This window comes from Salvia splendens, chromosome 7 (genome assembly GCF_004379255.2).
Source record: "Salvia splendens isolate huo1 chromosome 7, SspV2, whole genome shotgun sequence".
In the NCBI taxonomy this organism is placed as follows: Eukaryota; Viridiplantae; Streptophyta; class Magnoliopsida; order Lamiales; family Lamiaceae; genus Salvia; species Salvia splendens.
Window position 1 is genome coordinate 9,212,787 of NC_056038.1, and position 138,522 is coordinate 9,351,308.

Genomic DNA, 138,522 nt, shown 5'->3' on the forward strand with positions numbered 1-138,522 from the left:
CAACGAAACGCAGCGCCGCAACGCGTTCCGCTACGGTTTCGTTCCGAAGGAACGAAACGCGGAATGCCCACTTCCCGCGTTGCGGGTGCTCTTAATATCTCGACACCAATTCCATCACGTCATACAACTATTTCCGAGATACGCCTCCTAATGATAGCCTCGACACGCGTCCTCCTCTCATTGGCACACCTACCCCTTCTCTGCAACTGCACCATTGTTGCGGCTGCTTCTCGAATTCCTCCCTTGACATTATCATCAATAAATTTTTGTACTATTTTATTTATCTTTCTTGCAGTAGTTGACAGCTTCATCCTCTTGATATTTTCATCCTCTAATTTGGCTTTGTGAGAGTGGGTAGACACGCGTTTGCTTAGAGCATCCACAACCGTGCTCTTGCCAGCGGCACGATTGTGAGCCCGGCCCCACTTTTTCTGTCTGCTCTCTGGCAAGAGCACAATACCCACAGCTGTGCTCTTCCGCAAGGACGAGCACAATTAATTTAAAATTTAATTAAACAATAACATTTCAATAATATTAAAATTCATTAAAAAAACCTAAATAATATTACAAATGACAAATAAAATAAAAACGGCATAATTAAAATCCTAAAAAATTAAAAATTACATAATTAAAATACTAAAAATTAAAAAACCACTACGCGTTGCCGAATTTCGCCCACATGTGTTTGATTAGGTCTTCTTGTAGTTGATTGTGGATTCGGGTATCGCGCATTGTGTGCCTTGTCTCGATTCTTTGGCCGACCGTCGTCTGTTTTTCTCGGCGTGGGGGAGACCTCGCTGTTGAGCTTCCGGCTTCGTCCTCGTCGTAGAAGCTAGCCGCCCTCGGACCTTCGTCGGCTATAATCATGTTGTGTAAGATAATACACGTGAACATGATGTCGGCGATATTATTCACGTACCATAGCTGAGCCGGTGACTTCACAATGTTGAATCGGCCTTGAAGGACCCCGAAAGCTCTTTCGACATCTTTCCGTGCGGACTCTTGACGCTGCGCAAAAAGAACCCGTCTCGGGTCGTGCGGGTTGTTGAACGTCTTCACGAAAGTCGACCACCTTGGGTAGATACCATCGGCGAGATAGTAACCCATGTGGTAGCTATTTCCGTTGATGGTGAAGTCGATCGCCGGTGCTACACCATTCATCACATCAGTGAAGAGTGGTGAAGAATATAGTACATTCAAGTCGTTGTTGGATCCAGCAACGTCGAAATATGCATGCCAAATCCATAGGCGGTAGTCGGTGACCGCTCAAGTGTTGCCCCCTCCAAGCAGTCGGGCAATTCTTCCACCTCCAATGCATGCAGTCAATGCTGCCAAGCATTCCGGGAAAGCCATGGACTGATTCGTGAAGATGAAGCAACTGTTGGCAATCATCGGTGGTGGGTGCCCGAAGGAATTCATCCCCGAAAGCTGAACGAACGCCCTCGCAAAAATTCTTTAGACAAAGGATTCCAGTGGACTCACCGATATGCAAATACTCATCGAAGATGTGGGCCGTTTGCCCAGTAGCGAGTTGTCGGATGGCACACGTACACTTCTGCAACGGCGTGATACTTTGCCGGTCGGCTGCATCTGGACCTGTTTGGAAGAATTCAACACGTGCGGACAATGTGTTGACAATTCGCATGAAAAAGCGCTTTGACATGCGAAAACGGCGCTTGAAGTAATCTGCCGGAAACCGCGGCTGGTCGGCAAAGTAGTCGGCAACGAGCCTTTCGTGGGCTCCCTCCCGGTCACGATGAAAGTAGCGCCGATTTGATCTGGTTCGTTGAGGAGGAGGAGCGGGGGTATTCGCCGCGACATATGCTTCGTAAGCGGCACGATGTTGTTCGTAGTATTCTTGTTCTTCGCGTTCCGCTTCTGCCATAATATGGGTGAAATACTGAAATCCATTTGAGGTTTTGAATGAGGGATGAATGTGTTGATAGTTTGTATGAGAATTAAGAATGAGAGATGAATTGATGTGATAAATGGATGATGAATGTGTGTATTTATAGCTGATTTTGGGGGGAAAAAATAAAAAAAAATCAAAAAAATCCTGAAAAAACGAGAAAAAAACGGCCATATTTTTGGGATTTGGAAAAAAGAAATTTAATCATTTTATATAATATAAAAATGATTTTTAAAATAAAAAAAATTAATTCAAATGCAACGGCTATGCTGTTGCCCAATCATAAGCCGCCACGTCGCCTGCTCGCTGGCACAGCGCGAGCGCAGCGGCGGCGGTCCTTGTCCTCGCCGCTGGCACGGACGGCGGCCTTCACTCCCACCACCGTTGTGGATGCTCTTATGTTTAGCGAGAGTGAGTGACGATCGATGATCATCTTATAGCTTAGAGCATCACATACGGACATCCCAAAAACACCTCATGTCACGTCATAAGGGCATCCCAAAAATACCTCATGTCACGTCATAAGGACTTTCCACTGCACTGCCACGTCATAAGGACATCTCACTACAAAGTGGCGGACATCCCCAAGGATATCCCGACGGACTTCCCACAATAATAAAAATTCACAAATTCACCAAATTAAACAATTTACGGAATTAAAATTTCGACACAAATACAGAGAAAAAAATAATAAAATAATCGGGACGTCCGCGTTGACGTCCGTGGAGTCAACACAATGACGGACGTCCGCGACGGATGTCCCGGGAACGTCGTGGAACTCCGGTGTCTACAGCGGACGTCCGTATCCGCGTCACCGCTGCACAATGGCGGACGTCCCGCGCGGAACTCCGGCACACCGGCCAGGCGTCCGCCGGGACGGGCGCCATTGTGGATGCTCTTACTATATACTTCATCCATCCCAAAATAAACAAATCATATTCATTTTTGGAATGTCCTACTATAAGTGAGTTATTTCATTTTTTTTAGGGAAATGGTCACCTGTCTTACCTTATATAAACAATTACCATTCTGAAACCATAATTAGCATGATAAAAATCCCATAAAACATGGACTGAAAGTATGTGTAGAAACATTTGAAGTTCTACTGAAATGAAGTAAATACATTGTCCAATGAATTAATAACGTTTTTTAATGAAGTAATAAACCTACTGGAATAAATTGTATTTTTTAAGGTGAATAAAGTAAAAACTCAATTCAATGAATTCGAATGAAGTATGTGTTGATTCATTTCAAAACCTACTCGAAGTATGTAAAAATATACTGAAGTTTCAAAGTATTATGTACTAGATGAAGTAATAAACCTGCTAGAATGAAGTAAATTGGGCTTGTAATGAAAACCGAAATAATTTACACGTCAGCGAATTTCATTAAAAAAACTATTACGTAGATCTAGTGACCTTAATTTAGTCTCTAGTTCGGTCTTTAAAATTAGTTCGACATTGATCAGAACTCTATATTGACGAGGAATAACTTGTTTTGATGTCTTCCTTATAAGCATACGGAGTATAACAAAAGCTTAAATCTGATCCACTGGATCAATAAATAAACTATCTAGCTAGATTAAATATCTCGCATATCATTTTGTAGCATATTTAGATCATTACAAAAGTATATTAACCATAAAAACATTTGAAATTAATCCAGTTAAGAAAAATCAAAATTAAGGATTATAAGGATGTGATTGTTTTCTAAAAATAAATCTTGATTCTCACCTAGTTGATCATAACGCGTGAGAATGAGTCATTACAAAATATAAATCAGTTTATTATACTCCATATAAGTAAAAGATTATTACAGTTTACAAATTTTATTCATTTTTAATTATGTTGTATAAAAAATGGATTATCTCGAGTGAGTACAATTAAGGTAAGGTTTATGGCATCTCCAGTGGCTTTCGTCCAGCAATAGCACAGCCACAAACTCCTTCTACCACATCATCAGCACTAAAAATCCTCCAGCCACATCAGGACAAGCAAATAGCCCAGCAATAGCCTAGCCACATCACCCTAATTATATAAAATAAATAATTGACAATCACACAAAATACGAATTAAATTTACGACACAGATATGGGAAAATCCAATTATTTTATTTAAATTTTTAAAAAAGTACATTTAAAAAAATTACATAATTAAAAAAATAACTAACGCCGTGCAATCCTCCGCGCCCACAACTCTTCAATTAAATCCTTTTGGAGTCGAATATGAGCATCCGTTTGACGCATGTCGGCATGTGCTTGGAGGAGGTCGTACGTTGAGGACGGCTATGACGTGGCTTGGACCGGCTTCATTATCGTCGTTGGCCCAACTAGCCAGTCGTACACCTTCATCTTCGACAATCATGTTGTGCATGATAATACATGCGTACATTATATCAGCAATGCAATCGATATGCCATAAACGCGTTGGACCCCTAATTGCCGCCCATCGAGACTGGAGCACACCAAATGCGCGCTCCACGTCCTTGCACGCAAACTCGTGGCGTTCCGCAAAGTAGGCCTTCCTCTCATCCAATGCGCATGTGATTGTCTTCACAAAGACTGGCCACCTAGGGTATATCCCATCCGCCAAGTAGAAGCCAATATCATGTTGGGTCCCGTTGGCGACAAAACTGATGGCCGGACCGACGTCCTGGCACTGCTCGTTGAAAAGGGGCGACTAGTTGAGAACGTTGAGGTCGTTGTTCGACCCAGCTATCCCAAAATACACATGCCAAATCCATAGACGGTAGTCAGCAACGGCCTCCAGGATCATCGTGGGATTCTTTCCCTTGTAGCCGGTCGTGTAGAACCCCTTCCAGGCAGAGGGACAGTTCTTCCACTCCCAATGCTTACAATCTATGATGCCTAACATACCCGGGAACCCATGTTTCTCCCCGTGCATCTGCATCAGATACTGGCTGTCTTCGCGAGTAGGGCTTCGAAGGTACTGATCACGGAAAATTTCAATCACGCCCTGATAGAAATACTTCATATATTCAAGGGCAGTTGACTCACCGATGTGGAGGTACTCGTCCCACATGTCTCCAGCGCCTCTGTAGGCCAACAGCTTGATTGCCGCAATGCACTTTTGAATAGGTGTATGGCCGGGTATGCCAACCGCATCGTGCCTGAAGCGGAAATACAGATATCGCTGCTCCAAGGCGTTAACAATACGCATAAACAGGGCTCTGCTCATCCTAAAACGGCGCCTGAAATGGTTGTCGTTGAACCGCGGCTCCTGTGCGAAGTAGTCGGTGTATAGGCGCTGATGTGCAGCTACGTGATCACGTTCATTCACTGTTCGGCGGTGGACAACTGGTCGTGGTCGAGGTACCGCCGGCGGCAAGGCCCTCTGTAGCAGCCGATCAATCTCACGATTCGTATAGGCCTCTAACGCTTCGTTCATTCGACGATCGTACTCCTCATCATCCCCACCACTACCACCACTACTACCACCAACGTTGCTCATTTCCCGTTGTTGATCTTGTACATAAATTAAGATAGAAAGAGTACTCGTTAAAACAAGTGGTGCGAATGAAAATGACGTGCAAATCGCGTATATATAGTATTTTGAAAACTTTTTAAAAAAAATAAATTCGCTCGCCGGTCCTAAGCCTGCAATGGCGGCGAGCGGACCGGCGAGCGTCGGAAATCGGCTGGCCCGCTCGCCGCCATTGGAGATGCTCCTATAAAATCTTTTGATTGTTTGATAGGCCTATAGCACAAACGGTGAACCTCTTTGCAAAATTGGCCGAAAACTCTTGCTTTTTTTTGATAAATCTCTACCTATTTTATATCTTCAGTAGCTAGGCTAGAATGATCGGTTTAGCCTTGGTGTTTGATTTATACTGGAAAGTACGAGAGATATGGGCAAAGTGGCTGACACGTAGGGTGTTCAGATACAGATAGTGTGGAAAGCTTCATCCTGTGGCCTAGATTCAAAGCATACGATCTCCCGCCGCCATAAGATAGTGAATCCAACGGCTGCCGAGGTTACCACGAGGACGCCTCTAGTCGCAACACCTGGACACGTAGTGGCCTCCACGTGTCTCCATCCTGCACCACACACTGGCACCGCTTTCCAGAATCGACCACATTATTATTATATTATCTTAAAGATGGTAATCGAGAGAGGCATAACAAGATTGGTAAGGCATATTAGAAGATAGAAGTAGAGATATATTTCTTATGCAAATGTTTGTTATATTTGAACTACTCATCCCCCTATTATTTATAGGGATATTGAGACTCTTCAAATACATACTTGGAACTCTACTTTGCTAGGAACAATACAACATTGAATGTACTCTAGGAACTTCCACAATAATAAGTAGTGGGCGGCCATTTATGTTTTGTATTTCCAACACTCCCCCTCAAGTTGAGCAACGGTATCTCCGATACTCAACTTGCCAAGAAATTTTTTGAAAACTTTTGGACTGAGTGCCTTGGTCAGTATATCTGCAAGTTGTTCCTCAGATCGGACGAACGGGAATTCGACAATTCCTCCTTCAAGTTTTTCTTTGATGAAGTGACGATCGACTTCGACATGTTTAGTTCTGTCATGCTGGACGGGATTCTCTGAGATGCTGATAGCTGCTTTGTTGTCACAAAAAAGTTGACTTTTCCGAGTAGGTGGAAAGCCAATTTCTGTTAACAACGTTCTTAACCATAATATCTCCATTAGACCACTTTTAATCCCTCGAAATTCGGCTTCAGCGCTAGATAGGGCTACAACCTTTTGCTTCTTACTCCTCCAAGTGACTAAGTTACCTCCAACAAAGGTAAAATATCCTCCAGTGGATTTTCTGTCAACTGGATTGCTTGCCCAATCAGCATCGGTGTACCCATCAATTTCTAAGTTTTCCTTTTTTTCCAAGAAGACCCCATAACTGGCTGTACCCTTAAGATACCTTACTATTCTCATGGCAGCGTCCATATGGTCTTCTTGAGGCTGATGCATGAATTGACTGACAACTCCAACTGCATATGTGATATCCGGTCTAGTGTGAGAAAGATAAAGAAGTTTTCCTACTAACCGTTGATATCTTTCTCGGTCTGTAGGCTTAGCTCCATCCACAATCTGCAGTCTATGGTTGGGCACCATTGGAGTTTCGGCGGGCTTGCAGTCTAGTAGACCTGTTTCCGCTAGCATGTCCAATACATACTTTTTCTGTCTTAGAAATATTCCGTGCTTTGACCTCAACACTTCAATTCCTAGGAAGTACTTCAGATCTCCCAAGTCCTTCATTTCAAATTCCTTGGAAAGATTCTCTTTCAGGTTTTGGATTTCTTCGGCATCATCTCCAGTTATGATCATGTCGTCAACGTATATGATTAGACATGTCATTTTTCCGTTCCTCTTCTTTAGGAATAGCGTGTGGTCTGAATGACTCTGTTTGAATCCTTGGTTGACCATTGCCTGACAAAATCTTCCGAACCACACCCTGGGGGATTGCTTTAACCCATATAGGGTTTTTCTTAGTCTGCACACCTGCCCTTTCCCAAAGTCTTCGTGAAAGCCCGGGGGAACCTCCATGTATACTTCCTTATTTTTCTCAAGTTCTCCATGTAGAAAGGCATTTGTAACATCAAACTGATATAATGGCCATTCCTTACATGCAGCAACAGATAGAAGAGCTCTTACAGTGTTTAGTTTGGCCACCGGGGAGAAAGTTTCTTCATAGTCTACTCCATATACTTGAGTATATCCCTTAGCAACCAATCTTGCCTTGTATCTCTCGATTGAACCATCTGCACGTCTTTTTATGGTGAAGATCCAACGACATCCTACTGGTTTCTTTCCTGGAGGTAGAGTGCACTTTTCCCATGTTTCATTTTTTATCAAGGCATCAATCTCTTTCTTCATGGCTTCTCTCCAATGTTTGTGTTTCATCGCCATCTCGAAGGACTGCGGAATTTCTTCTTCTTCATAAAGTGCCGCCTCAAATGCCCTTGCCATTTCAGTGAGATGCCCTTGTGTTAGGTTTGCAACAGAGTACCGAGATTTCCGTCCTTTCCAGTCTGGCGAATATCTTTTTGGAGGAACACCTCTCGTGCTTCTATGGGGTAATTCGGAGTGCCATGTCTTTTGTTCTGTACACAACTCATCTGCATGGCTCATGTCATTGTTAGATGTTTCAATTGCATTACCAATTTCGGGATTTGAAAGAATTACCTCAGGATTCAAAGACTGGTCAGATAGTTCGGTAGTGTCTTGAAGCGGCGTGTTCTGTTCTAGGGAGTCTGATGGCCCGGTGGTACCGCTAACTTCCTCTGTTGGACCGCCTTCTGTGACAGGGTTCTGGCTAGGCATGTCAGTTTGTGTATTTTCCCTCTCCCCCTGAATGGTTTCTCCCCAAAGAGGTAGCCAATTTAGGGCGTCACATCCCGAATTTTCCGATTCACTCCCCCCCTGACCGCTAGATTGGCTATAGAAATATTCACTCTCAACAAAGTCGCAATTCATAGTGGTATACATGCGATCTGTTAAGGGGTCATAACAACGATAACCTTTCTGATTTTTTCCATATCCCAAGAAGACACATTTGACTGCACAAGGTGAGAATTTATCACGATCATGTTTGGGAATATGAACAAACACTGTACAACCAAAGATTTTGGGATCGAGATGTACGGAGGACGGAACCGAGTTTATGGAAGAGAATATGTCTAGGGGAGTTTTGAAGTTGAGTATTCCTGTGGGAAGACGATTTAGGAGGTAAACAGCGGTAGCGATGGCTTCTGGCCAAAATGATTTTGGGATATTGGATTCGATTAAGAGAGCTCGGGTGATTTCAAGAATATATCGATTTTTTCGCTCGGCTACCCCATTTTGTTCTGGTGTATATGCACAAGAGGTTTGGTGGACAAGACCTTTGTCGGAGAAGAAAGATTGCATCTTAGAATTCACATATTCCCTCCCATTATCGGATCTAAGGATTTGAATTTTGGAGTTATACTGGGTTTGAACAAGATTGTAAAACTCAGTGAATTTGTCAAAAACTTCTGATTTAGTTTTCAAAAAATAAATCCAAGTCATACGAGAGAAATCATCAATAAATAACAGAAAATACCGAAACCCTTGTCCCCCAGTAACCGGGGCAGGTCCCCACACGTCAGAGTGAATTAAGGCAAAAGGAGATTTTTCCCTAGTGTTGTTCAATTTAAAAGAATGTCTATGACTTTTGGCCAAAACACAAGTTTCGCAATTCAAGACACGCGAAGATGAAACTAACTCAGGAAAGAGTAGGCGAAGATAACCTATAGATGGGTGTCCTAACCGGCGATGCAAGAGCCAAATCTGTCTGTCAGTCAGTCCGTGAGTCAGCATCGCAGTACTCTGTTGGGCTATCTCATCCACATAGTACAGTCCATGCCGCTCAGTGCCACGCCCAACTATCGTCCCCGTTTTGATATCCTGTAACATGCAAAACCGAGGCTGCATTAGTAATTTGCAATTAAGGTCTTTTGTGACATGACTGACAGATAAGAGTTTATGGGATAATGACGGAACATAAAGACAGTTTGAGATGCGAAGAGTTGGTGAGACAGTGATAGTGCCCTTCCCCTGCACAGGTGCTAACTCTCCATTGGCTGTTTGGACATATCGTTTTGTGGATTGGGTAATTTCAAGGAAATCCGACTCATCAAAGGACATGGTGTCGGTTGCCCCACAATCAAAGATCCAGTAATAGTCTTTGGGTCCTATGTTGGAGGATGAAGAGTACGCAAGGGCTTGGAAAGTGTTTGCACAAGTAATTGAGGGCTGGAATTCAAAAATTTGGGTTTTGTTTTCAGAATTTTCGAGACTTGGGGATGTTACTTGGGTCTTTTGGACAAATGCGGGTTTTTTGTATAATATTTCGGAAAATTGGGATGAGTTAGCCAATTTCTGAAATTGCTTAGGTGGCTTTGACATTTTTAGATTTTTTTGAGGGAAATTTTGTGAGAAATGTTTGGAGTGGGGTCGGATCTGGGAGAGTGTATAAATTTGGGGGGTTTTTTGCAAAGTGTGGAGGGGGTTTTTAGAAAATCCCACACAAGACTCTTCATCAGCGGCTCTTCCCCCACATTTCTTTCTTCTTCTCCCAAATTTCTTTCTCCACTGCTCATCCGACGCCGCCGCCTCCGCCTCTGCGGCTGCCGCCTCCGCCGCTGCCCCAGTCACCGCTGCCTCCGACGCGGCTTCAGGAGCAGCCGCTGCCTCCGCCTCAGAGGCTGCCTCCGCCTCAGACGCTGCCTCCGCCTCTGCTTCAGCTGTCGTCGCTGCTCTAGCCGCTGCTGCCGCCGCTTCAGCCGGAGGCTGCTCACCCGGCGACGCTGCTTCAGATGGATTCTGCTGCCGATGTCGACGCCGGCTGATGTTGCTGTTTTCGCCGCCGTCGTCGACGACGCTGCTGTCTGTGACGGGTGGAGCTGCAGACACGTTACTCCTTCGGTTGTTTGCCTGTGTTGCAGCAGTGCGTTTCAATCCTTCGCTGAGGTTATTCGGTAGGTAGAAATTTTGGCTTTGGTTTGTGTTGGATTTGTACAAATCAATTAGATTTGAGATTGTCTCGATCAACAGCTCGAGAGTGGATATTTGGTTTCCCTCCATTGGAGGTTTTTTGTTGGTTTCCTGCTCTGATACCATCTTAAAGATGGTAATCGAGAGAGGCATAACAAGATTGGTAAGGCATATTAGAAGATAGAAGTAGAGATATATTTCTTATGCAAATGTTTGTTATATTTGAACTACTCATCCCCCTATTATTTATAGGGATATTGAGACTCTTCAAATACATACTTGGAACTCTACTTTGCTAGGAACAATACAACATTGAATGTACTCTAGGAACTTCCACAATAATAAGTAGTGGGCGACCATTTACGTGTCTCCATCCTGCACCACACACTGGCACCGCTTTCCAGAATCGACCACATTATTATTATATTATATTATATTATATTATATTATATTATATTATATTATATTATATTATATATATTCATCGAAATACAATTGCGTCTGTATTAGTTAGTCCATACCATTGTTGTTTCATAGACGTGAGGTCTGAGGTGATAGATTAATTAGGGAATAGGTAGATGGAAACAGGAAGCAGTAGTTGTTGGGTGGCTGAAGAAGGATGCTGCACTCCAAAGCGAGGTATACCGGCGAGAACAACGCCGCCTCCGCCGCCGAGGAAGAAGCCGGTGGAGAAGAAGAATTCGCCCAAGGGCGGCTACTTTGAGCCGCCTGACCTGGAGCAGCTGTTCGTGGCGCTTCGTAGGGCTGAAGCTTGTGTTTGATTACCAATTACCTAGGTTTAGGCTTAGCCTTAGGCTTGCATACTTTTTGGCTATGCTTTTGTGTATCATCATCTGCCCAATGGCTACTATATTATGTGGATTTGAACAAGACCGACACTACAGTCTAGTTTAAGGATAATGTTTAAAAAGTAAAAATGCAACAACGTTAATGTTGTCAAAGATGCGTATATGCTTGCTAAATTTGGGGTTAATGAAATGAAATGTGTCCTGGGCCCTTATTGTTGCTTTTGTAAGAGATCCATTAGCAAATGATTTGATTCCATTGGGCCAAGTCCTGATTTGATTTCAGAAAATTATTTTAAAACATTGGATAAATCCATAAAACTATGTTTTTATTGGCCTTTTCAATGCGTCAAACAAATAAAAAGATCAGATTAGTTAAAAGAAGTTTAAAATGGTTAATGTGAAGGTTGATTATCGGCAGTTTTATTTTACTCCAGTCTGATATCACATTTTCACTCTTTATTATCCTAAAAAATATGCTTCTATTTTAGAAAAAAATAAATCTTTATCATTAACACATTTAATTTTAATTTTAATTTTTTTAATACTACAATTATATTTTCTCTCTTCATTAATATATTAAGCTACTATATTTCATTTTGACTTGATACGATAAATAACATTTGCTAAAATTCGATAAATTTGACAATTTTTTTTTTTAGAACAAAGCAGGGGTAACATTCGAAGACATATAAATCATCAATGAGGCCTAAAGTAAATGGGCCGGAAAGGAATATTGTGCTATATTTAGATTACATAATCCCTCGTGAAATTTATCAAAAACTAGTCAAGTATTTGCAAGTAAGCCATACGTACATGATACATAATATTCTTAAATTTTCAGTATTTTATGTAAATTATTGTGAAAATTTTATTATCATTTCAACGATATATGTGGAAAATCATAATACCAAATATATGGAACAAGGATTGAAAGAGAAGAAATGTATCTTCATTAATGAATCAACCGAGTTACAATGAAGAGGCTAGCTCACTATTTATACACAAGCCTAGATATTTTGGAAAAAGGAACTAACTCCTAACTAACAACATAACAAACTTCTTAACTAACTTCTTAACTAACTATGAGATGACTAGATGCCTAGTCATTGCCAACACGACGCTGACTCAGCACTTTCACCTGAGCACACACAGGCTCTCTTTCTTCTTCTCATGCACGGTTTTTCTCTCCTTCATGCATTCTGCCTTTGTCTTTACTTTTCCAACTTTCACATGCCCCTTCAAGATGGATTGTAGAGGCTTTCGAAATTCATCTTGTTTAATATAGAATGGAAAGACATTGGCCCCAGTGGTTTAGTAAAAATGTCAGCGACTTGCAGATTGTTTCTGATGTGTAAAGGCTTAATCACCCCTTCCAAGTACTTTTCTCTCACAGTGTGGCAATCTATCTCGATGTGTTTAGTTCTTTCATGAAACACCGGGTTAGAGCATATATGAATGGCTGATTGATTATCGCAATACAAAGGGGCAGCTTTTTCAATTTTAACTCCAAAATCAGCCAAGAGTGCTACTGACCAGACCACTTCACAAGTGGCTTGTGCCATTGCTCTATATTCAGCTTCTGCTGATGATCTAGAGACAGTATTCTACTTCTTGGCTTTCCAAGAAATCAAAGAACTTCCAAGATATAGACAATAGCATGTCATTGACTTTCTTGTGTCTTGGCATGATGCCCAATCTGCATCAGTGAATATACTAAGATTCAATTTGCTGCTGCTAGAATAGAATAAGCCATGGCCTGGAGATCCATTTATCTTAAGACCTTTTCTGCAGCTTCCCAATGTTCATCAGTAGGACTAGCCACATATTGGCTCAATTTGTGCACAACAAAAGTTACATCAGGTCTGATGATGCATAGATACAGCAGCCTGCCAATCAGCCTTCTATATTTTGATGCATCCTCCATAGGCTTCCCTGAATCTGCTCTTAGTTTCTTTAGAGGATCCATAGGTACTGCAGAGGGTTTGCATCCCAGCATTCCAGTATCCCTCAACAAATCCATGACATATTTTCTCCGAGAAATCAGTATTCCTTTCTTGTTTCTAGCTATCTCAACTCCTATAAAATATTTAGGGACTCCCAAATCTTTAAACTTGAAGTGTTGAGATAGAAAGTCCTTGAAGTTCTCTGTCATTTCTGGATCAGTTGTGGCCACTAGAATATCATCAACATACACAACTATGCCGAAGAAGCCAGTGTGATCATGCTTAAAAAAGAAGGAGTGGTCTGATGCAGACTGTTGCAGACCAAAACCTTTCAAAACTTGAGAGAATTTCAAGTACCATTGCCTAGATGCTTGTTTTAGACCATATAGAGATTTCTTTAGCTTGCAAACTAGAGTTGATTGGGAATTTGCCCCTTCAACAGTCTGCCAGTCAGCCTTGAAGCCCGGGGGAAGAGTCATATATATATCTTCTTCTAGATCTCCATATAAGAAAGCATTGTTGATGTCAAGGTGAGTCAAAGACCATCCTTTTACTGCAGCTAGAGCCAACAAAAGTTTGACAGTAGTCAGCTTTGCAACAGGAGAGAATGTATCTAGGAAATCGACACCTTCCAATTGGGTGAAGCCTTTAGCAACTAGCCTTGCTTTGTATCTTTCCACTGAAACATCTGGGTTGAATTTCACTTTGTAGACCCATTTGCAATCAATAGGAACCTTCCCCGGTGGCAAAACAGTGATGAACCAAGTATCAGTTCTCAGAAAAGCAGACAACTCCTCTTGCATTGCTTGCTCCCACTCAGGGTGTTGAGAGGCTTGTTTGTATGTGGCTGGTTCATAGATAGCAGACATGATGATGATATATTTGAGATATTTTGGAGAGAGCTTTGATAGGCTGAAGTATGAGGAGATTGGATAAGGTGAGGTGAGAGGGTGGCTTTATTGATCTGCCAGATTTAGAAAAGGTATTTTCTGGACAAGAGGTGGATGAGGGGCAGAGAGATGTGGGAGATGTAGAAGAGGTGGAAGATGTGGGAGGATTATGGTCATTATTTAATGGAAGAATAACAGATGAAGGTTGAGTATCTGGTGTGTTTTCAGAAGAAGGAAACTGAGATGGAGTCAAATGACAGAAAGGAAAAACATCTTCATGGAAAACAACATCCCTTGTGACAAATTCTTGCAAAGTCACCAAATCCAACAATTTATAACCCCTAAAATCTGATGGATATCCCAAAAGAACACATTTACTTGCTCTAGGGGAAAATTTATCTCTGCATCTTTGTAAAGTGGAGGCATAGCAGAGGCATCCAACAACTCTTAAATGTGAGTATGATGGAGGTTTCTGGAAGAGGATCTGAAAGGGAGTGGAGTTATTTGGTAAAACTGAAGAAGGGATTCTGTTTATAAGATAAGATGCATTGAGAATGCAGTCCCCCAGAAAAGGATGGGCAAGAAAGATTAAAAAAGTAGGCTCCTAGCAACATTCAACAAGTGCTGGTGTTTCCTTTCTACCCGGGCATTTTGTTGGGGGGTTTCAACACATGAATGTTGGATTACAGTGCCAAATGAAGAGTATAAAGAGTGGATATTGAACTCAAGGGCATTGTCACAACGAATGGCTTTGATTTTCTTGCCAAACTGAGTAAAAACTGTGTTGAAGAACTGAGGTAAAATAGCCCCAGCATCTGGCTTGTTCTGCATTAGGAAAGTCCAAACAAACCTAGAGCAGTCATCTACTAAAGTAAGGAAGTATTTGAACCCTTGATTAGTAGGAGGACTGAAAGGACCCCAGGTATCACAATGAACAAGATCAAAACAACATTATGTTGTACTGTCTGATCTTGTGAAAGAGAGATGTTTTTGTTTTGCAAGTGGACAAATTTCACACAGTGAAGAAATGTTTTTATTTGTGAAATGAAGAACATAAGACATGGATTTCAACTTGTCATATGATAAATGCCCCAATCTCTTGTGCCATACATCAATATTAGCAACAAGATTAATAGATGGAATAACAGCAGAATTGGAAAAAGAATTAGAAATAGCTGGAAAAGAAGCAGAAATGGAAGAACCTTTATTATCTTCTGAATCAGAAAGCTCTAGGGTGTATAGATTGCCTATTCGGCTGCCCCTCCCAAATCACAATTGCCTGAGAAACTTCCTGAATTTCAAAGGAATCATGAGTGAAAATGACAGTACACGAAAGTGGGGAAGTCAAAGAACTTATGGAGATGAGATTGAAGCTGAAACTAGGGACACAGAGAACAAACGATAGAGTGATGTGTGAATTCAGTATGATAGAACCAATGTGTGTAACTAGAGCAGTTGCACCATTAGGAAGATGTACAGAAGCATTTTTTATGGCAGAATAAGTATTGAACATGGACAAATCACAACAAACATGGTGAGTGGCTCATGTGTCTAAGAGCCAATGTGGATTTGATGTAGTGACTGAAGCAATGAAAGGAATGAAAGATATAGTACCTGTGAAGGAGTTTGTGGATGGATTATTTTGTGCGGCAGAGGATGAAGATGAAAGTGGTGTGGATATTGATGGTGAGGAGTGAGTGGCAGTAGCAGCAAGTTGAGATTGCAGCAGATTGATGAGCTGCTGACACTGATCAACAGATATAGCAGATGGTACAACAGTAGAACCATTACATGAATAATCAAAGGTATTCTCCACAAAGTTCACAGACTTGGAAAAATTGCTATCCTTAACATTGAATTTCCCTTTTCCTTTGCCAAAACTTGGAGGAAATCCATGAAGTACAAAACATTTGTCTACTGTGTGGTTAGTCTTGCCACAGTGAGAACACAGCCGACTCTTATTGTATGATTGAGCAGCATTGGCAGAGTATAGTTGCTCACTCATTGGAGAAGTAATAGGAGAATGAGCAATGATAGGAGAGACATTACCATCAATTGTACGCTGTCTCTCTTCCTGCAAAACAAGAGAGAAGACCTTGGATAAAGGAGGTGTAGGAATCATGGATAGAATGCTTGATCGGATCTGAGAAAAACTAGAGTTGAGCCCGATCAGAAATTGCATGCTACATTCTTCCTCCTGATACGTATTCCATTTGGATGCACTGTTGCATCGACAATTACCACAAATACACCAAGCAATCGGTTGAGAATGGCGAAATTCATCCCATAGAATCCGCAAATTTGTGAAATAGGTGTTGACATCATCGCGCCCTTGCGTGAGAGGCATGATCTTCTGCCTCAGCTGGTAAGCACGAGCTGTATCCAATTGAGAGAAGCGATTGCACAGATCAGACCAGATCTCATGTGCATTATCAATGTACATGATGCTGGAACAGATTTGATCTGAGATTGAGTTCCGAAGCCATGAGACAACCATAGAATTGCACCGGAGCCACGCCGGGAACAATAGATCATCATCAGCCTGTCGAAGAAGGGCTCCATTAACAAAAGGAAGCTTATTATTTGCTATGAGAGCAGTGGTGACTGATCGACTCCAATTGATGTAGTTCGAACCTGTTAAAACGTGAGGAACCAAGTGAAAGCTCGGATTGTCACTTGGATGAAGGTAGTATGGGCTGGATGCATCCTCCATTGGAGGAATGTGAGCAGCATTTGCACCACGAGTGTTGCGAGCCATTGAAAAAAAAAGAGAAAGAGATGCGGAAGCGATAGATTGATCAAGTTTCTCCTGATACCATGTGGAAAATCATAATACCAAATATATGGAACAAGGATTGAAAGAGAAGAAATGTATCTTCATTAATGAATCAACCGAGTTACAATGAAGAGGCTAGCTCACTATTTATACACAAGCCTAGATATTTTGGAAAAAGGAACTAACTCCTAACTAACAACATAACAAACTTCTTAACTAACTTCTTAACTAACTATGAGATGACTAGATGCCTAGTCATTGCCAACACGACGCTGACTCGGCACTTTCACCTGAGCACACACAGGCTCTCTTTCTTCTTCTCATGCACGGTTTTTCTCTCCTTCATGCATTCTGCCTTTGTCTTTACTTCTTCAACTTTCACAATATATATAAAAATGATTCTCTCAAAATTCTAAGGTTAGAATTTTAAAATATATAGTCCATACCAAAATAAATCCATGACACAGTATAGTTGATGAAACCGTAGTCAAGAGAAAAGTGTTGACCGTGATATTTAATTCAAAGTGAGTAGTTTATTTAATATGTATAATGAGGAATTAATTATTTGCGTAAACTATAGTATTTTGAAATGAGATTGTAGGATGAGATAATAATAATGGAGGGAGTGGGAATGCATGTAGGCCACATGGTTCGCATGTGGGCCTCCAAATGCTTATATTCTCAATTCACATGCATACTTTTTTGAAATCTCCTAATTTCATTGCTAAATTAAAACCACTCTATTCTTACCTTGCCATGCTATCTAAATGAAATTAACCACTTGATGCCTTTATGTATTTAGTACTAAAATACTGATCTAGAGAACCTTAGTCATTAACTTAATATCAACACCTTTTAGCAAACTTTAATCTATAGGAAGATACTATGATTCACTAGACAAAACTAACAAAGATTCGTTAATGAGTATCAAACCGGATCTTTATGACTTCAAATTAACTTTATAAAATTTACTGTTTCATTTTTGGGGTATAGATCGATGTGATGCCAAATATTTGATCAAAAACTTTAGTAAAATTCCAAATGTGACTGTCAAAATTTTAGTCATTTCATTTTCTAGTCTGAATTTTTTCAACCGTGATCTTGAATTATAATGATATACAGGGTATCATTTTAATTAATCTCTTTATTTAAACACAAAAATATTAATCTATCAAATCAATCACATACTCATTCCTAGTTAATTTTTTTTTACCTTGCTAGCTTGCATAATTTTGTAAACTATAGTGAATGTATATATTTATATAGTGGGGTAGAGTAATAGGAATTTGTATTATCAAAATGTGAAAAAATCCTCACCACATAATGGAAGTAATGATGGAAGAGGTGATGTGAACAATAGCAGCAGTTTTGTTGTGTTTATGTTCATATTATAGTTTCATCTACTGTGACTGGTCAAATTTGGAATTTTCAAATAATCTCAACAGTCAAATGATTCCTAATCAAACAACCAACTTAATTAGAATCCTATAAACGTAGCCGATTCGCATTTAATATGGATGTCGCCGCTTATAAATTTAATACTATATACACATGTGGTCAAGCAACTATAAATCAAAATTTAAATAAGCGTACAATTTTGATCACATAATATTCTAGATTCGTCCTAATTCTGCTAGATCAGTAAAAATTAACAAATAAAGCGCCGTTAAACTAGCTCGCCTTATTTTATTAATACTACTAATTACCTTGGACCTACTAACGGAACAAAAAATAGTCATATTAATGGCCTTGATTTCTAAAAGTGAAAAGGTTTTTGATATTAAAGAAATTGGTATGATTGGGTGTGTTTACAAAATTATAGCCAAGGTCTTAGCGAGAAGATTATCCAAAGTTCTTCAGAATTTGAATGGGGAGGCTCGATCTGCATTTGTAAAGAATTGACAAATTTTGGATGGGGCTTTCATCATTACTGAAGTTGTATGGTGAATTAAGAAGGCCAAACATGAGTAGTTAAATTAAAATTTGACTTCAAGAAAACCTATGGTATGGTTTGATGGAACTTCATCGATTAGACGATATTGATGGTAATGAGATTCTTCGAAGGAAAATGGACAAAATGAATGTGTGATGTCTGAGTTGATGTCCATTCTCGTTAATGGGTCACCCACCTTTGCATTTCCAATTGCCCAAGAGTCGCGACTTCTTATATGTTACTCTTTTCGTCCGAAAAAAATAGTCTCATTCGTGGATGACACAAGTTTTAATTAGAGATTGGTAAAAAAAAGTAAGTAAATATGAGAGAGAAAACTTTTATTTTTAGAAATAGGAATAATTTTTGTGGACATCCAAAAATGAAAAAATGAGACTATTTTTTTGATGAGTGAGTATTTTATTTTATTTGCTCTAGTATTATAGGCTCCCCCGTGGACCTCGACCATTTTCTTTGATAGAAAGATTTTCATTGTGATGTTTCTTATAAATATATCAACTCCACCATCACTTTTTAGTTGTTTTATTATTATTGTTTATGTCATAATTTTGACTTATTTACTGTTTGAATTTTGATGAAGCAGCGGAATCTTATCTCTACTATTAGGTGCAAAATTATGTGAGGGTGGTGCCGAACCCTACCATGTGCATGTGTTACTCTCACCTCTTCTCTTTATTCTTGAATTTAAATACATACAAAAATAACTTTAATCAGTTGACATTTGACTACTTTGAGAAAGGGTTTGATGCTTTTAAACAAAGATAATCACTTAAAGAGCAATCAGAATACAGCATCCCATATTTCCCATATTAGCAACAACAGCGTACACTACTTTTTGGAAAGGAACTAACTGCCAAAAATATTAAGAACTTTACTTATAAAGCGATGGCATTTGGTTGATAAAACAATGTTTTTTGTTGTTATTCACATTGCTCAAGTTTGATTAAAAATAAATCTAGGAAATAATAATTCTAATACTATTTTTTAAAAGCATAATGCAATTGAAAATCCATCTAACTTTGTGTTATTTGTGATAATCACCCATTTTCAAATTACCAAATGATAGTACTATAAATTTGTGGCTGAAAGATGTAGCATCAATTTAAAGAAGAAGTAATATGGAAGGTGAAAAGAAAGCAAAAAGAAGAAAATTATAGAGGGAATAATAAAATGAGAGTGAAAGGACAAGAGAGTAATGAGCACCGACCCTTTGTCCAAATCAAATCGAATTTCAACAAAATTTCACTCTTATTCAATTCCAAATCTCACATTTGATTTCCCCAATATGAAAATCCCCCCACCCCTCTTTCTCATGTTCATGTGCACCCTGCAATTTCCCCCCCTCTTTAAGAAATCACACTACTTTGCCGTCGCATCTCCATATAACAATATTATTCTAATCTCAACATATACATACATATAATTATCACTCATTGAATAAGACACATAATTATTAGACAAAATACAAACTCACACCTAAGGCTCACAATAATACTATCTTTATTTTTGTTGAATTCGAATTTGTTTTCTTGCTATGCTATATCATTTCCGATTGATATGACCGACTCATTTTCAATTGGGACACTGATTTGATGCCGTAGAGTTAGGATTCCGTGACTTCTGAATTGCGAAATTGGTTTCTAGCTAGAATTTTGTAGCAATGATTGGATTATGATTTGAGTTGATGCCCCAAGAAAATAAAGTTGATTGCTTTATTCATATCGTTATACTCCTATGAATTTGTAATTTCACATAGAATTGTGGAAAAGGATCATATAATGAAATAATGGGCAGAGAGGTAGGAGCAGAGGGGCCTATAATAAACGAGATCCAGCATAGAATTTGGCTGCAAATTATAAAGTAAGGCGCAAAACTGACCATTTTACTCGAGCATCCCACATGTGATGCTGCTAAACAACAGTCGTCAATACCACACTAGTATATATTGTCCCACCACCACCTCATCTCACAACTCTCTTTTCTCCCTCTGCTTGCCCTCTCTCTACACATCCCTCTTACTCACACACCACACAAAAAGGAACCATTACTAGTAGGCAAGGGTGGATCCATGGAGTATTACATGGATGAGAAATGGCAGTTATCCAAAGAAGATAGACCACATTCCTCATCCAAACCGTCTATATCAAGGAGCGTCTCGCAGCATAGCTCCACCAAGAACCCCTTCAATCTCTCCCGTAGCACCTCCTCCAAATCCTCCCTCCCCCGAAGCTCATCGCAGAGGTGTTCAGGCTTCACGCGCAAGTGCACCAACTTGGCCAAAGAACAGAAGGCCAAATTCTACATTGTCAAGCGCTGCATCACCATGCTCGTCAGCTGGAAAAAGAACGGCGATTCTTGATCAGAAAATACCCTCTTGTCGTCGTTGCTGGATTGAGAAATAAAAATGTAATTCTTGTTTTGATTCATGCATCTCTCTATGCGCGAGATGGATCTTGGGCTCGTTTCTGAACCCGAAGAAGTTTTCCTGCCATCCCAGAAGAGAGAAAGAGAGATAAGCGAAAATTTTCTCAGATCCTCAATGTAACTAGGGTGCCATGTTGTAAGATGTAAGATAAATTTTAAAATTCATTGCAGACACAAATCTTAAACAAGTTATCATCTTTTTTTTTCTTCTTCCTACATTTATGTGCATTAAATTGTTATTATAGATCTGTATATAGTAGTATAGCCCTATTTCTTTTCTCAAAGCATCTAGTTTGATGATAGAAAGATTCCTGGCAGCAGTAGAATTCAAGTGCTATATACAATACTGCTAACTCTCAGAAAAACAATGGGAATCTTCACAAGTACCAAAAACGATGTTGTATTATTATTAGAAAAAAACTGTACCTGCTTGGCTGCTTCTAACACTCAGGTTTTTCAAAAAAAGTTACTGTCAAGGTATCAAATTTTTTACCTCGTGTGAATTCCACCATGTATTATACTATTATTATCATTTCGTCTGTTTCTCCCTTGATAAACATGGATATCTTCAACAGAGAATTCTACCTAACGGCAAATGCTGAAAATCTTCCATAGATAAAACAAATTTACTTACCTTCAAGCTCTGTCTGGTCTTTCTGATCCTCCACAAATATAAAAGACTATTTAGTATCAACTTTGAAGTTCTATCTGCATCCGTAACTTAGCAAATGGAAATGTGAATTATCAGCCATTCGCTCTAGCTAGTTTACATATAATAGTATCACAATCACCTCTTTCATTGACTGCAAAAAGTTTTAGAAATAGGCGATATCGATTAACCCTTCAACTGTAGTGAAATTTAGCATGCGTTAAAATATTCAGAGAGGCCATCCCTCTGTTGATACATTACCATCACTCATTTTGTTTCTGCTATCAATTTTATCAGGTTGAGCACACATCATGTATTTGCAAAAATACTACTATTAGTATTTTTTCAATTTTTCTATCCTCTAATTTGTTGATATTAGTATTGGACCATGTGCTCTCCCTTGGAAGAAAATATAAGCTTACCAGAAAATGTTGGAATCCAACAAGTGCACGGGAGTCCCGTCTTCTCCATACTCTACCCACTTCTTTAAAGTACAGCGTCATGTCACAACCACCTCTTTTATTCACTACTATATAGTTTTCGAAATTCAAATTTAAATCACTAACCAAGCTTTCAACAGTCATCAAGTTTATCATATTGCTTCTATCTTGAGGCCATCTCCAATTGTCTACATGATCCAAATTCCTCCAAAAAAATCTACACAAACAAATACTAGTAGTATATAACTACAACTGATATTCATCTATGAAAAATGCCATTAACATTTAACTCCCCATTACTCGTTAGCATGTCTAGTTTCTGTAGCTTTGTTCATTAAAGAATTCCGGGTTAATTTTGTAACATATTATTTCATTAATAAATTTTAGTATACATTTTTTGTTTGTATTGCATAAGAAAAATGATATATTCATTTATTTCATAGTAATTTAATCATTCAAATAGCAACAATGAAAATTATAGTTTAGGAAACTATATCATAATATAAAATCTATACAAAAGACTGACTGAGCAGAGCATACAAAAATACTGAAAGGGGAGAAATTTGGCTCGTGCGGATAGTGCTTTGCAGCCATGAAAAGTGATATGTTGCTTTGAACAGTATTCCTCCAAACCACTGTAGCCCTTTGGCATTTTACTGCAGCTTTGCTGCTGTGGTGAGAGTGGAAGTTCATAGCAACTTTGCATATGTTACACCAAATTGGGGTAGTTTAGGATATGAACCTGAGGTCTAACTACAAATGCCACATTGCTAGCACTATGTTTTTTTTTATTATTTCTACAAATCACCCCTTGCCCTATAAACTAAAACTGCACTTTGATAATTGTTCAAGTCTTTTATTTTGCATATTAACTAACAAATCACTTTTAGAAGAAGGCTTTTCCTATCTTTGAACATAATAGATGGAAGTTATGTAACCTTACCAAAGATCATCGAAGTCCCAGAAGTACTCGGACTGCATCCTCTCCATTTGATGTCTCAAGTTGAAAAAATTCACTGCCAACAGCCTCTGATCAGACGATTAAGCTGGATTTCAGCATGCCAGAGAGAAGATTTTGAAGCACATCTCGTTTCCCATCTCCCTCAAGGACTTGGGATTGTCATGTTGTAACTAGTTACATAAGGCACCATACCTTTTTCAACCATTTGTTTTAGCAGCTTCAATGCTTTATAGAAGCTACATTGTATGCAATAGTATACTCCATTACATTATTGGGTTCGACTTCCACCTCACACATTGTCTCCCACAAGTTTGATGCTTCCCCCATATCTCCTTCATTGAACCACCCTTTTTATCAAGACGCTATAAGTATAAACATCTGCAACCAAACAAATCATCTTCATTTGAGCAAGGAGTTCGAGTGCTTTATCCATGTTGTTACACTGTGAGAAATCAATCAAGATAGTGTATGTAATCTTCGATGGAGAAATCGCCCTCTCTTCCGTCTCAACAACTAACTCCAAAACCCGAAATGAGTCCTCACTTCTTGAGCATCCTGCAGCCAGGACCTTGCAGGTGATCACAGTTGGAGATAAACTGGAAGACTTCAGCTCGTCATGTAAGTACAGAACTTTCTCAAGCATCCCAACACAGCAGTACCAATCCATTAACAAGTAGTAAGTGATTACGCTCGGCCTCAAACCACAGCTCGTCATCTCACCTAACAATCTCTTCGCATCCCTCAAAACCCCCTGCTTACACAGCCCCTTAATTAATACTTGTAAATCACGATATTGCATGCAGCCCTCTGTGGCGCATTTCACCGAACGGTTGGAATACTTTCAGCTTCTCACCATCATCGCAACGCATTAACCACGGAGTTGTAAGTATGTAAATCAGGCAATGCCCCTTCACTCTGCATCCTCTCAAAAAGCTCAAACCCATCTTTCCCCAAACCTTTTTCTTGGAAGCTCCATTATCAACAAGGTGTAAGTGTATTGTTTGGCGACCCGCCAGATTTCCTTTTTTTACAATCTTTGCTTCATAACATTATTGATCCATATGTTAATAATGCTTTCATAATTTGCTCGATGCCATTGCAAACAAGAATTCTCTCAATTTTATGTATTTAAACAAGAATTCTCCAGTCTATGCTATCATAAGATTTATTCTCTATTTCCCAATAATCTATTAAGTCCTTTTATAGAGAACAAAAAATTCTCTCAGTTGACATCGCATTTGGAAAATTGTTGGAATGGGATAAGATCTATTTATATAAAAGAAATTGTTCTCTCTTTTTTAATTGATGAATAAATATAAATCTATTACTCCTGCTATATTTTTATAGATTTTGTATTCTGTATCACTTAAATGTTTTTATTCTCTATTTCCCAATAATCTACTAAGTCTTTTATAGAAAAAAAAAGTCAATTGGCATCACATTTGGAAAATCATACTCTCTTTTTCATTAAATACATTATAAATTTAAAGGATATATGGATTTGAACCCGCACCGCAATCTTTGACATCAAATATTAACTACTGATTCCATATCTATGTGATAGGAAAAGAGGATGATCAAAAACCAATGAATATTCGCTCTCAATTAAATTCAAATTTAAAATCTCCCTCCGTCCCACATAATTTGACCCAATTTTCCATTTTGGATTGTCCCACATAATTTGACTCATTTCACTTTTACCATTTTTGGTAGTGGACCTTACATTCCACTAACTCATTCCTACTCACATTTAATTATAAAACTAATATATAAAAGTAGGACCCACATTCTACTAACTTTTTCAACTTAGTTTTCATTATATTTCTTAGAACCCGTGCCCGGTCAAAGTGACCCAAATTATGTGGGACGGAGGGAGTAGTACACTACTACCGATGTTAATATTTTCTACCACAACAACACAAGTTGTACCTTGACAAATGTATTAAAACGTGATTCTTTGGAACAAAAATCCAACACAAATCCGAGCTCTCGTTCATCATCTCATACAAATCCAAACAACACAACACAACCCAAAAAGAAAACAGAAAGATATAAACCAAACTTGTGCGTAAATAAATATAGAAGTTAGAACGCAAAAAGAAGAAAACGAGCATCAACAGGCAGGAAGATCAGCCGGCGGCGGAGGCAGTCTCTGTCCTGGTAATTCTCCGTCCAACACAATCCACGCCATCTTCAAACCCCAGCTCAAATGCACCTCAAAATGGCAGTGCATGAACCAAACACCTACAAATTAAACTCATCATCACACTTTCAACATAATACTAATATACAACTAATTTAATTTTATCATTATACATATAGCAAATTCACCTGGATTATCAGCCCTGAAGCGGATGGCAGCCCAGCCTCCCGACGGCACGCCCACGGTGTTCCTCTCCACGGGGTCCACAAGGTTGAACTTTGCCGGGTCCTTTTGCGGGTCGAAGTTGCCGAATCCCTGCCCGACGACAAAGAAGTTGTATCCATGGAGATGGAGCGGATGGCTCTCCGCCCCGAGAATGCTCGTGTCCTGCAGCACCACCTCCACCGTCGCGTTGAACGGCAGCACCACCGTCTTCGTCCCGTTGCTCACTCTCGTGTTGTTCGGCGGCATGCCCGTGTAGTTGAACGGCTCCAAGGGCGAGGCCGGGAAATCCGTGGTGTAGACGCCGTTGTTTCTGCCGGAGAAGTAAGTCTGCAGGAGCGCCACCGTATTGGGGTTCGTGAAGGAGACGTTGTTCATGGAGGCCGCGAACATGGACCCGTTCGGCCCCTGACATGTCTGGTTCTTGGGGCAGGGGTTGCTCCCCAGCCCCACCGTGAAGAAGAACTTTCTGTCCACGCTTTGTGGCACGTTGGCCGGAAACTGGGGGCTCGCGAGGCTGCGGAACTTGCTGCTGAAGTTGGCCACGACGGAGGTGGCGTTGAAAGGGGGGAGGGGCGGGATTTGGAGGGGGGTTTTGTGATTGTGAGGGAGTTTGTATTGGAGGATTCCGGCGACGGTGGTGTTGTCGAAGGTGCCTTGGCCGGTGAAGTAAGGGCTGGCGGCCATGTAGAAGGTGGTTGCGGAAGGGTTAGTCTTGGTCTTGAGCAGGACGTTGGTGGTCTGCCCTGGCGCGATCACTATTATGTCGGTCTCGAATGGCTTCACGTAGACTGCGTCTGCTTCGACCACGGTGAACGTGTGGTTGGAGATTTTGAAGAAGAGTTCGTCGTTGAGATCAGCGTTGATCATTCGGAGAAGGTATGTCTTCCCTGGCCTCACCCTCAGTTTGAATGTTTCTGCAACAAAACAAAATTTTTAAAAATAGATTGAGTTTGTTTTTGAGAATCTCAGGGGAAATACCGTTGGCAGAGCAGTTGTACAAGGGGCCGGGGAGTCCGTTGATGGTGTATGCATCGGAGACGTTGGGGCCGCCGCCTGTCTTTAGAGCCTGGCTTATGACTGCCTCTGTATCAGCATTGAACCACTCTCCTGTCATGTTAGCATACCAGCATAGATCAGATTTCACTAATGTATTGTATATTGTAACATGTGATAATTTATGTTAAGAAACTCTACCGAAGATTATTGGAACTTCTTTGTGGGGTTTGGGGAAAGGATAGGAAGTGTTCTTGAATGGTAAGATTATGAGAGGACCATGGAGAGTGGCTCTGAGCCATGAGATGTGAGCATGCCACCACAAGGTTCCTCTCTGCCCTGTGATGCTGAAATTGTAGGCGTAGCTCTGCCCCGTCTGGATTGGGCATTGGGTCACGTATGCCGGCCCATCTGCCCACCCACTCAACAGCTGCCTAATCCCGTGCCTGGTGTAAGGAAACGCGGTCACTTAAGAAACTAATCCACCATATTCTGATTTTGGATTTCAATGAAATAGTGTAGAGTGTGTACCAGTGGAAGCTGACATTGTTGGATACGTGGTTGGTCACGTTGATCACAACGCGGTCGCCCTCCCTTGCAACAACCGGAGCCCCAGGAAACTTCCCGTTCACGGTCAGAATGGTCTTAGTCTTGCACAATCTGGTCACATTATGGAGCTGCACCTGCAATACATCATTTTAACGCGTTACAAGCTATAAACAAGTTGTTCGGCCAGGCAGAGGGCCATGGTGGTAGTAACAGCAGTAGTAGTTACATTGAACGTGTAGTGCCGGGTAATGCCTTCGACCGAGAAGCCAAGATGCATAAAGATGAAGAGAGAAAAGAGGAATGGGGGGATTGGAGAGGCCATGAGTTGTAATGTGAGAGAGAAAGGTAGCCCATGGAAATGCAGGGATAATTTGTTCATCTTATATAGGATGGATTCTTATGTTTAAGAAATTACAGTATGAAAATGAAGAAAATTAAACCTAAAGAAAATGTGAGTGTAGAAGGATACTATACCAAACTGTGGCCCAAGTGTCACAATTTATCCCCTTTTTAACTCGGCCAACCATTGCAAATTAAGTGATCATCATTTTGATTGGACATTCTCCCTAATACATATACAAACATACATTTAACTCTTTTTTTTCCTTTTTACTAAAAATCCAGTTTCTAGCACTATTTTTCATTTCTTGCTGGATATATAGTATATTCCAAGTGGTGGAAAAGTACATGATCAATTGATTGGCTGAAACATTTTTGTAGCAACATGATTTTGTAACTGAGAATCTATGTTATTAAACCAATTAATTGGCTGAAACATCTAGGAACACAGAAATTGACATCTGATCCACCTTTCTTTCAAAGAAGATAAAGCTAGAAGAGGCCATTTAGATATTGTTCAACTACAAATAAGACTCCCAAGATTCACCGTAAAGTAAAATCTGCGAATTTCTCTCAGTAGAAAATACAAGATCAATTATTAAATTACTAAGGTTTGAAGTTGATTCATGGATGAACACAATCATTACAAAGTATTAAACTATGAGCTTCTTCTTCCTTTTCCTTTTTTTTTTTTTTGTAGTTACACCAACTACTGATCTTGTACCCGCAGATACCTCTACTATACACAAAAACTCATTTTTGGAGTAATTATATTGAAATTTTAGACATTATACTGTTGGCAATAAAAATGTACACATAGATTTGATAAGAAAATGACTAGTCCCATATCATTACAACTGATATAAGTGCAACACCTAGTAGCACAGCCAAGAACTTGAAGAAGGGAGTATCAAAGTAGCACTTGTTTTGAGGTTTGAACCCTTTGGCTATCAAGTGGTTTATGGCTACGTACACGAAAACTCCACAAGCGACGCCCATTGAGATGGCATAAGTCCAGTCAGCACCCCGGCCTTGGCTCGTGGCATCAAGGGCGATGCCTATCCCGACTCCCACAGGGCTTGAGATGGCGAAGGCAAACGAGTATGCCACGGTTGCTAGAAATGGCCTCTTCGGGATCATCCTTAGAAGTGCAATCCCCATCGCAACTGCAGCGAAGATCTTGTGGAGTGAAATCGTCCATAGATTTCTCCATGCGTCGGCTTTCCTATCTGAGAAGAGTTTGAGTTGTTAATGATGAAGATCATTTAGTACATTGTAAATCCGAACTTCCTATAATGAACTAAAAACGAAGTAAATGTGATCTTAGATGTTCTCTTATTATTTTTGTTCTGCGTTCTGCATTTAAGGGGTGTTTTGCCTTTAACGCGATAGGTTTACTATTGTGCAAGAATATGAGAGGATTAATTACCAGCAACTCCAACAGCAATGCCCTCAAAAATGGAGTGGAAGCACAATGCAAGTATAAGAAGAATAGTGTCACCAACAGAAGTAGTCTTCACAAAAACAGGGTGGTGCTCCACCTCCTCCTCTTTGCCTGCGCCTTCGACGTCGACTCGGGTCTCCTTCTGGCTCCCGCTGACGACGTGAGAGACCGCACAGTCAGCCAACATAGTGATAAGATAGCCAGCGGAGGCCAGCATGAATGAAAACGGATACTCTTTATCAGTAAGCTCTCCAAAAGTGGAGGTGGAATCGCTCAAGAAATGCATGAGAGCAGTTCCCAAGAATACGCCGCCGGCGAACTGAGTCCCGAGCAGCAGAAAGCTCTCGTTCCATCGGTAGAAATACGGTGACACGCCTCCGACGAAAGTGGTCACGAACATGATTATCAGACACCAAATCTTCACCAGAACCAGCCCTTTTTCGTGCAGACCCCCCTTGTCGCCCGAGGCTGCGTTGGTGTCGTGGTCATCGTCGCCGCCACCGTGGCCTCTGATCTCGGAGAATTGGAGGAGGAGGAAAAGGAGAGTGAGCAAGAAAGTTGAGTTAAAAGAAGGCATTGAAAGAAACGGTTTATTTGGAATTAGCTATGTTTGGTGCAATGATTAATTATAGTGCTTGTGTTTATCTCTGTTTTTGCAGTACACATATGTTGTAGTACCACGCAAAAACATGGATGCAGTACTATAATTAGGTGTTCACTACAATCCAAGAAATAAAATGGATGCAAGATTATGATTAGCTGTTCATTTTCAAATGATATATACATTGCGCTGATTAAGTCATAATTGTAAGCAGTTTGACCACAAATTTCTTGTTAATATCGTTGCCGAAACACAAATGTAAAAGCGGAAGGAAAGACGGCGACAATAGTTAGAAGCCATTGATATGCGGCGCCGGCCATATAAACAATACATAGTGACAAGAGAATGATCTGGAATGCCTCAAACAATACACACGGTTTTGGTGAAATGAGACTTGGTGAAGTAGAATTCAGTTTCGGTATTTTGTTGTTAAGCATATTTGCTTCAAATAAATAGATTTGACTCTCTAGACCCCATTTAATAATTACACACGGTTTTGATACAATACAATCACCTACCATTAAAACCACATAGTTCTGGCAGTAAATGTAAAATAAACACTATCAAAATTTTGAAGAGTTTTTATGGAAAAAAATTAAAATGTGATAGTTTGAAAAGATTTTAAATTTGTCCAAGAAAAATTTACAGCGAGTGCACCAATAAGTAAATCAAAATTCAAAAGAAAGGAAATCAGAAGTGCAAAATTCAGATTAACGATTCGTAATTCATAATAGAGAGTGCATTAATATTCTAGACACCGTTCACGCTAACCTTAAATTTATTTCCAAGATTGACTCTCTATTCTACACGTCAATGGACGAGTGGATTCAATTCACAAATTAAATTGAAGATAAATGTTGACAAGGCGTATCTAATTTATAATTCAGGATACAAATATACACCAACTAACCCCAATAATTTTGTGGATAGTTTCAATACTTGTAAAACTAATAGTAGTTATTTTTAGGCCATGCTAAAAAAGAGTTGTTTAATTTGGTGATATCATGTTAGATACAGAAAAGGTAGAAAAAAGAAATACAAGTAATGATGGTTATTAAGATTTTAAAGAATTATCTGTGTTACATGACTTTACAATATTGGCTGACTGAGGAATACAAAATTGAACTTTAATACCTAAAAGAGAAATGAAAAATGAAAAATGAAAAATGAAAAATGAAAAGAAATTAATTGACCATTTTGCCCTCCCATGCGCTATTGCTCATTGATGGGTATGGATGCTGTGCTCCTATCCCTCCTCACCACATACCTCCTGAAAACCGATTCGCCCGAACCCGGCTCCGAATCCCGTAGACTCACAGTCCTTCTTAACGGAGCTCCGTTTGCCGAACCCGAACCCGAACCCGAACCCGAACCCGAACCCGTGCGCCCCCTGCGAAAAATCGATCCTAAATTACCGAGAAAACGCCGGAAAACACCGCCTCTCCGCCGCCGCACCCACGGCCCCCACTCAATTCCCCTCGGCACGCCGGCGGTGAGACTGAGACTCCCTTCCACTTCCGAATATACCGCCGGCATCTCCCCCTCCCCTCCCCCAACAAATCTCCCCACGGCGAATCCGCCGCCGGGCAACCGCCAGATCGAGAGCCCCACCGCCCCGGATTGACCGGAAACACCGTCCGCCTCATCGACGGGCAGCTCGTGGCGGCAGACCGGGCACGAGTTGTGGAGGTCGAGCCACGGGAATATGCAGTCGGCGTGGTAGATGTGCTTGCAGGGCATCTCGCGCGCCCCGGACCCGAGCGCGAACGGATCCGTGCACACGGCGCAGTGCGCCTCGGCCTCCACGTGGCAGGCCTGGATCTGCACCTCCGGCAGCGACGCCACCGCGTGCTTGCTCGCCGGCGGATTCTCTGGCCGGGCCCACAGGCTGAACCCGATCTGCGAGAGGCGGTCCAGCATCACCTCGAATCCGGATCCGAGCAGCGACTCCGACATGGACGACGGCAGCGGCCGGATCCCCGTGCCCGACCCGTCGTCGTAGTAGAGATCGTAGCTCCGCCGCCCCTCGGACGACGGAGAATCCGACTCCGAGGCGTTCCGGAGGACTATCAGCGGGTTGAACGAGGCGGCGTTGCGGCGGCGGGGGCGGCGCGGGGAGGCGAATCGGCGGGGGTGGTCGGGGGAGAAATCGGTGGGGTCCACGGACTGGATGAATCCGCCGCGGCAGTGGGGACAGACGACGGCTTCTTCGGAGGCGACGGCGACGATTCTGGTGCACTGGTAGCACCAGAAAGAGGGAGAGGGCGGAGGAGGCGGAGGTGAATCCATGGGGGGTTTGACCGGTGAGAATTGGGGAATAAGATGATTGATTTAGGGGAGAGGGTATGTATTTTAATTTTATACGGAAATGATTGAGGAGTGTGAGCTGTGAACAGGGGAGGGACGGACGCAAGAAAAATTTACGCACAGGGGATGATTTTCATTATACAGTATATTTTTTCGTTAAATATAATATATATATATATATATATATATATATATATATAGGGTAGTGTTAATCTCCTTTTCCTCCCTTAGATTTAAGTTCCTTCTTAATGTGGGTCGTTGGATTTGGTGGATGGAGGGACAGGATGAAATCCCATTTTTTAATCCCGTGTTGCATTATATGGTAGATTTTGTGCATTATATGGTGGATTGTGTGCATTATAAGGGTAAACTAGTAAAACAACCAAATTGAAAACCGCCCAAAACGGAAGGAGCGAATTTTCAGCGAGATTTTGATACAACCTTCCATCTACTCACTCTCTCTCTCACTCCAAACGTCTATCCCTCTCTCTACGTCTCTGCAATTCGTCTTCCCATTTTCCACCACTCTTCAAACCCTAGCCGCCACTGTTTTTCGTCGGGTATCTCCAGAAAGTGATCGTTTTCGTCGGTTTCACTCTCCAACTCTCACTCCGGTAGCGCGCGAACAAATTATTGAAGGCGTCGACAAGGTAGGGTTGCAAAAGGTTTCTATGGTGTTCGATGTTAATTTGAAGAAAATGGGGTGTGATGAATTGTTGATGGTAAATTGATGTGATTTCCTTTTGAAATTATGTATAGGAATCCCACCGGATCAGAAGCAATTGATTTTCGCCGAAAAGCAGCTTGAAGATGGCCTAACAATTGCTGATTACAACATACAGAAAGGTAATTCTCTCTCTCCATTTCTAGATTTAGTTATGCTGTTACGCTCTGTATTCTGATTAGGGGAGTGATGAATAATTCTGTAGAGCCGACTCTGCATTTGGTATTGAGGCTTAGGGGAGGTATCATTGAGCCTTCGCTTATGGCATTGGCTAGGGTCTACATCAAGTAGTCTTCGTTGGCGCATTCGTCGACAAATTTTGTAAATGGGTGGAAGAGTGAATGTAAAATTCTTGTGTGCATTATTTGATTGTTTGGGTACATTATTAATTAATGATTACACATTATTTATCATGTATTATCCATTATTTGACTGCTTGTGTATATGAGTGATTGGGTGAATGCAATATTCATGTGCGCATTATTTGATTGAATATGTGCATTATTTATCTAGTAGTATACATTATTCATAATGTATTAGGCATTATTTGACTGCTTGTGTACATGGGTGATTGGATGAATGCAATATTCCTGTGCGCATTATTGGATTGAATCTGTCCATTGTTTATGTAGTAGTATACATTATTTATCAATTATTAGGCATTATTTGACTGCTTGTTGAGGGACGTGGGTGAATGGGTGAATGCAATATTCTTATGTGCATTATTTGATTGAAGCTGTACATTGCATATCTGATTGAATTTGTACATTATTTAACTAATAGTATAAATTATGTATCAAATATTATGCATTATTTGACTGCTTATGTACATATGTGAATGGGTGAAAGTCATTTTCCTTTGTGCATTATTTGATTGCTTCTGTACACTATTTATCAAGTATTATACATTATTTACTAAGTATTATGCATTAATTGACTGCTTGTGTACATGTGTGAATGGTGCATTATATGTACATTATGTGTATAGGTAAAAACTACTCCCTAGCCGAGATGATATCTGAACCCTAGATGAATAAGTGAAACTCGTGCATTCAATTGGTCATCCTCGTTCGACTTCTTCTTGTCTTCCCTATTGCATACAACATAATACGAGGTTGTAACGTCGTCCATCTCTAGGGATTGAAATTTCTGACCGTTGTACATTATTTAGCTATTTCAATGCATTATTTATCTTGATTTATGCATCATTAGACTGCTGTTGTACATGTTTCTAAGAATGAATGCAATATTTGTATGTTCATTACTTGAGTGATTCTGTACATTATTTGACTATTTGAATGCATTATTTATCATGTTTTATGCATCACGTGGTTGCTGTCGTACATACTATACCCTAGCCCATAGCCTTGTTAAACCCTTAGGGAAAATAAGAAATGTGCGTCAAACATCGAAACACGACACAACTTAAATTAAACGGGTCAGGATAAATATTCATTTCATATTACAAATAATGCATGACAGAAACTAAACTACGCATTATACTACACTAAAATGTTCTTTATGTATGTCTGTTTTAAAAAATACCTACGCGCTATGCATGTGCCACCCGAGATGAATTACTGCAGCTCATGTATTTAGACAACGTTTTTAAGACTTAAAACATACTACACCCTAGCCTCTGAGCTTGTTAAACCCTTAGGGAAAATAAGAAACGTGCGCCAAACATCGAAACACGGCACGACTTAAATTAAACGGGGCAGGATAAATATTCATTTCATATTACAAATAATGCATGACAGAAACTAAACTACGCATTATACTACACTAAAATGTTCTTTATGTATGTCTGTTTTAAAAAATACCTACGCGCTACGCATTATTTCCTGCCATATGTACATTATTGTAGGGAGTGGTGTACATTATGTTTTTTGTATATGCATCGGTTTTATACAACGTCAGTGGTTGAGATAATGTAATATTCATTGGTGCATTATTTGTTTCCTTTTGAACATTATACAGTTAATATTGTGCATTATATAATATACATGCAATACATTATTGATTTTTGGACAGCAGTGAAGCAGCCGAGGGTGGACATTGACGAAGCGGTGTATGGAGCAAGTTTAATTTAGTCCCCAAGGGTTTAGCAATCCCGTGGGCTAGGGTGTACTATGGAGTAAGTAACACAACCATCGGCAAAGTCCACGAGTTCCAGTCATACCTCTAGGGTTTAGATATCATCAACGTTAGGGAGTAGTTTTAACTAATAGACATTATGTAAAAATATTTCCGTGTAATGTATTTTATTGACCCAGTAATGGACGATATGTGTCCTGTAATGGATATGTTTCAGAGACGTTTTTGTTCTGATTTTATGAGTAGTTTTATCTTATTAACATAATGTGAAAATATTTCAGTGTAATGGATTTTATTTACTCAGTAATGGATTATTTGTGTCCTATAATGTATATGTGTATGAGACGCTTTTGTTCTGATTTGTATGAGTAGTTTTAAAAAATGAAACTTAATTCATGTTGTGGTGCTATAACCTAGCCCGAGGGTTGCTAAACCCAAGAGGAATAATTCAAACTCTCTGTCCTTTGTGATGGTCCCGTTTGTGAGTGATTACCACAACCTAGCCTCATGGATTGCTAAACCCAAAGGGCAAGAATTCAATTTCCTTTCAACATTATTCTCTCCAATATGTATATTATTCACTGATTCGTGCACATTATTAGATACTATTGGTACATTATTTGTTGTACCAAATCTTAAACACATTAAAAAATAAAATTGAATTCTTGTGGTGGTGCTATAACCTAGCCACATGGGTTGCTAAACCCAAAGGGGAATGATTCAAACTCTCTTCCCTTTGTGATGGTTCCGTTTGTGAGTGGGTACTACAACCTAGCCCCATAGATTCTTAAACCCAAAGGGCATGAATTCAATTTCCTTTCAACATTATTCTCTTCAATCTGTACATTATTTACTGATTCGTGCACATTATTAGATACTATTGGTACATTATTTGTTGTACCAAATCTTAAACGCATTAAAAAATAAAATTGAATTCTTGTGGTGGTGCTATAATCTAGCCCCATGGGTTGCTAAACCCAAAGGGAATGATTCAAACTCTCTTCCCTTTGTGATGGTTCCGTTTGTGAGTGGGTACTACAACCTAGCCCCCATAGATTGCTAAACCTAAAGGGCATGAATTCAATATTCTTTCAACATTATTCTCTTCAATCTGTGCATTATTCAATGATCCGTGCACATTATTAGATACTGTTGGTACATTATTTGCTGTAAAAAATCTTAATGTGGAAATATTTCAGTGTAATGGATTTTATTTACTCAGTAATGGACGATTTGTGTCCTATAATGTATATGTGTATGAGACGCTTTTGTTCTGATTGTATGAGTAGTTTTAAAAAATAAAATTTAATTCATGTTGTGGTGCTATAACCTAGTCCATGGGTTGCTAAACCCAAGGGGAATAATTCAAGCTCTCTGCCCTTTGTGATGGTTCTGTTTGTGAGTGAGTACCACAACCTAGCCCCATGGATTGCTAAACCCAAAGGGCAAGAATTCAATTTCCTTTCAACATTATTCTCTCCAATCTGTACATTATTCAATGTTTCGTGCGCATTATTAGATACTATTGGTACATTATTTGTTGTACCAAATCTTAAACACATTAAAAAATAAAATTGAATTTTTGTGGTGGTTCTATAACCGAGCCCAATGGGTTGCTAAACCCAAGGGGAATGATTCAAACTCTCTTCCCTTTGTGATGGTTCCGTTTGTGAGTGAGTATTACAACCTAGCCTCATAGATTGCTAAACCCAAAGGGCATGATGAATTCAATTTCATTTCAACATTATTCTCTTCAATCTGTACATTATTCATTGATTCGTGCACATTATTAGATACTATTGGTACATTATTTGTTGTACCAAATCTTAAACGCATTAAAAAATAAAATTGAATTCTTGTGGTGGTGCTATAACCTAGCCACATGGGTTGGTAAACCCAAGGGGATTGATTCAAACTATCTTCCCTTTGTGATGGTTCCGTTTTTGAGTGAGTACTACAACCTAGCCCCATAGATTGCTAAACCCAAAGGGCATGAATTCAATTTCCTTTCAACATTGTTCTCTTCAATCTGTGCATTATTCAATGATTCCTGCACATTATTATATATTTTTGGTTCATTATTTGCTGTAATACAATGAAGAAATTAACTAAATTACTTTCTTATTGTTAAAAAAAAATGAAACCAATCGAGGAATATTTCCAGAATTCGGGTTTAGGCGAGAAACTACACCACCATACGTGTTCAACGTAGAAAATCGAGTCAAGTATGTGAGAGAAGAAAGAGAAATTACGAAGGAATACGAAATAAAAACAAACTAAAATACCTTCTTCCCTAATTGAAAACACCAAAACTTATGAAGGAAATCAATAGTAACTTCTCAAAATTATGACAGAAGAATGAATTTGAGTTTTGTGATTTGCAGCAATGTACACCGTGAAAATGGAGGAGAGAAGAATTAAATATGGAAAATAAATTAAAAAATATACTTACCAAACTTAATGGAGAGGATTATGGAATTGAAATAACCGCTGCAAAAAAACTCGCCCAAAAATGCCCTTTTCGAATTAATTTAATAATATAAATAATGAAAATAAGCTTAAATTTCGGCCATCAGATCTTGAAAATAGAGGGTCGAGATTGAGAAGGAAATAGAACAAATGATGGGAAAAGGATATGATCACATCCCTATATATATATATATATATATATATATATATTATACAATATAAAAATCGTAATTACAACAACGGTAAAAATGCATATATATTTAATACGAACTAGTCCAAAATATATCTAATAAAAAGAACATGTCAGATGTGTGATTTTACATCTAAAGCTATGGCAACTGATCCTACGTGTTTTCATTGACTGAAAACGTTATAAGATTTGTCCGTTATCAATAGTTCAAAACAGGTCATTCTCAATATACACAATTAAACTGTCATTCATTCATTCATTCATCTCTCATTAGTTTATATCAGTAAGATACTATCAACACTCACATCCACATAACATAATTGTATTCTTTATACTAGACAATCACAATTCACAAATATTAGCTTGCAACTAACCATTGTTATAACTTTTTTAACTTGCAACTATTCTATCAAAATCTTAAAAGGAGAGGAGATAGAATATAAAATTAACAACTTTAATAACTCGTTACCTCACAATTTATGTAGAATTTAAATATTAATTTCTATAAGTCTCAAAGACTCAAATCCTCTTGCCGCCGCGCTCTACTCTAAACCTCTAAACACTTCTGCAATTCCTTTGATTTTTTAAAGTCCCAAAACCGTGTACTCACTTAAAATTTTAAACTCCCTTCTTCTCAAATTTGAATAAAAATATGTGCCCATTTTTAAAAGTGATAGCACTTTTATAAAATTAAATAATGCATTCTTTACTTTTAAAAGTTAAAAACTAGTTCAACATATAATGTGGGGTAAGTGGGTAAGTTTTACTTTTCCTTTTATAATTAATTAATTCACTTCTAAAATTACTCATCTTCTTCCTTACACTGTCAAACGTCATTGTTACATTTTTTTCTGCATATTTTTACTTCTCCTTCTTTAATTTTAGCCCCACACAATTATTCATCACAAGATAATTTGTTCTTCGGTAGCATTGTTTGGTAAGGGCTTAACATGATTTTTCAAAATTTAGAAAATTTTGAATGTAAAAAATGAAAAAAATAAATTGGGTAAGGGCTTAGGCCCTACCCTGTGTCCACGTGCGTCCGCCCCTTGCTGTGAAGACAGAGAGAAACTGATGAAAGAGAGGACATTACAGAAATGCTACACGCTATGTACAAAAATAAGAATGAATTGGGTTTAACTAATATGCAATTAAAACACGTGATGACGTGCGGCTGCTATCTAAAGCCAGTTATCTATCCTTCTAGTTTTCGGTAACAATATTAATTACATTCAATTCAAATCAAATCTACGATTTTAGTAGTACTTCCTTCTAAGAGCATCTCCATCCATGCTCTCACGCGGTTGCTATCTAACACCAGTTATCTATCCTTCTAGTTTTCGGTAACAATATTAATTACATTCAATTCAAATCAAATCTACGATTCTAGAAGTACTTAGCATCCCCATCCATGCTCTTTGGCAAGAGCATGGATGTGGGCCCGACCATTTTATTATTCAATTTAAATGTCATTTTATTATTCAATTTAAATAAAAAACATTTCCACAATATTAAAATGCATTAAAAATACCCAAAATACTATTACTAATTACTAAAAAATTACATAATTAAAATCCTAAAAATTAAAAATTTCATAATTATAGTCCTAAAAATTAAAAATTACATAATTAAATTCATAAAATAAAAAAAAAACACTACCCGTGGCCGAATTTCGCCCAAATGGACGATGAATGTGTGTATTTATAGATGATTTTGGGATTAAAAAATTATAAAAAATTCAAAAAACGGTAATAAAACGGCTATATTTTTGGGAATCCGAAAATATATTTTTAAAATTTTTGGTATTATTTTCAATTTTTTAAAAAAAAAAGAAAAAAAATGCCAACGGCCAATAGAAACGTGCTTCGTCGCCCTGCTCAGCGGCACGGACTGCTCGATGCATCGAGTAGAGCCGTGCCGTTGGCAAGAGCATAGCGGCGGACAGGGGCAAGAGCATAGCGGCGGACAGGGGTGTGCCGTGCCGACGGCACGGACGCCGTCCTTCCCCACAAGCACCGATGCGGATACTCTAAATATGTTAGTACGGGATGTATTTATTGAGATTCTCCAATTGTAAGATTATATTTTAGAATTAAATATGTATTGTGTTTGATTTATAAGATTCAATTTTATAATTTAATCATGAATAATTATGTAAAAATCTTATAATTTAATCATTAATGATTATCTCATGATAATTAGTTACGTCAACTAAACGGCACCTATTGGCTAGTAGTAGTAATATTCTCTTGGCATACTTGCTCTTTTAAACTGAAATTAACGTTTGCTCACACTTTTAAGGCGAGTCTTCCTACCAAAACATCAAATACTAATAACAATGCACTTGATAAAATTTAGCTACTTGAAAATTCGTTTATAAGAGCATCTCCAATGGCGGACGTCCGGTCGGACATCCGGTCGGACATCGCGACGGGCGACCGGGACGTCCGCCATTGTGGCGTTTAGGTCGGATACGGACGTCCCGTGAGGACGTCGGGTGTCCTCGGACGTCCCGGCGACGGGCGGGCGGACGTCCGGAATTTTTTTTTTTTTTTTTAAACTCTATATATACGGCTCTTTGAACTTCATTTCAACGCGGAGTGAGCCGGGGATGTTGGATTATGTAGAGGTTTAGGATGAAACGTTGCATCCCTTCATTTCACAACCGAAAATAACTGATTGTTGGCGGGTTATAAAATTGCAATTTGGTCCTTCAATTATCGAAAATTTCATTTCCGGATGAAGATTTCTGCACAGCAACTTTAATGGAAATAAAAAAATTCCAAACATTTCTGCACAGTTCGACCCCAGCCAGGGGCTGCCGCCCCTTGGACCCCGCTCTCGGGGCCGCTGCCCCCGAACCCCCGTCTAATCATAACGAATTCAAATAAGTGTGCACTCCGCACTTCCAACTTATTTGATGTCTCGTTATAATTATATTGATCAATCAAGTTAATCCAATTACACTAAAATATCCAACAGATTTTGTATTTTTCTTTTTTCGAATGACTATGTATTTTGCTTTTTTCTAACTATGTTTTTTTTATGTTTTATGAATATGTATTTTTGCCCGTATTTTGCTTTCCCGTATTCCGTGTCAAATTTATATTTCCGTTTTTACGTAATTAAATTATTGTGATTTTTTTTATTGCGGGATGTCCTAGTGGGAAGGGCGGACATAGGAGGGGATGTCCTAGTGACGTGGCAGTGGGATGGGAAGTCCTAGTGACGTGGCAGGAGGTGTTTTTGGGATGTCCTAATGGATGTCCTAGTGGGATGTCCGTCCACTGGAGATGCTCTAATGAACTGGGTTAAATGAGTATTGTATTTCTATCTATTGGTATTTTTTTAATATTGTTTAGAGTTGTTTTGATTAACCGGTAAAATTTATATTCATTGATTGAGATTAGATACTGCTCCGTTGTGGGTATTGTGTAGTATCTTTTCAGATTTTCATTTTACATTATCATAGTCAATGATATTGGATTTTCTTACAAAGAATCTAAATTACCCATTTTGACTACATAATCAAATTATGAAATATAACATAGAATTTCGTGAATGTTAAAATTTGGCAAGAAGATGCACATCAACAAGTGTGAGAATGATAAAGTATGGGTGTTAGTATTTGTGGAAAGTAGACTGGTAGGGACTGTGAAAACAAATGATATAATAATGAGTAAATTAATGGTGATGGGTGTAGTCGAGTAGAGCATCTCCAATTGCTTTCGCCCGGCCATAACTCAGTCATAGCCCAGCCATAAACTATTCCTGTTGTTTTCGCCCAGCCATAACCCAGTCATAGCCCAGCCACAAACTCCTCATGCCACATCATCAGCAGTAAAAATCCTCCTTACACATCATCAGGACAAGCAAATAGCCCATCAATAGCCCAACAATAGCCTAGCCACATCACCCTTAATTATATAAAACAAATAATTGACAATCACACAAAATACAGAATTAAATGTACGACACAGATACGAGAAAATTCAATAATATTATTTAAATTAAAAAGTACAATAAAAAAATATATTAATTTAAAAAAAATACATTAATTAAAAAAATAACATTATTAAAAAAAAACACGACATCCGCCTCACTCCTCGTCTCCGTCGCCCCCTCGCCACCGTCACCGTCGCCGCCGCCTCCGTATCCGCCGGAACCCCCCAGTGCCCCCCTGTCTTCAAATCGTCACGCATGCTCACGAGCATTGCGTGAAGAAAACTCATCTCCTCGGGGTCCGTCGCCATCCGCCATTCGGCTAACGTCTTGGCCATCTGAGCGCGCGTTTGTTGACGCATAAATAATTTGAGATCCTTCGACGACTGGCCAAGGGGGGATGCCGACTGTACCTCCTGTGACCCCCATCGCCTCCCGTTGCCCCGCCTTTGATCAACCGGGCGAGTTCGGCGAGCGAACGATGGAGGGGACGGGAGCTCCTGAGCATCATCGGGGAGGTCGTGGGAACCGCCGCTGCTGCCGCTGTAATCACCGGTATAGTTCAGTCGTTGCTTCTTCGGCTAGCCAGCGTCGACACCTGCCCGGATTTTCTCGGAGTCCATCAGCACCTCGTAGCAGTTCCAGTAGGTGAACTCCTTATACAACCCGGGCTGGGGGAAGGCTTTCTCCGCTATCCTCCTGCAGTCATCCTCCGTTTGGCCACTGCTCTGCATGCGGAGGGCGTTGGCGTACAAGCCCGAAAATCGCGAGACCCCAGCCCTGATTCGGTCCCACCCCTTCTGGCACTCCTCCCAGGTGCGCGGCCTCCCCTCCGGGCAAAATCTCATGTAGGCTGCAGCAATTTTGGCCCACATGTTGATGATTCTCTGATTGTTCGAAGCCAGAGGATCGTCACAGATACTCACCCACGCCTTGGAAAGCGCGACGTTCTCCGCGTCCGTCCACTTCCTCCGCACCGAGGGGTCGTCCTCAACCGGCTGTGACGACTGGCCGACCCTCTTGTCCTTCCCCTTGCCCTTCTTCTTTGCGGGGCCCCGACCCCGCCCTACTCCCCCGTTTGAACGGGAGTTTCCGGAACACCGATAAGATCAAACCCCAACTCCTCTAAGGAGAGAGTCTCATATTGCGTGAACTGCGCCTCCATTGGGGTCGATGTGTGCGAAGAATCAGTCGAAAAATCAAAACTGGGGCGATAGACGTTCCCCCCGGCGTCCCCTGCGTCGCCATTACCCCCTTGCGGCGTCCCCTGCGTCGCCGGTACCCCTCCCAGCATCATCTGCATCCCGGGACCCCACCCCGGCATAGTCGGTAAACCCCCCGACATACTCCCCCGAGTGCCATCCCGGGCATCATCTGCTGCCACGGGTACATGTTGTAGTACCCGGGCATCGGACCCCATCCACCTCCCACGGGTAACGGGGGAGTCTGAGACCCGCTCGTCACTGGAGTACCTTCGTTGTTGTTCTCCATTTCGCGTTATTGATCTTGTACAGAAATTAAGATAGAGAGAGTACTCGTTAAAACAAGAGGTGTGAATGAAAATGACGTGCAAATCACGTGTATATAGTGTTTCGAAAAAAAAAAAATTAAAATTCGCTCGTCGGTCCGCCGTCTGCAATGGCGGTGAGCGGACCGGCCAGCGCTCGCGGATCGGCCAGCGCTAGCCGATTTTTTCGCCGAAATGGCGCTGGCCGGTTCCAGTGGTTTTGCGAGCGGACCGACGAGCGCCGAAAATCGGCTAGCCAGCCCGTTCGCCGCCATTAGAGATGCTCTAAGGGGTAAGCCGCGCCGTGGAGAGAAAGGCGGCTGCCAAGAAAGTTCATCGGAACACCGAGTTTGATCATTTTATTGGAAAGTGGGCGTTACGCTTACGCGTGCGTCTCCACGGTCATTACGCGTTTGATTTTTTAAGCAGTTTAATAATATTAAACTAGTGGATTAAAAACATAAATAAAACCACTTTTAAAATATAAATTGCAAAAGCATGAATTCGCTAGAAGACAAGTGATAATTTGTTGAGAAATTGTATGGATACTATTGTATTGGTAGTGTACGGGTTGGTTATTACAAGTCTTTTTTTTTATCATTATTATGAAAGTATCTTATTGTCGTTAAATATATCTCCGAAATTATAGAGTCTTCTTACATTTCCCTTGCCCATCTTGTATTTGTTATGTTTGGTAGAAATAACTTGTAACTTAGTGGTAGAAAAGGCTATTTGCATAGTTTTGACCAAGGTTCAAAACTTAAAAAAGTTTATAGGATTTAAAAATTTGATAGATTTTATTGAATTAAAATTTAAAGTTTTTATAATTATTTTGTACATTTAAATGAATTTTGTATTTCAATTAATTACTTTCAATTTATATAAAATAACAAAAAAAATATCGAACTAGTATATAATTTTTAAGGGAAGTTTCAAAAATCTTGCCTCTTATTAGAGATAAACTTAAAGGAAAATTTTTGTTATCAGCACCATGGATGGTGTAATGGAAAAAAAACATTATTATAACTGTTATAAGTCAACGCTAATATTAAATGACATTGTCCTGAAATAAAGTATGAGGTCATATTCATTAAATTAATAATAACTATATAACTAATCTATATAAATATAAAAGAGGAATTTAGAGAAAATAACAATAATGCCATTATATATATTTTTTTCATAAAATTAGAAAATTGAAAAGGATTTTATTTATTTTTGTAATAATTAGGGGAAGTGGAAGTAAAATGACATTTTTCTTTTTGGCTACTATTGACATTGTGTTATAGTGTATATTGTTCTATGTAAGATAATGATATCTATTTGAAGTTAAAAAAAACAGTATCAAAGTTTAATATAGTAAAAAGATTATGCAAACTTCAAATATAGAGGTGTACAGGTTGGAGTATAGGAGACTAATTAATTCAATTCAACAATATTTTATTTTATAGGTTGTCTTTGGCTTTTACGACACTTTAAACTTTGTTGTTTCTCATCTGTATTTGCATCTATTAGTTGAAATTATTTCTGTTCTAGCATCTTAGCATTGTGTTGCTCAATTCTTGACTCGAGACCAAGTTCATATTACTTCTGTAATAATTCATATCGTACTTAATTATACTTAATTATTTAAATGACTAATAGACTAGGTATAATTATTTTTAAATGTGTTTTAGTGTAAAACATCAAACAAACTATTACTCCTTTCGTCCCATCTAAGTTGAGACAAATCTTTTGGACACAGAAATTAAGAAATTGTATTGAAAAATAAGAGAGAGGAATAAAATAGGAAAGATAAAGAGAGAGTAGAGTAAATGGTGAAATAAAATAAGAGTGATTGGATGTTTTATTTTTTTGTTAAAAAATGAAATGACTCAACTTAGTTGGAACATCCCAAAGAATAATACGACTCAAACTTAGTTGGGACAGAGAGAGTATTATTTATAAACTAAAATTAGAAAAGATCTCTATTTATTATTAAAAAAATATTGCTGAAAAGTTTCATTATTTTATTTCGATATGATTATAAATTAATTACTATACATAAATTCAACTAAAAGTATTAAAATAGAAATGTGAATTTGACATAAGAGAAAACCTATATATCATATTGATAATATTAGTTTTTAAACTATATTTTAACATAGAGAAAATATTATTTTTAGCTCCTAGACATTACAATAATTGTTAGATTTAGTGTGCACATTGTGCATAGGGGAAGACTTGCAATATAAATAAATAAATCATACTATATCCAGATATATTATCATATTCTAAAAAAAAACATCAGTTGCTTGCGCCTTAGCCCCGTGACGTTCTTCGTACTCAACCACGAATCTTCTAATTTGTTCCCGAACTCATATAATGACCTTTGGATGGACAAAACTTGTTAGAATCGAAAGGATTGGACTAGAAAAAAAAAGAGAACTTCAGTTGTGCGAAAAAACTAGTTTTTACGAAATTTCTTAGTGAAATCAGGTAAAAAAATCTTCTTTCTAGTCTCCTTTTATATATAGAGTTATAACTGGTCATATTAGAGATTCGTGGAGGTTGTACTTGGTTCAAACCTGTTTGTTTATTACTAATTAAATTGAGCCTCAATTTAATACAAGTCCAATATGTTATTATTATCAGTCACTACAGTAAAATAATATTGACTGCTCGCCTAATCCCAAATTACGCATAATCCGAATTTCACCTCTTTAATTTATTATTTTCCGTATTTAAGATATAAATATTTATTAATTAATTTAAATCTACTATTTGACTTTAATTAATTAGGAGTAATATCTTTTTCCAATAGTTGTCTAGTTTGAAACACTTATTTATTATTTTTAGGAATAAATTCCAACAGTCCAAGTTTTTGAATACCAAAGCTTTTTTCGAACACTGCGTGCGGATATTATCAAACTGAAATTACCCAACACATTATTTCGTTGCAATGCACCTCTAGACATTGATCACTACTACCTAAGATATCATTATTCTTAGAATACGAAAAATCTGCACCATTTGATAAATTAACAATGATAAAAAAATTAACAATCAACGAGACCTAGTCTTTCAATAACTAGCACAAAAGACTTATCTCAACTGTTAGATCATTCAATGTTATACCACACCAGTGTCGTTTGTTCCTTAAAGGCAACAGAAACATCCGGACTGACACTGCAACCTTTCCCGATAGGTAGTCAAAATCTATCCAGGTGTGAAATTATGTTTCTCTTCTGCAAAGCATTGCATATAACCGACTGTGTTACCTTATTGGCGAACGACACTCACAGCTAGTCTACTAAGTAGAATTATTAGACTTGTTTTGCTTTGTTATACATTTAATTGTTTAGATAAGCATCTTACAAGTGCATAAGAAAACACAATGTGATAAAATTACTTATTCTTTATAAGTGGGTTGTATAATTTAATGTATACAAGCAATTATAAGCGTGCAAACCTTTCAAAACATGCTTTTCAATATACCAAACCCTCTAATATCATTCACAGTCGCTATTTTTTTAACAGCATTGATATAATATTGACGGAATGACTTTTCCATTTTTTGGATCAAAAAAATCCTCCAGACATATACCAAACCCTCTAGTATCACTTTGATTCATTCATTTTCCTTCAAGTATGTCCTATGACAAGCAATTGTTTCCATATACCACCAAACCCTCTAGTATCACTTTGATTCATTCATTTTCCTTCAAGTATGTCCCATGACAAGCAATTGTTTCCACATACCCTGACAAATTCTCTAGGAGGAAATACAACAAAATGAATGAACCAAGTGCAGCCGAAATCATGGTTGTCTCTCTCATGAAAGAAACATAAAGTAGCTCTTATTGTCTGAAGGTATTTTTGTCCAATAAAGTTTTAAAAAGTCCAAAAGTTTTCTAGCGATATTTTTAAGGAATAGGGACCACATGCGTTATGTCCTAGTACTAAAGCCCGATTCTCTCTTTAATAAAATAAAGTTTTATCATAAAAGCCTTAATTTTTTAGAATCAACATAATTACAATATTTCATTTCGTTATGATTATGTGGACATACCAATTAAACAAAGTTCGGTGGATAAGGATTGACAAATTACATCATAATATACGATTCTCGTATAATCTTAAATAACGTGTTTGTTTAATTACTTTTTTTGTTGTCGTTTGGGTTTCTTCTAGTTTATTGTCTTTAGCCCGAGCCTTTTATATAATCTCAATAAAATGTTATTAAGATTTATCTTTCATGAATGGATAAAGATTGATTAATTAGTTCCCGTGTGTGCTGCTCGTATAATCTTAAATAACTCGTGTGTTTTATTACTTTTTGCTGTTATTGTTTATATTTTGTGTTTCTTCTATATCACCAGTTTGTCGTCTTATTGGCCTAAGCCTCTTATACGACATAAAAAAATATAACTAAGATTTATCTTTCACTCGTGGATGAGGATCGACGTATTAAATTCTGTGTGTTGCTCGTATAATATTAAATAACATGCTTCTTTTATTACATTTATTATTTATTATTATTGTTTATATTCGTATTTCTTCTACATTACCTGTTCATCGTCTTCTTAGCTTGAACCTTTTTACAGAACAATAAAAAACGCAATCTCTTATCAGTGGACGGGGTCGACGATTACATCCTGACGTTTATTGCTTGCATAATCCTAAACAACATGCTTGTTTTACTAATTTTTTGTTATTGTTTATATTTTGTGTTTCTTCGGTGTTACTAGTTCACCTTCTTTTTAACTTAAGCTTCTTAAACGACATCGGAAAATGTAAATAAAATTTATCTTTCACGATGGGTAAAGATCGACAAATTATATTTCAACGTCGGTTGCTCGCATAATCTTAATTATATGCTTGTTTTATCACTATTTCATTGCTGTTTATATATTGTATTTCTCCTATCTTACTAAATCACCATTTACCCATTTATACAACATCAAACCAATGTAACTAGGATTTAGTACATTTTTAGAGGTGAAGAGGCATTTTGCCACATATAGAAATTGAGAAGGTCAGGAAAAAAGAATTTATTAGGCCAGTGTTGTCCGTGCTTCCTCTCTTTAGTCACAAAACCCTAAATGGGGTTCAATTCGCCGCCAGATTGATCTTCTTCCTTATTAAATAAACCTGTGATCCTCTGTCTCACTCTCAGTGTTCTTGCACAAACTCTAAACCAATACCATTTCACTCTCTCAGAGACCACCACCTTTGTTTTCCCTTGTCTTTAATCACAGTTATTGTAATATTGCACATTTATTTGAGATTCAATGAAGAACAGAGGATAAAACTCGTTTGATTTACGGTTACTCAACCTACGCTGAAAGTGAGTCTTCTTCTGTGTTTAATGGTCGAGTTATTAGGCTGATTTTTATTTATCTTCAAGAAATGAGTTTCTGTGTAACTGATAGTCAAAGTTATCACTTTTATGAGCTTGCAGCTCTTTTATTCAATTTCTGCAAACTGTTTTTTTTCTTCGATTTTATTGTTGCGATTACTTTGCGTTTTGTTCTCGATGTACTCCATTTGTTTAAGTTTCTAGTTGCTGATGTAAATTTGAGCTTTTATTTGTTTGTGTAATGAACAGTTGTTATCTGGGACTTTTGAGTTTTGTGGAGAATCATGTTGTCTGAATTGGGTAGAAGGCCGATGATTGGAAATAATGAAAATTCGTTTGGAGATGAGTATGAAAAGGAGATAGGTTTTGTGCTTCGTGAACAGCGGAGGCAAGAGGCTGATGATCTTGAGAAGGAGCTGAATTTGTATAGGAGTGGATCGGCTCCACCTACTGTGGATGGTTCACTGAGTGCAGTTGGTGGGTTGTTCAACCACAGTGGTGGTGCGGGTGGTCCGGCTTTTACTGATTTCACGGAAAACAGTGGCAATGAGTTCATGTCTGAGGAGGAGCTTAGGTCTGATCCTGCTTATTTGTCTTATTATTACTCGAATGTCAATTTGAACCCGAGGCTGCCACCACCTCTGATCTCGAGGGAGGATTGGCGATTTTCTCAGAGGTTTCAAGGGGGGAGTTCTGCAATTGGTGATAGGAGGAAGGTCAATAGGGATGATAGTGGCAATGGTGGGAGATCCATGTTTCCGTCGTCGCATAATTTGAACTCCAACAAGCAGGAGGCTGAGGGAATGGACAGAATGCAGGGTCATGTGGAGTGGGGCAGTGATGGACTGATTGGATTGCCTGGATTAGGATTGGGTAGCAAACAAAAGAGTCTTGTAGAGATATTTAAGGTTAGTATACTACTATACACCTCTTTCTGGTCATGCAGTCTTTTTTTAACTTGGACATTTCTTTTTTCTTGATACGTGGCTTCAGTATTTTCCAGCTATCCCATGTTATGGTTGTAGATTTTTAAATTTTGTAATGATTCAATTATATGTACTTGCTTGTCCTTCACTCTAATTCATTTTCATTCCCTCACTTTCTTTTTAAAATCAACTTTCTCACATTTACGAAAATTTGATCTATCTTGGTATTCATTGCAGGACTCTTATCAAATTTCATATGGCTCTTTGCTGGACATATCTTATCTGTGCAAATGAAACTAATATTTGAAAAACTATGTACTCATTTCGTGTCCTACTTGTGATTTGTGAATTTGTATAATTTCTTTCTTTCTCAATACGTTGTAACTAGCTGACCACTTTGTTCATATGGATCATCCTTTCTAAACTGTTGAAATCATACTTTAGTAGTAGTTGGTGATGCAGAAGTCAGTGATGCTAGCACAACTTGGTATGCTTAACCTAGATTCATACCATTATGATAGGAATGTATGTCTACAGTATGCTTGCAGTTTGAGTTATTCTCTCTATCCTTTTTTTTCTCCTTTTTGTCCCAACTCAATGTTAAGATAATGGTCTTTTCTTTAGCTTTCTTATAAACATGTTCGTTCTGTTATTGCCACCAGTTTTCTAGGCTTCTCTTGTTATTTTATCTTGAGGATTAAATTTGGGAATTTCTGTCTTTTTTCTGCTGAAGTCGCATGCATCTCAAACTATCATGATGTTTTGCATTGGGCTTCATACTTTTTCACAACTGCTATTGTTCTATTCTGATTGCTTCTCTAAATGCTTCTTTGCAGTTTCCCATATAGAGTTTGTTTGGGTACTAATTTACATTGGTATTCTAAACTTTTGAATATGTTTTTATGGTAAAAATGTAAAGCAGTGTGGATTAGCAGCTCTAATGTCTACCTCATTTGTTCTTTCTGTCTATGCAGGATGACTTTAACCGTGCTACTCCGGATTCTACACACCCTTCAAGACCGGCCAGCAGAAATGCCTTTGATGAGAATGCCAATGCTTTGAGCTCAGCAGAAGCCGAGCTGGCTCATCTGTATGGAGATTTCACATCCTCAGACACATTACTCTCAGCTTCAAATACGCACAGTTCCACAGGTGCTCAGCATGGTGGAGGACCTACTTCATATTCTTATGCTGCTGCTTTGGGTGCATCCTTGTCAAGAAGCTCAACACCGGATCCTCAACGAATTGCAAGAGCTCCCAGCCCTTGCCCAACTCCTATTGGTGGAGGCAGGGCCGGAAATTCTGAAAAAAGAAGCATTAATAATGCCAGCTCCTTTGGTGGGGTATCTTCTCACTCAAAGGATACTGCTGATCTGGTTGCTGCCTTATCAGGAGTAAACCTCTCGAATGGCGTTATGGATGAGGAGCATCATTTGTCCCCTCATAATGAGCCTAATGCAGATGGTCACAATAACTATCTTTTTAATGCGCAGGGAGGCCAAAATAATGTTAGACAACATATGTATAAGAAAAAACACGAACTTGGGCAGTCAAATATGTCTTCTGCTCCTCAACCAGCAAATATAAGCACCTCTGACTCTGTTTTAAACAATGGTTATGTATCACATGTCAGTAATAATGCTTATATTCGGGCTGAGCTTCAGAAGAATGGTGTTCCTTCGAATCACTCATTCAGGAAAGGATCTTCTAATGCTGCAGTGAGTGGTGGAGGTGGCTTACTTCATCAGTTTTTGGATAGTCCCAATTCATCCTTTTCAAATTATGGAAGTGGCTACCCTATGAGTCCAATATCTGGTCAACTTGGGAGCCCCAATTTGCCTCCACTGTTTGAGAATGCTGCTGCATCTGCTCTGGCTGCATCTGGAATGGACTCCAGAATGTTGGGAGGATCTAATAATATTCCCGAGTTGAATCTGGGAAGAATAGGCAGCCAGATGACTGGGAGTATGCAGCAGGCACCTTTTGTCGACCCTTTGTATCTCCAGTACTTGAGGACTGCTGAATTCTCTGCAGCACAAGTTGCAGCTCTTAATGATCAACCTGTCAATAGGAACTACTTGGGTGAGTCATATTTTGACCTGCTTCAGAAGGCCTATCTTGGAAATTTGTTGCCTGGTCAGAATTCAGAGTATGGTGTTCCCCTGGGTGGAAAAACTGGTGTGTCTAGTCCTCATGGTTACTACGGGAATCCTGCTTTTGGGCTTGGAATGTCATATCCTGGAAGTCCCTTGGGTAGCCCAGCTATTTCCAATTCAGTTGGAGGACCTGGTAGCCCTATTAGGCATGGTGACTTCAATATGAGATACCCTGGTGGGCTGAGAAATGCAGCTGGGAGTACCATTGGACCCTGGCACTTGGATCCTAGCTTCAGCTCTTCTTTGCTGGAAGAGTTCAAGAGCAATAAAGCCAGATGCTTTGAGCTTTCAGAGATCACTGGTCATGTTGTTGAGTTCAGGTATATATATACATATATGTATAAACATAGTTGTGATGAAAATTTAATCGAGGAAAGTGATATCTGACTCCTTTTTCAACTTAACATCCAGCGCTGATCAATATGGAAGCCGATTCATTCAACAAAAGCTTGAAACTGCTACAACAGAAGAGAAGTGCATGGTTTTCGATGAAATTTTTCCTCGAGCTCTGACATTAATTACTGATGTGTTTGGTAATTATGTAGTACAAAAGGTACCAAACATACTTGTCCTGTCCTTTGGTTGACCTGTTTTTTCTTAATTTGATCTTCTAGAGCTTTTTAGTTCTTTAGGAGCTGATAATTTCTCTTGCCAGTTTTTTGAACATGGCCTGCCATCTCAAAGGAGAGAATTAGCTGGTAAGCTTTTTGGACATGTACTGAACCTAAGCCTCCAGATGTATGGTTGCCGAGTAATACAGAAGGTAGCATTTATCGTTTTATGAACTAACCATAATTATGCATCTGAAATCCTATTGGATAAATTTCTCGCCTGTCAGCTGTAGAAAATATAAATCCCCATTTGGGACATAAAAGTGCTAATTGCTCTTAAAGATGTTACTTTTAGTTGAATTGGAGATACTTATTCTTCCAAGACTATACTATTTTTTGTTGTTGATGAAGTGGGAAATGCTTATACAGGCAATAGAAGTTATTGATGTTGATCAAAAAATCAAAATGGTGGAAGAGCTGGATGGGCATGTAATGCGATGTGTTCGTGATCAAAATGGAAATCATGTTATTCAGAAGTGCATTGAGTGCGTCCCTGAGGAGCACATTCAGTTTGTTGTGTCAACATTTTTTGACCAAGTTGTGACTCTCTCTACTCATCCATATGGCTGTCGTGTAATCCAGGTTAGGGAAAAGTTTAATATCTCTGTCCCTTTGACCATGATTATGCTGTTGTATTACTTTACATTGTGAGGTGCTTTTGTATCTGCAGAGAGTTCTCGAGCACTGTAAGGATGAAAGCACCCAGATGAAAGTGATGGAAGAGATTATGGGGTCCGTAAGCATGCTGGCACAGGATCAGTATGGGAATTATGTTGTTCAGGTTTGTAATTTTGCTTCATTGAGTCATATGTACTTGTTGCCTTGTGTATGCTGGAGATGCTGTCTAGGTACTATGTGGATGCAAGAAAGTTCGAAATGCATGCTTGAAAATTGAAGTTTCGATTTAATGTTTTGCCTGTAGAACTCCACCTTTAGCTTTGCACACCTGGATCTCATCTTCATTCTGCTTTGAAGCCCCTCTCTATTATCTTCGACCACTTTTGCAACCTAACTTATGCATTTATCAGTAAATGCATAATCTACCCTTTTCTCTCTGCTTCCTTAAAAGTGCATAGTTAAAGTCACATGGATAAGTAATTTGAATTTTGAAACACAAACATTACATCGATGGCGAAAGAACTTTTCACTCGATATTTTTCATGTTGATATTGTAGCATGTACTGGAGCATGGGAAGCCACATGAGCGAACAACTATAATTCAGGAATTAGCTGGAAAGATAGTTGAGATGAGCCAGCAGAAATTTGCATCAAATGTTGTCGAGAAATGCTTGACTTTTGGTGACCCAAGTGAACGCCAGTTTCTGGTGACTGAGATGCTTGGCACTACTGATGAAAATGAACCCCTTCAGGTTTGTCAGTCTCTGATAACGGCGCTGTACAACTTTAATTTAATATTTACCTATTTGCCTTTAGCAATCACAGTAATATTAAGGGTTTCATATTTGTTTGGTGCTACTTCTGTAATGCAAATAAGATTCATATAGCTTTTGTGTTCAAGTTTTATCTTTTCAACTATGGTTCGGCAATGATGGTTTCAATGATGATAAATGTGTGGCTTAAATGATACATCTAATTTTGTACTTTTATACTATCAATTTGGCCAAGTCTTCTAATATCTCTCTCCCACAGGCTATGATGAAAGATCAGTTTGCAAACTATGTCGTACAGAAAGTGCTCGAGACATGTAGCGATCAGGAGCGTGAACTGATCATGTGTAGAATTAAGGTCCATCTGAATGCACTGAAGAAGTACACCTATGGGAAGCATATAGTAGCTCGTGTAGAGAAACTTGTTGCTGCTGGGGGTATGCATCCTAACTTTGAAATTATTCTCCTTATTAAACATTTGTGTCTCAGCTTGCTCACTCACTCAATTCCCCCAAAAACATTTAACTAGTTGGTCACTTCTGTTTGAACATCAGAAAAGTATTACTCTCTTTGTTTTATGGTCGTCTTTTCATAAATTGGTAATGTGATACATTCCGTGTGTTTTATCTTGATTGGCAGAGAGGAGAATAGCTGCTGCTGCCGCTGCTCACACCCAAAAGGCTGCGTAGACTTGCTGTAGGAAAGAAGTTGTACAGCTAACTCAGCCTAGTTTGGCTGTTCGTGGTTTCTTCTCAAACTCTATGCTCATACACACCTTTCGGGTATGAGCTTAATTGCAAATAAAAAAAGTTACCTTTACTGGAAAATATGTACATTGTGTAGTGCTAAGTTCGAAGGTAGAGTGTAGTTTAGCTGAGAGGCGCAGGTGGATCGCGTTGCGTTGCCCGTCCATGAGGTGATGATAAAAATGACTATACAAATGCTGAGGTTGTAATATAGAGGTAAATTTCCAAATGTTAAGCCATGACTGTACATTTGATGAGCTGGTTTTCTGCTTTATGTATGAACTATGAACACTTTTACTTTAAGAAAAATGCTTACAAGTAGCGCTTTTTGTAATTTTTTCTCGAATCAATCCCGCTTTCTTTATGTTGCTGTCATCTTTCAAATACGTATATATTTTATACATAGTCATTTACAAGTTTTACTTTAGTTTCTCTGTGAAAGATATTCACGGCTGGAGTTTTTAAAAACGTGTGTTATATTTTACCGATTTTTCAATGTGAAGTTGACAACCAACTTCATTTGTGAGTCATTTGCCTTTTAGCTTTTTCACACTTTCCCAAATGATTTTCTTAGTTCAGAAGATTTTAAGTCAGATCTGTGATATAGATTTCGGTTTTTTGCCAAATTTTGATGATTATTAGTTAAAAAAAAATAGGCCCAGTTTACAAATGAAAAAATGGTCGTTTTTGTTTTTGTATATTTATTAAATGACGTTGTACATGAAACCCAATAGGGTGTGGCCTGACAATATTTTGGTCAAAAATGCTTATATGATTTGGGCTTATTGTAGTATTATTATTTTATTATAATTATAACTAGCATGATTTGTTGGATACGGTTGTGATGCATTATTTTCGTTAGACAAAGATTAGTGCGCAAAACAAAATAAGTGGTTGGAGAAGTTCAAAAAATGTTAATTTGTACTTGGACAGAATCATGGTGCTGCATTTGTACTCAAATAGTATTATTTTTTAATTTCTATAGTTAAAGAAAAACATATTTATTCATTTTTCTTGTATTTTGTTCAATCCTAACAATTGGCGTAAGATCACCTAAAGGGTGTCAATTATCTGGATGCATGCATATTTTTCATGATTAATTGAATTTCTTAGAAATTAATTCATTCAAAATTATAATTTATTAATATTCAATTATTTTATAAAAAAAATAAACTTGATTTCTTTTAAAATAATATAATTGGGTACAACAATGCACCCAAGAGTACCTGTTGACCTATTGTAGTTCTGCTTGTTTGTCCAATATATTTTGATATGTTGGACCATTTTACGCTAGACATTCCATTTATTTATTTGTTTACAAATAAAGATGTCTTTTACTATAGTTGGATATTTTATATTTTTAATTAGATCAGAGCAAGATCAGTCTTCATACACTGGTTTCATTGATTACATGTGTAATTAGCTATTCCCTATTCTATTGGGTATTCCTACAACCTACTTGGATAAAAGAATAATTGAGGTTAAAAATTGTAGGTCGTCTCTTTATGATGGATTTATGACAATAATAAGTTGATTAATTATATTATTCGGCGTCGAACTACCAGGCTTCAATAACAGTTGCAAGATTTAATTGCACAGCCACCAGAATTATTTTCTTATTTTGCTTAAGAATAGCTTATGTCACACGATATTTTTTTATGTAAATTTAATGTATTTTTTAATGTGTTGATTTATATTTATACGATTAGCGTGACATAGATACCGCATACTATTAAGAGAACTCAAGCAATAAAGATTTAATTACACTGCACATTTTGCTTCACAAATTATGTTTAATTTCACTTATATTATAGTACTACTACTTAATATAGTTGGGCTTCTGTAATTATGTTTCTAACCCACTGCTCATAAATAAATAAATTTAATTTAATTCTATGCAGTTCATATATGTTCGACATAGTGCAGCCCAATGTCGTTGATGTACTGAGAAAATAATTATTAAAATCAAGATAAATTCCTAGCAGTGGAGTTCTTTTTTCTTCTTCATTTTTTTATTGAGTGGGCCAACTATATATGGAGTACAATGTATCACAATAAACAACATCTCTTGCTTGAAATAATTTTCTATTAAATGTGGATAAAGGTTTGCGTGGCATTTCTGTTTTGTGCAGCACTTGCTAAAAATGGAATTTTGAAATATTTCAAGACACATAGATGAAACACACACAAGTGTGTGTAGATTGCTTTCACCAATGGGGTAGAGGAGAAGAGAATTAGATTGACTATTTTTTTTATGGTTACGTTAATTTTTTTTTTTGACTATTTAATTTTATATTTCATGGTTTTGTAAATGCAACTTATTAATGTGAATCAAATATTCCATTAATTATTCTTAGGTTTCGTATATGTATTATGTTTTTTTTAACTTATATTTGAAATAACTTTTTCTCATGTTTAGAGTTGAGGTGGAAATAAAGCTCATGAAAAGAAAAGTCATGCAAAGCATCCAGCCAGAACAGTTCTAAGTAGCTACCCAGGCCAGATAGCTTGTGCCATAAAACCACCCGGCCGGATGGAAACACGACATTTATAAACCGTCGAATAAAGTGGTGCTTCAATAATGTATGTAGCATATAGTTTTAATTATGTTATATAAATAAAATTCATACTATAACTTGTTACATTTATATTTGTTCGTAGTATTTCTTGATAGTATATGGTGTATAAAAAAAACGTAGATATTTTACCCCGATTAAGAAAGATAACCATGTACAGTAAATTCGAGTTTTCAAATGATGAAGAAGATTCTAAAAAGGGAACGGAGAAAAAGAAAGTTACAACAGTAAACAGTAAACCAGGAGAGAAAGAGAGGGGAGAGAGAGCTTGAATATAGGTAAGGCATTAACCACAAGCGGCAGTTTGTAATTGCCCTACAAATGCAAAGAGTGAACGTGTCGCCTGCAGATTCTTCTTCTTTTGGAAGATGAGCTAATTCTCTCTCTCCATCTGTGTATATATCCTCTACTGAGTCACAAGTTCTGTTACTTTTTGGTTGATTTCAAAATTAGGGTAATTGATTAAGCAGTAGCAGCAGTCGGTTATCCATCACCGGGTCAAATTTATCACCTAGTATTAAGGGAATTTGTTTATTGACAAAATTAAGCATATCGGCTATAGCCATAGTGAATAATATCCCCATACTACTTTTGGAAACAAAATATAAATATGGCAGCTTAATATCGGTCACTCTGTGTTTAATCACCACATCGCCTTTCTCTTTCTCTCTCTTTGCACAGTAGTAGTTGCAACAAAACCCTAAAAGCCTTCTTTGCGAGAACGATTCGCCGCCATATTCATACTTTATTAACTTATTACCTTCTCTTCTTCTTGTTCATTTTCTTCAAACTTGTTTGAATAAACATGACCCTTTGCCCAACACCTAAATTTATTGTAGTTCATCTATTATTATGAGATGAGTGCTTTTCCTTTATATTTGATCGTGACGTCTCTATTCATCTTCAAGAACTGAGTCATAAGGTTGGTTTTTATGAGCTCAAAGCTTTGTAAGTATTTTCCAATTTGCTCATGTTTTTATGTATTAGTCAAGTTCCATTATTGGTAAAACTCTAGGGTTTCGAGGGTCTGTATCTGTTGCTTTGCAATTGGATTAACTTTAGCCTTGTTTCTTCTTGTAATGAACAGTGAATTTGTGAATAAACATGTTACCCGAAATGGGTAGGAGACCGATTGTTGGAAATAGTGAAAGTTCATATCCGGATGAGTTTGAGCAGGATATAGGGATGTTGCTCCGTGAACAGAGGAGGCAAGAGGCTGATGATCTTGAAAAGGAGCTTAATTTGTATAGAAGTGGATCAGCTCCACCGACAGTGGAGGGTTCACTAAGTGCAGTTGGTGGGTTGTTCAACCATGGGGCCAGTGGTGGTGCTGCCGAAAGTGGAGCTGATGTTAGTGCAGCAATTTCTGAGTTTGCAAGAAATAAGAATGGTAACGGGTTCATGTCCGAGGAGGATCTTAGGTCTGATCCTGCGTATTTATCTTACTATTACTCGAATGTTAATTTGAACCCGCGGCTTCCGCCTCCTCTGTTGTCAAGAGAGGATTGGAGGTTTGCTCAGAGGCTGCAAGGAGGGAGTTCTGCTATTGGGGATAAGAGGAAGGTGAACAGGAGTGACAGTGGCAATGGTGGGAGATCCCTCTTTTCGATGCCCCCTGGTTTTAATCCGAAGAAGCAAGAAAGTGAGAATGGGGACAAACTGCAGGGTTCTGTAGAGTGGGGTGGTGATGGACTTATTGGTTTGCCTGGATTAGGACTAGGTAGCAAGCAGAAGAGCCTTGCAGAGATTTTTCAGGTTAGCGATTTTCATTATACCTTTATTTGTATGTTCCTTTTCTTCTCATTATATTTGTATCTGAGATTTGTTGTCACGCTTGCAGTTATTGTTGCATCAGAGTGTTGTAGTTCTATGCTCAGTTGTAGAGAATTTCATTGAATATGCTCCTTTTTCATTTTATCTCACGGGTTCATTTCACATTTCTTTAGACTTGATGCTTCCTCTATTCAAAGAATTTAGTGTGCACAGTTTTGTTTCTAGATACATTCTTTGTATTGAAGACTATTCAGCAGTTCCCCTGACATAACAGCTTTAGCATTAATGTACCCAAGAAAACTTTTTATTTGTTCCTGCTTGTGCCCCTATCACTGGATTCCTTTTCTGATTAAACTATTGCAAGCAAAACATCATGAAATTGTACCATGAGCTCTAGAATTTGGCATGCTTGCTTACTATATGTATGCTTCCTTGTAACTTGTAATAAATTTGGTTTTTATCCATGAGGATTTCTGGCACTGCCCCAAGATGCTTGCACTTTGAAAATGTAGATTTATCATCTTTTGACTCTGAGTACTCATGAACCCATCGCTTAACTAGACAATGTGTGTATGGTTTCGTATAGCCACATGCTTTCTCTTTTATCCTGATGTGTTTGGTGGTCATGAACCCACATGCTTTCTGCATTTAAGGTCATGTTTGGATTTCCATTTTCATCTTGAATCAATATATGCAGCCATTATCATATGCTAGTCTTCTTGCTTTATTATGCTTCTTTAAGAAGCTTTCTACTTGGCAAGAAGAGTGTTTCATATTTGATCTTCTAAGCTCCCCTCCTCAGTTTCAAATATAAATGCTTTGTATTTTAAAACATCCCTTGGGAGTCATTTATGTGCTGTATCTGTCAATGAGTGGAGGGCCAGTGGGTACTTGCTACCAACTTCAATCAGAACACATTAAATCCTGCATTATCCAGCTCTTTTGATATAGTCTAAATTCTTAATATCTATGCAGGATGACATGAACCGTGCTACTCCTGTTCCCGGACACCCTTCTCGCCCAGCTAGCAGAAATGCTTTTGATGAAAATTCTAGTGCTATGGCTTCCACAGAGGCTGAGTTAGCTCATCTGTGTCGGGAATTGTCTTCATCTGATCTAGTACACTCAACTTCATATACTCCGACCTCATCTGCTCCTCATCACACAGGAACAGCTGCGTCATTCTCTTATGCTGCTGTCTTGGGTGCATCCTTGTCAAGAAGCTCAACTCCTGATCCTCAACGCATCGCAAGAGCACCAAGTCCTTGCCCAACTCCCATTGGTGGAGGCAGGGGGGGAAATTCAGAGAAAAGAAACATAAATAGTCCTAACTCTTTCAATGGTGTAGCTTCCCATTCCAATGAACCTGCTGATCTTGCGGTTGCTTTGTCAGTCTTGAACCTTTCAAATGGCATCGTGGATGAGGAGAATCATTCATCCTCCCAGATTGAGTCGGATGCTGATGACCACAATAATTATTCTTTTAATCCTCAGGGAGGCCAGAATAACACTAGGCAACAATCTTATAAGAAGAAACATGAATCTGGGCCATATAATATGTCTGCTGTTCCCCAGGCAGGTAAAATAATGCCTTCTGATTCTGGTATGGGAAATGGAGGTGGATCAGATTTAAGTGGTAATCATTCTTTTCAATCTGAGCTGCACAGATATGTTGTCCTTTCTAATAATTCATACCTGCAAGTTTCTCCTAATGCTGCAGCTAATGGTGGAGGTGGTGGATTTTCTCAGTATCAGCATCTGGATAGTCCTAACTCATCATTTTCAAATTATGGATTAAGCGGGTACCCTATGAGTCCAATATCAGGTCAACTTGGTGGGTCTAATTTGCCGCCATTGTTTGAAAACGCTGCTGTTGCATCAGCTATGGCTGTACCTGGGATGGGCTCTAGGATGTTGGGGGGATCAAATATGGGTGCTGCTGCTGAGCATAGCCTTGGAAGATTAGGAAATCAGGTTCTGAGTAGCGCCCTGCAGGCACCTTATGTCGACCCTTTATATCAGCAGTATTTGAGAACCGCTGAATATGCTGCACAAGTAACCGCTCTCAATGATCCTTCTTTCGATAGGAACTATATGGGTAACTCATACATGGACCTGCTCCAGAAAGCCTATCTTGCGAATATGATATCTCCTCAGAAATCTCAATATGGTGCTCCATTGGGTGGTAAAACAGGTGTATCTCGCCCTCATGGTTACTATGGGAATCCTGCTTTTGGGCTCGGAGTGTCATATCCTGGAAGTCCCCTGGCTAGTTCAGTAATTCCTAATTCTGGAGGCCCTGGTAGCCCTCTAAGGCATGGAGACTTCAATGTCAGATACCCTGGTGGGTTAAGAAATGTTTCCGGGAGCATAATTGGACCCTGGTCCTTGGATAACATGGATAGTACTTTTGCTTCTTCACTGCTGGAAGAGTTCAAGAGCAATAAAGCAAAGTGCTTTGAACTTTCAGAGATTGTCGGTCATGTTGTTGAATTCAGGTATACCCTTTTTAAAATTAATTTTCTTTTTCATTTGTGAGTCTCTTGATTTTTGACTTTTAATGTCTACATCTTTTGCCAGTGCTGATCAATATGGAAGCCGATTCATTCAACAAAAGCTTGAAACTGCAACAATAGAAGAGAAGAACATGGTTTTTGAGGAAATTTTTCCGCAAGCTCTTGCATTAATGACTGATGTGTTTGGTAATTATGTAATCCAAAAGGTACAAAGTTCTGTGACTAGTTGTAGTTGATACGGGTGGTCCTTTTTACTTCATTTTATTGTATCTTGACTTTGTTAATCCACTGGAATACTGAATTTTTATGCATTGCCAGTTCTTCGAACATGGTATGGCATCTCAACGAAGAGAGCTGGCTGACAAGCTTTTTGGTCATGTACTTAACCTAAGTCTCCAAATGTATGGTTGTAGAGTGATCCAAAAGGTAACATCAGCTTTGGATTTACATATTCAAATAATGAAATGGCTGTTTGTGTCAATCTTCTTTTCATTTGTCAAATAAAGAGATCCTTCCTATAATAATCACTGTCCGATTTTGTAGGCAATAGAAGTTGTCGATGTGGATCAAAAGATCAAAATGGTGGAGGAGCTGGATGGGCACGGCATGCGTTGTGTTCGTGATCAGAATGGGAATCATGTTATCCAGAAGTGCATCGAGTGTGTCCCCGAGGAGCATATTCAGTTTATTGTCTCGACATTCTATGATCAAGTTGTGACCCTCTCGACGCACCCTTATGGTTGCCGTGTGATACAGGTTACCAAGAACTGTTTAGATGTCTTCACGCTTGTATTTGGGATTATGTTCAAAGAGTTAGTGCATAACATTTGATGTTTCCAATTATGCAGCGAGTTTTAGAGCACTGTAAGGATGAAACTACCCAGAGCAAAGTTATGGAAGAAATTTTGGGATCTGTAAGTATGCTGGCACAAGATCAGTATGGGAACTATGTTGTCCAGGTTTGTAATTTCTTGTGATTTTTTAAGCATAGTGATGTTTCATTAGTTTATGTAGAAAAATTGTAGTACTACTATTCTTTTCACTGACTGCTTTTTATGATGATTCTATAGCATGTACTGGGGCATGGAAAGCCACACGAGCGATCAACCATCATCCAGGAATTAGCTGGGAATATTGTCCAGATGAGCCAACAGAAGTTTGCATCAAATGTTGTCGAAAAATGCTTAACATTTAGCGATCATAGTGAACGCCAACTGTTGGTGAATGAGATGCTTGGAACAACTGATGAGAATGAGCCTCTTCAGGTTTGTTGCATACCTTCTTCCCCTTGCACAATGTTCAGATAGTATTCTTCAGAAATGGAAAAATCCAGCTATGATCCTTAATACAGAATTTTGATATGCCTAGATGAGTATATGAACTAGTAGTTTCCTGAACTTGTCTTTTCTCACTCTGCCCTCAATCAGGCCATGATGAAAGACCAATTTGCAAATTACGTTGTACAGAAAGTTTTAGAAACTTGTAGTGATCAGCAGCGTGAACTGATCATGTCAAGAATAAGAGTCCACTTGAACGCATTAAAGAAATACACATATGGGAAGCACATAGTAGCCCGTGTGGAGAAACTTGTTGCTGCTGGGGGTATGTAGATTCTCAACTTCCCCCACTTCCTGATCGGCCACACCACCATATAACTAACTAACCATTGTTTTCTATTTCTTTGATGTCAGAGAGGAGAATTGCTGCTCAGACCCCAATAGCGTAGACGTGTAGTAGGAAAGAAAGAAGTTGTACAGCTAACTGAGGCTAGTTTGGGCTACCTCTCTTTCTCGTCTTTCTTTCTTAAGCTTTTGATGATGAGGTTATAAGCTGCTGATTGCAAATAAAGCTGTTACCTGTACATTGTGTAGTGCTAAGTTTATAGGTAGAGAGAGTCTGGTAAGAGCTGAGGCCCCTATTCTGCTGCTGCTGATGCTGAGGAGAAGATTCAAATTGACAATACTGATGGATGCCGAGGGTGTAATATAGTGCAAAGTGACTGTACAAAATTATGCCATTTTCGAGAGTTGAAGTTGCTTTTCTATGTAAGGCTGAGAGGATTGCTCTATGTATGGTAATTTACAGTTTTATATCTCACTTGGCCAAATACATTACATCTCCCACCCTTTATATCCATTTCCTTTTTTTCTCGACTCCTTGAGAATGTAGAGCAAATCTAGAGGAATATTGAAATAATCATAGAAAGCAGTAAATAACATTTCCCAAAAAATGCAGATATTCCTCCTTCACAAACAAAGCTGCAAATGTCATGAAATTCTCAGTGCACAACTTTAATTAGCAGTATTGCTTAATCAAGATCAAAATCATCATCATCATCTTGTTGGATCTTCTGCCCAAAACCTCTAGGTCCATCTCTAGCTCTGGCTCTAACTTTCCCTTTCTTACCACCCTTCTTCTTCCTCTCAGCTTCTTCGTTCTTATACTTCTCTCCCTCCCTCTTCTGCATGAAGTCCGTCACAGCTATGTAGATAACCTGACAAACATCCCTCCAAAATCAACCACCATCCACTTACCAAAATCACATCTTTTTAACACTCGAAGATGCATACAGTAAGAAAGAAGCTTTACTTACCCCTACGATGAAAATGGTTAAACCGATAAACGCGATGAGAAGGAGAACTGATATAATAGTCGAGACACCATCGTCGCTAGTCGAAACTATTGCTTGAGAACTCTCAGCTGGGCTTGCTTCTGCAAGCAAGAAATCATAGTTGGCGGCGGAGATTTTCCATCTTTTGGTGGTTGTAGGGGTGAATGCATCGGGTGGATTGAGATTACACCATCTTGGTGAGTGTGGAAGTGAAAGTGATGGAGAGCGGAGAGGAGAAAATGGCTCGTGGGCGGTGAACAAATAGAGAGGCCTGAGCTTGTAAACTAAGGAGAGAGAAAGAGGAGAGAGAGGTGCGGCCATTTGTGGCTGACTCTTACACTTGGGTTGGGGTAGGAGATGATTGGGTTCACACTTTCGCCCAATAGCAATCAGTTTTAGGTAAATTGCACTTTAGCTCTATGGTTTTAAATTTTTAGTTATTTTGCCCCAAGAAACAATATCGTTTGATTGATATCCATTTTTATTTTCATCCTACTTCCTAAACATATGACCATTTATAATTGGTTAAAATATTATGGAGTATGTAATTGTTCTGAGGCCTTACTACTATGAAATGATTCATTTTTATCCTTATTTAGCTGCCAAAATGATTATAATTCGATTAGTAACTTATAAACGGAGTATTAATTAAAATCGAAGACTAAGGTCCTTTTTTATTTAAAATCCATGAGTATTTTATAATTTTTGTCGTAGTAGTATTATTTGTTAGTTTCAGAGTTTGAAACATTATAAATTGTTTTTTGCTAAGATTTCATTCGCAATATGAATCGCGATTAATTTGTAGACCAAACCAACGGTATGCTCAACCGCTTGTACCTAACCGTAACACAAATATATTTTGCACCTTAAAATATCGTATCACGATTTCCTTGAATCTTTTGAGAGCAGAAAAAGGGTATAAAAAACCCGGCAAGCAGGCAGAGCAACCATTCACAAATCAGAAACAAAAATATTCTCATTTGAATGGAACGAAGTTATGTTTTGTACAAGTATTTTGGTGTGTGGTGAAACTATATTTATTAATGAATAATGATGATCAGCCGTGGCTTAAGAGGGTTGATGGAATGGATCTACCCAACACTCATCTTCTCTCACAGCATTCCCCCACCTATTTTTGAACTTGTTTAACGACGCTATTCTCACCTGCAAAACACCACCATGATTCAAAACTCGGAACTCAAAATCCCATATGTATGTATAGGTATGAAAGAGTGAAAGAACACTTACGGAAGTTCTACCATCAAATCCATCCACTGTGGTTGTCATGGAAGCTAGCCGATCAATTTCAGCATCATTCGTCTGCACGACCAAACGCATAGGAAATTAAAAGCAAAGTTGGAAAGTAAGATAGTATTTTGAGAGAATGAAGCATGCATCTTGTAATTCTGTTCTCTTGATCATTGGATTCAGCTGGTCAGAAACTTTTTAACGCATCTGTAATGTCGTATGCATTCTTTTCCTAAATATCCTTTCGAGGACAGAAGAAATGAAGACTACCTTTCCATCTCCTGAACCTCCAAGGGAAGGAATACCCGAGTGGATTAAATACTGAGAGTCGACAACACCAATATTTTCGGTTCTATTGCCCTGCCAGAAATATAAATAGAAAAAACTGCAACCTAGTTTCAACAAGAACATGAATTCCACAGTACTAACTCGATGAAATTGCAAACCTGTACACAGTACCCCAGCAAAAAATCCAAGCCCCATGCATGAACAAGGTCATTCTGTTAAACAAATATATGAGCAAGAATCATTCCAGTTGATCATAGGCCAAGGATAAGGAAAATCATCCTATGCACAAAAAACCTTAAAAGGAAGGAATTAATATTTACATGTATATGTACATTTCCAAACCTGAATCATGTGCCAAGCACAACGCCACGATTCTCTCGAGAACACAGGAGCCATCATCTCCACGAACCTGTGTTAACGTAAACATATTGTTGTTTTTTAATACAGCTAATTCGTATATAATGCATCCATGAAAAAGCTATTTACTCTAGCCAAGGCTGCCCATTTTATATATGGAGTGATGAGTTAATTTACCCCGTGCACGGAGGGTCCATACTGTTCTCAAAACACTTATATCCTGGGCCATGTAAATTAACAGCCCTCCTGTCAAAAGTAAAAATACAGAGCAACACATCAGAATAAGAATACGAATAAGAAATTTAACAGAATCATGTCATTAATAATTATAAAATTTTGTCATCAGCAATCAAGTTTTTGCTGCTCATAGAGGGTATATTCTCAAGTCCAACAGTACATACCGGTGTAATGTAGAATTCGTTTTTCTCGCTGTAAGTGTGTAATGGACCTCGGATTTGTCAGCATCAATTGCAGGCTGCGATATTTGAAGTCCCTCTTCTTTAATAATTGACAGATATCTGCCCCAAGACAAAATAAATCCATTAAATACATGTTTCGAAAATCTAATAGTAATTGCTAATAATAAAGCAAGATAGGCCTGTATATAACAAATTAACAACCATTGTCGTCTGTGGTCTATCACATCACTACAGCCAACCATGTGCACGCACTCGTATATGTATATTAGGTGGATTTACCTTCCAACATGAAAATGTTCGACACCAAGATCTTCATCCCACAGGAATATATAGTCGTATGCTGCCACAATATCAGGATGTAAGAACCGCTTGGCAAACCACCTAAGTGAAAACACAGAATTGGAAGAAAAAATCCAAATTTATGTTAGTAAATGTGCATGTCAAAACGGAACTCCAAGTGTGAAGTGAACTACTAGTACCACTTAGTTTGGTTTACAGCAGAAACATGTACAGCACTGCTACTCCATTCTAGATCTCTCCATCCATCCACATTGCCATCATAGTGAAAAAGCATGATGGCAAAATCAGTGAGCTGGAACTGAATCATACGAAACAACTGTTCATGGCTTGAGGAAAATATTTTTAAGCAGCTGAAACGAGGGTGCGTCAACCTTCATTACCTTCTTTACAATTTCATTTACATTTTTCTTTTGCTTTATCCCAACTGCAATAGCCAGTAAGTTCATTGGTGACTTCGACTTCTAATATGAGAGTAGGAGCAGAAACAAGGCCTTGATCAGATAAATGAAATGAAACACAGTTTTATCGAAACTTTACTCATTATGCAAGTTCAGAAACTACAAGAGTGTTCACATTTAGCCTACATTTGAGTAACGTGAAACAAGAAAAAGATTTGTAACAATGCATGCTATGCTGAAATCTTCAGAAATATGATCTGAATAGATGTATATGATTACCTCCTACAGCATATGTGTATGCAATTATGTATGATTATCTATTTGTTCACAGCACTATCTGAAAATCAAAGAATGAATGTAATACAAAAACATAGATACCTTCTTCTTAGGAGGGCCCCAAAGTGGCCTCATCTCCAGATCAGAAGTTCTTGTGACAATACCTCTTGGTAGTGTCTCAGTTCCATCAGGAATGCACTCTTCTTTCTAGATCAAAAAGTACAACAAATTGAGCAATAAGTAAACCCATAATCTTACAAGTTATTGTTTAAATTCCCCACAAACCTCACAAATCTTGGATTTTGTCACCTCTATTGGATGCTGACTGCATCCAAAAAAGCTCTGCACGCATAAGACATAAAAAGTTGTTTTGCCAAAAATAAAAACCTCACACATTAACTGAACAAAATCAAATCATTAAACATGAAGCCTATATCCACCTCTTTATAATCAGTAAGTAACAGAGCACTCCCTATGAAGAAAAGTGTTGAAAGAAAAATTAGTGATGGAACCCAGCTACATACAAAGGATTGCTTCCTTTTAGGTTCAACCGTTTTATGAGTTGCCATCTGAAACCATCAATGAAAAATACACATGTGAAATACAAACACACAAAAATGGAAAATAGTGACAATTACAGCATGAGTATTAACTCGAAGAGTTATGTGCGACCACGCATAATAAGGATGATAGCTTAATTTGAAGAATTGAACACAACTTGCATCATAAATATATTGGTGATAAAGGAAAAACCGGCAGAATGAATACTAGTTATAATTTGAGGGGAGGTGAATGGAGATGATACATCCATGAGAATAGAGAGATGTGTTGTGATAAATAAGTAAAGAGAAAGGTCAACGGAAGGGAGTGGTGGAGTTTTACTTGAAAATGTGGAAAGAGGAGACGCTAGTTTGAAGCAAAAAACGTTATTTGAAATAGTAGCTAACTAACTAACTACTGGTGGCGGCTAAAGTGACAAATTAAGGGCCTAATAATTTATTGCTAATTAAGTCTAGTTTGAAAAAGGAACTAATATAAATTGATTTTGTTTGATATAAATTGATTAATAAGATAAATGCCTTGCTCAGGATTTGTGCAGCAGCCAGGATGGATCATGGAACACGTCTCCACTTTCCCCTAATCTATTATTAACATCCCAACTCATCACTACTACTTTTGTCACCCCACCAGCCACCACCATACACAAAATTTATAGTAGTACTACTAATTTTTACACCTCAACATTTGTACCATTAATTCAGATTCAAATATTGTGTAATATTTAGTAGTAGTATAATTTTTATTGGCAAGTAACTGTTTTATTTATTACCCACTCAAAATTAAAGGACTTGTTGTAGCTTATACATATTACTACAATCGTATCCTTAAATATAAGCCTATACATATTAAATCTGAGGGCAAAATTGTGCTTCAAAAATGCCCTTAAAAAAGATCGCAGCACATTAGTTTTCTCGTCCCGCCAACCAATGCTTATAAATTCGATTTTGCCCCGCCATCGCATTCTCTCTCTCTCTCTCTCTCTCTCTCTCTCTCTCTCTCTCTCCCCAAACACACACAGTTGTCGCCTACGGATTTCTGCAGATTAATCTGGTAATTTCATGCCTAATTTTAGTTGAAGCATGGATTGAGCTTCGTTTCCCTTTTATCCTGATTGTTGCTTAAATCTCAGCTACGGCGATCGCATGTGCTCAGAGAGCTCTCTCTCTCTCTCTTCTCCATCTCTCTCAAACACAGCACAACACATGCGCACACTACTGTATTGATTGGTGAATTTCACGTCTAACTTGGTTTTTTAAGTTTTTTTCTGCATCTATTAAATCGGATTGGTGCTATTAATTCGCGGATTCTGATTGAGGAAATTTTGCGCCATTCCTTTATGTTTACACAATTTGTGCTATAGGTATACTTGTTGGACATTTACTTTGAGTGATAGGATGAATTAGTAAATAATCTAAGCTAATTCATCGATTACTTTGATGGATTGATTACTTTATTAATCTATCATATCATTCTCCTCTTTCATCTACCAGCATTGACATATAGAGCTTTTGTTTCGTAACTTTCCAGTTTTGTGTTCGTTAAAAGTTGCTAGTACTCTGACTGTTATGATTTATGAATCACTGGATCATCTTTCATTTCTCTGTGAGTTTCTTCAGAGCCTTTTTTTTTTGAGTTGGATTGAAATGAGAAAATGATAGCAATGTTTTTTCCCCTATCATCCAGAAACTGTAATTTCTTCCTTTAGTTATTTATCGGTGAAAAAGTGAACCGGAATTAGTACTACTTACGGGATAGACCTGTCAAAATAAGCATTTTCGTATGCAATCATAAAATACTCAAAATGATCAAGGTTAAAGGATGCTCAAGTAGTTGGTTATTAGCTGCCTTCTGCTTTACACTTGTCTTGTCAGTGTCTTCTCAAAGATGATTCGGTTATAGTTATTTCTTTCTGCAGCTTTATAAGCTCTTTCTTTTTGAAGATGGAAACTGAAGGCACTGCTGGAATGGCAAAACGAATGAAGAGTTCTGTATGTGTTCTCCCTTCTTCTATGAATAAGCATTAAGATGGCAACAAGGTAGATTAAAAGTTTTCTATTTCCTTATAACTGATGCACTGACCATTAACAGGTTGAAGAAAAGGAGTTAGCTCTGCAAGATGGATCTATGATAGAGGTTTCAGCTGAAGATAATGTAGTAACTTCGAATTCCGAACTGGTGGAGATGGACATCTCTCACATCCTCGAAAAGATCAATAACTTCACTCAGATGGTAAACAACTTCAGCACTCATTGATCTGTAATAAATCTGGAAGGGGGAATTTGTGACTTTCAACACCTCATTTTTTTCAAAGAATCCAAACACCTTATTTGAATACATTATTGTTTCCATATGATGCATCATTTCTTGGAATAATGTGTTTGAACATGGGTGCCCTATTATCATTATGTGAAGGTGTCAGAGCTGCTAGAATCAGGGAAGTCAATGCTGAAGGAGCTGAGCAATGAGTTTGAAGAACGCATGATTTTGTGAGTGAATAGAAAGTAATTGTGGTCTATAATTACTGGAAACGTGAGGCCACACACTTTAACTGCTAACATGTGACAGAATACACAAGGAGCAGATGGAAAAGTGGCAGGAGGAGATCAAGGAACTTCGCGCACTTGACACTGCAAATGAGGAAACGGATGCTCTGCTGCAAAATGCTATATATCTAATTCATAACATTCATGGAGGCTCTGAAAGTTAGTCATCATGATAATCGAACAGGAGATCCCATTTAACCAACATCGATTTGTAGCTTTTGGGATTTAGTAGTTGTATCAATATTACTGATATCTTGTGTCGGGTTCTAGTATATGATGTAGTGTTGTTGGTCAGATAACTCTTGGTATTAGAACTAAAGAATGGATATCATTACTCCACTTTCTTCTTTACAGTGAGAGATATAATCAGCTGCTACCATTAAAGATCTAGTGCTTCCATGGTGCTTTACAAACATATCTTCTGTCATTTTACAGTTTTTAATCACGATCATCACTTTGCTTTATACTAGTAATGAACAAAGGGTGCATGAGTATAACAAGTATGTAGGTAGGTTGCAGAGTTGTTGCTAATTGGTTTTACTTTTTGAGAATTCTATGTTGCAACATGGATGTTGATGTTTAGAATTTGATTTTGATGATGACACCAGTAGTTTTGGGCCAATGGAATTGCGAGTATGAATAAATCAGCTTGTTTAATAAACATAACCTTATTATGAAATAATCTCTCCAGACAATGATAATGAATCTGGTATGTCGAATATGAACTTAAAATAGAAGAATCATACAGAAGAGCCTCTTAAGTCTAGAGAGAAGTATAAAAATGTTCTTCCCTGAGTACTACGCTGATTATCACCATTGAGACCAGGGTAAAAATAGTAGATGGTAGATAGGTTTTACTAGGGATGAATAAATGAAATCATATAGGTGTCGGTTTGCTTAGAGCATCTCCAGTGGGCGGACATCCCACTCGGACATCCACTAGGACATCCCAAAAACACCTCCTGCCACGTCACTAGGACATCCCACCCCACTGCCACATCACTAGGACATCCCATGCATATCCGCCCTTCCCATCGCCCTTCCCACTAGGACATCCCGCAATAAAAAAAATCATAAATTCACAAATAAAACAATTTACGTTTACGGAAATAAAATTTGACCGAGAATACGAACGGGAAAAATTAACAACTTTATCGGAAAAAACATACATGATTCGAAAAAAAAAATTACACACTAATAAAAAAAAAATTCATACATTATCACGTCAACCCCTCCGAGTCCAAACCTCTTCGATAATATCCTGCTGAAGTCGAATATGGGCATCTGTTTGCCGCATGTCGGCAAATGCACGCAGCCGCTCGACCTCTCCATGAGGTACCCCCATATTCACATTCGCGGTGGCCACGCCGTGACTTGGACCTGCACCCGTATCATCTTCATTGGTCCACTGAGTCAGTTCCGCAACTTCATTTTCGACAATCATGTTGTGCATTATGATACATGCGTACATGACATCGCCGATGTTGGGAATATACCACTGCCGTGCAGGACCCTTCACTACCGCCCACCGACTCTGGAGCACACCAAATGCCCGCTCCACATCCTTGCGCGCTGCTTCCTGACGGCTCGCAAAGTATGTCTTCTTTTGTCCGGTCGCATGCTTGATTGACTTCACAAAGACAGGCCAGTTTGGGTATATCCCATCTGCCAAATAGTACCCCATATTATGCTGGTTGCCGTTGGCGACGAAACTGATGGCGGGACCAACGCCATTGCACTGATCGTTGAACAGGGGCGACGACTGGAGAACGTTGATGTCGTTGTTGGACCCGGCGACTCCAAAATAAGCATGCCATATCCACAACCGGTAGTCAGCTACAGCTTCAAGGATCATCGTGGGATGCTTGGCTTTGAAGCCGGTAGTGTACATCCCCTTCCAGGCGGCGGGGCAGTTCTTCCACTCCCAGTGCATACAATCTATGCTGCCCAACATCCCAGGGAACCCGTGCACCGACCCATGCATATCTATCAGCATCTGGCAGTCTTCGGGGCTCGGACTCCGAAGATACCGCTCCCCGAATATCGCTCTCACGCCCGCGCAAAAATTTTGCAGACACTCGACTGCTGTCGACTCGCCAATGTGGAGGTACTCGTCGAACATGTCGGCCGCGCCTCCATACGCCAGTTGTCTGATTGCGACAGTGCACTTCAGCAAGGGCGTGAGTCCGGGTTTGCCAGCTGCATCCTCTCTGATCCTAAAAAACAGGTATCTACTCTCTAAAGCACCCACGATGTGCAGAAACAGCGGACGATGCATCCTAAAGCGTCGCCGGAATAAGGCTTCCCCAAAACGCGGTTGCGGAGCGAAGTAGTCCGCATACAACCGAATATGTGCAGCAATGTGGTCACGGGGTACTTGAGTTCGACGATGGATCGGCCGAGGTACCGCCGCCTGCTGCCGCCGCTGCAACCTCTGTTGTAGCAGCCTCTGTATAGCACCTGAAACAGCGACCTCCAACTCATTCTCGCTATCACTTTCACTAGACATTCTAGATATACTTGAGATTATAGATGTAGAGAGAGAAACTTGTTATTAACGCAAGTGGTGCGAATGAAATAAAATTCAACGAGCCGTATATATAGAGTTTCAAAAAAAAAAAAAAAAAAAACGGGACGTCCGACCGGACGTCCGAGTTGAAGCCACAGTGGCGGACGTCCGCCCGCCCGTCGCCGGGATGTCCGAGGACACCCGACGTCCTCACGGGACGTCCGTATCCGACCTCCGACCTCCCAACGGCGGACGTCCCGTCGCCCTTCCCGGTGTCCGACCGGACGTCCTACCGGAGGGGCGCCATAGGAGATGCTCTTAGGATTCTGGCAATGATATTTGCTATTTCCTCGCTGCAATCCTCCTGCACATGATGCCCTGCCTGCCGACACGCACACCAACTCACTTAAGACATGATGTAATATTAATGTAAAAATCACATAGTATATTAGTATTATTACCATAGGGACTTTGATCAGTTGATGGTTGGATTCTCTGCAGAAATCTTCCACACCTTCGAAGCTTAACCAACGATCTCTTTCGCCCCAGCAAACGCTTGTTCGGACCTTCCACGTCTTATCCCCAAGGATTCTTCTCATATCTTCTACATACCCCTGCAAAATCAAACAAAATGCTCTTAATATTCGAACACAGCCATTATCAGGAGTGGCAGTCAAAGAGGAATTTCATCTCAACATTATAATGCCACCTAAGAAACAGGAAATAGCAGGAAATTGCACCTTTAGCTCCTTTTTCATCGACCTGCTAATGGCATTCAGAGCAAATCCAGAAGAGCCTGATGTGAGGTATGGTCTTCTATAAACCATTGCAACTTCTTCCTTTATCTGATAGGGACCGCAACTTGTCAAGGCTTTATCACTGGCTCGCAGAGGATCCTGATTGATGTGAGATTTCATGATTAGTGCCATGAAATGAAAGGGAAAATAATACTATATGTTTTCAGCCATACAAAATATATCAATTTTAAAAAACACTGCTCAAACTTCACACCTGAGAAAATATTTCTCCTAACAAGAAGTTGCTGAAAATGGCAAGCGTTGATGGCAAGTTGGCGTGTTTCACAGTCAGCTTCAGTACAAACATAAAAAAAGTTAAGGAATATTAAAATCGGCAGTTGTTTATTGTATTGAAAGTGCAATTATTATTGAATTGCATGTTGGGATCGAGGATCAAAGGTTAAAATCTTAGGTATAAAGTTCCACTTTCTGCAGATTCAGCTTGTTTTGGCATTTGAAAATATAAACCAGATTTGAAGCATGAAATAAAAAACAGAAGAAAAAGAGAGTATCTTAGTTGCCATAGAGACAGAGTTCAAACAGATCTTACTGGGGGATTTAGTAGGATGAGATTATTAAGCTTTTCCTGATGATCTTGAGCGTATTTAACCACAACTGGTGAAAAATATCCCTAACCAAAACAAAAATGACAGAAGGTTTCATCAAATTCACATCACAAAAGGTAAAAATTCATACAAAATAGTAGTCTGAGATTAAATATACCTGGACAACAAGAGTAAACTTATCTTTTGAGAGTTCGTTGACGAGAGAATCTAAGGAATCTACAAATTCTGAAAAGACAGAATTTGTCATTTGGAATGGCACGGTAACATTTAGAGCTTATGTAGTGAACTTTCATTTTTAAATGTTGAAGCTCATGCCTTTCAATGTGTAGTCAAAGCCATATTTGGGTTGGGGTTTATCTGAGAATCCAAATCCTGCAAGATCAGAAGAACTTGAGTGTGCTAACTAGATCGAATTCAAACAGGTGGTAGTGTAACTTAGAGATATAGGCTTACCTAGCCAATCAAAAGCAATAACATGATTATTCTTAGAGAGAATGGGTAGAACCTTGCGGTACGAATATGCCTATGAGAGAAAGTGAAAAATACTATTATCAGATAGTTATGATTAGCTAAAGTGAAACAAAATAAAGCCCAAGCTTGTAGACTATAATAGTAGCTAGATCCAAATATCTTTGAGAAACTGAGAGGTTTAATGTGTGGGCTCAAGTAAAATGTGTCCCAACACACAAACCAGATAACCATTCAGCTGGTCTTCTTGTTCTTATCTATATGGATGCAGATTAATAAGCTCCTCAATTCTTTCCAAATGATTTCATAGGTCAAATTCATTTTTCTACAATGCAACAAGTCAAATTTGTACAAAAGAATTTCTTCAAGATGATCTATATGCAAATTTTCAGTTTCGACCAAGCATCTACCACATATTAGCTTAGACAGGTTTCATGCCATCGAGTAACATAACATTAATAGACTAACCTGTGATGGAAAACCATGAATTAAAATCACTGTCTGGTTAGCAGGATTTCCACTTTCAACGCAGAACCATCTATTGCACAAAATGAGCACGTTTCAATTGGAAATCCCTGCAAATATTCGATCCTCAATATCTGCATAATAGCATTGGTTGGGGACTTCGTCATGATAATCAATCATGTAAATGTGTCCCTCACAACCACATGATCACTGTCTAATGAAGGCGTAAATAATCACCTGAAAAGATCAGTAGAGGCTTGCGAAGAACCGGCCATAGCAAGTCCAAAAATCGGATCCTTGGCCTTCTCACCAGTTCCACCAACAGGGTGTGCTTTCACCTTAATATATAAAAATGGGGGAAACAACTTGTCACTAACCCCTCATATACGTTCAGATGTACAGGCCATTCGTCTCAATAAAATCTTGATTGTGGTTAATAAATCCTAGCTAGAATCAATAAACCCTGATTGTGGTGGATGCACCGTGATGTACACAAGTTTTTGCCTCTTTTCTTTTGCTCTTCGGGATATAAAAGTCATACAAGTTCATAAACATAGAGCTGATAATTATAATAATTTGCTATGAGATCAAAGAAAATAAGATGAAGAAAGTTACAATCTTTCCTTGCTTGAACCATTCATCAGCAGGGCTTGGTTCGTCTGAGTATTTCCCTGTTAAAAAGCCAAAAACAGCAAAATAAAACAAATCTAATACTCCTATTGGCTATGAGATTATAGTGATTATGATTCTGATTCACATCCCTTACCCCCACTGAAGGAAAATCCATCTCCGATTGAAACTGGAGCATCCAACAAATAATCCTGACAAATCCCAATTTGCAAAAGGAAAAATCAGACTTCTCCCGCCCATTCGAGAAAATGTCGTTATCACGATTAAGTATGTAGGTATACCTCATCGGAATCGCTGTTTGATCGGCAAATGAGTGGTAGATTTCTCTTTCTTGAGATGTTATGAGGAGTAGAAATGAGAGGGTGACGCTTGGGAAATGAAAGTGAAGCAGAGAAGCAAAGTGCCATTGAATTGGAAGGAAGCTCTGTTTTGGTGACAGTTATGACCGTTGGTTTCTATTTCGTTTGTGGATTGGCACTAAAATTATGTAATTGAATGAATATCAGTGGAGTTGGGATAGGGTGATTTTGATCAGTCGACTGGAATTGGGGATAGGGTTTATCTGGTTCTCATTAAAATCAAATGCACTACGTTTTCTCATATTTATACACTATAAAATTTGTTTAAGATTGTCCATTTTATTTGATCCTCACATATGCAATTGGTGATTTATTTTTACTTATTTTTTCCCGCGTAATACTGAATCTGCTTTGATTATTTACTTTAGTTAAATTAAATAATGACGCGTCATTTTGCTAATTCAGTTTAAATATGTTAAGGTAAATGTGTAAAGCAGTAAGGCCATGTTTGGTGGGCGGGAAAATAAAGTTGGCAAGGAAAATGATTCCTGGGAAAATGAATCCCGGGAATATGATTTCTAATAACTTTACTTTCCCGTGTTTGGAAAATATCAAGATTTGAAAGTATATATTTGATTTAAACACTAAACTAAAAATATACTTATCATTTTTTATTTATAAAAAGTAATAGTACATATTATTTAATAAATTATTAATTACAAATGATAATAATTATATTAGTTTATTTATTATTACGATGGATAGTTTAAATATGGATTATACATCATAATATATAATAATATAATAATAAATAAGATTATTATTATTATTATTATTATCATTATATTCACTTAATTTTTAATTGAATAAATTTTATAATTTAAAATTTCACTACAATTTTATTTTTAATTACTAATTTATAAATTAATAATTATTATATTATTATATAATTATAATCATATTTAATTATCTAATAAATTATTATTATTATTATGATAATAAAAATAAAAATAAATAATAATAATATAGTTATAATTATGATAATTTAAATTATAATTATTTATTATCCTGAAATTAAGTATGGTTTATACTTTTAAATTATTTTTAAAATATTGTAATAAATAATAATAATAATGATGATGATGATGCTAATAATAATAATAATAATAATAAAATGTACTATATTACATTAAATATGTAATAATCCTAAAACTGGGAAAAAAAATACCTAAGAAAAGTTAGGATTCAGAATCCTAGAAAGTTCAGATTACTTTCCCAGACAGAATCCTGGGAACCAAACATGACCTAAAAGTTGGTGGAAAGGAGTCCAAATTTATTTTTTTACAAAAAAGGGCATTCGCCTTATAATTCTAACACTGTCCTTATATTGGTGATACGATCATGGAAGTCGTGCATCAAATGTTTCAGCCGTAGCTGGATTCCAAGAGCAATTGGCCTATTGAAATGATGCTCAAACGCTCTTCAAAGATCACTATTGTCTTTGTTTTCAAAAAAGGTTCGCGTGAGTATCTTGCACGCCTCAATCGGAGTCCAAAGGAGAGAGTTATGACTGATTTACTAAAGCCGCGCAGAAGAGAGAACGAGTCTTAAGAATTCGCGCGGCCGAGCGATATGAGGCACGGAAAACACTTGGGTGGGCGTTTTGAATAGTTTTGGCCGATTTGGTCAGAGTTTTCTCGGCCGGACGAAATGGAGCATGGGAAATGCCCGAGCGGGCGTTTTGCAATGCATTGCCGAATTTATCCATTTTAAGGCTTTTTCTTGGGTTTTCACCCCACCTATATATACTAATTTGTGAGATTTTAAACCCTAGTTGATTGATGAATGTTGAATGTTAAAAGACTCTTATGGAACATCTCATTTGTGAGATTTTGTCCAATTCCTACTTGTAGGTTGCTTGATTTTCTCTATTAGATTAAGTCAAGTAAAGATATACATTTATGGTTGTGTATCCATAAATTGTGGAGCCAATGTAGTGTTTGTCTTGATGAAAGTAGCCTAGGGTTGCTCTCATTTTCTTGCGGGAGGTCTTATGTCCCGAGGAGGATTCCTTCCTCTATACACTTCTTTCCCATTTCTAATCTCGTCATCCAAATCCCTTTTGAGTCTAATTTTTTAGGCTAGATCCACACTATCCTTTTTATTTGTACTAAAATTGAGGGTCAATGACTATTTGAGGCATATCTTGGGAATATGGAAGGGTTCAATCATAATAATCCTTATCAATTGGGTAGATACGATCATTCAATAACAAATTCATCGTCTCACTTGGTGTCTAGTCAAACACCACAAATTTTCCATAAAGACTCTAACTTGGTTACTTGATTATTTTTCCTAAACACGTGAGCAATATTCTCAGGCTATTCTTTTTGCATGATCCTTTTATATTTCTGTAAGTGATGAAGTGTTAAAATCTGATTCTAACAAGTGAACAACTACCATAATATCGCTTTCCAAAAGGATATTTCTAAGCCCTCGTTGCCACACCAACAAAATTCCATCATATATTGCCCATAATTCAGTTTGTACTATCGAACATATTCTTAAGTGCCTTGTGTAGCCCAACACCCACTGTCCAGCTAAGTCATGCAATACCCCTCCTGCACGTTTAGAATTATACATAGTCCCGTGACTCCCGTCACAATTTAATTTACACGATCCATCGGGGGAGCATGCCATCATATATTGCCCATAATTCGGCTAGCTTTTAGTTGATAGTAGTAATACTTTATACTCCCTTCGTCCCCAAAGAGTATGAACTATTTCCTTTTTCGTCCGTCCCTAAAGAGTATGAATTTCTAACACTTATACCATTATAATAATATGGACTACACTCTTCACTAATTTTTTTACTACCTTTTCTCTCTCTCTCTTACTTTCCCCCGTGCCGAACTCCAAAAGTCATACTCTTTGGACTTTGGGGATGGAGGGAGTATTGTTTAAATCTGAGTTGGGCCTGGTTTGTACATGCTACTTTTGGGCTCTCAAACGGCCCAATAAATGAAAACCTATTGTTTTTTGGTGGATACCGTACCATACCTTCGGAACTGCGATCGAGCTGTGAGTGTAGGAAGAAAAAGCGTGTTTGAGATGATAAAAATGGCAGTGCAACAGATTGTTCTCAAATTTGCCGCTTCACGCTACTTGGCAGCCGCCGCCTCTGTTTCAGGTGGCAGGACTTTGTTCACCAATTTCTCCTCTAAATTTCCCCTCGATTCATCTGTTTCCTCAGGTACTGCTTTCTTCCTAGTAATGTGGAGTGCACTACCCTTCCTCAACTCCTAAAAATTCAATAAATAACTCTTCTGCATTTTTAACTGCTTCCTGCCTTTGTGCTTCATAACCAACTGCTCTCAAGTTAAATTTGTTGGAGGGAAGTGACATTTCTTATATTTTCCTTTATTAATTGAGGATATGATTTCTGAATCAGTAAGATTGGTCAATGTGCCGGTGCATCGGTTTGTCAGGAGCTTTGCTGCTTCCAGTTCGGAGAAGATCAAAGTACCGAGAAAGTAATTGCAATGCAATCTGTTTTTTCTTTGTTATTCTTGTGATGCTTATCAATAGTATAATCTCTCTGTACGCATGATCAAATTTTCAGGAGAAGGAGACTGGATGAAGTGTGTCTCGAGAGATTTCAGCAATACAGTCGAACATTCATACAGTCTTGGATAATTCAGGGTAGCTCTCTTGAAAGTCTTTCTATCCAGAATCATGTTGTTGTGATGTATCCTTATGAAGCATCTTTTATGTGTTGCTGGAAATTGTGAATAAGGTATCTTTAGTCCTGTATGTGAGTTGGAAGCAGTAGGTAACTGAAAATCTATTTACCAGCACAGCAAAGAAGCCAAGCCTTCTGTAACAAATGTTATGACCTTAATCATCAGATATTCTCTCTAACTCTCTTAGGAGATGGGTTTAGAAATTAAAGCTTAGGAGACCCTTATTTGGTGTGTCGAAAACCTGCTGGGTTCTTAGTGCCTTAAGGGATTGCTTAAGCACATTATAGGTTCTTAAGCAAAATAGTACTTACTTGCTTGAGCAGTTCTTACTGATTTCTTCTAAATCCTTATGTTTACAACATGTTAGTATTTATATGTTTCCTGGAAGCCTCATTTGCTTGCATTTTCATAAATCCACTTCTCAGGTAAAGTGTTTGTTGATGGGAAAGTGGTAAACAAATGTGGAGCGCAAATTTCTGATCAGTCTGTTGTGGATATCCAGGCTGAGGTTCCAAAATATGTATGTAGGTGATTACTCTCCTTCATAAGAGCTGTTGAATAACATTTCTATTAAAAATCTACTCTAAGTAATTGAAACTCTTCTGAAATTACGTACTTACAGAGCTGGTCATAAGTTAGAGGCTGCAATAGAACAACTAGAAATTGATGTTACTGGAAAAGTGGCCCTCGACTCAGGACTTTCTACTGGTGGATTCACAGATTGCTTGCTCCAATACGGTGCTTCATTTGTCTATGGTGTTGATGTAGGTTATGGACAGGTATGCCTACATCATTGTTTTCCACAGATCCTTTAATGCCAAGAATTGTACTTCTATTTTCGTGTTTCTTGCACGGTTGCTTGCCGTACTGTTCTAACTGATTTTAGGATTCTTGTTTCTGTTCAGGTAGCTGAAAAGATACGCCTGCATGAATGTGTAAGTGTCATTGAAAGAACAAACTTAAGATATCTCAAAGAACTGCCGCAGAAAGTTGATATAATTACCTTGGACCTTTCATTTATTTCCATATTAACGGTAAGTCACTGGATGTGACTTATAGTTTTCTTGCGAATTTCTGTCTGTTCACTAAAATTATTGGCAATATACTTGATCCTACTGATATATTATACTTTGCAGGTCATGCCAGCTGTTATCAATCTGATGAAGAATGATGCAATGTTAGTTACTCTAATTAAACCTCAATTTGAGGCACACAGATCTCAAGTATGTGGAAGTATAAATTTCGTACTTATGTTCATAATTTCCACAATTTTGGCTTCTGATTATGTTTATTGCTAATAATCTATATTATTATCCTAGAGCCAATAAAGAATTTATGATAAATTCAATCTAGGTCTTCTAATCATGCTGTGCTTTTAGCATTGTTACAACTTACATGTATGGGAACAGTAGTTATTCAATCACGGGGCATTCTGATCCTTGTTTCTAAATATATCATACTACTAGTTTTGATGGGTTGTATTTCCATAGTAAAGCATGTGTATTTGCAACAAGAAATAAGATATGAAATTTACTCAGTGTACTTGATACTATTGAGTGAGAAGGTATTTTGTTGGCATATGATGCCTCTGAAGACATGTGCTCTGTAACTTGGAGTTCATGTCTTTTTTGCCTTGAATGATGTACTGCCTGTGGAAAGAGATTATTGCTAAGTGTATTATTTCTGCCATTAGGGTTCATTGTTTATGTAAGCCTCGACTAAATTTCAAATTTCTTTCAGGTTGGAGGTGGAGGGATTGTGAGGGATGCGTTAGTCCATCAGGAGGTAAGCACTTACCTGCCTCATTTTTCATGACTGTCAGCAATGATTTGGTGGTGTATTATGCCCATGATTTTCTATTTTTTAGTAGAAGTGATGCTGCTTCCTGAAAACCCAGAAGTTTTTTTATTATGTATTTTGATGATTTAGGTTCTTGCTAAGATAATAAACGGTGTACAAGGTTTTGGATTTCGATGTCAAGGCTGGATAGATTCTCCCTTGAAGGGGGCTGATGGTAATAAAGAGTTTTTGGCTTCCTTCAGCCGTACAGCTATGGAAGAAGCAGATCCTCCTAAGGCAGATCTTGCTCAATTATTCCGCTGCGTTGAAAGCCAACCAGCAACGTGATGGATACTTGACATACCTGCAGTGCTTGTTGCTACAAGAAAAGCTGCTTGTCTTATGATACACAAGATAGATACCAACCAATTGGATTTCTTTTCTTGGAATTTTTAGGCTTGATGTAACTTATTTATGAATATGGTAGTTCAAGTACGTTGATCTTGTCACTAATACTTATATAGTGGAGTATAATTTTGTACTTGTATTCCACACAGTTCATGTTATGATGTTACAAAGATGAGTATATAGTTGAATTCGATTTTCTACTCATTACTCTCCATGCAATATAAGCAGTATGCACAGGATTGTATCAAATCTAGCTCAAACAAACTACTAGTACGAATCACTATGAATCAACAAGATTCAGCATCTCAAGATGGAGTTTAATTCCGAAAACCTGCCCAACTACTGAGAACCACGAAAGCAGGTATTTTTCTCGAGGGATCCTGTTTTGAGCAGCAGACACGTCACTGCTTAGGAGTAGCTTCATCCATTCACTAGTCCCACAAGGATGCAACATATACCATGGCCGCCCCAGTTCAGGGTGCTCCTGCAGTGTAGAGATAGCATACACAATAATGTTACAGACACGAAGAGGCTTCTTCTGTCTGTGACAACGTTGCAAAATGGTGCAAAAAGCATGTACTATAGTCCAAACACACAGCAAAAATTGCCTAAAGCTAAGGAAACTTTCATCAGAAGCATTCACTAGCGCATAAAGGGAATATAACCTCCTGGGTTACAAATGTCCACTTGGCTCTAGTTAGAAGTTTAGCTGAATCGATAGAGATGTCTTTTTCAATGACATCTAGCAGCAGAGGCTGCCCATCTGCAAAATTGCATGAATTTAGTTCAGCATAAATTTAACGCACTTAGTTATAACATGGACAATCATAAAGTTGGTGATCTGTAAGAAAATACAACTCAATGGTATCTGAGAATTGGATAAGATATACTACATCAATCAAATGTTGGCTTTAAAGCATTATGTAATTCTATCTGAGGACCAAAAGTCAACTTACCATTGCAGTAAGCACGGAAATATAGCACTGGAACCCTGTAAGAAGCACTATAAACCACATGGAGGTCGTAGCGATGTTCTCCAGAGCCATCATTGAGAACCTAACATGAAACAGAAACCACAATGAAGATGGATGAATTACATTCCTTTTTGCGATTAGATAAGCAATTAACTAATCTACAAAACCACTAATCTCTTTATTTCAAAGAGAAAACGGAAAAGATGTGCACGAGTACGAGCCAGTGTGCAGAAGAATATACGTATCAGTGCAAGTGACCAAGGTCTAGATAAGTAACACTTGACGACATTATCCCTTTCTACCCTCTCAAATTGGCATAGCCACAATTGTAAATATGCCACTTGATACAAGTCTAAGATCCTAGTCACCCTTCCTCAATAACAAGCAGTTCTACTGTGCAGTGCCAAGATATGAACTTTCAGACTTCATTTTCAAAACCCAACGTTACATATCAGAGTTTGTACCCTTTGCTGCATCCATCCTAATCAAACCCTAAATGCCGATTAATGAACCCTTATTGGGGTGAAAAAGTTCTCCTTATACCATTGGGCAGAAAAAGAGACATTTGTAGAGATGAAGTTTTGAAGACTCAGTAAGATCATATGCACAGAAAAACTCAGACTATACAAAATACCCCAAAAAATCAAGTAAACATGTTTGAAGATATTCGATAGACATGCTCACAACTACAGCTGTATCAACGACTTCATCTCCATAATCACTACAGCACTCTTCTGTCTCTGCCACATCGCTCTTGTGATGAGTATTTCCCTACAAAACGAAATATTGGAGATCAATTTTTGTAATCTTTTCTCAGGCGTTCAACAAAACCCCTTCAACGAATTTGATTTTGGCATTTGCCGAAAGAAAAATAAACCCACCTCTGATAACCTGGGAAGAATCATATTTTCCAGGGCCAAGTATCCCGCCTTGAAATTTCCAAAAACAAGTCAAAATCGTATGAGATAGCATCACAACTTATGGAAGTGTAAATAAGTACTTGATCATTAGGGGGAACCCATGGGCGTTTAGGGGAAGGAATCCATGTCCATTGAGGTAGAGATGAGTTGAGTTTCCGCCATTGCTCCGAAAAAGTGGAAGCTGCAACGACGAACTCGGTGAAGGAAAGGGTGCCGTCCCAAGATTCCACCATCACAATTCAGGATCAGAAAAGGATTTCCTCTATGTTAGATTCATATATACTCGCTCTAGAAAATTTTGTCCTGACGAAATTCCATTCGACAGGAGGAAAAGAAAGTTCTGTGAATTTATGCAAAGACCCCAAATATAAAGGTCTCTCTTAATAGATGTGTTGAATTGTGATGTGTTATGGTCAGAATCACTGAGTTTTGTAGACAAATGAGTGCACCTTCAGATTCAAATTTATAAAAGAAATTCGCAAGGTAAAATGCACAAATCCATGAATTATGATGACATTTATAATTTTTCTACACGAAAATTGTAGATACAAAACTGTTTGGGAATCGGCCAAACTCTACATCTAATTATACATGTGTTTTGAGAGCACAATAAGTTCCAATTCTATTATCGGGACTGTTGTAGACGATTGAAGTTTTGATGCTCTTCATAATAACAAGCTGCAGAGCCGTAGAGCCTCAGTTCGGCTTTGATGGAGTTGGGGAAGAAGGAGGTTTCAAATCTGGATACTGCATAACAACGATCAATACTCCTACTAAGTACGTAGTTTCCAAGATAGAGAGACACCAGAGAGAGATATTAAGGTTTCATACATTTGGGTATGGAGACAGTGGCTTTGACGGACTCCCTTCAGATCTGACACTCGGACTAACGGAACTAACATCCTCATTCTTTATCTCTTTACTGGCTGGAGAATCTGTATTTTCCTTGACTCGAGGTATATCTCCATTTGTATCCTGTTTTTTTGGCACTTTAGTCCTTTTCTTTGGAATAATATGTACTGAAGGAGGTAGGAGGGTCTCTTGTATCTCCTGCAGTCATTGATACAAATCATATTGTTCATGAGTTAGCATAATATAAATTGTCTATCATTTGTACACCTATCTAGCCAGCATATACCAATTATGGAAGAGGAAATGAAACGAAATTCTAGGTAAAGCGACATCAGAACTGAATCGCAAGATTGTGTATACCACAAGTTTGAGTGCATAAGAGAGGAACAGCCTGCGGAAAACAACTCTAAGCAACACAAATTATATTTGAAACTGCAAACTCAATTTTGTAACTCTGTCAAATTTATATAGTAGTACTTCTCAATGACAATTGACAGCCTATGCCTTGGCAGAAGCCAAAGAAATTAAGCTTTTCATTTATAAGTCAACAAATGGTATTTGAATTTTGATAAAAGAAAATTAACGAGTGAAGAAATGAATGGCACTCTAACCCACTCAATATCTTTTATATAGCAAAATGGAATGTGATCCCTGAACTTTCAACTGGCTGAGACATGTCAGCCCAATCAGTTGATCTACAAGGGGACTCCATAAATTAAGGCCTTATCGTGCAATACTTTCAAAAACCAAGCTCCCCTCTTTCATGAGCAAGCTTAAACTGCATATGGCCAGGATTCATCTTAAGCTCAAGATTTCTGGTAAAAGTTCTACTCCCATTGACTTCACAAGAATACATTGTACAAAAAAGTGGAACATGGCATCACCAGAAATTAACAAAGCCATCCAAAGATCAAGCAGTTACAAACATTCATTTCTGCAAGAGCTAAATCAAAAGGACATAAAACAAATTCAGTTAATGGAAGAGAATAAGCAGCAGTTTACCTGCCATCCTTCCTTGCCCATGGTCCCTCCCCGAATAGCATAAGCCTCTTTAAAACCACCGGTTTTCACCAATAGCTCGGCCACTTTGATAGAGTTGCCATCAAAACTACCTTACACAAAAATTAGTTTAAGTCTCTATATCAGGGATAACTAAGAATGCTCCGGAACATTCAGATGCACAGCACATCCCTAATTGGAGTTAATCAGGGTGTATGCACCGTACATCCGATGCACACATGGTTTTGAATGATTTCAAATCCCATTCAACAAGCACATGGAAAAATCTTGCACAGTATTGATTATGATATTCATTAACTAAGATAATCAGCATATCAACGAATTAACAATTTCAAAACTAACAAGCTTCAAAAGCTTACTTGTCCAAGATACAAACGGTAGTGTTATTTGGCTCCCCAAATTTATCGAGAACCCTCTTCACAAAACCTTGTTCATCTCCTTCTCGGAAACTGACTTGCACTGCGTTCTTGTTCAATATTTTCAAATTGGGAGAGCCCAGAGAAGCTACGCTCTTATCGTCCCTTATATCTAACAGCTGGGCAGTGGGGTCATCTTGCAGCTTCTTGAATGCATTAATGGCGGAGATGAACTTATACTTCTGCGAATACTCCTCAACTAAAGGGATCGCAACAAGCCAAATGAAGACTACTGTGGCAACAAAGAAAGGGTAGCGGTTGAAGAAGTTGTCGATCGAAACCAAAATGGACTCCAAACTGATTCTGCCGGGAACTTCTTCAACTGAGAGAGTCGTGGCGGTTTCAGAGGCGAAACACGAAACTGGGAAGGTGAATCCGAGAAATGGGAATGTGAATTGGGGTTTGAGGGTTAGTTTGTGGGAATTGAGAAAGGAGAGGTTTTGGGACAAATTATGGGGGGAAATTGTGGTTGTTGAAGTGTTGTTTGATTGGGGATTGGAGAGTTGAGGTAGTTTGCAAATGCGGATGCAATTTGAGTGTGTTCTTGGAGTTGTTTTTTTGGGATTTTTACAAGGCTTTAATGATGGTGGTGAAGCTGCGAGGCATATGGAAAGAGACTCCATGGAGAGAGATGGAGTTGCCTTGGACCTATGTATGGATCGATGAAATTAGATGATAAGATTTGATGGCCATAATTGCTTTCACCACTTTCTCCAAATGAGGGCAACTTATTAATTATCTCACCCTCTCTCTCTCTCTCTCTCTCACACACATACACACACACATCATGCTGATTAATTAGTCATATATACTATAGTATAAGCTAGTGACCTACCAACCGCAGCAAGAAAGTTTGAGTGAGTTAGAGATATCACATTTTCATTATACTAACATAATCTAGACAGAATTAGAGTTATCATGATTCAAGAAAGCGCTGGAGCCCTGCTTTGGTCATGCTCTAGCCCTTTAAGCTTCTTCTCAAAACCTCCCAAATACTCCTCCATACATGATCTATACATATCCATCCCGGGAACCTTCACAGCCAGTTCCAACCCCATACTCATCCACTTCTTCGCCATCTCCACCTGCCCCACCTTCGCCGGGAGGGCCGCCCGGTTCCAAGCCGTCATGGCCAGCCATTTCGCCTCTTCACTCGGGTAGCTCCCCTCCTTCAATCCAACCATGATCCGGTACGCCTGCTTGTACCTCTCCATTATGGAATCGTCGTCCGGTTCTCCCTTATGGATGCTGCCAGCGGTTATTAGGTTTCGGAGGACCAGAGCTACAGTTTGGTAATCCGGTGAGGGGGAGGCAAGAAGGGCAGCCAGAGACGAGTTGAGAGCCAAGGCTGCCACTTCAGGGTTGGACCGTGGCCCCTGCGACGCCTCAAGCCCAATCTGGACCAGATGTTTCGGGTTGCAGCATTTCGAGCTGGCAAAGTTTTTCACAAGCTGGAGCTGTTGGCTGCCTGCGTCGCTTAGCCTTGAGTACAGATCGGAGGCGCTCCAAGTGTAGACGAAGAAGAAGTGAGGCTCGATTGCTGCGATCTGATCGTCATTTTTCTTGATGCTGCTCGAGCTTGATGTTAGAATCTGCACCAAATGATTTAGGTAAGTAGAGTTACATGGTTATACAAAAAAAAGTTTTTGAGTAGAGTTTGGCTTTACAAAAAAAAAAAGTAATATAGATACCTTTCCTGCCCTGCTTAGCAGCTCGATTGCTTGTCTGATTTCAGGTTCCTGCAACGTACCCTTCTGATGCTTTTCCTCTGCAATAATGGCGGATACTGCCAGTATTATTGATTTACAAACCATCTCTTCATTTCCCTCCGTATTACCATCACCTACGATTTTATATAACTCGGATGCCAGTTTGAAGAACTCAGATGATAGCTCGTAGTTCTTCTCCTGCCCAGTTCTTACTCCAAAGTTCCAAGCATTTGCAGCTAGCCAGTTCTTCTCTCGTCTTCCAACCTCACATTTTCCGAAGAAGATGTCAGCTCCGACTTCAGATTGCCGGACATGAGCACGTTTCATGTGTTTGAGGACATCAGTGTCATTTCCTGGCTCCTGACTTAAAATTGTGATCATTGTGCGGAATACTACAGCCTCGTTGATTGGCATTGCTTTTCCTGAGCTGTAAAAATTCAAGAGCTGGGATAGGGAGGCAACAGCTACAGGAATGGAATGGCACGCAACAGCTTCATGTGCTGAGAGGGAAATGAATTCAGTGGTGAAGTCAAGGCAGCTAGGCATTGCTTGCATCTGAGCAATGGCGCTGCTGTGGTCCTTCTTTTGCAACAAAATCTTAAACTGCGAGTTGCAGATCATACGATTCAGCGGAAGAAATAATTTAAAAGGGCCGTTTGTCTGCTAAGCTTAAGGAAGAGAACTTCTTGGCAAACATGTTCTTTACCTTTAGGAAAGAACTTGTTATATTTGGTTCCAACTGCATAAACAAAACAACATCGTTATCAAGGTTAACACTAATATAGTTTGTGAAATTGATTTGACAATCTCAGTGAGTACCTTCTCAGCCTCATCTATATATTCTTGAGCTCTATTCAGTTGCAAGAGGCCTAGGTAGCACAAGCACAGAACTCGATAACCCTTAGCTCTTAGATTTCTGTTCTCTATCCCATGAGGTACATATAGCATGGATTTTTCAAACATCTCAGCACTAAGCACATAATCTTTTGATCGGAAATGCTCAGTGGCACTGCAAGAAACAAGTTCACAGTTCACTAAACAAGCCTAATTCTTATACTAGGTGAGTTTTCTTACTACCAAACTATCTCAATTTGCTTTTCATTGAACTAAACACCCAGTATAAGTTTGCTTACATTAAGTATCTATGCAAGCCAAATCTCATTAAGATATGTTCTTTTTGTTTATCACAAACAACGATGGGAAACAGTTAATCTCAAGATTGCCAGAAGTTTACCAGTTCCAAAGAAGAGCATGCATGGTTGTCCTCTCTTTAGCAGCGCCTTCTCTGTCAAACAAAGCTACCATCCTCTCATCCGAAACCAACTCACCCACAACTTTGGCTCTCACCTTCATTCCTTCACCATTGCCCGGTCCATTTCCAACCACCCTATTGATAACCCTAATAGCTGCACCAGCACTAACATGGCAACGCCCCAACAGGCCCAGAAACACTGCCTTGACAGTCTCGGCACCTGCTGCACCCGCGGCAAGGAAGTATGATTCCACAGCTGACACCCACACACACTCAGGTATCCCCTTGTTCAGTACCATGCCTTTCAACTCCTTCTCCGCCTCTGCAAACCTTCCCAACCCTAACCACGCCTTCATTGCCAATACGCTCAAGCTAGGATGGTTGTCCCCCGCACTCCCAACCTCCCTCAAGACCTTCACGCATTTCAATACACTCTCGAATTCATCGTTCTGCAGATGAGCAGCGGCGATGAATCGCAAAGTCTTCAACCTCAGCTCCTTCAAACTCAACGTATCCTCAGTCCGTTTCACCACTCTCAGCCCCTTCTCACACAGCTCCAGCGCATCATTCATCAACTTCAACGCCTCATTTACAGTGGAAACTTCACTCGTCGATAGCAATGTCTTTCCAAAACTTAAGTACTGATGAGCTAGGGCATTATAATTCCTCGAAACTCCAAACAGGACATTTTTAGACCTGTTTAACAATGCAATAGCCAAATTTCGATCTGAAACTTCCCAGGAAGCTCGAGATCGGGCAAGGTTAAGATCTAAGAGCAATTTCCGCTCGTCGTAATCGGAAACTGAGTTAATTTCAATATTGGATACGAGGTCGGTGGCTTTCTCGAAGCAATTGTTAGCGAAATCAAATTTCCTCAGATCAAACCAGACCAAACCGGTTTTGTAGAAGAACAGCGCCGCTTTGAACGCCGGAGAAGGAATCCCCGCCACATCGGCGGTGGCGAGTAGCATCTCTGCCGCGAGTTGGCGGAGCTTAGCAAGCTCCTCGGAGATCTTCTGGCTGGAGGCATTGGAGAGGTCGACGCAGACGTTCCAGAGGCGGTAGCTTAGTTTCCAGACGAAAAGCTTGGCGGAATTGGGCAGGGGAACGAGTTGACTGAGCTGAGCAAGGGGCAGTTGAATCTCGGAGGCGTATGAATCTGGCAAGGGATGCGACGGTGAGTGACGCTCAAGCGATTTGATTGCGGTCTCGATCTTCGAGAGCACGGCTGATTGATCGGAGTCGGTATCGACGGTAACGGTGGAGGATCGGCGTTGCTCTGGTGTAGGGGAGATCTCGGCGATCCTCATAATGATTGGCGGGAAATGAAGAGAGAATTGGGGGAAGTGAGCCTTCTCTATAAGGGTGTCCACTATAAGGTGGACACGCCCAATAGCCCCGCCCCAGTTTTTGTCTATAGCCCCAGTTTTGTTGTCCATAGCCCTAAAATTCTATTTCCGCCACTATAGTGGACACCTCTAATAGCCCCAAAATTTTATAAATAAAATAATCGCATTATAAATAAATAGAAAACTAGGTAATTATTAGGGCCGAATATTTGTTGTATTTCAAACCGGTAAAATGTTACAACGAATATGTAAAATAAAATACAACTAAAAATTCCGCCACCGCCTACTCGGTGTCGGAGTCGGCTTCCTCGTCGTCGTCTTCTTCTCCTTCTCCTCCTTCTCCTCCTTCTCTCTCGCTGCTGCCGGCGACGAGGATGGTGGAAAAACGTCAAATTTCTCGTTGCCGGCGAAATCGCCGCGGCGGTTCAATCCACTATAGCCGCCGCGCCTATAGGCGCGGCTATACACCCCTCGGCGCGACATCGCCCCGCACACGGCGATCGCGCGTCAGCCGCGTCTCCCACCCCTCGCCGCGTCCAGCCCGCGGCTATCGACCTTCTCCACTATAATCCGCCGCCCCACCGCTGCGCCGCGCGGCTACCGCCGCGCCTAACCATAGTGGACGCTCTAACGTAAATACAGAATTTAAAAAACCAATTATCTCAACGGCTCCTCTCTCAGTAAGAATATGTTAATATTCTATTTAATGTTAAAAACAAATGTTGCTTAAACATTTAATATTATTCTGTATATAATATGTTTAGCATGTGAATAAAGCTATATATAAACACTATTGTAATGTTTGTTTGAAGGATAATTTCTTAAAATTTTATAGTACTACAATCTCTAGAATACTTACTTTATCACATGGTTAAAGTTAAATCACTCATTGATCATGGATTTAGTTCTTGAAAAATAGGTACACTTGCTAACATTTTTTAATTCCAATTTTTTCTTCATATTTTGCACAATCTAGTAAGTAGAACATATTATGTCGAGTAAGATTAATGGTATTACTGTAGCTAAATACATCCAACTTTAGCTAAGTATTTTTTTATGAGTTAAGCAACAAAAAAACATACTTTTGGGCCTTTGGCCAATTCAAATTTTTATCACGAACTTTATATGTGGTGAAAAAATACACAATTTTTAATTTATAGTAAATTTCCATTATTAAATTTTATGATAAATTAAAATTCATGTATTTAAAAGTTTGTGTATTTTTTCTACAATGTTTATAAATTCTTCCTATAAACTACATCGTTTAATGGTTTTTTTATTTCTCCCTTCAACTTAAAAATTTATATCATAATACATTAACTTGACTTAATTTCGTAAATTGTTACTATGATATTACTTGTATCAAATTAATATATGAACATCCTCGGATTAATCAAACAACCATCATAAAAATGCGTAAGAAGATTAATACAACATCACAAACATTAGAAACAGTACAACAATTAGAGTATCATCACATTAGCTTTTACAAGAGTCTAGGAATTAATAAGGCTATTTAATCCCTTCTTTTCCCAAATACTAAGTTGCTGAAAGGTTCAACATTACATGAAGAAATTGGAGCGGGTTAACACTAGTAGTTAACGGATTGATCATCAGGCTCAGCGTCGTTCTCTAGTCATTAGTGCAGGTATGCAGTTTGGTACTGGTAGGGACTCGGGAAGAAGCTTCCATGGCTCGGAGAAAAGTTATATGTCGGAGCACTCATAAACGAAGGAACATGGTGCTCGGTGTAAGCATAAGGTCGTTCATAGATGTATTGCGGATACCTTCCATGGAAGTTCTTGTCGTTAGCAGCACGGGGTGCATGCCCAACACCATTGGCACGGGGTCTTTTGGGTTGTGGTTTGGCAACTTCTGTCGCACGTTTCTTGTCCGCCTTAGCTTTCTCAATCTCGAGAAGCTGCTTCTGGAGTGTCTCTATGGGAAATTGCTCCTCGAGCTTGTGATCTTCAATGCACTTGATCACGGCTTTGAGTGCAGTCAGCTCTTTCTCGTTGACATCAACCTGCAACCAAAGGAATAACATAGGATATGTACAAAATTATAAGTACCACAGAAAGGGGAACTGTGATTTCACCAAATGTGTTCTAGACTTCTAGTTGCAGAAGGTTTGTTTTAAAAATATATAAGCAGAGATAAGCATCACCGAATAAGAATTAAATCGAGGCACAATAAAGGGACCTGTCGAGAAGCACCGGGGGACACATTTCCAGATTTGGCGGGTGATGGCGCTTTTCTGGCCTCATACAAGTATGATTTCAGTAGTGAAATAGGTGGAAACTGATTAGTGAGCTCAAAAGCAAATGCCAAATTTACAGCATCAATATGCCTTCCATTCTTTATCAGAACATCTATCACACCTATTAAACCATGAAATCAAAAATGTGAGCACAGAGAAGATCCATAGTTTGATAGCTCGGTTTTGTTAGCAACTTTAAATAAAATTTCATGTGATGAACAACCAACAATATTTGGGAGTCAGAAGAAAGTAGCAGTTAAAAGGTTAATGGAATTAGTCTCAGAAATAAACCTGGCATTTTGTCCGACAAACCAAGAAAACGGCATAACTCAGCTGTCTGACGACGGCGAGAAACCATGGGTATTAACTTGGACAAGCTCTCCTGATCAAAACGTGAATTAATGCCAAAAGTAGCCAGAAGTTGTAGGAATGCATGTGCTTCTAACGAATTTCCATTGCTGGCATCAGCATCAAGATCATCCAACTTCGGTTGCCAATCTTCAGCTATCAATTTCGCTCTTTCTTTAGCATTTTCTGAGATAAAAGCAGAGATGGTGTTTGCATCCAGATTTATGAATAAACTGCATAGGCACTCCATCAGCATGATACAAGTACGGCGAAGGCCCAATAGATTAGAATCTTTTTTAGCATCTACATTTGGCATGTCCGTGCCATAGAAACCCTTCAGAGAGTCCAGAACAAGAGATGCAGGGTCAGCAGCAGCCTTAAGTGCGGTCGGAATTTCCTCCCTTAAAGCAGCAAGGTTCTTGCGGTTGTCTGATATAAATTTGTGTAGGCCTTCTGAATTCATCTCTTGGCACAATTTTACCAACTCTGGGTACGACTTGACCTCCACATTCATACATCCAGCAGACCTTTTCATGACATTCATGTTACCCTCAATTACACGCGTGTCTGGTATCTTTTCATCTGTAACAGGCGCTTCCATTTTATTTTCGCTATTACAGACACCTGATTCCACAGATAAAGACGTATCACACCTTCCCATAGCAGTTATAATAGCTGAGACAGCAGCATCCCGCTTCTCTTGAAGTCTCTGAAGTGATGCTTGCTCCTTTGTCATTACTGCCGTCTTGCGCTTCTCCAACATCTCTTTAGATTCAACTATTTTATTGTCGAAGTCTTTTTCTTGTTCCTCCAGTTCTGTGAAACGCCTCTTCAGAGACTTCTGAAGTCCATGAAAATGCTCTTCTAGTTGCTTCCATTTCACGTTGAGAGTCACAGCTCGATGACTTTCAAGTTCAGCAAATGCTTTCTGAAGTTGTTGTATCTTAGAGGCTGTCGAGTCAATCAGAGTGCTGGTGGATAAGTTTTCTTCCATGACATAGAAATCCTGGATAAAGCATAAGCAGATTCAGTGGACCTTAAAGAAAGGGATCGAGTGGAGCAAAATTCATAGCACAAAAACATGGGAATGATGAATGGGTCTATAGTCAATAGGTAATTAAGACATAAGATCTGCAAATCAAAGCCATTAAAGCCAATATACATAAGCACTGACTAAAATTTAGTGCATATAACAATTGAATCGTACAACAGTGGATGGAAATTACAAGCCATGCCATCAAAAAGTATAGAATCTTGGGCTGTGCATGTACCTAGGAGAATATCCAGCTGAAATTACACCAAAAAGGAATATGTAGTGTTTTGACTGGAAAGCAGCTGCAAAATAGCGATCAAAATTGAGCAGCTGATATACTTGGTTAACAAAGTTAAGATGCAACTTGCTGCTAAAATTAAGATGTAGGAGTAATTCAAAATGTAGGCATCACAAAATTAGTCGTGGTAATGGAAGTAATGACGTTCCAGTTTTACGACGATCTACTAACAAATAACTAAAGCTCGTGCTGAATTATCATGAATTCAAGAAGAAACCAAAACTATTGAGCAAAATAAAAAAAAGGCAAATAAATTGAGAAGCCATTTCAAACGCGTAACCTAAAACGAACTGCAATCTTATCCTGCACAATCACCCGAAACACTCAGCCGCGAGTTAAATTGACAAATGCAGCTGCAATTAGCAGCATCACAGCTCAAATTTTCAAACTACACGACATTGATTCACAATCACCGGCAACAAGACCAAAAAAATCACAGAAAACACGACGGCTGATCGATCTGGTAAAGAGAAGAAGCGCGGACTCACCGATCGGATTGGAAATTCAGGGCATGTTGAGGCAGGGAGCGAGGGTTTGGTTTACGGATTGGGAATCCCTAGAGAGAGGAATAGAATGTTGGTTGTTTGAAAGAGGAAAGTGTGAGAGGGGAACAGTAGAGAGTATATTTACGTCAGGTCAGAGTTAGTCTCCGACAGCTACACGCACAAAAAGCGCGCACTCTCACGCTGACACCACGTGCATCTCCTTATGACATTCCCCTTTTTCTTCTGCCACTACTCTAATTGCTATCACCACTCCCACTTCTAATTTTGCAATATGAACATTTCTTTTCCTTTTTTTTATTCTTTAAAAAATGTGAGAAAATTGGAATAGGATTAATTTACAATTGCGGAATTTTAATTCAGGATTTTGTAATTTTAAGTCCATTATTTGCTTCTATTTGCTTCTTTTACAAAAATTGTATGTATTTTGTTGTGTGTCTACGTAGCAATGCACAACCATCGAGTGCATGAACACAACAGACTAATCTCTTCCTAATCTCTTTTACAATCGAGTGCATGAACACAACGGCATTTACAATCTACGAACCAATTTATAATAAAGATGACAAATCTATCAATATATAAATGGATATTTTTTGGGAATTTTTTTTTAATGTCAGTTTTGTTGTGTGTGTGACACATTGTGAATACATCTATGATTATTAAACACACAATAAATCCATTTATTCAGCGTGTGCCTGTACAAATGAAAGTTCACCAAGTTATTATTCGTAAACATAAATTTGAGTCAATATTTCTGACCGAAAACAAAGAGAGAAAAAGGGAAAAATTTGAAATCTTCTAAAATGTTAATCTGATTTGAAATCTCATATTTAACGTTAATCTGATTTGAATTCCTGCAAAGTATTAAGGAGTACTTATCAGCAAAGTAATTAAATCACAAATGTTTAATGTTTCTTAATCTTAATCTGATTTTCTCAATCTACATCAGACACAGGAAAGGATTATTGAATTAGGAATTGCAAAGTGATTAATTCTTGACTTAGAGATTACTAAATGTAATCTATTTGACTCTACTAATCAGATTCAAGATCTAATATTATGCGAGTCTCATTTAAATATAAGTAATTACAGGATTTGGACTTTAACTTTCTACAGAAATGCAGACATGGATATTTTATAGGTAAGATAAGTAACAGTAGACTGACATGGATTATTCAGACCTATTTATATATTTACCTTTTTTCCATGTTCTTATTTCCTCCTACTCCTTGCTGAATATCGAGATGGACATAGCCTCCCACGCGCCTGGCATTTCCAATTTCTAGTGCTTCTTATGTCAAGACCGCACTTAGCTAAGGATAGCAAGTTCTGTGTACCGTGACTATAAGAGGATTTAAAGAAGCGGAGAAGAAAAAAAGGAACATCACACAATTGAACATAACTTGAAATGAGCAATAAGTCAGCGGAAGCATTCAGGATAAAGAATGATGTCATGTATGAAGACATGACACCTTCATAAGTTCAGATATAATTCTTTAGAGCATGAATAATCCCGTCCCCAGTTCCGGCCCCAAGTCCCCTCCACGTCATCATTCCTCTACAGTTGCGGCCCAGGCCCCTACTGCTCTAACCCTGCAGGCCGCAACTCGGGCCGCAACTAATAAATGACACTATTCACAACTTCAACATATGTAACTCGTAAACGCAATTCGTTGAAAAATTGAAACCGAGAAAATGCATTGTTCATTAGAAATTAACATTACATTACTAGACGAAGCAAATTTAAAATACTAGAAACCCTGGCCACAACTACTACTTCTTCATTTGGGCGCGAAGGTAGGCGATCATCTCACGGTGCAACTCGAGATCGAACTCCGACATCGTCGAAGTATCCCTCGATGTCAACTCCGTCAGTTGGCTCATCCGCCATGTAACACTCATCTCCGACAAAGATTCGGACATCTTATCTAGAGACGGATTGATCGGCGGTGGCACCATAGCGGAGTCGCTCGCAGTTGCCTTCCCCTTTGCTTTCCTCTTGGCCGCCTTTGTTCCCATCGGGCGACTCTGAATGCTAGGAGAGGAGCCGAAGACGTCGTCGTACGTCACGTTGAGGTCGATCGCCGGACCTCCTTCGCTCGAAGAGTAGTTTCCGGAGGCGGAAACTTCGGTTCTCTTCGCCGCCCCAGTTGCCGTCGGCTCGACACCGCTGGTGTACTTCGGGCTCTTCTCGACGAGCTTCCAAACCTCAAAGTACTTGAAGGCCTTCTTCCCGTCAGTGAAGAACGCATCCTTCGCCTTCTCGACGAGGTCCGCCTCGCTGTGCCCGCTCGGCCACATCCGGACTACGTTGGCCCACTTTCCATTCCACTTGCTCATATCCGCCTGGGCCCGGCCCCAATGCTTGCGCAACTTCACGTAGCTACGCTCGATCGACCCTTTAGGACGACCAGCGTTATACTTCACGGCTAGGGGTGGGTCGATACGAGATATCGTATCGAAAACGTTGTATCGTATATCCTATCGAAAATATCGATATGAAAGAATTTCATATCGTTATCGTTATCGTATCGATATTTCGATATATCGTACCAAAATTCAATATATTGATATATCGAATTTCGGTATGATATATCGAAATATCGATATCGTATCGAATACTTGTATATCGAAAATTATAATTTCAATACTTAAAATTCACACAAAAATTAATAAAACTTCAACACAATAAAATTAATAGTGTTCTTATCTCTATAATCAAAATACAACACAATCAAGTACAATTAAATGGATTTGTATATATTTATAATTTTAAATTTTAATATGTATTGGATTTCAATATGTTTCGATATATACGATATATATCGTATATTCGATATAAAACGATATATCGAAAATATCGATATGTATCGTATATTCGATATAAAACGATATATCTCGATATAAGGAAATTCATATCGTTATCGTATCAAAAACTTACGATACGGTATCGTATCGTATCGAAAATACGATATATCGAAAATTTGATTATTTTTTGATATTTTTCAATACGATACGAGCGATATATCATTTTTTCGATATTTTTCCCCAGTCCTATTCACGGCAATCCGCTCCCATAAAGCCTTGCCGGTCTGCTGGTTGCCGATGATAGGATCCTCGGCGACGTCGACGTAGTTCCTCGCAAGCCACATTGTTTCTTCCGGACTGTACTTCCTCGGCTCATCCTCCTCGCCGACCTTGCCCTTGCCCCGCTCTTGGGCGGCCTCCATCTCACTGAGCTCGAACTCTTCGATGTTGACCGGCGATGTTACGTCGACGTTGCTACCCACTCCCGGACTAGGCGTCGGCTGCGATGGTGGCGACCCCGGTATGTACCAATTCTGCGAGTTAACGAACTCGTCCATCTGACGCTCATCGCTGTTGAACCAATCCATTGACGCCGAAACAAATGGTATAATAGAGGATTGAAATGGAATGCACGTAAGAGTGATGCACAAAAGGCTCGTATTTATAGACACAAAATTTCGAATTTAAAAAAAAAAGGTTGCGGCCAGGCCTGAACACAAATAACCCTGGACCGGGCCGCAACGCGTCACGTCCCGCGCCGTATAACGCGCGCCCAGGCCGGGCCACGAGACGGTCACCAGGCCGGGAACGCTGCCCCGGGACCGGCCCAGGCCGTGCCGCTTCTCCGTGTAACGCGTGGGACGGGCCGGGACTAGCGATTTGCAGCCCTGCCCGTAGCGTTATTCATGCTCTTATCGGCTTTGCTCAACACCCACCACCGCTCACCTGCACATTTTGAAAATACATTTAGGGCTGAGTACTTAATATACTCAGTGAATATATGCCGAAATATACTTTAAATTAAATCTGGTTTTGTCAGGCCATCACTGAGTGAGCTACTCAGTGAACATATGCCGAAATATACTTTACATTCAAGTTGTCTATTTTCTTGTAGCATCTACCATATTTGAACATGTGTGATCCAGGAATGTAGCCACATTCCAAGTCACTGGACCGGCGAACTCGAAGGATGGCTCACGATCCCCTGGTGTACACTAATCCAAGTAGGGTTTGCGGCCCTACTGGGACCCGAAATCGATTAATTGACCTGCTCTAGTAGGGAAGCTCTCATTGCTAGACAAACAAATAGGCATTGCTAAAAATAAAATATGGTAAGACAAAACATACTTGATATTTAAATAATTGAAATCATACTTGAAAGATATTGCTTTATTTAAAAGAGAGCCCACGACAATATGTTGGATAGAAAAGCCCACCTCGTTCGCTTAACTTTCTTAACTTGAATTTTCTTATTCCGACTTTAACTTGCTCGCGGAAATAGCCCTTTTGAAGACAACAACATGTACTTTATTAGACTCGAGAAAACATTTACTAATGCATGCATGCCAAAGTGAGTTTTTGTTTTGTTCTCTATTTTTTTCTTAGAAGTTTTATGAAATTAATTTGCAAAGTTAAAATGTCGCTGGGCTACTGTATTGAAACTAGAGCTGGGGAAAAATACCGAAATACCAAATACCGGCCTTATCGTACTGAAAAAATATCGAAAATACCGAATTTTTGGTATACCGTGACTTTTGGTACGGTATGATACCTTACCGAAAAATTTCGGTAAGGTAACGGTATGGATTTTCAAATACCGCGGCATACCGCTGCATACCGAAATTCGGTATATACCGTAAATTAAGGTATATACCGTAAACTAAGGTATATACCACAAAAATTTAAACACAATTATATATAAAATATATTTTATATATTTTTAAATTATAAAATCTATTGTGAAATATAAATATAATTATGAATAAATTATATTTAATTTATTTTTAAAATTATAAAATATAAATAATATTCTAAAAACTCTAATTTTCTATTTTAATTGATGTTGAAAGTCAGGTATACCGAATTTCGGTATGGTATACCGAAAATGAGGTACGGTATCGATATGGAAATTCGTCATACCGAAAATAAGGTATACCGAAGTTCGGTATACCGAATACTTTGATAAGGTAAATGTATGATTTTTTCGCATACCGTATTTACGATAAGGTATACGGTATGGTGGTTTCGGTAAGGTATACCGTACCTACCCACCCCTAATTGAAACTCACTTTCCCTTGAATTAATTATTTCAGAAATTAAAACATTGTCTAGTATATTATCGCAGCGTCCCCACAACTATTTATTTACACCCTACCTTAATTGGGAAGCCCAAACTTCAATATATGTTTAATTTAACAACTAAAACAATTAAATCATAGTCTAACTCTTATTCTTTTTAGTCCAAAACCATATATTCTCTAGTTCCGACCCAACAATGACATTCCTAAAACCGAGTCCTATTAATTTAATTGCAATTCATTTAGTTATGCAAGTCTATAAAAAAAATGGTATGTCTCATTCTCTCTCATTTAGTAAATCCCCCAAATCCGTCTCTCCCTCAAAAAGAAATTGGAGGACACTACCCTCTCCCCAAAACGTTTTTCATCCTCCTTCTGTCCTTCACTCGCCGCCCCCTTCCTGATCGGCGCCGCCATCTCCGGCGTGAGACGGCACGCCACCTGCCACCTCCATCTTAGAACTTCTCTCCCCCTCTTCTCACTCTCTTCTCCGAGGATTCAGCACAAACGCCGCCGCAGGTCGCTGCCCGCTGCCTCTTCTCTCACGATTCTGTCGCCGCCGCTGTCCCCTACATGTGCCATCGCTGCATGTGGCTGCCGAATCCCGGTCGATTAAGAACCGCCGTCGGAAATCATCTCCAGACCGTTGCTGCCGCGCAGGCGCAGGCACCATCGGTGCTGCAACGACTCTTTTCGGCCAGCGGTAATTCATTGTTCATTGTTCTCAAGAAATTGGAGTTGATTTGGTTTCAAGAGGCAAAAACATTTCTTCCACTAGAACAAAGGTTGAACTTATTTCAATGTTTACACCAAAATCTCATGAGTTAACTACTGTGAATGATGAAAAGGTATGATATTGATATAATAACATAGATACGGGAACTGATAGAAAGTATACCTTGTTGTTGGGAGAAAAGGATTTGCAATTCTAAGAAAAACACTTGTGGAGTGAGCTCACTGTCTCTACCCTTTTTCTATGAAACTCTAAATTTTCTTCTCTTAAATTTTGGATGCAGTGAAACTGGGGAATAACTTGCATACAGAAACATACTATATGATAGCTTTTGTTGGGAACAATAATATGATACACGTATTGTTGAATGTTTTTAGGCCATCTGCAACGCTATCTCTTATCCGTCCCTTAACCGTCTCTTAAATTACTATTCTTGGGCCCCACTGTACTTTTTCACTCCATCTCTTAACTAAGGGACGGAACCTGCAACCCCCCATCTCTTATCCGTCCCTTAACCGTCTCTTAAATTACTATTCATTCAATTTTATTTTTTATTTTTATTTCCAACAAATTCAATTAATAAAAACACACTTCATTAAATAAAATAAAATTACAACATAAAATAAAAATACAACTTAAAATTTAAAAAAATAAAAAAAAACACATAATTAAAATTCTAAAAAATAAAAATTACATAATTTAAAATACAATTTTATAGAAAATAAAAAAACTACTCCGCCGGCGAATCATCCCCTGAAGGCGGTGGAGGTGCACTGAAGCCACCTCGAGGCGGAATACCAAGTTGTCTTGCCATAAACTCAATTCCGGCAAGATAGGCTTTGTATTGGGGAGGCGTCATGCGGGAAGTGTCCGCCATTGTGGCGGTCATGTACATGGACATTGTGGCGGTCATGCGGGAAGTGTCCGCCGAGCCCGAGCCCGCCTGGCTTGATTCAGCTCGGCCCCTCCTCCCTCTAGCCGCCTTCGCCGTATTTCTCCCTTGCGGCCGACGGCGCCCACGGGAGGACCCCCCGGCATCGTCTGCCGTGCCCTCAGCCTCCTGCGAGGCAAACTCTTGTGCGGCGCTGCCCGAGTATTGACCACCCGTCCTGTGCTTCGTGCGCTTCGAGGTCGAGCCCGAGCTGGACCGGACACCGCCGGCCCACCTCTCATCGTCTTTGACGACCTCCCAAACATCGACATGTTTGAATTGTTTGCCAGTGTCGTCGAAGTAGACTCGCAAAGCCGACCTCAGAATGTCGGCTCCCGTGGCTCCGCTTTGGTAATGAGCCGCTTCACTCTTGTAGATGGCACATAATTTTTTGACCTCTCTGTCGACTCGGTCAAAGTGAGCGCGGAGCATCTTAAATGTGCGTCGGCGGGACCCCTTCGGCTTAATCTCGTGGTAGGCCTCGGTGACATTTTCCCAGAAGCACTTCCGGGATTGTTTATAGATGAAAATGTGTATTTTTGGGGGAAAAATAAATAAAAATAAAAAGTGATAAAAAATGGTAATAAACGGATATATTTGTTTTGGGAAGTGAATTTTTTTTATCGGTTTTTTTAATTAAAAACCGATTTTTAATAAAAAATGTTTCAAAGGCAACGGCTATGCCGTTGCCCAATCGCGTGCCGTCACGTCGCCTGCTCGCTGGCACGGACGTGCTCTTCTCAGCGAGCATCGCGGTGCCAGCGGCGCGAGCGCAGCGGCACGGATGGACGAACGCCGTCCGTCCACCGCTGCGCATGCTCTAAGACCAAATCCTAATTTTGTTATATCCATTATGAATCATCTACATTGTATGTTTCCCAAAACTTGTTTATGAATTTCATCTACTACGTCTATCCACAAAAAATAGACTAGGTTTATCATTTATGGTCGTCCAATAAAATTAGACCACTTTCTAGATATGAAGAGTTTAAATTAATTAAATACTAATAATAATATGTATTCTATAATCCATTAACAATATTTTCACCACCTTTTATTCCTTTTTTCTTACTTTACCAATTATGTATTACTAAAACTGTTGTCATTTACAAGTTAGTCTATTTTTAATGGACGAATGTAGTATCGTTTATTCATTTTTAATGATGCATATAACAAAAGATGGGATAACTGCTTCAAAAGTCATGAACTTTGCCCGAATTCCGGTTTTTCCCACCAGCTTTAAAATTGGCGTATAAACTCACGAACTTTGCATTTTGTCTGGTATTTCCCAACCCGACCCGACGCTGTATTTTCCGGCAACTCAGGATCCTATGTGGCATGCCTGGATATTGACGTGTCCGGCATCGGAAAATCGTAAAACGACGTCGTTTCTTCTGGATAAAACGACGTCGTTTTAAGGTATGAAATCAAAATTAGGTTAAAATCATGACAGAACCCCAAATCGAACACTCATCTTTCCCTTCGCGATTCAACCCCATTGTCGATTATCAGAATCAAATCGCGATTCATCCTACAAATCTGTTGCATTCCTGATTGTCCTTGAATGCCCGTAACAAGGTAAGACCATAGATTCATTTTAGGGTTCGATTTAGGTTTCAATTTTAGGGTGGGTCGTTAGTTTCGCTGCTGCTGCGTTTGATTTCCTTGGTGTTGGGGTTCGAATTAGGTTTCAATTTTAGGGTTGGATTAGGCGATTTGGTCGTTTCGTTGAATATCCGATTTTGTGGTTTCCGATGTGGTTGGATTGGGCGATTTCGAATGCGCAATTGGCAATGTGTAGTTAGGGTTCGTCTACTTCTTAAATCACGAAAGTTGAATTTTCAATTTCGATTTGTACTGGTTTTAAGGTTCTGGCTATGGTTTCATCCAGAATGGGGTCGTTTGATTGTTCAAATGCGGTTTTGTTGCAGGATGTCTACATCTTCCCAGAATTCGAGCAGAACTTGGCCGAGGTTTGAGGCAGTGGTCTGTGATCATGGTCTTGAAGCTGATGTGGTGACCTCTAATACGGATGCCAATCCCGGACGAGGCTTCTATCGTTGCCAAGTCTAGAAGGAGGACGATTGCAAATTCTTTCGTTGGATTGATCCATCATTGTCGTTGAATCAAGACTACTTCTTTAAAAGATTGAAGCTGGACAGGGACAACGTGCAAAGAGCATTGAGAGATAGAGTTGCTAAGAAGGATGCACTTGACGAGAGCGTTCGTTCCAAAACCGTTGAAGTTGAAGCACTCCAAGGTGTTGTCGCCGATTTGCACCGTCTAAACTGAAACTTAAAGGTTGCCGTTTGCATTCTATGCATCCTCATTTGGTTATTGTTGTAGGTTACCTAATAGTACTTTTATGTAATAGACTATGCACGTTGAACTCCAATGTAACGCACTATGGGATCAATTCCTTGAAGTCAGTTTTCCCCTATGAATGCAATGAGTTGTGACTTCAATTATAGCTTACTTACACATCCTAGACTGTAATGGGAGACATTATGTGCATAACATTTGGAGCTTTTGGGTGTAATACCCTTGTAAATCTAGAAATTGAAAGGCTTTGTTGGTATATGTAAGCATGAAGACATGTTTGGAAACCTAACATTTAGTCTCCTTCTCCCTTCATCCTGGGAGTCAGTTGAGCTAGAGTAGATGTCATCTTCTTCTGAATTCTCATCCTCAGAGACATAGTCACTTTTCTTTCCTCCACTAACTAGGCCATAGAAGATGTCATCAGTGACAACAAACTCTTTCTTCTTATTGTCTTTTGCTTTCTGCCTCCCTGTGTGTATTCCTCATCCTCGGACACTAACTCCTCAGCATCCATGTCATCATCAGTCTCCTCATCTTCAGAAGATGGTATATAACTCCCATCCTCCTCACTATCATATCCCACCCCCACTGCCATACTGTGATCGGCCTTATTCCCTACACTCTCATCAAGTCTGTCTCTCATTCCCACAGATTCATTCACAACACCCAAATCCTCATCATCATTGTCCTTACCTCCCACATCATCCCCCAAGACATCAACATCAGAGTTCATATATGCCTCATCCTCAACAACACTTTTACCCTTGTCTTTAGCTATATGATCCATCTTACCCACATCCTCACCCACACTCTTTCCAACTTCATCAACATCACAATTCCTATCTCCCACCCTCTCACCCACAATTTCAACCACTGACTTCGTACTAGACTGGAACAATCTCTTCTTAATACTACTTTCAACACTTTTCTCCACAACATCCTTGGTAGAAACTGACTTCAGCTTGCCAGCCTTTGAAGTTGTCTCCTTTCTACGCCTTCTGGTAGACATACTCTTATTCACAGACTCAACATTACTCCTTTCTACTGACTCCGGCTCAACCACTCGACTCCTTACAGCTTCATCACCCACATTGTCCCCCCCACCCACGGATTGATCTTCAACAATGTGCTCTAGGCCACCCTTCTTCCCACCCACAATATACACATCACATATTTGATGCTTCACTGTGGTCAGGAACTTCAACATTAACATCACCTCTGCATCACCCGTGATGTTAATAAACTTCATTCCCCATTTTCTCTTGAAGCATAGCCTATCCCAGCTATCAAACCCTAGCTTATTCAGTTCATCGACTAGGTCGAAGTAACCAAATCTATCTGGTTCAAACCCACTACCTTCCCACATTTCTCCACCTACGTATTTCTCACAAATCCTCCCATCATGAATGAAATGCCCACCATGGTAAATCCGAAGCAGGAAAGGTTTGTTCGGATTCGGCTTGTCTGGCCAGAAACCCGGCCACATCTTCATGTTGACAAAGCCTGAAGCGCAGCTCGTCGCCCGTCCGTCGCTGTTGCAGGTAAGCCAATAGAGTCGTCGTCGTCGAATAGGCCGTCGTCGCTCGCTCTCTCGTCGTCGTCATCGATTAGGCCGTCGTCGTCGTTGCAGGTTGTCGATTAGGTTAGGTTACGCGATTTGAGGATCGATTTGAGGACGAATTTGGGGGGTGGGGGGTTTTTGTTGTTTTTTTTATTAAATTTATTTTTTTATTTAATTATACAGTCAACAATTATTGACCATGTCAGCCGCCACGAGACGCCACGTCAATTAAATCCGACACGTCAGCTCGCTCTTTCGCCGGAAATACCGTCATGGGAAATCGGCGATAAAATGCAAAGTTCGTGAGTTTATACGTCAATTTTAAAGCTCGTGGAAAAAACCGAAATTCAGACAAAGTTCATGACTTTTGAAGCAGTTATCCCACAAAAGATTTGTTATATGCAAGAAAAAGAAGCCCATAGGTTAATTTAAGTGGCGTAGTAAGGGACTATCTTTAAATCATGCGTAAAATTATTTTTAAAAAAAGCATTTATTTTTGTCCCACTAAAAATAAAAAAATAGGGGAACAAATAAATAAAATAAAGATTGATTAATAAAACATCTCAATTCATTTTTTCCTTTGTACTATTTACTCCGTATCGCAAAATAACATAGAAGACAATCAGAGTAAAAGTAAAAGTAAATTTAAAGACCTTTTAAGGAAAAATTAAAATATTAAATTGTTGATTTCAGCAACAAAATAGCTTTTTCAATATCTTATTTTCTGGGGTAAAATGAGAAATTATAAAATCCTGTTAATTTAATTAACCTTAAGTATATTCCTAAAAATAAATACATCTTCCTTCTCATTCCTTCTCATTCCTTCTCATTCAAGATATTTGAATTTCCTTTTTAATTTGCCTTATTCAAAATGTCCACTTCTATATTTAAAAATAAATTCCTTTATGTAGAAATCATGGTATTAAATATGCCCGGTCAATGGATTTTGACCAAATAATAAATGTGACGAGACATTTAATTTTGTGAAATTAAATGACATAGCGTCGATCTACATTTTACGTAGATAAATGTAGTATATTCACTTTCTCAAATCCGATTTCCGGTGAGTGAGAAATAGTGGATTAAAGTTGGGCATAATTAGCTTTTATTAAAGCTTGGAGTTGGAGCTTAGGGAATAATTAACTAGTGTTAATTATCCCACATTGGAGGATTAACACATCTTTTAATGTGTATAAATTAAGTGACTTTATGTTACTTAATAATTATAGTGGACCAAGATGGGTGAAAGAGCCCACAGGCGCGCACACGCGCGCGCCGCCGCCGCCCGAGCCCGTGCTCGCGCTCGCGGGCCGCGGGCACGGGCCCGGGCCGGATCCCGATCCCGATCCCGATCTCGATCTCGATCTTGGACTTGGACTTGGATCTTGGCAATTGGTCTTTGGGTGGTCTTTGCCCGAGCCCGAGCCCGTGCCCGTGCACGCGCACGCGCCCGCCCGGGCCCGATCCCGATCCCGATCTCGATCTTGGACTTAGACTTGGACTTGGACTTGGCAATTGGTCTTTGGGTGGTCTTTGGGCTTGGGGCTTGGCCCAAACTATTCTTTTTGGACCACCGCCGAGTCAGCAATCCAAGTGGCTTGACACGTCGTCAAGCGAGACACAGTCACGGCTGCCACGTGAGAAATCCACACGCTCCACACACGGATGGCACACTCCTGCCACACGCTCGTAACCGTCGGCGGTTACAAATCTGCCATGATGAGCCTTCATGGCTGTTGACCCACAGCAGTGGACTGAGCCTATAAATAGGCTAGCCACTCCATGCATTACACTACATCATTCACAAGCATTACAGCATAAGCTCTCTCCCTCTCTGCATTGTCTTTCTGTCGAAGCTCTGCCCTCTCCTACATCCAGTTAGCCGGAGCTCTACTGATTGCGGTGCTGCATCAATAGAGACGTAGCCGTTTTACCTTTGGGGACGACATGCCAAACCGAAGAGCACTACCGGGGCGTATCTCGTCTTGCGGGAAGAGGCCTCCTCGACTCGGCTCAAACATTATTCACGGTTACTGTTTCATTTTTACATTTGTAATCTCATTCTAGTTCAGTTTCCTCTTTTGTATTCCTTCTTTTGGGTTGTATTACGCCCGACTTTTATCTCTTGTAATCCCCAGAAACCAACAATCGCAAGACGAGATAACTTGCCTTTGAAGGGATTTGGACCTCCTAAACTGAACTAAAACTTTCGAAACAATTAAAACCTTTGCTGGAGATGTCGACTGAATCTAACACCACTGCTGCCGCCACCACTGCCGCCATTCCCTCCACCATGGCGACCACTGGACCAGTCAATACGTCGTCAATTCCGACGATGATGCCCACTCCCGGGCGCTATCCCTCTTCATCAACAACCCCTTGGGAGTTCGTTAACCCCCTTGGGCTCACTGGTGGATCCACCTCGAGTGGATCGGTTGGTTCCACTTTTAGTGGTTCCTTCGGATTCTTTAATGGATCGAGTGTTGGGGCTTTCGGGCCTCACACGAATGCTGGGGCCTTCGGGTCTCATGCGAGTGCTAGTCCCTTCGGGGATAGTACGTTCATGGCGGGCTCTATGCCTAACGTGAATGGTGGGGGCTCTATGCCCAACCACGTTGTTGGCTCCTTCGGGGGCAACGGAATTGGTTCCTTCCAAGGACCAACTGCAGCACCTTTGGCACAAGAATGATGCCACCGGCCGAGAAACCACCCAAGTTTGGAGGATCAGACTTCAAGAGGTGGTACCAAAAGATGTTGTTCTACTTGACAACATTGGGCGTCGCCAACTTCCTCATGGAGAACGAGCCGCCCGCGCCAAGCGACCAAGAGACTAGGCTCGAAGTCATGGCGGACTATGAGGCTTGGAGAAAAGGGGATTATCTATGTAAAAACTTTATTTTAAGTGCATTAGATGATAGCCTCTATAATGTATACTCCAATGTAACCACATCTAAACAAATGTGGGAAAGCCTAGAGAAGAAATATAGCATAGACAATGCTGCAGGGACTGAACAGGTTGTAGCATCCAAGTTTATGGACTACAAGATGGTCGACTCTCGACCCATCATGGAGCAAGTCCAAGAGCTCCAAATGATCATCCACTCCTTAGTGGCTGAAGGGACCTTACCCGATAAGTTCTTAAGGTGCACGATCATTGACAAGCTCCCTCCAAGTTCGAAGGACTTCAAGAGTTATCTCAAGCACAAGCGAAAGCAGATGACCCTTGAAGACATGATCGTGAAGTTGCGCATTGAGGCCGACGTGCGCAAAAGTGATCAAAAGGCTAAGGGCTTCACCCCAAATGAAGCCAAAGCCAACCTGTTGGAGCGGGGCGGTCCCTCCAACAAACGCCCTCGCCCAAACCGTCCAAACGACAAAGGGAAGGGAAAGCAGCCTTCAAAGAAGTTTGAAGGCGACTGCTACAAATGTGGCAAACAAGGCCACTTTGCAAAAGACTGCCGCAACAAGAAGAAGAAGCCGGCTGCCCACGTCGTTGAGAAGGAGTTCAAGGACTGGGATGAAAACGACCTCATTTCTGTGGTCACTGAAGAGGTCAACCTTGTTAACAACAACAAGGGTGGCTGGTATATTGATACCGGCGCTACTGCACATGTTTGCGCAGATAGGAGCATGTTCTCCACCTACAACAACGTTGAAGGGAGAAAGATAAACATGGGGAATCAAGCCTCGTCTGAAGTCCTCGGAGTTGGTGATGTAATCCTCAAGATGACGTCTGGCGTCTCAATCACCTTGAAGGATGTGCTGCACGTTCCGGACATCCGGAAGAACCTAGTTTCAGGATCAATATTAGTGAATAAGGGTTTTAAACTTGTATTTGAATCCGATAGGTTTGCATTGTATAAGTTTGGAAAATCCCTCGGAAAAGGTTATGTAACCGACGGACTTTTCAAGCTTAGTGTAGCAACACTGCGTGTTCCAAAGCCATTGGCTAATAATAATAAAGCATCTACTTCCTCTTATTTGACCGAGTCTTCAAATTTGTGGCATTGTAGATTGGGACATGTAAATTCAAAAGCCATTAAAAGATTAGTAAATTTAGATTTACTAAAGGCTAATGAATTGGATATCCAAGATAAATGTGAAATTTGTCTTGAAGCAAAAATAACTAAGTTGCCGTTTCACTCGGTTGAACGAAGCACAAAACCCCTTGAATTAATTCACACGGACGTATGTGATTTAAAGATGGTGCAAACTAGAGGTAGTAAAAAGTACTTTATCACTTTCATAGATGATTGCACAAGGTATTGCTACATTTATCTTTTAAAAAGTAAAGATGAAGCAATAGAAGCGTTCAAAAATTATAAGAACGAAGTTGAGAATCAACTTGGTTGTAAAATCAAATCGATTCGAAGCGATAGAGGCGGCGAATATGTAGCCCCGTTTGAGGAATTATGCAACGCAAGTGGTATAATCCATCAAACGACTGCACCATATTCACCACAATCTAATGGTGTTGCAGAACGCAAAAATCGAACTCTAAAAGAGATGATGAATGCACTGCTTTTGACTTCAGGATTACCACATAACATGTGGGGGGAAGCTGTTTTGACAGCCAACTATATCTTGAATAAGATCCCTCTCAAAGGAAAAGATGTCACCCCTTATGAGTTGTGGAAGGGAAGGAAGCCATCCTACAAATACCTCAAAGTGTGGGGGTGTTTGGCAAAGGTGATGGTTCCTCCGCCCAAAGAAGTTACAATCGAACCTAAGACGGTTGATTGCATCTTCATTGGATATGCACTTAACAGTAGTGCATATCGATTTGTTGTTCACAAGTCTGAAATATCGACTATCACAGTAGGAACAACAATTGAGTCGAGGAATGCTGTATTTCTCGAAAATACATTTCCTTGCAAAGACAAGGAAAGAGTCTCAACCAATTCTGAGACAAGAATTGAAGAAGCCACTAGTTCTAAACAAGTGGAAGAAGAAACCACAAGTTCTAAATCAGCAGATGCGGAACCTGAATCGCGCAAGTGTGCAAGGCCCGATCCAAAAGATACAGTACTAAGACGTGGTAATAGAGTCAGAACACCCAAAACTTTTGGTCCTGACTACATTGCTTTCATGTTGGATGAAGAACCAACATCGATAAAAGTAGCATTTGCTAGCCCAGACGGGCTGCATTGAAGAGAAGCTGTTCAAAGCGAAATTGATTCAATTTTGCTAAACCACACATGGGTGTTGGTTGATTTGCCTGAAGGTGCTAAACCTTTAGGATGCAAATGGGTTCTTAAAAGAAAGTTTAAGGCCGATGGAACAGTTGATAAGTATAAAGCCCGATTAGTAGTAAAGGGTTTTAAACAAAAGGAAGGACATGACTTCTTCGATACCTATGCACCTGTAACAAGGATTACATCTATACGAGTGCTTCTCGCTATTGCTGCATTGCACAATCTTGAGATTCATCAAATGGATGTAAAGACCGCGTTTCTAAATGGTGAACTAGAAGATGAAATCTATATGGAACAACCCGAAGGGTTTGTAGTACCTGGACAAGAGAAAAAGGTATGCAAGCTCGTAAAGTCCCTATATGGATTGAAACAAGTGCCATTGCAATGGCACTTGAAGTTTGATAATGTGATGTTATCAAATGGGTTTAAAATCAACGAGTGCGACAAATGTGTCTACATCAAGAGCACTAATAACGGTCATGTTATAGTGTGTCTCTACGTTGATGATATGTTAATCTTGGGTAGCAACACTCAAGTAATTAACGATACAACATGTTAAAGAGAAACTTTGACATGAAAGACATGGGTCTAGCCGATGTAATTCTTGGAATGAAGATTCTAAGAACGAATGATGGAATCATCTTAACACAATCACATTATGTTGAGAATATATTGAATAAATTCAAAGCCTATGATGGCGCGCCGGTTAAGACTCCAATTGAACTCGACGTTCACTTGAGCAAAAACAAAGGCGAGCCCGTTGCACAAGAAGAGTATGCACGGGTCATCGGGTGCATCATGTACTTGACTAATTGCACTCGACCTGACATTGCTTGTGCCGTGAACAAGTTAAGTCGTTACACGAGCAATCCAAGCAAAGAGCATTTGAGAGCTCTTGTGAGGGTTTTGAGATATTTAAAGCACACTCAAAATCTTGGGCTACACTTCTCGAGATACCCCCCGGTACTTGAAGGGTACTGTGATGCCAATTGGATATCCGATAATAGAGACTCACTTTCAACAAGTGGATATGTCTTTACTATTGGGGGTGGTGTTGTATCGTGGAAATCCACAAAACAGACCTGTATAGCCCGATCAACAATGGAATCGGAGTTCATTGCCTTGGATAAGGCTGGTGAGGAAGCCGAGTGGCTTAAGAATTTCCTTGAAGACATTCCATGTTGGTCTAAGCCAGTGCCACCAGTGCTGATCCACTGCGATAGCCAAGCAGCTATTGGAAGAGCAAACAATGACTTCTATAACGGTAAGTCTCGACATATACGTCGACGACATAACACCGTGAGACATTTGATCACAACAGGGGTGATTACAATTGACTATGTGAAGTCAATAGATAATCTAGCGGATCCGCTAACCAAAGGGTTAAACCGTGATCAAATGAATAAGTTGCTAGAGGGAATGGGTTTGAAATCCACAAACTAAAGAATTATCATAGTGGTAACCCAACCATGTTGACTGGAGATCCCAAGAACTTGGTTCAAAGGGACAACTAAGCTATGAGAATTCATGAGAAACACTCAACTATATCTATTCCTTAGAGAGCAATAGAGTGTTAGAGAGCTTGCCTAGTGGTAAAGGCTAAGTCTATGACTTTTAATGGTTCTTAAGGATCTCAAAGAGATGGAATTCTCAAAGAGACCAAGTATGGCAAGGTACTTGACTAAGAATCACCTATGTAAGTGTGAAGTGTGGTCGCTTCATAAAAAACGCACTTATGAATCCAAAGTGTTGTCCAAGACCGCAATGGACACAAAACGAGAGAACGGATGAGGTTGAGGTGTTTAAGCGTTAACACCATTGTCTCGGTGCACGCCGTGGGGGATTAGTTCAAAGCATCGCGCTACTAAGCCGCCTGTGTATCCGTAGGTGTCGACTATGGAGGGTTCAAAGTCAACAACTACCTATCCTTATGCTTATATACCTCTCGAGGGTTGAGCTTGTGTCTGCATGCATATGCATTCGGCTATTTCCACTCATGTGGGGGATTGTAGAAATCATGGTATTAAATATGCCCGGTCAAGGGATTTTGACCAAATAATAAATGTGACGAGACATTTAATTTTGTGAAATTAAATGACATAGCGTCGATCTACATTTTACGTAGATAAATGTAGTATATTCACTTTCTCAAATCCGATTTCCGGTGAGTGAGAAATAGTGGATTAAAGTTGGGCATAATTAGCTTTTATTAAAGCTTGGAGTTGGAGCTTAGGGAATAATTAACTAGTGTTAATTATCCCACATTGGAGGATTAACACATCTTTTAATGTGTATAAATTAAGTGACTTTATGTTACTTAATAATTATAGTGGACCAAGATGGGTGAAAGAGCACACACGCGCGCACACGCGCGCGCCGCAGCCGCCGCCGCCCGAGCCCGTGCTCGCGCTCGCGGGCCTCGGGCCCGGGCCCGGGCCCGATCCCGATCCCGATCTCGATCTTGGACTTGGATCTTGGCAATTGGTCTTTGGGCTTGAGGCTTGGCCCAAACTATTCTTTTTGGACCACCGTCGAGTCAGCAATCCAAGTGAGGCACAGTCACGGCTGCCACGTGAGAAATCCACACGCTCCACACACGGATGGCACACTCCTGCCACACGCTCGTAACCGTCGGCGGTTACAAATCTGCCATGATGAGCCTTCATGGCTGTTGACCCACAGCAGTGGACTGAGCCTATAAATAGGCTAGCCACTCCATGCATTACACTACATCATTCACAAGCATTACAACATAAGCTCTCTCCCTCTCTGCATTGTCTTTCTGTCGAAGCTCTGCCCTCTCCTACATCCAGTTCGCCGGAGCTCTACTGATTGCGGTGCTGCATCAATAGAGACGTAGCCGTTTTACCTTTGGGGACGACACGCCAAACCGAAGAGCACTACCGGGGCGTATCTCGTCTTGCGGGAAGAGGCCTCCTCGACTCGGCTCAAACATTATTCACGGTTACTGTTTCGTTTTTACATTTGTAATCTCATTCTAGTTCAGTTTCCTCTTTTGTATTCCTTCTTTTGGGTTGTATTACGCCCGGCTTTTATCTCTTGTAATCCCCAGAAACCAACACTTTCATATTTCTTCTTATTAAAATATTTAATTATACTTTTTTTCTAATTACTTTATTTAATCATTCTTCTTGAAATCTTGGGTGATTCAACAATATAGTCATCAAACCCAAACACAGGATACAAAGTAAAGTATAGTAAAGCTAAAGTCTCACGACGTAGTCAATGAATGTTTGTGGAATATCTATCCCAGATGGAAACTGGCTAGGAAAATTCAAGGAAAAGTCAGTCAGCACACCTCATTTGACCCGCCACTCAACGATTCAACCCATTATATAAACCATTTTTTATTTCTCTCCAATTTCACACTATCATATTTGCAATCCTATCCATTTAACAACGAAGACCAACCCTTAAACTTCGGGTATTTTTACTTTTTATTTTTCTGTTCGCCCAATCTCTACTCTTTGTAGTGTTTGTTACTACTACTACTATTTATTTCTTGTTTATTGCTGTTGAGGTTTTTCCAACTGCAGACTTAGAAGACTTGATTTTTTCGTATTCTTTAATTTTGGAGTTGAGTACGAAATTCAGGGTTAACTTAATTAATTGGTGAAACGCTTTTGATATCTTGATGATTAATTGTGGTGTTTAATTTCCTGGGAATATGAATTTTACTAGCTTGGGAGTTTATTGTTTTGTTTTTCGGTTTTTGTTGAATTTGTTTTTCCTTTTTTTTAATGTTGAAGCATGGATTATTGGTTTGAGTAAACATAATCTATTGATGAAGTCATGTCCCCTTTCCTTCTTTTTTGCGTTACTAATTTCTTCGTATAGCATTGGATTGCTTTTGCTTACACAATCATGATCCCAAGCCATAAGCACTTAAATTCATATGCATTGATAAGTTGTTAGTTCTACTTCCAACTTTCAACTTGATCGACAAGTGTACAATTTTAGTGGTTTGTTGTAAGTTCTATTTGCTCAACTTTTATCCTTGATTATAGAGTAGTAAGTTGCTATTTTCTTGGTGGCTGATGCATTATTTTGTCTTGATCATGTTCTTTTTTATTTCCAACAGATCCAATTATAAAATGAAGTGGTTGGTCTCCCAAAAATCTTGAACCGGTTTATGTTGTCGTAGCTGATTATTGATGGTTGGTGTATCAATGAGAATCTTATCGGGCTTTGGAGCCTACTCGGGTTTCATCACTATTCTTGCTTGGTTGCTTCTAACTGAGTCATTTGGCTCGTTTGCTCAAAATGATGTCGATTGCCTCAGAGCAATAAAAAGTTCCCTGGAAGATCCATTGGGCTACTTAGGGTCATGGGATTTCAGCAACAACAGTCGAACATCTATCTGTAAGTTCATTGGGATCGAATGCTGGCACCAAGATGACAACAGGATATTGAATATCAGATTGTCGGACATGGGACTTAAGGGCGGTTTTCCTCAAGGAATTGTTGGTTGCAAGTCCCTCACAGGCTTAGATCTTTCAAGAAATAATATTAGAGGAAACATTCCAAATAATGTCTCAAAGCTAATTGGTTTTGTCACTAGTCTTGATCTTTCGTACAACCAGTTGTCCGGAGAGATTCCCGTGGATCTTGCGAATTGCTCATTCCTGAATGTCCTGAGACTTGACAGCAACCATTTGACTGGCCAAATCCCCCTTCAGCTCAGCCAACTCACACGGCTTAAGACATTTAGTGTGGCAAATAATCGATTGAGTGGACAAGTTCCCACATTCGCAAATGCTAATATCCCAGCAGAAAGTTACGCAAACAATTCTGGACTCTGTGGAGGTCCTTTGTCTCCTTGTAGGAAGGTCGAAGGCTAACCATGCTTGGTGTGTACATGGTTTAAGTTGTTCGGATGTTTATTTGTTTTCCTAGTTAATTGTAATAAGTAGATGGGAGGTTATTGACCAATATTAATTGGCTTCGATATTCTTTCAGTCTACCAGTTAGGATTTCCTTTTAGTTTATTTCCTTTCGATTTTCAAGTTTATTTTCTTGAAGTTTTATTTATCCTTATCTTTATGATTTTCTTTGCCGACATAAACGCCTCATTGTTGGACTAAAAAGATAGATCTTTTTCATGTTATGATGAGTTTCAACTCTCTTGAATTTTCAATTTATTGATACTTTTATCTGACTTATCAAACGAACTATCACACTCGTTTGTGGCATCATTCAATGCATCTCACGACTTATCAGACAATTTCTCCATCCTGTTTGTGGCATCATTCATCTCACATGTAATCAAGTCTTCCGCCTTTTTCCTAATTGAATCCCTGTCATTCATCAAACAAGCCATGAGGATCATGCCATTAGCTAAATTGATCTATCATTTTCTACGTGATGGAGTTTTGCTCATAGTAGATGAAAGTGAAACTAAGACCAAATCTTGATTTTGATATATTTATTACTGCATTTGTTTCTTAAAAATAAAAACTTTTAAAATGACACGAATTTTAATACAACACTGATAATATAAGAGAATAAGAGAATACACGGTGAGCAAAGTAAGAGAAAGGAAGAGAATAAATGAGCAAAATAAGATAGGGTAGAGAAAATATAGTGTAATTAGTGTCAGTGGATTGTAGGGCCAATTTCCTAAAATGGAAAGTTTCTATTTTTAAGAAATACACCAAAAATGAAAAAGATTCTATTTTTAAGAAATGGGAGGAGTATGGATTATCTACATTGTATATTTACCAAAACTTGTTTAGAGTTCGCTTGATACACGAAATTTGAATTGAATTGTAATTAAAATTATATGGAATTGAAATGGGAGAATGACGACAAGATGTTGAATATTAGATTGCCCCACATGGGACTTGAAGGGGGTTTTCCTGGCTAAATTACACGAAAGTACGTTATGGGCCCCGCCATCCGCCATTTGTACCGGGGGAAAAAAACATTTCCAGTGATAGGAAAGACGCGTGAGCTTCTCGCGTGTTTAAACGAAACACGCATGAGGCTCTCGCGTGTTTAATAAACACGCATGATGCTCTCGCATCTTTGAACTAAACACGTGTGACGCTCTCGCATGTTTGCCTTGGATACATGTTCCAGTCCAGGCGGCAAACACTTCATTTCCACCTCGCTCACTCTTTCACTCTAGCCGGCGGAAATCGAAGTGAATCCGATATTTTGATGCTCTAATTCCTATTTTAAGTGGTGTTAGGTAATTTTTTACCATTAATTTCAATTATCATTGCTATATGTTAGTTAGGTATAGATTTAGGGTTCATGGTTTGACATTGTGTGACAAGAAAACATTGAATTTAGGCCATTGATGTAGTTATATGCATGCATTGTAAACTAAATATATAATCGAAGCATTGAACTTGGTATTGAATTTTCGTATTTAATTTTGTGCAATATTTATTTAACTATGTTGAATTTAGAGTATATGATGTTTTGTCGTACTTATTTTGCAGGTTTGGTGGTGTTTGTGAGTTTATATTGGGATGGAAAAATTATTCAGCTCACAGGTTTGGGTGTTGCTTATGATCCCTCCTCGTGCAAAATCATTTATTATATTGAATGAAAAGATATCTTATTATCAACTACTTTCAATGATATGTGAAAAAATTGGAATTGATTTGGATGCACATACGAATGAGATAGTCACCAGCACGACTACTTCCTCGTTCACGTGGGCGATACAACAGAAGCAGGATACACAACCAAATGGATGAGCACGAAGAAGATGCGCCAAGAGCTCCTCCTCGATGCCGCCTTTGTGGAGAGACCGGCCACAATAGAAGGAAGTGCACTTTAGGACGTGTTGTGTAGTCATATTATATTTGAGAATCGTGTTTGAGACTTGAATTTTATTATGTCTAATAGTTATTAAGATTGAAATTACATGCTTAAGTAATACTGTTACGTAAAAAATCATCTTATTACGAAAAATTTCCTATACTTTTATGTTAATTATAACTCATCAACTTTTACTTTTATTGAAGCTTAGTGGGGTTGAAAGCTGGAAGTTCGCTGGAAATGCATGTTGGAGGATTCCAGAACTTACACCCGGCCGGGTGAAATGAGTAGGGCAGGTGTGCGTCCAGAACAAACACCCGGTCGGGTGTTTTGACATCACCAAAACACCCGGTTGGGTGAATTCCACGAAGTGTCCAGAAAGTTCTCCCGGTCGGGCGATTTTCTCTCCCAATTTCGCCCGGTCGGGCGTTATGAATTCTAACTGCTATTCAGCAGTTTCTTGCGGCAGTTTTGGAGGAATAAAAAAAGCTTGTGTGTTATTAGTTCATTGATATAAAAGCTCGAAAAATACACATCACAATCCACATGTAATAAGTAGACAATACATCTTATGATAACTGGCTACTTAAATGACGATGGTGTATATTTAATCGGGCCTTTTCCTCTATTGTCACGGCTAGACCTTCTACGTGGGAACATGCCCATAATTGTCTGAGACAAACTTGGCCTGGAGCGTTCCTTGTCGGGACGGGACGTATGTGCACTACTACTAGGGCGATCAAGTTGTACACTACTCCTAGGAGGGTCAATATGTTCTCTCCTCGTGGGGCGCTCTATGTAGGCACTACTTCTGGGACGCTCCAATTGTGCATAACTCTCAAGAGCATCATCAGCATCGTCATCATCATCATCAGCAGCAACATCATCATCATCATCAGCAGCATCATCATCCAATTCCTCATTTGTTGGAGAGTGCACGATATGGACATCTGAGAAGAATGAATCCTGTGTAGTAGGCTGCCATGGTAGCCCAACTCTATCAAAGGGCGTCACCCAACTAGACTGTGGCGCGTCTGACCAGGTAGGAAACCAACTAGAGGGATCTGATGCTGGTGGATTTTGCATTTCGGGCTCAGCAGCAAAATTGTCGATTAATGAATCCAAATCTATGTTGTCATCTGAATTAATATTTTCTTCTTTTGCGGCTTGTGATGACCCTGTCATGTCTTGGGACATTCTGGAATGCCGTGAATATCCATGCCCGCATGTTCGGACACCTCTTTGACCAATATCGCGAGCTCTTCGGATAAAACCCCGGGACATATCCACATCAGTGCGCTGTGTGGAAGGTATGACCGTGCGTTCACTCTCACCGCATTCGGTAAGGCAGTTAAGAACAAGATTGTTAATCTCATGCAACAATCCTACGACGTCTTCTGGGTCAAAATCGCGCGACAACTGAAATACACGGGCCAATGTCTCAGCCTGTAACAAATAAAACGTGAATAGTTAATAACATAAATACTTTAAAAATGAAACAACAACTATAAAAATACAATACTTACTTGGAGTGTTGATGACGATGCAACAGTGTTCATCCCTACTTCTGGAAGCCTACCCGGCAGTGTGATATATGTAATAGTTATTTTAAAATACCACTCCATGTATAATCGAGTTCTAATCACCTGCACGTGGTCTTCAAGAGGCTCCATGTAATGATTAGACACGAACTCTGACCTTCTCTCCCAATGTTGAATGTAAGCCTTGTTCTGCATAGCCCAGTTCGTCTTAGCTTTTCCACGACGATTTGTTTTGAAATGAGTTTCATTGAAACCCCAATCACGCAATTACGGAATGAACGGAGTGCCTCCAAATTGTCTCACAACGCGCTCAGGCTCATGTGCTTCGACAATAGACCAACAAACCATGTACGTCACAGATCTCCAACTGTTGTTTATCTCGAGGCAGGAGTCTGGCAATTGACGGTCCACATATGACATCCAAATAAACTACAATAACAAGTTTACATTAAACTATTACACAAATATATATCATATTACACAAATATATATCAAAACATTATTCATTTTACCTGGCTATTTTGGAGTAATGATAACTGTTCACGATAATGTCGAACAGAATGTTTGGGGGCTTTGTTTATCATATATGAGCCAGTCCACCTACAATGAGATAAGTTTCCAATTTAATATGTTGTCATTAAATACACAAAAGAGAGGAAACAACAAACTTACATTAATGCACATGGAGTGTTGTTTGTATGTATACGTGCCATCACAAAATCGGGTCTCAAAGTGGGCATCCTATCCCACACCCACAGCTGTAGGAGTACTGTCGGACCTCCAATGTCTATCCTTTTGCCCATGGACGTCTCACAAAGATTATGATATAATGTAGCAAGTGCAGCACTCGCCCAACTAATCATAGAGGCAGCATCTACATCTCGAAGTTGGGTCAACCACATCAGAGGTATCTTACACCCTGAGCCGTCGGGTAATATCAACCCTCCCAATAGCACAAGCACAATCATACGTGCCCGTTGAATGTAGGCTTCGTCTTCCAGACCATCTTCTAACGGTTCAATCGACATCCTATGTATTAGAGCCGATGCCAAGATACCGTTTTCCTTCATCTCGCTTTGAAGGGGATAGAAGCCCAACAATTCATCACATAAACTCTTCCACCCAGATTCACAATAACCATTTCCTGTAAAGGGTACTCCATCTACACGTAGAGCCCATAAGACTTGAACGTCCTGTAATGTAATAGTAGTTTCTCCTACGGGAAGATGGAATGTATGCGTCTCTGGCCTCCAACGTTCAACCAAAGCTGTGATCAAAGCATGATCTACATCTAGAGACTTCCCACAATAAAAAACTCCACCAAAACCTAATCTGCAGACATAATCAATCACGCGTCTGTGATGATTATCTATTTCCCAAAAATGGCCCTCAAAAATATTAAATGGAGTTGTTTCCTCGCCTGCCCACGCCTTGCGAGATATATGACTGTGCTGATAATGCAATACAGAAGGATCTTCTGGTCCATATCGCGACATCCTAATATAATCAACAGTTAACAACATTCGACACCAAATTCATCACAAATTCATCACAATTTCAACACCAAATTCATCACAAATTTCAACACCAAATTCATCCCAATTTCAACACCAAATTCATCCCAACATGTCTTTCATCACAATTCAACATCAAATTCATCACAAATTCATCCCAACACCAAACATTCGAAACCAATTTCAATAATTCAACAACAATTCGACATCAATTTCAATAATTGACAAATTCAATGATTCAACAATAAATTTCAAATCATGAACCCTAAATCTATAACCTACTAAAATCGAAATTAAGGGTAAAAACTTACCTAACAACACTTAAAAGAGGAATGAGAGCAGCTATATGTCGGATTCACTTCGATTTTCGTCGGCTAGATGACGATTACGCCGATTTTCACCGTGCAGCGAGGGGGAGCGCTGGGAGTGAAGGAAGAGGGCAGAAGCTTTGTTTTTTCATTCATTCAAACACGCATCAGCTTATCGCGTGTTTAATTCAAACACGCATGAGAGAATCCCGTGTTTAATTAAAACACGCATGAGAGTAACGCGTGTTTAATTAAAACACGCATGTGCTTAACGCGTGTTTAATATGGATCCACGCGAGAGCCTCACGCGTCTTTCACATCCCTGGAAATATTTTTTTTCCGGGTACAAATGGCGGATAACTTCCCCCATGACGTACCTTCGTGGAATTTAGCCGGGTTTTCCTCAATGTATTGTTGGTTGCCAGTCCTTGACAGACTTAGATTTTTTCAGAACAAATATCAGAATAAACATTCCAAATAATGTCCTAAAGCTAATTGCTTTTGTTACTAGTTTTGATCTTTTATCCAACCAGTTGTCCGGATAGATTCCTATAGATCTTTGAATTTCTCATTGCAGCAAAAAAGGCGATTCCGTCGCCTTGGCGGCCCCCACACTCCGGTTCGACATCATGTGAGAGGGTTCAATCAGGGTACGCAGTAGCCCGGTAAGGAGGAGGCCTTAACCCACTGACTGCCAGAAACCCATCTCCCAAGGCCTCACACTTGTGCCTGAGAGATGGAAGCAACTACACGACAGCAATGAGATTCGAACTCAGGCTCATTGCAGCAAGATCTGCCCCTCCGTTACCAACTGCGTTCTCATTCTTGAATGTCTTGAGGGTTACACCCACTACAAGACTTCGTGATTGATCCAATTTGAGATTCACAATTCCAATACCATATAGATATATATTAATCAAGACATTTTCATAAATATTTAACATTCATCTAGACATTATTTTCTAAATATATAAACATAACATTATACTCTCTCCGTCTCATGTTACTCGCACTTTTCAACTTTAGGTCGTAAATTTTAGATTGATTTTTAGTGTAACTAAATTAGTGTTTTAAGTGTAACGAGAGATCATTTAATAAGGAAATACTTAATTAACTCTAATATATTAATTAAATATCTCACTTCTTACTTAAAATAGAAATAGTGTTAGTAGTTTGAGATGAGCCGAAATAGAAAAGTGCGAGTAACATGTGACAAAAGAAGTACTTATTTAACACCTACGTAACTTCTATTTTGTTTTATTTAGAACTCGATCCATAAACATCTTTAACTTAGTATATTTGAATGCTACGTCACATCACATAGCATCAATTATTTCATGTATGTTAACAAATATTCTTAGCAACATCAATAGTAATTTCTAGCATCAATAGCATCACACTTAGAGCATCCACAACCGTGTTCTTGCCAGCGGCACGGTTGTGGGCCCGGCCCCACTTTTTCTGCCAGAGAGCACAACACCCACCGCAAGGACGAGCACAATTAATTTAAAATTCAATTAAACAATAACATTTCAATAATACTAAAATTCATTAAAAAACCTAAATAATATTACAAATGACAAATAAAATAAAAACGACATAATTAAAATCCTAAAAAAATAAAAATTACATAATTAAAATACTAAAAATTAAAAAAACCAATACGCGTTGCCGAATTTCGCCCACATGTGTTTGATTAGGTCTTCTTGTAGTTGATTGTGGATTCGGGTATCACGCATTGTGTGCCTTGTCTCGATTCTTTGGCCGACCGTCGTATGCTCGCCTCGGCGTGGGGGAGACCTCGCTGTTGAGCTTCCGGCTTCGTCCTCGTCGTAGAAGCTAGCCGCCCTCGACCCTTCGTCGGCTATAATCATGTTGTGTAAGATAATACACGTGAACATGATGTCGGCGATATTATTCACGTACCATAGCCGAGCCGGGGACTTCACAATGTTGAATCGGGCTTGAAGGACCTCGAAAGCTCTTTCGACATCTTTCCGTGCAGACTCTTGACGCTGCGCAAAAAGAACCCATCTCGGGTCGTGCGGGTTGTTGAACGTCTTCACGAAAGTCGACCATCTTGAGTAGATACCATCGGCGAGATAGTAACCCATGTGGTAGCTATTTCCGTTGATGGTGAAGTCGATCGCCGGTGCTACACCATTCATCACATCAGTGAAGAGTGGTGAAGAATATAGTACATTCAAGTCGTTGTTGGATCCAGCAACGCCGAAATATGCATGCCAAATCCATAGGCGGTAGTCGGCGACCGCCCCAAGGATAAGCGTTGGGCCGCCGCCTTTGTGACCGCTCAAGTGTTTCCCCCTCCAAGCAGTCGGGCAATTCTTCCACCTCCAATGCATGCAGTCAATGCTGCCAAGCATTCCGGGAAAGCCATGGACTGATTCGTGAAGACGAAGCAACCGTTGGCAATCATCGGTGGTGGGTGCCCGAAGGAATTCATCCCCGAAAGCTGAACGAACGCCCTCGCAAAAATTCTTTAGACAAAGGATTCCAGTGGACTCACCGATATGCAAATACTCGTTGAAGATGTCGGCCGTTTGCCCTGTAGCGAGTTGTCGGAAGGCACACGTACACTTCTGCAACGGCGTGATACTTTGCCGGCCGGCTGCATCTGGACCTGTTTGGAAGAATTCAACACGTGCGGACAATGTGTTGACAATTCGCATGAACAAGCGCTTTGACATGCGAAAACGGCGCTTGAAGTAATCTGCCGGAAACCGCGGCTGGTCGGCAAAGTAGTCGGCAACGAGCCTTTCGTGGGCTCCCTCCCGGTCACGATGAATATAGCTCCGATTTGATCTGGTTCGTTGAGGAGGAGGAGCAGGGGTATTCGCCGCGACATATGCTTCGTAAGCGGCACGATGTTGTTCGTAGTATTCTTGTTCTTCGCGTTCCGCTTCCGCCATAATATGGGTGAAATTCATTTGAGGTTTTGAATGAGGGATGAATGTGTTGATAGTTTGTATGAGAATTAAGAATGAGAGATGAATGGGAGATGAATTGATGTGATAAATGGATGATGAATGTGTGTATTTATAGATGATTTTAGGGGGAAAAAAATTAAAAAAATCAAAAAAATTCAGAAAAAACGGGAAAAAAACGGCCATATTTTTGGGATTTAATCATTTTATATAATTTAAAAACGATTTTTAAAATAAAAAAAATAATTCAAAGGTAACGGCTATGCCGTTGCCCAATCATAAGCCGCCACGTCGCCTGCTCGCTGGTACGGCGCTGCTCGATGCATCGAGCAGCGCCGTGCCAGCGGCGGCGGTCCTCATCCTCGCCGCTGGCACGGACGGCGGCCTTCACTCCCACCACCGTTGTGGATGCTTTTAATATCAATGACCTCTTTATCATCAACTATATCGCATTTAATATCAACATCTCTATTACTCGATCTTAAATCATGAGTAAATGGACAATCCACTATGTTATATCACACTTGTTTAATGCAGGTTTATCTTAAGCCATGTTTGGTTGACGGGAAAATAAGTTGGCAAGGAAAATGATTCCTGGAAAAATGAATCCCGGGAATATGATTCCTAATAACATTATTTTCCTATGTTTGGAAAATATCAAGATTTTAAATTTTATATTTGATCTAAACACCAAACTAAAATATACTTATTAGTTTTTTATTTAAAAAAAAGAATAATAATATAATTTTTTAATAAATTATTAATTATATTATTATATTTATTATTACGATGAACAATTTAAATATGGATTATCCATCATAATATATAATAATATAATTGTAATTATAGTTATATGTAATATTATAATCATAAATTAATATAATAATAAATATGATGATTATTATTATTATATTGAATAAATTTTATAATTCAAAATTTCACTACAACTTTAGTGATTAATTATTAATTTATAAAATAATAATAATTATTATTTATTATTATTTGATTTATATTACACAATCATAATTTAATTATTTAAGAAATTATTAATTATTATTATATATAAATATTATAATATTATAGTTATAATTATGATAATTTTAATTATAGTTATTTATTATACTAGAATTATGTATAATTTATAATTCTACATTATTTTAACATGTTGTATTTAATAATAATAATAATAATAATAAACACTATACTATATAGTACTATTAAATATGCAACAATCCTAAAACTTGGAAAAAGAATACATAAGAAAAGTTAAGATTAAGAATCCCGAAAAGTTGTACTAACTTTCCTAGATCTCGGGATTCTGATTACTTTCCCAATTTGATTAAAAACCAAAATAAATACAGGAATTTAAAATTTAAAGAATCGGATTATTTTTTCAGACATAATTCTGACAACCAAACATGGCCTATGTGATATGCTAACATAACTATTAACACCAAATATAACATTAGTGGTCAAATTGGTGTAATGGGAAATTGTATTTTTTCCTTTCTGTGTTAATTGAGTTGTTTTTCTATTTTAAAAAGTTTAAGTATAATTGAATTATTTTTATTTTCTTAGGTGTATTTTTTTTTTGAGAGTTCCTTTCTCAAAGAGAATAATTTCTACAGGAGAAAGTAGTGCAATTGATTAAACAATTTCTAACAGTCAACGAAGAAAGAAGGAAGATGGAATAATAGCCTCACGCCTTCTTCACCTCCCACCTTCTCCATCATTCCACAGCTAATTCAATGGAAGAAACCATCTCCTCTCCCACCACTCCGATCCACATCTTCTCCACTTTACTTTCCCCATTCAACGACACCGATTCCAATTCCAATTCCAATTCCTCCATGACAAAAAAGCCCTTGAGCTTGTGGCCAGGAATGTACCATTCACCCGTCACGATTGCTCTTTGGGAGACCAGATCCAAAACCTTCGAGAGGCTTCTCGATCCCCCACTCGATGCCCCCCCTCAGAGTGAATTGCTCACCAAAACCCCTTCGCGCAGCAGAATGACTATTCTCTACAACTTCTCCACCGATTTCATTTTGAGGGAGCAGTATAGGGATCCTTGCAATGAGGTCAGGATTGGGAAGCTGCTTGAGGATCTCGATGCTTTGGCCGGCACCATTTCTGTCAAGGTAATAACTAATTTATTGCCTCTGTTTCAATAATTCATTCGTAATTACAATTACTCCAACAATTGACATTTAATTGCAATGAATTACAACAATCTGATGATTAATTTTACAAGTGAAGTGGGATTGTGAGTTGTTCTTTGACATGCATTTTGTATTAGCACTGCGCAGACGATGACAGCACTACTAGACCGCTGTATCTGGTTACTGCCTCCGTCGACAAGATGGTGCTGAAGAAGCCGATAAGTGTTGATATTGATTTGCGTATTTCCGGTGCAGTTACCTGGGTTGGCCGATCCTCTATCGAGATTCAGCTAGATGTTACACAGCCTCCTACTCGTATTCTTTCAACACCATTCATTGCCTTTCTAAATTAGACACTACTGATTGTGCTTGTGTGGTTTGGAGTTTGTCTGGTTTTGAACTAACATAAGCTATCATCTAACAGAGTCAGCTGAAGCGACTGATTCGGTCGTTCTCACTGCCACATTCATTTTTGTGGCTCGTGACTACAAGACACGCGCAGCTGCTCCGGTGAACCGGCTGACTCCAGAGACAGAACGCGAGAAGTCACTTTACGAAGCAGCTGAAGCAAGAAATAAGCTGAGAAAGAGCAAGATCAAAGGCCACGAGAAGGCAATTGAGAATGGAGGGATTAATAGAGTTGCAGCATTACTAGCCGAAGGGCGGATCTTCTGCGACATGCCTGCCTTGGCAGATAGAGATAGCATTCTTCTTAGAGAAACTCGACTGGAGAACTCCTTGATCTGCCAGCCACAGCAAAGGAACATTCATGGCCGCATATTTGGAGGGTTTCTTATGCATAGAGCATTTGAGCTAGCCTTTTCAACGGCTTATGTTTTTGCAGGAATGATGCCATCCTTTCTCGAGGTTGATCATGTTGATTTTCTTAGACCGGTAAGACAGTTGCATGCCTCTTATCTATTATGCTTTCAAGACAAACTTCATGTAAAGCAAGAAGCAAAGATATTGCTGGCATTTGAAATTTTATCATCTACGAGAACCTCACTTCACTGATTAACACCATGAACACATTCTTAATCCTTATTGAGCAAGCTACTCTGTGTTGGTAATGTAGGTGGATGTTGGAGACTTTTTGCGGTTCAAGTCTTGTGTGTTGTACACAGAAAGTGAGAGTTCGGATCAGCCCTTAATCAATGTGGAAGTCGTGGCACACGTTACGAGGCCAGAGTTAAGGTCTAGTGAGGTAAGCTTGCTGCGTGGGTTAATGAGCTTAACTGCCCGGGTTTAATGACTAGTTAACGTTGCTGTGTGCAAATGATATACATGGCTGAAAAAAAATCACATTTGCTTATATTTTTACAAAAATGATTTTACATGTTCAACAAGAACCCCCATCTACCATGTCCAATAATTTAGTTTTCAATCTGTCGGCTGAAATACAATTAAATGGCAATTCTGGTTGTTTCTGATGCAGGTGTCGAATAGGTTTTACTTCACATTCACCGTTAGACACGAGGCAAAGGCTAAGAACAATGGAGTTAGGATCAGAAAAGTGGTTCCTGCAACAGAGGAAGAAGCACGCAGAATCATTGAGCGCATCGATGCTGATTCTTTGGATTCGTGATTTAATCAAAAAATCATACAAATGGTTCTGCGTTACTACAATAGGGAATATAGTTGCATCTTTAGATGTTTCATCTCTATGTAATACTCCTAGCATGTTTCAGTTTATTCACTGAAAGAAAGGACATCAGTTTCATGCTACTGTAATAAAATAATTATTATAGACGTATGAAACATCTTCATTGATAGTAGTATATTATAGTCTCATGATTTACTATATCCAAATTGCTCAGAAATTTATAGATGAATTTCATGCAACTATGCATCAAAAAGTTGTATTGAGCAAGATTATGTCGAGCAGTTAAAAATGCAACTTATCTCAAGAAACAAGTAATACTGCTCAAGAAACCATGCTTATTTACAGCAGGAATTCTGAAAACCAGTGTTTTTTACAGAGGAGAAATACAGACATCAACCTTTGACTGACTCAGGCCTTATATGGCTTGGAAGATTTTCTTGGTGTATATCTGTAACACATGAAGTTTCAAAATCTTTTACATTCATCTATATAATAAATACAAATGGTTAAAATGAATATGCTAGGAGTACCTAATAAGGTTGGGAGGCACCATCCAGAAACCTAAGAAGATGCCGCCACCACCTCATGTGAGAGCTAAACTAAGAACTATCCTCGTCGGAGGAAGAGTGTGGCTGTTTATTTGGGAAACCCCCCACAACCTGCTGTAGCATTGGGTTAACAGGAACTGGAAACTTGTAGGCAGAACTCACCACAGTCCGTTCATTTACCATTCCAACTTCCTTGCAGACCCGGTCCAAAATTGTTAGGAAGTCCCTCATCACCAAGAAAATTCTGAAAGGATGGGCCTCTTCCTTCACTGAGTTTCCATGGAAATACTCAGTAATCTCCTTCACAAGAGACAGAGCAACGCTTTCTTGGGCTTGAATCCTAATAATTTCCTCCTCTGCCTTTTTCATGAAGCTGCTCATCGAGACAGAAAACTTGTTGCTGCTGCTGTCTTCCAAGGACACTGCTTCAACCAATCTAACAACCTCTGATATATTTCCAATTCCTTTTGAAAGTTTGGAGACATCGCTGCTCAGCACTTCTGCATCCATAGTAGCAGCTTTCTTTACATTTGATAACTCACCACTAAGGCTAGAAACAACTTGGAGGCCAAGCTTTCTGCATTTGGCATCATCACTTGTGCCAGCATTGTCAGTTGGGCCCCCACCAGATAGACGGGCACCCTCGCTTTTAATTATCTCCTGAACAACAAAATGCAAGAGTGTAGTCTTCCCATCTGCTCCTTTGATATCAACAAGCTTGAGGAGTGTGTCTAGTTTGAAAGCATGTGCATCACCCCGATTTGTTCCCACATTCATGCGGTTTCCAGTCTTCAGAACTGCTTCAAGAAGCTTGAGGAACATCCTGCTCATCCTCAATTCTTCACAAGCTGCCTGTAATATCAAAAACTTCAAGTTAACACCACAACTGCATGACCTACAGATGAGGTTTCATTACAGACAATCTCAGTCCAGACTGTAGCTATGGTGGGAGTAACATTCCTTCAATACTTGTGTCAAGCTAAATCTCTTTACTTTACTTTTTACATTCGTTGCCAAAAATCTGTAATATTTTTAAAAATGCGTCTATACAGCTGATGATAGAGTGAAATTATACCTCCAATGTTGCAAATGAATTTTTTAGGTATTCCACCTCATATTCAAAATTTGATATGTATAGCATTGCATCGATTCTTCTGAAAGCATGCGGTATATCAAGTACTGCCTTCAAAAATCTTTCAGCAGCGCCAAGCTTGGTTGGCGAAACATCTTCATATTCTTTTAGCTTTCTCTCCTCTTCTTTAGTTGGTGCCATCTTCATTAAACTCTCAAGAAGCTCAGTACCAAGAATATCAGTGTTGCCTGGATGAAAAGCAAGAATGTTACTTAGGATGAAGAAAGTTGATCTTCAAATACAAGCACAGATCAGAGACGTATAATATCATACTATTTCTCTATGGGATTTCGCTCTGTTTCCATGGCTTCGTTGAGCCAATTTCTTTCATTAGCATTAATCTGAATATGAGTATGGATAATGGCTCAAAAGTTACAGTTTTAGCCAGCCAAAAAGAAAAACTAATACTCTCATTCCAAGCCAAATTCGATTGCAGAGTATTACAAGCATCTGGATGCAAAATATTGCCATGTGGAATTGCAGTTCTAGAAAAAAAAACTTACAACAATTTATAGTTTTTGGCAAAAAAGGAGTAGGCAGATATATAATTATACATATATATGTAATATGTGTGTGTGTATTTAGAGTAGCGCATGACTACCACCATCCCCTTGCTTAAACCAAAAGATGCATACAACTTTCACAGGCTATCATGAAATAAAATATCCTCTACGATTAGGTGGTGTAAGGAAAGGCTCGAACTAATGTTCAAATCACGGAAAACATGAGGTTAAAATAGAGTACCTTCCATAAGGCCCTCGCAAACCTCCTCTACCGTGACATTTAGCGCCCTAAACAAGATTGCAATGTTTTGCGCCTTCTTAGGATCAAGAACCCGGTTATTGTCTAGGCGAGGAGTGGGAAGAACATTCCACCTAGTTGCTTCCTTTGGAGTTGGTTTCGAAGCATTTGCAACAAACAATGTTTCGATCATCTCCTCGTTCAATCTGCATTCAATGAACATCCATCAATTCAACTGAAAGTTAAAATCACAAAGAAGAACATATATCTTTCAAGAAAAGTGAGAGTGATCGTACTTGAACGAGCTACATCTCAGCTGATCCCACACCATTTCACGATCGGAGCTCGCCCTCACTTTATCCCAATGCAACGGCTTCAATTTTGTTTTGGGAGTAGTATCCTCATTCCGCAGTACATCTTCAGAATTCTTCTTAACACTTTCTGTGACATTTTTAGGTAATTCCATAGGAGAAATCAATATTGGACTTTCGGCCGCCATCGGTCTTAACGGAGTAGCCATGGATGGTGGTCTGGTGACGAGATTTTTGGCCAGTGGAGCTGGAGTTCTCGGACTATCCCAGACTTTACCTGCTACCTGTGGCGGAGGTGGTGGAGGGGGGACATAAGCTGCTAAACGTGAGGGAACAACAAGAGGCGGCGGCGGTGGAGGTGGATGCGGTTTTGGAATGCTGATTTTCACCGGGGAGTCCGTGTTCTGATCAGAGAAACTCGAAATCCGCGGAGATGACTCTTCGCTTCTCCTGGAGCATCTCTCCGGTGATGATGAACTTGGCGGCGATGGAGATGCGGATTCCTTACGCAACAAATCTCGCGGCGGAGGAGACGACGTCAATTGCCTATGCAGCGGTGCAATATTCTGAATCTCAATTAGGTCAGGCGATTTAGGAATCGAAATCCTAGGACTCAAACTGTTTCCTGGCGAAATACTCAGCGAAATGGACCTTGCCGGAGAGCCCCTGCCCGATCCGGAAGCCGAAGAAGAGTAAGTTGAGGAGGAATTCGAAGTCGAGCCGTTGAAATTCTCCACATCAATGGTGGCAAACGCTCTTCTAGAAGCTGATCCGGCGCCAATCGAACTTTCCCTACCGTTTAACGAGCCCTTGGGAGAGTAGAACTCTTCATCTTCATCATCTCTGCTCGACGCCACGTCAGCATTGTTCCGATAAATCCTGCGTGAATTCTGTTGCGCGTTCAACGGCGGCAAAGGGCGGAGCTCCGGCGAATCCATTTTCCTCGGATTCAAAGTGCGATTGTCGGCAGGGGCGCTAATGCTTCCATTGTAGGCAATGCCGCCGCCGCCGGCAGCGGCGGAAGCATGTGAATTGACCAAAGTGCCGAGGTACAGGAACTCTGAGCTGGTCTGTGAAGGCCTCTGAAGCTTCGGAATATGGCGGTTATCAGGAGCGCCGCGGAATGTGGAGGCGGTAGTGGTTGTGCTGTCGGATCTATGCGATTTAGCGTGGTCGTGCGCGGACGATCTGTCGTTTCTCCTGCGCTTGCGGAAGTGGATGAAAACGGCGAGGGCGAGGATGACGACGGCCGCGGAGACGGCAGCAACAGCGACGGCGATGAGCTTGGCGGAGGCGGATTTGGATTTGGAGTGGGGGAGGTTGAGGGAGGTGATGTTGGCGGGGAAGGAGGCAAGGGCGGTCGGGGAGGGGGGCGGTGGGGGAGAGGGATCGGAGGGGAAGAATGGGGTATTGGTGTTGTTGGGGGTATTAGTGGAAAAGGGGTATTTGGGGGTGGGTGGTGGCGGTGGGGAAGGGGTGGGGGGCTCAACTGGGGGAGGGGAATCCTCCGGGAAGAATGGCTGGTGGAGAATGCGGCGGCGGTGGACGGCGGCGGCGGCGGCTGAGGGGCTTCTCATCCAGGATAACAAGAAGAGGAGGAGGATGCTGAAGGAGGGCATTGATTTCTCTTGTGTGTGTATGTGTGAGAGGGAGAGAGAGTAAATGCGAGATTTGAGGGTGTATGAATGTGAGAATATCCAGTCACATTGCGCGCACACACAATCCGCGTTGCTCCTCTTCTTCTTCTTCTTGTGTGTGTGAGAGAGAGATAGAGAGAAAGAGAGAGGAAGAAGCTACATCAACGTGGTGAGATGAGAGTGAGTGAGAGTGTGATGGAAATTGGAAAGGAAGGGATACAGATACTGTAAATAATTGTAGAGGAATAATTAATTAATACTAGCAGTAAATAAAGAGGTAATTAATTAGGAAAGGACTAATGTTTTTGCATGAATGAACCAAGCCAGCTGTGCTCCTTCTACGTCCAAAGAGGCTGCTTCCTCCGTGACGTCACTACCATTATTATTATCTTAACTTCGCATTACATTATAACTAGTTTTACCACCCGTGCTATGCACGGACCATAAAACTTGTAAAAAAATTCTAAGATAAATGAATTTAAAAAACAACGTTGACAAATATTGAGTAATTATGCTTGCAGACGGATCATAAATGTCTAATAAAAAAACACATTGTAAATATAAAGACAAATGAATAAGTGTGTATTTCCAATGAACAAATATTTTTTTGAATTTGAAACACATATATGAGTAGACTAGATAAAATATAATACAGAATAAAGATGAGGTAATAATACTTATATACATACATTATACATAAATGAATACTAAAATAAGTTCATTAAAAAACAAAAATTCATAAATACGAAATTACACAAATATCAACAATCCAATAGTTCATAAATTTTGAAAAACTTCTTTATAAACAATGTTAACAGTGGTATCACCATTGCCTTCATCTACTTCATCTTTACACACAAAAATCTTCAAACCTTCACGACTTGTGACTCTTGATATAGCAACATACATCTGTCCATGATTAAAAACAGGTTTTCTCAAAAATAATCCAACATGAGAGAGTGATTGACCCTGACTCTTGTTAATGGTCATTGCATACGACACAGCCAAAGGAAATTGTCTTCTTTGAAACTTGAAAGGCAATCTCGGATCAGATGGTATTAATGACATTCGAGGAATCAACACTTTATGACCAATATTATGGCCACCCAATACATGTCCCTCTAACACATAATCACCTAATCGTGTAATTATCAATCTTGTGCCATTACACAACCCGTTTGACAGGTCTATGTTCCTCAACAACATCACAGGAGTACCAACTTTCAACAACAATTCATGGTTAGGAGTACCAGAACACTTCAATTTATTCAAAAACTCAACAGAATGTATCTCAGCAAGACCATTTGATGTTGAGTCAGAGTTTGAAATACTATCAGAACTAAAGTAAACTCGACCTTGAGACTGATCCAAAGATATCATGAATTGGTTAACCTCGTCAACTACCTCTAAAGTAGGAGCAAGTATAGCACGACCATGCAAACAACTAATCAATTCTTCAGGATTCATGTAAGAAGGATAGACATTTGAAACAATGGTTCTAAGAGGATCACCAGAATTTGGCAAAACAATGTCAATGGGAAGTTGAATAGCCACTTCACCATCATTTGGACCACCAATAACACCATCTCCAATAGAAGCAACCCAAGAGGAAAATTCCTTCAACTTAGAGGCTTCATGAACATTTTCTGTATTCAAAAGCCTCATATTTTTTGTTAGCCTTAAAACTGTGCAACTCTTCCAAAGATAAGATGAGTTAATGGTAGCATTCACAACATCTTGACGGCTGCCTTTAGGAACAACTGGCAAGATCTGTCTAAAGTCACCACCAAAAACAACAGTTTTTCCACCAAACGGTTTGTTCCTATTTAACTCATCGCAAACACGCATAATATCTCTTAAAGTTCTATCCACGGCTTCTATGCAATGTTTATGAATCATCGGAGCTTCATCCCATATAATAAGCTTAGCTCTCACAATCAACTCAGCCAGTGCACCGCCTGGTTTAATATTGTACATAGAATCTTCATTCACATTAATGGGAATTTTAAACCGAGAATGAGCTGTTCTACCACCAGGCAATAATAAAGAAGCTATGCCACTGGACGCCACATTTAAAATAATATCGCCCTTCGAACGAATCCCTGCAGACAATGATCTCCAAATGAAAGTTTTCCCAGTACCTCCATACCCATAAACAAAAAATATTCCTCCATAATTAGAATGCACAGACGACATTATAGTGTCATGCACAGAAAGTTGTTCACCAGTGAATTTAGAGATAGATTCCAAATATTCCCTTGCTAAACATTCACGATCATAACACAACTCATCAGCAATCAACCTATTTTCACTTGACTCAAAATACTGACTATCCGGATACGGCAAACCATGGAAATCACGCAAAGTTTTGCCAAGATTTTGCAACAATTTCTCAATCTCTGCCAATGCAACATTCTGAATTTCATCCTCACTCAAGATCATACCTATAATAATTAAGAATACGTTGTTAGAATTAAACTTATATTATAAATTGAAATTAATAACAAATAACATAATACACATGCAATTAAAATAATTAACAAATAACTTACCAGGATTATTTGTTAATTTCCGGCGGTTATAAAGAACATCTTCAAACAAATATTTCCAACATCTTTGCCAAACAAAGTCCGGCCGTGAAATAGATTCAGATGTTAACAAACTCACAAAGAGCAATCTCAAAGAGTGAGCTGAAGCCCAAAAAGAAGCCTCTACAATTCCATCAACATATTCCTTATCATCATCCAACAATCCTAAAGCAAAGCAAGCATCTCTAAATGTATCATACTGAACACCATTAACACATCTGATGTCTTCATATGAAGAAGCTCCTTTAACAATATTCAACAAACATCTGAGATAATACATATCACCAGAACCAGGGGCAACATAAAACAACCTTCCAATCGAATATCTTTGTTTCCTAGGTTCCCAGCGATTCTTCTTCCATACAAACTTCGTCGGAAATTCACCATAAGTGAGATCCCTACCTTGAGAATATATCTTATTTGCTTCCATCCAAGCCAAGAACTTACTTTCATGAATTGTCTTACGATTCAAAACAGTATCCAAGTCATCAGCTTCATCAAACACTACATGTTGTTGATCTGGAAGATGAAAACTCAATCTTTCAACAGGAGGATCCTTATATTGAATTTCAAATCCAAATATTCTCCAAGCAGCTTCACAAGACGATATATACCTACAATCGTAGTACAAACTTACTTCATCAATACATCGTTCAGTACCACCCGCACCAGATTGGAAAAAAGAAGTTGTCACACGGTCGTAACCCTTATTTATATACTTAAACAAATACTTAATAGATCGCGACTGATTGCACCACTCAACGTTGATATGACCGCCATACTTCATAAGAAGAAAACGATTGTGTGGAACAACATATCTATTATCTAAGGGCACACCATCCTTCATAACAACACGACCATTATCTCTACGTCTGTAAGCAGGGTAGCCATCATCATCAATGTTTGTGGCCGCGAGATATTTCTTGGGAAAATATTTGGAACAACGTCCGTTCAGCATGCAAGGAGATGATTTTCGAACAATACCACACGGCCCATGCATCATGAATTCTTTAACATATTCATGATAGTGAGGATCAGTTGCTTGGTCAGGAAGTTCAGCTGAAATTATCTCATCAATGCGTTGAGGCTTAGGATGTTTGTCCTCATTGCTTAAAAACAGCAAAATATGGGCATGAGGCAATCCACGTTTCTGAAACTCAACCGTGTACACAACTACAAAAATTATTTTTCACAAACAACTAACAACAAATTTATAAGCAAATGTCATTATTTACAGAAAGAATGCTCAAACATACCTGCTTTCACAACTCCAAATATTTTTTTACTCTTAAGATCTCTTATCAAATTATCCAACTTGACTTTAAATATCCTACAAATAATATCTGGACGATCATCTGATTTCAAACCCTTAGATGCAAGATATCGACATATCTCTGGCCACTTTGGATTGCACGTAAAGGTAATAAACAAATTTGGATAACCAATCCACCTACAGATCGCCATAGCATCTTGATAATTCTGAACCATATATCGAGCTCCACCAACAAAACTGGAAGGCAAGATAATTCGTTTCCCATGCCTTGAACCATCTGTCTCACCACGAAGAACAGCTTCTGCTAAACCACTATACAATTCAGCCCGCAACCTTTTCTGATGGGTTCGTACAAAAGTAAGACGACCAGTCTCAATCATCGTATAGGCATCAACGACAAACTGTTGAAACAATCGCCTTCCAAATAAAAGAATAGAATACTCAGAAATTCTTTCATGTAAGCGAAACGCGAAAAATTCTTTAGGACTAATACTTTTCCTATGGGTTGATGAAGAAGAAGAATTTCTAGAAAATCCAATATCTTCTTTATAACCATCCTCCCCATAAGGAAACAAAAGTGGATACTGAAGTGGAAGATAAGAAGGATGCAGTTCACTAATGCGCTGCAACTGCCCTGACTTCTTTACAACAACAATATCTCTGTCACCCAAAGCTTCATCAAAATCCCCAACGACAAGCATAGCAACCTCAGAAACAGAAGGTAGATTATGAGTTCTTCCATCCCTACCTCTCTTACCAAGCAACTTCAAACTTACATTGGGTTGATTTTCAAGCCCAATCTTTTCTTTGGCCATACGAAAAGACTTTACTAACACATTTTCTTTATCCAACATATGTTGCAAATCACTAACAATCTCTGAATGAAGATTATTCACAGCATCCCTTTGTCTGTAAAACCTAATTTATTTTTTTACAAAAAAATATAAAAGTAATGTGTTAAAAAATGAAAACTATTTACCTCACAGACGTTATTCTGTAATTGATCTCATCGTCCGTATCATACACATATAACTGGGCAAACTTCGGTTCACAACCATCTACTGGTAGTAAACTACCAATTAAGTGGTAATTTTGCCCGTATAAACGAAATACAGGAGGACCACCACCGGTGTTCACACTATTATCAACTTTACCTCCCATGGAGGTAAAACCAAACATCGAATTATATGAACGAATATTTTTCAAGTAGTGACTACTTTTGGCGTCATTAGAGAACATTAATTGGTGCAAAACGTCAGGTGGAGCAGTCAATTTAGGAATCTCAATATTTCCATTCATACAACATCCCGAATATCTTGGATTAGTGGGCTTAGTTGGTTTGCCACACATATACGAAGGATCACCGATATCCCAAAATTCTATAAAACAAAATTGTTAGTAAAACATAAATAAAAAACTGATATACTTTTAAATATTTAATCAAGAAAATAAGAATTTTTAAAAAGTTACCCAGCAACGATAAAAAATATACCTCCATCTTCATTTAAATTGGATGAATCAAAAGAGCTCTCATTGACAATAGACCGATTGCGTTCATCAAGAACATCATCACTTATAACAATAGGACTTTCAAATGATCCACACACATCAGCTACAATACATAAAGCAAAATTAGTAGAAAGATAGTACACAAAACATAATTAGAGTATTACTTTCCAAATTAAAATAATACAATAGATTGCTATTAAAATTTAAAAATAATTACCACAAGTTTACTCAAATAATTTAAACAATTCTACTTTTTTAGAACCTAAGGTTAACATCTTTGCCCCAATTCGGCGAACATCGTTAGCTTTATTGATGAATCTGTAAATTATGGCGAGAATCCTATAACAGTATAGATTAATTTGGGGTTTTGAATCTTAATGTTTAAGGATATTCTGATATTATGAGCCACTCTTTAATCTCACCGCTATTTCACTCTCTACCTTTTTCTATGTCTCCTATTTTTATTTGCAAGTCGTCGTTGACGTGATGATTCAAATAAATCTCTCAACTAACAAAATACTACTACTAACTTACTCCATTTCATAATAAAACAGCCCAAATAAAATGCATCAGAGCCCAAACATTTCAAAAGCCCAAATCTAATAGCCCAAAACAAACCACACCTGCCTTCTAGGGTTTGACACTAATTCGCCTAACACTTTCCCGGTGAAATCGTTGCAATCCTTCCTCTTCTTCGTCACTCCACCTCCATCGCCCCCACCGTTACTCATCGGCCATGGTGTCTCCGGCGAGCCGAACCTGTCTCCCCATACCTCCTTCATGCCTCTCTTCCAAATTATTCTCAATCGGTCAACCCAATTTTATCTCATACAAAATGCATACAGCGAATCGACGCCATCTCCGGCTAAATCGAATGGTCCACTCTGCTTACCGTCCAACCGTAGTCTATTTCTCACTCGGCCTCACCTTGCTAAGCATCTCTCCCTTAAACTTATGTCCAGAATCACATACCTCAAAACCCTAACCCACAAAATGCGAAAAAAGGGAATAACTCAATCTCCAAACTAAATTATGTTCGAGAGTGTCTACGAAATCGACGATAGCATCATTTCACGAATGGATTTGAAGAGAATCACAATTACTTCACCAAAACTGAGCAAAGAAATTCTCAAAGGTAAGACAAATTTCAAAATCTATGTATTCTTACTACTCAATCAATTTATGTTGCTTCAAACTTATTACAGTACATGTTAATTGAAATACATGTTTAAAAGTTGTTACTAATCGTTTCAAACAATGGCCAAATCACATCTGTAATGTTTGTCAAAATCAAGTAAATTTTAAAAAAATTACACTGATAGGAATGAAATCACTTAATTAGGATTCATAATGAATCCTAATGTATTCAATTCCTTGCTTACCTATGAGATTGTGATTTGCAGATGCTAATGTATAGGTTTTTTATTGAACTGGCATCCAAAATAAATTAGTTGGATAATTTCAGAACGTGCATAGTACTAAATGAGTTTTAAGAAAAAACATAATACATCTCCAGGAGAAATTTCAAAACAGAAAAATTTACATAGTTTACCTGATGTTGTAGGTGTTAACTGCTGATGACCACAACTCTTAAGTATGGCAGATCTTTTTAACTTCTTCATTGATTAAGAATCTCAACTTGAA

At 39.3% G+C, this 138,522-nt stretch overlaps 18 protein-coding genes and 2 long non-coding RNA genes across 35 annotated transcripts; 7 read left to right on the top strand and 13 right to left on the bottom strand.

Moving 5' to 3' along the window:
* Positions 1-20,600: 20,600 nt before the first annotated feature.
* On the bottom strand, positions 20,601-24,397 carry LOC121741442. Its single transcript, XR_006037868.1, has 3 exons — positions 23,242-24,397; positions 21,844-22,515; positions 20,601-21,270 (listed from the first exon to the last, which is right to left on the bottom strand). It is a non-coding gene; the product is annotated as an uncharacterized LOC121741442 (long non-coding RNA).
* Positions 24,398-25,052: 655 nt separating this feature from the next.
* LOC121742237 (laccase-17-like) lies at positions 25,053-27,615 on the bottom strand. The gene is made up of 6 exons (XM_042135323.1): positions 27,396-27,615; positions 27,152-27,303; positions 26,822-27,066; positions 26,606-26,734; positions 25,591-26,541; positions 25,053-25,503 (listed from the first exon to the last, which is right to left on the bottom strand). Exons 1-6 carry the CDS (start codon positions 27,546-27,548, stop codon positions 25,373-25,375), a joined length of 1,761 nt encoding a protein of 586 aa, XP_041991257.1. The 5' UTR covers positions 27,549-27,615; the 3' UTR covers positions 25,053-25,372.
* Positions 27,616-28,081: 466 nt separating this feature from the next.
* LOC121811491 (zinc transporter 2-like) lies at positions 28,082-30,126 on the bottom strand. The gene is made up of 2 exons (XM_042212365.1): positions 28,938-30,126; positions 28,082-28,737 (listed from the first exon to the last, which is right to left on the bottom strand). The coding sequence occupies exons 1-2, from the start codon at positions 29,527-29,529 to the stop codon at positions 28,346-28,348; spliced, it is 984 nt and encodes a 327-aa protein (XP_042068299.1). The 5' UTR covers positions 29,530-30,126; the 3' UTR covers positions 28,082-28,345.
* Positions 30,127-30,589: 463 nt separating this feature from the next.
* Positions 30,590-31,987, bottom strand: LOC121811490 (E3 ubiquitin-protein ligase RDUF2-like). The gene has a single exon (XM_042212364.1). The coding sequence runs from the start codon at positions 31,840-31,842 to the stop codon at positions 30,766-30,768; it is 1,077 nt and encodes a 358-aa protein (XP_042068298.1). The 5' UTR covers positions 31,843-31,987; the 3' UTR covers positions 30,590-30,765.
* A 203-nt stretch (positions 31,988-32,190) lies between these two features.
* Positions 32,191-34,913, top strand: LOC121741294. Of its 2 annotated transcripts, none has more exons than XR_006037826.1 (3): positions 32,191-32,510; positions 32,620-32,706; positions 34,622-34,913. It is a non-coding gene; the product is annotated as an uncharacterized LOC121741294 (long non-coding RNA). The 2 variants fall into 2 exon arrangements; XR_006037827.1 differs by lacking the exon at positions 34,622-34,913 and adding an exon at positions 32,790-32,847.
* Positions 34,914-47,797: 12,884 nt separating this feature from the next.
* On the top strand, positions 47,798-54,291 carry LOC121741379 (pumilio homolog 1-like). The gene is made up of 10 exons (XM_042134102.1): positions 47,798-48,118; positions 48,380-49,038; positions 50,031-51,532; positions 51,624-51,765; positions 51,868-51,975; positions 52,193-52,405; positions 52,494-52,604; positions 52,999-53,193; positions 53,474-53,648; positions 53,851-54,291. Exons 2-10 carry the CDS (start codon positions 48,415-48,417, stop codon positions 53,898-53,900), a joined length of 3,120 nt encoding a protein of 1,039 aa, XP_041990036.1. The 5' UTR covers positions 47,798-48,118; positions 48,380-48,414; the 3' UTR covers positions 53,901-54,291.
* A 2,504-nt stretch (positions 54,292-56,795) lies between these two features.
* LOC121741233 (pumilio homolog 2-like) lies at positions 56,796-62,914 on the top strand. 4 transcript variants are annotated; one of them, XM_042133942.1, is made up of 11 exons: positions 56,796-57,455; positions 57,621-58,288; positions 59,282-59,942; positions 60,027-60,804; positions 60,887-61,028; positions 61,141-61,248; positions 61,366-61,578; positions 61,671-61,781; positions 61,893-62,087; positions 62,250-62,424; positions 62,514-62,914. In XM_042133942.1, the coding sequence occupies exons 2-11, from the start codon at positions 57,638-57,640 to the stop codon at positions 62,546-62,548; spliced, it is 3,069 nt and encodes a 1,022-aa protein (XP_041989876.1). In that variant the 5' UTR covers positions 56,796-57,455; positions 57,621-57,637; the 3' UTR covers positions 62,549-62,914. The 4 variants fall into 4 exon arrangements, with proteins under 4 accessions (XP_041989876.1, XP_041989877.1, XP_041989875.1 ...); XM_042133943.1 differs by having other exon boundaries at positions 59,282-59,885; XM_042133941.1 differs by having other exon boundaries at positions 56,796-57,481; positions 59,282-60,804.
* Positions 62,915-63,015: 101 nt separating this feature from the next.
* Positions 63,016-63,876, bottom strand: LOC121741234. The gene is made up of 2 exons (XM_042133945.1): positions 63,416-63,876; positions 63,016-63,316 (listed from the first exon to the last, which is right to left on the bottom strand). The coding sequence occupies exons 1-2, from the start codon at positions 63,752-63,754 to the stop codon at positions 63,131-63,133; spliced, it is 525 nt and encodes a 174-aa protein (XP_041989879.1). The 5' UTR covers positions 63,755-63,876; the 3' UTR covers positions 63,016-63,130.
* Positions 63,877-64,389: 513 nt separating this feature from the next.
* On the bottom strand, positions 64,390-67,588 carry LOC121811095. 4 transcript variants are annotated; one of them, XM_042211890.1, is made up of 14 exons: positions 67,373-67,583; positions 67,160-67,288; positions 67,005-67,061; positions 66,822-66,926; positions 66,426-66,506; positions 66,225-66,343; positions 66,025-66,126; positions 65,728-65,844; positions 65,504-65,572; positions 65,312-65,378; positions 65,128-65,181; positions 64,952-65,041; positions 64,682-64,753; positions 64,390-64,597 (listed from the first exon to the last, which is right to left on the bottom strand). In XM_042211890.1, the coding sequence occupies exons 2-14, from the start codon at positions 67,286-67,288 to the stop codon at positions 64,502-64,504; spliced, it is 1,158 nt and encodes a 385-aa protein (XP_042067824.1). In that variant the 5' UTR covers positions 67,373-67,583; the 3' UTR covers positions 64,390-64,501. The 4 variants fall into 4 exon arrangements, 3 of the variants coding, with proteins under 3 accessions (XP_042067824.1, XP_042067823.1, XP_042067826.1); XM_042211889.1 differs by having other exon boundaries at positions 67,160-67,584; XM_042211892.1 differs by lacking the exon at positions 67,373-67,583 and having other exon boundaries at positions 66,822-66,922; positions 67,005-67,288.
* Positions 67,589-68,152: 564 nt separating this feature from the next.
* Positions 68,153-70,207, top strand: LOC121740865. 5 transcript variants are annotated; one of them, XM_042133508.1, is made up of 6 exons: positions 68,153-68,330; positions 68,410-68,640; positions 69,196-69,268; positions 69,369-69,509; positions 69,693-69,766; positions 69,846-70,207. In XM_042133508.1, the coding sequence occupies exons 3-6, from the start codon at positions 69,221-69,223 to the stop codon at positions 69,985-69,987; spliced, it is 405 nt and encodes a 134-aa protein (XP_041989442.1). In that variant the 5' UTR covers positions 68,153-68,330; positions 68,410-68,640; positions 69,196-69,220; the 3' UTR covers positions 69,988-70,207. The 5 variants fall into 5 exon arrangements, with proteins under 5 accessions (XP_041989442.1, XP_041989444.1, XP_041989441.1 ...); XM_042133510.1 differs by having other exon boundaries at positions 68,410-68,506; positions 69,180-69,268; XM_042133507.1 differs by having other exon boundaries at positions 68,410-68,506.
* A 2,323-nt stretch (positions 70,208-72,530) lies between these two features.
* Positions 72,531-75,819, bottom strand: LOC121742227 (cis-3-alkyl-4-alkyloxetan-2-one decarboxylase-like). Its single transcript, XM_042135309.1, has 13 exons — positions 75,540-75,819; positions 75,395-75,449; positions 75,244-75,299; positions 74,866-74,966; positions 74,632-74,701; positions 74,149-74,218; positions 74,011-74,067; positions 73,853-73,920; positions 73,680-73,760; positions 73,344-73,421; positions 73,073-73,228; positions 72,794-72,946; positions 72,531-72,714 (listed from the first exon to the last, which is right to left on the bottom strand). The coding sequence occupies exons 1-13, from the start codon at positions 75,663-75,665 to the stop codon at positions 72,622-72,624; spliced, it is 1,164 nt and encodes a 387-aa protein (XP_041991243.1). The 5' UTR covers positions 75,666-75,819; the 3' UTR covers positions 72,531-72,621.
* Positions 75,820-78,631: 2,812 nt separating this feature from the next.
* Positions 78,632-81,687, top strand: LOC121740853 (hemolysin A-like). 2 transcript variants are annotated; one of them, XM_042133484.1, is made up of 9 exons: positions 78,632-78,810; positions 79,009-79,090; positions 79,180-79,259; positions 79,726-79,828; positions 79,923-80,079; positions 80,206-80,334; positions 80,437-80,523; positions 81,041-81,085; positions 81,230-81,687. In XM_042133484.1, the coding sequence occupies exons 1-9, from the start codon at positions 78,669-78,671 to the stop codon at positions 81,425-81,427; spliced, it is 1,023 nt and encodes a 340-aa protein (XP_041989418.1). In that variant the 5' UTR covers positions 78,632-78,668; the 3' UTR covers positions 81,428-81,687. The 2 variants fall into 2 exon arrangements, with proteins under 2 accessions (XP_041989418.1, XP_041989419.1); XM_042133485.1 differs by having other exon boundaries at positions 81,261-81,423.
* LOC121740854 (ubiquitin-like-conjugating enzyme ATG10) lies at positions 81,604-83,809 on the bottom strand. The gene is made up of 6 exons (XM_042133486.1): positions 83,462-83,809; positions 83,343-83,390; positions 83,146-83,232; positions 82,444-82,543; positions 82,153-82,250; positions 81,604-81,971 (listed from the first exon to the last, which is right to left on the bottom strand). The coding sequence occupies exons 1-6, from the start codon at positions 83,612-83,614 to the stop codon at positions 81,768-81,770; spliced, it is 690 nt and encodes a 229-aa protein (XP_041989420.1). The 5' UTR covers positions 83,615-83,809; the 3' UTR covers positions 81,604-81,767.
* Positions 83,810-83,870: 61 nt separating this feature from the next.
* On the bottom strand, positions 83,871-86,396 carry LOC121740852 (rhodanese-like domain-containing protein 4A, chloroplastic). Its single transcript, XM_042133483.1, has 4 exons — positions 85,613-86,396; positions 85,236-85,341; positions 84,213-84,431; positions 83,871-84,128 (listed from the first exon to the last, which is right to left on the bottom strand). The coding sequence occupies exons 1-4, from the start codon at positions 86,290-86,292 to the stop codon at positions 84,078-84,080; spliced, it is 1,056 nt and encodes a 351-aa protein (XP_041989417.1). The 5' UTR covers positions 86,293-86,396; the 3' UTR covers positions 83,871-84,077.
* Positions 86,397-86,530: 134 nt separating this feature from the next.
* Positions 86,531-89,940, bottom strand: LOC121740850 (TPR repeat-containing protein ZIP4-like). The gene is made up of 5 exons (XM_042133482.1): positions 88,613-89,940; positions 88,198-88,387; positions 88,085-88,117; positions 87,361-87,981; positions 86,531-87,261 (listed from the first exon to the last, which is right to left on the bottom strand). The coding sequence occupies exons 1-5, from the start codon at positions 89,938-89,940 to the stop codon at positions 86,593-86,595; spliced, it is 2,841 nt and encodes a 946-aa protein (XP_041989416.1). The 3' UTR covers positions 86,531-86,592.
* Positions 89,941-91,392: 1,452 nt separating this feature from the next.
* Positions 91,393-94,566, bottom strand: LOC121810258 (FRIGIDA-like protein 3). Of its 2 annotated transcripts, XM_042211033.1 has the most exons (5): positions 94,407-94,566; positions 93,859-93,922; positions 92,531-93,593; positions 92,182-92,360; positions 91,393-92,005 (listed from the first exon to the last, which is right to left on the bottom strand). In XM_042211033.1, the coding sequence occupies exons 3-5, from the start codon at positions 93,579-93,581 to the stop codon at positions 91,619-91,621; spliced, it is 1,617 nt and encodes a 538-aa protein (XP_042066967.1). In that variant the 5' UTR covers positions 93,582-93,593; positions 93,859-93,922; positions 94,407-94,566; the 3' UTR covers positions 91,393-91,618. The 2 variants fall into 2 exon arrangements, with proteins under 2 accessions (XP_042066967.1, XP_042066969.1); XM_042211035.1 differs by lacking the exon at positions 93,859-93,922.
* A 19,001-nt stretch (positions 94,567-113,567) lies between these two features.
* On the top strand, positions 113,568-115,399 carry LOC121741992 (probably inactive leucine-rich repeat receptor-like protein kinase At5g48380). 3 transcript variants are annotated; one of them, XM_042134994.1, is made up of 2 exons: positions 113,568-113,716; positions 114,374-115,399. In XM_042134994.1, the coding sequence occupies exon 2, from the start codon at positions 114,447-114,449 to the stop codon at positions 115,131-115,133; it is 687 nt and encodes a 228-aa protein (XP_041990928.1). In that variant the 5' UTR covers positions 113,568-113,716; positions 114,374-114,446; the 3' UTR covers positions 115,134-115,399. The 3 variants fall into 3 exon arrangements, with proteins under 3 accessions (XP_041990928.1, XP_041990929.1, XP_041990930.1); XM_042134995.1 differs by lacking the exon at positions 113,568-113,716 and adding an exon at positions 113,730-113,868; XM_042134996.1 differs by lacking the exon at positions 113,568-113,716 and adding an exon at positions 113,875-114,261.
* Positions 115,400-125,023: 9,624 nt separating this feature from the next.
* On the top strand, positions 125,024-127,289 carry LOC121741492 (acyl-coenzyme A thioesterase 2, chloroplastic). Its single transcript, XM_042134260.1, has 5 exons — positions 125,024-125,515; positions 125,674-125,851; positions 125,961-126,430; positions 126,612-126,740; positions 126,972-127,289. Exons 1-5 carry the CDS (start codon positions 125,123-125,125, stop codon positions 127,119-127,121), a joined length of 1,320 nt encoding a protein of 439 aa, XP_041990194.1. The 5' UTR covers positions 125,024-125,122; the 3' UTR covers positions 127,122-127,289.
* A 168-nt stretch (positions 127,290-127,457) lies between these two features.
* On the bottom strand, positions 127,458-131,708 carry LOC121741491 (formin-like protein 1). Its single transcript, XM_042134259.1, has 4 exons — positions 129,857-131,708; positions 129,564-129,766; positions 128,763-129,007; positions 127,458-128,539 (listed from the first exon to the last, which is right to left on the bottom strand). Exons 1-4 carry the CDS (start codon positions 131,488-131,490, stop codon positions 127,739-127,741), a joined length of 2,883 nt encoding a protein of 960 aa, XP_041990193.1. The 5' UTR covers positions 131,491-131,708; the 3' UTR covers positions 127,458-127,738.
* A 577-nt stretch (positions 131,709-132,285) lies between these two features.
* Positions 132,286-137,737, bottom strand: LOC121810365. Its single transcript, XM_042211157.1, has 6 exons — positions 137,722-137,737; positions 136,862-136,981; positions 136,349-136,748; positions 135,353-136,287; positions 134,061-135,269; positions 132,286-133,952 (listed from the first exon to the last, which is right to left on the bottom strand). The coding sequence occupies exons 1-6, from the start codon at positions 137,735-137,737 to the stop codon at positions 132,286-132,288; spliced, it is 4,347 nt and encodes a 1,448-aa protein (XP_042067091.1).
* Positions 137,738-138,522: the final 785 nt, after the last annotated feature.

Coding starts and splice junctions, on each gene's coding strand:
- LOC121741379 (XM_042134102.1), top strand. CDS start 48,415: ATGTTGTCTGAATTGGGTAGAAGGCCGATGATTGGAAATAATGAAAAT. Junction 52,406..52,493: donor ATGGCTGTCGTGTAATCCAG/GTTAGGGAAAAG, acceptor TTGTATCTGCAG/AGAGTTCTCGAGCACTGTAA. Junction 53,194..53,473: donor ATGAAAATGAACCCCTTCAG/GTTTGTCAGTCT, acceptor TCTCTCCCACAG/GCTATGATGAAAGATCAGTT.
- LOC121811490 (XM_042212364.1), bottom strand. CDS start 31,842: ATGGATTCACCTCCGCCTCCTCCGCCCTCTCCCTCTTTCTGGTGCTAC.
- LOC121740850 (XM_042133482.1), bottom strand. CDS start 89,940: ATGAGGATCGCCGAGATCTCCCCTACACCAGAGCAACGCCGATCCTCC. Junction 87,982..88,084: donor TAACAAGTTCTTTCCTAAAG/GTAAAGAACATG, acceptor TGCAACTCGCAG/TTTAAGATTTTGTTGCAAAA. Junction 87,262..87,360: donor TGCTAAGCAGGGCAGGAAAG/GTATCTATATTA, acceptor CATTTGGTGCAG/ATTCTAACATCAAGCTCGAG.
- LOC121740854 (XM_042133486.1), bottom strand. CDS start 83,614: ATGGTGGAATCTTGGGACGGCACCCTTTCCTTCACCGAGTTCGTCGTT. Junction 83,391..83,461: donor GGGTTCCCCCTAATGATCAA/GTACTTATTTAC, acceptor GGAAATTTCAAG/GCGGGATACTTGGCCCTGGA. Junction 83,233..83,342: donor TTCTTCCCAGGTTATCAGAG/GTGGGTTTATTT, acceptor TTCGTTTTGTAG/GGAAATACTCATCACAAGAG.
- LOC121741992 (XM_042134994.1), top strand. CDS start 114,447: ATGGTTGGTGTATCAATGAGAATCTTATCGGGCTTTGGAGCCTACTCG.
- LOC121741492 (XM_042134260.1), top strand. CDS start 125,123: ATGGAAGAAACCATCTCCTCTCCCACCACTCCGATCCACATCTTCTCC. Junction 125,516..125,673: donor CCGGCACCATTTCTGTCAAG/GTAATAACTAAT, acceptor ATTTTGTATTAG/CACTGCGCAGACGATGACAG. Junction 126,741..126,971: donor CAGAGTTAAGGTCTAGTGAG/GTAAGCTTGCTG, acceptor TTTCTGATGCAG/GTGTCGAATAGGTTTTACTT.
- LOC121741234 (XM_042133945.1), bottom strand. CDS start 63,754: ATGGCCGCACCTCTCTCTCCTCTTTCTCTCTCCTTAGTTTACAAGCTC. Junction 63,317..63,415: donor TAACCATTTTCATCGTAGGG/GTAAGTAAAGCT, acceptor GATGTTTGTCAG/GTTATCTACATAGCTGTGAC.
- LOC121740852 (XM_042133483.1), bottom strand. CDS start 86,292: ATGGAGTCTCTTTCCATATGCCTCGCAGCTTCACCACCATCATTAAAG. Junction 85,342..85,612: donor ACCGTTTGTATCTTGGACAA/GTAAGCTTTTGA, acceptor TGTGTAAGGTAG/TTTTGATGGCAACTCTATCA. Junction 84,432..85,235: donor TGGGCAAGGAAGGATGGCAG/GTAAACTGCTGC, acceptor CAATGACTGCAG/GAGATACAAGAGACCCTCCT.
- LOC121811095 (XM_042211889.1), bottom strand. CDS start 67,288: ATGGCAACTCATAAAACGGTTGAACCTAAAAGGAAGCAATCCTTTGTA. Junction 65,379..65,503: donor ATGGACCCTCCGTGCACGGG/GTAAATTAACTC, acceptor ACGTTAACACAG/GTTCGTGGAGATGATGGCTC. Junction 64,598..64,681: donor GATTTGATGGTAGAACTTCC/GTAAGTGTTCTT, acceptor GGTGTTTTGCAG/GTGAGAATAGCGTCGTTAAA.
- LOC121810258 (XM_042211035.1), bottom strand. CDS start 93,581: ATGGAAGAAAACTTATCCACCAGCACTCTGATTGACTCGACAGCCTCT. Junction 92,361..92,530: donor TTTGTCGGACAAAATGCCAG/GTTTATTTCTGA, acceptor ATGGTTTAATAG/GTGTGATAGATGTTCTGATA. Junction 92,006..92,181: donor CCCCCGGTGCTTCTCGACAG/GTCCCTTTATTG, acceptor CTTTGGTTGCAG/GTTGATGTCAACGAGAAAGA.
- LOC121741491 (XM_042134259.1), bottom strand. CDS start 131,490: ATGCCCTCCTTCAGCATCCTCCTCCTCTTCTTGTTATCCTGGATGAGA. Junction 129,008..129,563: donor TTGCGAGGGCCTTATGGAAG/GTACTCTATTTT, acceptor CTTTTCATCCAG/GCAACACTGATATTCTTGGT. Junction 128,540..128,762: donor ATTCATTTGCAACATTGGAG/GTATAATTTCAC, acceptor TTGATATTACAG/GCAGCTTGTGAAGAATTGAG.
- LOC121740853 (XM_042133484.1), top strand. CDS start 78,669: ATGATAAAAATGGCAGTGCAACAGATTGTTCTCAAATTTGCCGCTTCA. Junction 79,829..79,922: donor GTTCCAAAATATGTATGTAG/GTGATTACTCTC, acceptor ACGTACTTACAG/AGCTGGTCATAAGTTAGAGG. Junction 80,524..81,040: donor TTGAGGCACACAGATCTCAA/GTATGTGGAAGT, acceptor AATTTCTTTCAG/GTTGGAGGTGGAGGGATTGT.
- LOC121741233 (XM_042133941.1), top strand. CDS start 57,638: ATGTTACCCGAAATGGGTAGGAGACCGATTGTTGGAAATAGTGAAAGT. Junction 60,805..60,886: donor GGTCATGTTGTTGAATTCAG/GTATACCCTTTT, acceptor ATCTTTTGCCAG/TGCTGATCAATATGGAAGCC. Junction 61,579..61,670: donor ATGGTTGCCGTGTGATACAG/GTTACCAAGAAC, acceptor CCAATTATGCAG/CGAGTTTTAGAGCACTGTAA.
- LOC121742227 (XM_042135309.1), bottom strand. CDS start 75,665: ATGGCACTTTGCTTCTCTGCTTCACTTTCATTTCCCAAGCGTCACCCT. Junction 74,219..74,631: donor TTCATGGTTTTCCATCACAG/GTTAGTCTATTA, acceptor TTTCTCTCATAG/GCATATTCGTACCGCAAGGT. Junction 73,921..74,010: donor CTTTGACTACACATTGAAAG/GCATGAGCTTCA, acceptor CTGTCTTTTCAG/AATTTGTAGATTCCTTAGAT.
- LOC121740865 (XM_042133508.1), top strand. CDS start 69,221: ATGGAAACTGAAGGCACTGCTGGAATGGCAAAACGAATGAAGAGTTCT. Junction 69,510..69,692: donor TCAATAACTTCACTCAGATG/GTAAACAACTTC, acceptor CATTATGTGAAG/GTGTCAGAGCTGCTAGAATC. Junction 69,767..69,845: donor TTTGAAGAACGCATGATTTT/GTGAGTGAATAG, acceptor AACATGTGACAG/AATACACAAGGAGCAGATGG.
- LOC121811491 (XM_042212365.1), bottom strand. CDS start 29,529: ATGCCTTCTTTTAACTCAACTTTCTTGCTCACTCTCCTTTTCCTCCTC. Junction 28,738..28,937: donor CATTGCTGTTGGAGTTGCTG/GTAATTAATCCT, acceptor AACTCTTCTCAG/ATAGGAAAGCCGACGCATGG.
- LOC121810365 (XM_042211157.1), bottom strand. Junction 136,749..136,861: donor CAATTTAAATGAAGATGGAG/GTATATTTTTTA, acceptor TTTGTTTTATAG/AATTTTGGGATATCGGTGAT. Junction 136,288..136,348: donor TACAGAATAACGTCTGTGAG/GTAAATAGTTTT, acceptor AAAATAAATTAG/GTTTTACAGACAAAGGGATG.
- LOC121742237 (XM_042135323.1), bottom strand. CDS start 27,548: ATGAACAAATTATCCCTGCATTTCCATGGGCTACCTTTCTCTCTCACA. Junction 27,304..27,395: donor CCCGGCACTACACGTTCAAT/GTAACTACTACT, acceptor GATGTATTGCAG/GTGCAGCTCCATAATGTGAC. Junction 25,504..25,590: donor CTTCAGGGCTGATAATCCAG/GTGAATTTGCTA, acceptor TTTAATTTGTAG/GTGTTTGGTTCATGCACTGC.